At 38.2% G+C, this 121,014-nt stretch overlaps 1 pseudogene; it reads right to left on the bottom strand.

The window, feature by feature from the left end:
- Positions 1 to 38,154: 38,154 nt before the first annotated feature.
- Positions 38,155 to 91,059, bottom strand: LOC103745667 (annotated as a pseudogene).
- Positions 91,060 to 121,014: the final 29,955 nt, after the last annotated feature.

Genomic DNA, 121,014 nt, shown 5'->3' with positions numbered 1-121,014 from the left:
TCTAGCTCCTTAGTATCTGAGCATGGATATAAAGTCATCGGGTAGATTTCAATGGTAATGTTTTTCACATCTATTAATTATTAAGGAGCAAATTTTTGTGCTTAAGAATTATTTTTTTTAATTTTTAAAAAATTTAATAACCACATGATTAGAAAAAACATGTCATTACAGCTTTAACATATTCAGTAACACACTCCAGAGCAAGGATACATCTCTTTCAAAAGCGGTTGTAAAGTTTTAGGTTCACAGTTGAATTAATACAGTTATACAATATTGAACTCAGTATAAACCCTGTAAGATATAAAATTGAATGAGTTTTTACCCTTTAAAGAAGAGCTCCATTTCATTTTAAAATATGCTGTTTCCTACATTTTTAATGTTACTAACGCTTAGATGTTTGCACATGTGTCTTTAATCTCTATGTATCTGATGATTACTAGTCACAATTTGTTACATTCAGATCCTTAGTACTCGAGTATGGGTATAAAGTCATCAGGTAGATTTCAATGGTAATGTTTTTCACCTCTACTATTTAACATGAAGTAAATTTTTATGTTTCCTTCTCAAATATGTCTTTTAAAAAATTTGTTGATTTTTCTGTGTGTATATCATACAGAATATCCCACACAGTCTTATTCATCTATATACCCACTTCCCAAATGGCATCCTCCCATAGCCTCCCCCCTACCACATAGTGGAGCCCATATACTCTGTCATCCCTGTTACTGTCCTCTGTGTTGTCGACACCCCCAGCCATTCTCCAGTGCTTGTCTGTCTGCTGAATCTAGTCGGCCTATCTAGAGATCCTTGTTTTATAGGAAGATCGGCTATTCCTCATGTAGCAACAATCAGTTGTCAATATTCCTTTAGATAAGATTGGGGTCTGGTCAAGCTAGTTTAAAAAAAAAAAAACAGAGGGAACCATATTAGTCCAACAACCTACTGACAAATTACACCCACAACTAGCTCAAGGAGCATAATATACTTCAGTCAATGTTTATCTGAGAACCTTTGGTCTTTGCTCAAACTTTATCTACATAGCACATGGTAATTAAAAGTACCAGGCTGGTGGAAGTAACCTTCTTGGATGTTTAAAAGCCGTACTTTGAGGCCTATTCTAATTTTGTCAGAGTGGCTTAAAGGACAGTTTCTGCTCTTTGCCCTCCAAGGTTGACTAAGTTCCAGGGGACTATCGAACATCTCTCAAAATGTCCTGTAACAGTGGTGAGTCACCTGTCCTCTTGATCAAGGAGGCCATGGAAAGTGCACCAGATGGACTTGAACCAGTGTTCAGTCTACAAAGAGGAGGGTCAACACAGAGGAAAGATTTCCTCCATGCTTCCAAGTGAAGCCATCCATGTTTGAGCAGGATCTTTGACTTACCTTCACAAAGTTGGAACTGGTAGAAGAAAGGAGCCAGGGGCTCCTCCCAAGCCCATGTGACCCCTGAGGAACAGATCTTCAAATGACCTTAAGAGTAAAAATAAATTAGTTTATCTAGGCCCACTGCATGGTCTTAAACGCACAAAAGGAAAGTATAACCAAAGATTAAAGGGATCAATTTAATTCTTTAAGAGTCCATGTATGTAGCTAAAGGCTACATAACAAAAAGCAACGTCAGACAGGAGATACCTTCCTTTGGGTTTTTGGACAGGGTGGCCCAAGAGACTCCCAGACAGTAACCCAGCATAGAACTTGGAAAATTAACGGCAGACCCCAATCTTGTCTAGAGGAATATTGCCAACAGCTTGCTACTAGATGAGGAAGAGCTGATCTTCCTAAAACAAGGAACTGTACATAGGCTGACTGGACTCAGTGGCTGGACAAGCACTGGGGAGTGGCTGGGGGCACTGACTACACAGTGGACAGTAACAGGGATGACAGAGCATATGGAATCCAGTGGGGATATGGGGGTACATGAGAGGGTGTCACTTGGGATGTGGTTATATAGATGAATAAGATTGTTTAGGTTGTTCTGTATGAAATACACACACACACAGAGAAAATTACTAAATAAAAAACTGAGTTATATTTGAGGAAGAAGCGTAAAAATTTGCTTCATGTTAATTAGTAGAGGTGAAAAACATTACCATTGAAATCTGCCTGATGATTTTATATCCATGCTCAGGTGCCAAGAATCTCAGAATGTAACTGACTGTGACTAGTAATAATCAGATATATAGAGATTAGAGACGCATGTGTAAACATCTAAGTGTTAGTTGTATTAAAAATGAGTTTTTCTGTATGAAACAGTATATTTTAAAATGAGATGGAGATCTTTTTTAAAGGTTAAAAACCTCATTCAGTTTTATGTCTTATAAGGTTTATACTGAGTACAATATTGTATAACTGTATTAACTCAACTATAAACCTAAAAATTTACAGCCAATTTAGAAAGAGATGCATCTTAGCTCTGGAAATTGATATTGAATATTTCAATGCTGTTGTAATGAAATGCTTCTTCTAATGATGAGGTTATTAAATAAATAATTAAGAAAAGAAATTGAGAAAACACAAACAGACTGCTTACTGCTGTTGCAGAAGACCCAGGTTCTATTCCAAGTACCCATATGGCAGCTAACAACCATCCATGAGTCCAGTTCCAAAGGAATCCAATTCCCTCTTCTGACTTCCATAGTAATTCACTGACACTGGTGCACCTACATACATCCAGGCAATACATGCATACACATAAAACAAAAATAAAAAATCAGTCATAAGAAGAAAGTTCATAGCCTGAGTGTCAACATTAAATAATCAGAAAGAGTAGGAATAAATGAGGTAATGATAAACCAGAAGAACCTGGAAAAATGTGAACAAACCAAACATCTAAGTATGATGCAGTAATATAAACTAATGAATGAAATAAAACACAGGAACGGTGAAAAGAAAAAAGAGACTGAAATGTTTATGTTAAAGCAAAGAAAAATAAAAAGGAAAGAATGTATGGAAGAAAAGGAGAAAAATATATTAAATATGACCATAAAACAAAGGAAAAATACAAATGATATTAGATAAATGGAAAGAAATAAAATTGTAAAAGATTTTAGAAGAAAATATGGAAAAGGAAACATTGAAAGGAGAATAAAAACCTTTTTGAAAAAGTAAAAATTTTTAAGAAAATGATAAAGAATTGAAGAAACATCTTTTAAGGTTCTAAATATGAGATTCTTCTAAGTGGGTGGATAGTAAGCCATACCTTGAGTCTCTTCTCAACTCTACTTAAAAAAATTTTTTTGTTCTTTTTCAGACAGGGTCTCCCCGTAGCCCCAGCTGTCCTGGAACTCACTATGTAGACCAGGCTTGCCTTTAACTCACAGAGATCCGCCTGCCTCTGCCTCCCGAGTGCTAGGATTAAAGGCATGTGCCACCACACCCGGCTAAAAATTTTTAATTTTTTTAGAAGAAGCATTTCATTACAGCTTTAAAATACTCAATAGCAATTTCCAGAGCAAAGATACATCTCTTTCAAAAGTGGCTATAAAATTTTTAGGTTCACAGTTGAATTAATACATCTGTGGTATTCCCATACAGGGAACTTTGAGGGAGTGTCTCCCTCAAGTTCAGTATAACTGACAGCAAATCAGAAGGTAGAAATCAGAAATGATTTTTATTGCACTCAGACACCCCCAGCCGACTGAGGACCCCCACACTATGATGCTTAGCCTGGTTATATTTCCAGCCAGCCCCCTTCTCTATTAGAAGTTAGGAAGTGTAAGGGACCAGGTCTTAGAGACAAGGCATTCTTTCTGTCCCTGGACAGAATGGGAGTATTACTTCACCCATTCTTGGGACTGCTCTATGAGACTGTCTTCTCCACTTCTCCTGTGTTGTCTTACTCCAGGAGTTGACCTGTCAGTCTGTCCCTTCTCAACACCAGTTTTCTATTGTACTATTCCCCACTGACAATCTCCACTTTTCCCAGCCATTTGAGATAACATTCACAAACACAGTCCCAATTTTCTCAGGCTAAACCAAGGAAACTGAGATGTAAGGAGGAATTAACTATCACAATGGCTAATAACTTGTCACAGATATTCACTATGTTTATTTTGTTACCCCCTACAAATGAGCCCTGGGGCAGTAGTCATTTCTTTTATTGTTTGAATGCATCTCAACTGGTAGGTTCTTTTTCTCTCCAAATGCCCCCACTCCCTTTTGTTTATTGGCCTTTTGCTGCTTCTTCAAACACTGGTTACAGGAAATCAAATGGTAGATTTCAAGAGTGGCTATTTCCCAGATATCTTGGATATAAAAAGGAATATAGGGGGTTGGGACTCACATCCCCACTGGTGGGCATGAGGGAGAGAAAACTCAAACTGGTCCAGAAACAGGAGGAAATGAAAAATAAGAGGGACCCTGGTGCTCAGACATGGGCAAGTGCAGAATTCCCAATACCAGGGCCAGATACCCTCAGAGACATGTTAGGTCACACTGACTGCTCCCCTAATAGGCAGACTGGAGATGCCCCCACCCCAGTTATATCAGAGAATATGGACAGGGATAAGAGTCTTCTCTACCCAAGTCTGCTCTACCCCTTTCTTCCTCCATCTCATTACAGATAGAACAAGTTCACTCCACGATCTTTCTGAAATTGTCACTCAGATTATTACTTAAATCCTAGATAAAAATAGACTCCAAAAATCTTAAGAAAAAGGGTAACCTTTTTCTTCTAGGAGGTTTTCCCTCAACATTCCCTGGGGGAAGTGGATAATGGCCATCCCTGGGGAGCCTTAATAGCAATACCATTCTCCAACTACACTTATTTTTCCAAGAAAATGGAAAATGGCCTGAGGTCCCTTATGTACTGCTTTTTCCTATCTCCAGGACCACCAAGAACTGGCCAAATGTCAATTCAAATCCACTACTCTGGCTATAGTTACTGCTGTTTGTAGACCAGTCCCTTCACAAAGAGAAATTGGAGATGGATCTCCCAAGCTCATGACTCTGGTACCCATGCTAGATGCTCAATCTTCAGAGCTGGCACTTCTGAAACTACCTCCCCGCCACCCCCACACACTGGACACTAAGTCATTAGAACTGGCAATCCTTAAGTCTTTGTATCTAGCTTGGCAACATTCCCCCCTCAGAAACTTTTCTGCCTTATCCTTAAGAGCTGAAAAGTCTCCCATCCAGGGATCCCAGGAGGACCCCTTGTTCCCTATTGGGATATTTCCTCTCCAATAGGTGATTGGAGAATTCAGAGCTGCCTATGTCCATAGGCCCTTTTCCCTTACTGAATTCAAGAACATTAGAAAGAACTAGGCAGTTTTACAGAAAACACCAACCAATATATATAGGCCTTCCACCAACTGAGAACTCTCTATGACATGCATTGGAGGGATATTATGCTCATTCTGGATCAAACTCTGACTTCTATAGAAATATAACAAGTATTTGAAGAGGTAGTCAGCACTGCCAATGGGTAGGTTTTTTGAATTACATCTACTCAGTCCCAAACTATAATCCCTATGGGAAAGCAGGCAGTTCCCCTTATGGCTCCCAGTTGGAACACAGGGGAAGATAAAGGGGCATGGACAATTGACAGTTTATATACTGTATTGAGGAAGGCTGTCATAGGCCAAAATAAAGCCTCTGAATTATGCTCAATTAGCTACTCTGCTCCAGGGGGACTGTGAGCCTCCAGTTACTTTTGTCCAGACATTGAGGGAGACAATCCAGGAGCATACTACCGTGACTCTGGAGAAGAGTCACTCTAGAGAAGTTCCTCCTAAAGGAAAAAATGATTCACCCAGTCACCACTAAATTTCTGCAGGAAACTGCAGAAACTGCTGATTGAACCAGGCAAGAGTTTGGACCAATGGTCCAGACTGCTCTGTTGTTCTACTATAATTGGGCAAGAGAAAAAAAAGATAATTGAGACCTGGAGAAAGAGGGGAAAATGGATAAGAGACATCATGAAATCTTAGCCATGCTAAAGGAAAACCATGAAGGGGCTATCCTGAAAGATCCCAGTGGCATGATTCCTCTGTAAACAGAAGGGATATTTCAAGAAGGAATGTCCCAAACAAGAGGAGATACTGAGGAAAAGATCTTGGACCATGACCAGACACTGTCCTAAATTGTCAAGGCAATCATTGGAAGTTAAGATAGCCCATGAATGTAAGAGGCCCCAGGCTATCTCCACCTGTGGAGAATTGACTGGTCCTGGATCCATCCAGTAGGCTCACATGAAACAAGTCCAATTTGAGGAGGCCCAGATAACCTACAGGTTGCACAGAATACTATAAGCTTCTTTTAAAAACATACTTTTAATTTTATTTTTGAGAATTTCATACATGAGTACTGTATTTGCATTATTTCCATCCCTTCCAGCCCCCTCCAACTCCTCCCATGCCCCCTCACTGTCTCTCAATTTCTTGTCCTATTTTTGATTATTATTTTTACATATACAGACATTTTTAAATATGCATATATACATATATTATATATGTATATACAATATATTGAATGCACTGAATCCCTTTAGTGTGTACCTGTAATTAGGGCTGTACACAGGGGATTAGATTACCTCACAGTAGTAGATTACCACAGTTAGTCTCTGGAGAAAACTAATTCTCCTTCCCTCAGCAACCATTGATTTCCTATAGCTCTTCATATTTAGATTGACTCCTGTGACATTTCCACCATCCTCCTTGGCATGTCAACTAGTTTTGTCATTATGCAGATCTTGTTAGACTACTATACTCTGGACATTTCATTGGTATAGCTCTGGTATCATGTTTATTAGGCATTTCCTAGCAGAAGGTATCTTGTCCATTTGGTTCCTAAAATTTTCCACCCTATCTTCCACAATGTTCCCTGACCTTAGGTACAGAGGTTGCACTGTAGATGTTTCACTTAGGGCTGGGCACATCCCAATCACTTATTCTCTGCACTTGATCAATTGTAGAACTTAATAATGGTCTCCATCCATTACCAAAAATAAGATTCTTTGGCTTTCCTCTCTGGGACTAGAACAGGAACTGATGCTTGTGTGCTTCAAATACCTCTGGTGAGATAGTAATAATTCACCCACTCCTTTGCTGTCTTCCCTCTCTGTGACTAGGACTGGAAACATTGCTCTTGCACCCTGGTGATCTATTCCTAAGTAAACTGCCCATTCCTTTGCCATTTTTTCTCTCTGGGACTAGGAAGGGAACCCACTGCTCCCCTGCTCTGGACCACTGTGGTGAGCTAGTTAGAATCAATCTATTATTTTGCATTTTTCTTACCTGGAACTAGGAAGAGAACCCACTGTTTATGCAACCTAGACAATCCTAATGAGATAGTTAGACCCTGCCTCTGTTTTTCAATTTCTGCACTCATAGTTCTAGTTGTGATTGCACACCTGTCACACTGGACCAGACTGGAATCACTCTGTCTTTCCAATTAAAAAAGTGAGAAGTGGAAACCTGAAGCACAGACCTATTATATAGTCATACCTGATCAGAAATCAAACAAGATACACCAGCAGTGAAAACAGAACCAAACATCTACTCATCACAGTAAGGCTAGAATTTCATAATAGACACAGAATCTTAAAAAAGAAGCACAACTGATAAACACAAGTAACGTGAAAAACCAAGATAATATTTTCCAACAAATACCACCAGTCCAATAGAAGTGTTCTACAATGAGAACTATAGAGAGGAACCCCAGGACACACACATTAAAAGAACAATCGTAAACATGATCAAAGAATTCAAAAATTTTAAAGAATATATTAGCAAATAACTCAAGGAACTCAAAGAGGATAGGAATAAGCACCTGACTGAAGCTCAAGAAAATACAAATATACTGCTGAATGAAAAGACAAATATAATACAGGAGTTGAAAAAAAACCATGAGATAGAAATATTGATGAAAACATAACCTCACATGAATATGGAATTGAAAAACTCCATAACCTGATTAGAAAAGACAGTAGAAAGTCTTACCAACAGAATGAATCAAATGGAAGACAGGCTTTCAAGACTTGAAAATAAAGTTGGCTAATTGGACTGCTCAAGCAAAGAATATGAAAAATAAAAAAGGAATGGAACATGCAGGAGCTGTGAGAAACTATGAAAAAACCAAGTCTATGAATTGTAGCCATAGAAGAATCATCTCAGGTCAATGACACTGGTCAAATCTTCAAAAGGATTATACAAGAACACTTCCCTACATTAAAGAAAGGCATACCATATAGCCACATGATGTACACAGACCATTAAATAGCCAGGACCAAAACTGAAACTTTCCAAGGCATAACATAGTAAAAACACAAAATACATAGAACAAAGAGAGGCTACTGAAAGCTACAAGAGAAAAACATCAAGTTACATACAAAGGAAAAATGAACAGAATAACAACTGACTTCTCAATGCAAACTTGAGAAGCCAGAAGAGCCAGGATCAATGTATTTCAAGTTCTAAAAGACCATAGATGCAAACCCAGGCTTCTTCACCCGACAAAAATGTCTATCATAGTTGAAAGAGAAAGAAAAATCTTCCATGATATAAACAGGTTGAAAGAATACATGTCCACTAAGCCATCCCTACAGAGAATACTTGAAGCAATATGAAGGACTGAAGAAAGGAATAACCATGCCAAACAGGCTATGGAAAGAGAGAAAATGAAGCTGTAATTATGGAAAAACAAAATAGGACTAAGAGCACAAACAGAAAATAAAATGACAAAAATCAGTATACAATTTTCAAGAATAACTTTAAACATCAATGCCCTCAATTCTCCAGTGAAAAGGCACAGGCTAGTTGAATAGATTAAGAAGCAAAATTAATCTTTTTGTTGTCCACAACAAACTTATCTTCAAGGACAAGTACCACCTTATAGAAAAAGTATGGAAAAAATATGCCACGCAAATGGCATGAAGAAAAAAACTGATGTTTCCAGCCTAAAGTTAGACAAAATAGCCTTCAAACTAAAATTAATCAGAAGAGATAAAGAAGGTCACTTCATTTTGGTCAATGAAACAATTGACCAAGAAGACATCGCAATCATGAACATAAATTCATCAAACTCTGGTTCACTGAATTTCATAAAACGAGTACTATTGGACTTCAAGGCACAGATCACGACCAACCCAGTAAAACAGACTTTGATGCCCACTTTCTCCAATAGAAAAATGTGCTGGATACCTTGACACACTTAGGTGAAGGGAACCTCTTCATTGGATTGGCCTGTGGCCATTTCTGTTGCGCATTTCTTGATTGAGTGAAATAGGAGTTACCAGCACACTGTCAGTGGTGCCACCCCTGGATGGATGGTGATGTGTTGTATAAGAAAGCAGTCTGAGCTCAGGCAAGAGAGAAAGTCACTAAGCAGCACTGCTCTGTGGTCTCTGCTTCACTTTTTGCCTCCAGATTCCTGCCCTGCTTGAGTTCCTGCCCTGATTTCCCTCAGTGATGGAAATCATTAAATGAATGATTTCCTCTCTAATGAATGCCCTTTCCTCTCTAAGTTTTTTTTTTTTTTTTCGGTCAGAGTGTTTTATCATAGCAACAGAAAGTTAATTAGAAGAGAAATTGGTACCAGAATCAAAGGGCATTGCTCTGATAAACCTTATCATGATATTTAAAAAATATTTTATTATTCTTCATTTTATGTGTATGCATGTATTGCCTGCATGTATGTAAGTGCACCCTCGTCGTACAGTGTCCACAGAGAGAACAGGTGGTAGCATCCTCTGGAACTGGAGTTACAGACAGTTGTTAAACCTTTGCTTTACTGAGATAACAGGTGATGGTCAGCTGGGAATGAAAAATCAGCTGTGAATAATAAGAGACCAGCATCATTGCAGTGAAATTGTCTGGGAAATATATCCTCAGGCTCAGCAAACAGATTGAGGTTGGGGACAGCCTGTGACGGATCTAAGAAACTAGAGTGAAAAATAGAGCAAATCTGAGTATAGGGGATCAGGACATAATGAGTGGGTCTGGACTAAGAAGGTAGTCCAAAGACCTAGGGTGCTAAGAGGAAAGTGGGCCTTTGGCCAAGGCTAGAAGGAGAACTGGATGTGGGGTTGGGGAGATTGGATTTGCTTAGATTGTGGGGGAGTCAAGGTGCAGTGGGTAGGATCAGACTTACCAGGGAAGAAAGCTGGTCTCAGAAATCCCAGGCAAGTTGGGGGTGGGGACAGCCAAGATAGAAGGCAGGTCTCAGGTGTGCAAAGGCAAGCTGGGGGTGCAGACAGCCTGTGGAGGCGGTAAGAAACTAGATTGAAGGATTGAGCTGGTCTGGGTGCAAGGAATCAGGTCTCGGTTGGAAGTACTGGGCTAAGAAAGGGTAGTCCAGAGATCTGGGATGCTAAGAGCGAAAGCCAGCCTGTGCCCAAGGCAAGAAGGAGAACAGGATGTCATCTTTCTCTTTTTATATGAACCAAAGAGATTTGTTTTATGCAGTGTAATTTTTATATTACTATATTTCATTCCTATTCAAAATTATTTAAAATAATTAAGTCAGAAAAATCAGCCAAAGGCAATATTAAATATTTTGTCAATTTAGTAAAACCAGAGTCCTTCAAGTTCACATGAATTTTTCCTTTGTAATCTTTAATTCCTTTAAACACTTTTGATGTTTATTTCTGATGAAATCACAGATACTCAAAGAAAAACTTGTCCAAAACTACAGGAGATAGCACATTCCCCAATTTACTTTTTATATCATCATTAATTTTTTGCATACAGACATTTAAAGTTCCTCAGGTTTTCTTTTCCCTTTTAAATTCTGTCTATGAAGCAAATTGTTTATTACATAGCCTATGAAAGCAATATAGTTAAAAATCAGATTATATGGATTTATTTTTATCTGTCCAAAGTTGATGGTACATATGTAGGATATTTTTAATTACTCTAATTTTTAATACTTTTATTGATTCTTTCAAAATGTCCTACAATTTATTTTGATCAAATTCAGGCCTTCTTCCACATTTCCACCTCCACCTTACTACCCACCTGTCTTATACTCTTTAGGAAACCAGGATGCCAGGCCCTAGGGTGAGATGAGCCTAGAACTTATAAGTCCAAGCTGCATTCTCTGCTAAAGGGAGGGACGCTGAAAACAGTATCTCTGATAATCCCTGTCTTGCAGAACACTGTGAGACTGGAAGGAGAAGAGTGGCCTGGTCATAAGTGCAGGCTCCTTGCTCTGTGGGAGTGTCTTGCTCAACAACCTTTAGCTCATCTCCCTGTCCTGAACAAATAACTCAGCTATCATTAAGTAAAAGATTAGACCAGGTTAAAGGTTTACTCCTGAGCTAAAAGCTAAAAGTTTACCGTATTTTAACTCTAAGAAAGAAAACATTGTGGCCAATAAATTACTGGATGGGCATTGATAACCTTGAGTAAAAGTTTAAGCATCCTTCTGGCACCAATTAACAGACTAAATGTCCTGTTTCTTCGTACCCTAAATCTTTGTATGTGACTGCCATATCCGAAGTGACTGCCAGTTCCTTGCAATATATAAAAACCATCTGAATTTTGTAATAAATGGCTTGTTGTAAAGACATAAGTCCCAGGGTCCAAGACTGTGTTGCCGATTGGTATCGCCATCCATCACAAGAGCGAGCTTCCCCACCAAACAAGGCACATTTGGGTCACCTGATAATACTTCTCTATTATTTTCCTTTTTAAAGTCCCATCAAGTCTAATCTGTGTTCCCCAAATGTTCTTGATATGGGTCCAACCACCAGAACATGGTCAAGATGTCAGGTGCCAGACTTTTAAAGAAGAGAGACAGCTCCCTTTCTCAGCAGTTTTCAATTATCAATATCTCCTCTCCTAAGGATGGGGAAGTTTGCCATCCTCCCCTCTCCATTTTGTGATTTTATCTGACTTAATCTTGAACAGGTCTTGTGCATGCTATCATAAGTGCTGTGGATTCATGTGTGCAACTACTTTATTATATCCAATTAACATGGTTTCCTTGTATTTATCCACCACCTTTGGCTCATATAACCTTTCCAACCCCTCTTCCAAAATGATCCCTGAGCCTTGGGAACAGAGGGTGTGATATAGGTTTCCCATTTAGGACTGAACACTCCTTAGTCTCTTATTTTCTGCACACTAAAAAACTGTGGGTCTTTGTATTAATTGCCATCTACTCCGAGAAGAAAATTCTCTAGTGAAAGAAGTAGTCATTAGGAATCAGTTTAATATTATGACCATTCAGTAGGAGATATATATCTGGAACTCTGTATTCTCCAGAAAGTGTCTGTCTATTCCTTCATGATGTCTATGCCCTTGGCTGGACATGAGGCATTAATTACATCATTTGTGTTGGTTTTTCTGGTTTGTTGCTCTATTGACAATACCTAGAAAAGATCTAATTGTAGAAGTGAAAGAAATCATTGAAACTGACACATTTAGATGCTTAATATTGTACCAAGATTTACTGACTACTTGTTAGCCTAAAATATTATTTACAGTCCTGTTTGTAGACATAGACTTTGCCCTCTTGACACTTTTCAGGCATACAGTACAGTGTTTTGAACTACAGGCACAATTTTGTAAAGAGAAGCTCAGCTACTCTAATTGAAACTCCATGCTGTTCGGTAAGCAATTCCTTATACTTCCTCTCCCTAAAACCCTGACATCTACCTTTCTACTCTGATTCTATAAAGTTTCTATTTCAAATCCCTCACATAAATGAGAAATGGGAAGTAGTTGTCCTTCTGTGGATGTCTTATTTTTGCTGCACTCCTCACAACAGGCAACAGGCAGAAAAGAAAGTGTTCATGGATGGACGAATGGGTATAGAAAATTACCAGCCTTAAATAAGGGAAACCCTAAAATATGCTACCAACACAAATGAACTTTGAAATTATGCTCAGAATGTATGCCAATCAGAAAAGGACACAGATTATAATGATCCCAGTAGGTGAGAGAATATTTTAAAGAGAAACACTTGTGCTCTCACCTCTAACTATCAGACTATTTGAAACAATGGGTCCCAAGGAATTAAAATTTCCCTAGGAACCCCAAACTCAGGGAAAGGAAAGAATGAAGTCCTGGTGTCCGCCAAAGAGGGTCTTGTTCCCAGGATGAGACCACATCTCCAGCTCACAGGAAGAGACCTCAGTTCAGCTGATATGATTATGCTTGTGTTTAAGAAAGAACACTTTGACTTTTGTAGAGAAAAACTGAGGCAGTACTTACTTTCTGGGTGGAATTTCTCACTAGAGATACATCAATATTGAAAAAAATCACTTTTCAGTTTTTCTCAAGGAGACAGATGGATTGAATGTTTTCTTTTGCATGAACAAGGATCTGGTTGGTGCTTGCTATTTTCACATCTTCCTCCATCATCAAGGGAACAAGTCGTGAGACATCTTACTAGAGTCATATTTTAAGTCCTCTGATTGGAACATGAATTTCATTTCACATTTAAAACTCCTCACCTTCACTGTGCCCCAGGCTGAGTACTTGGGAACACACAACTGGGTCCAAGGAGCTTGAACCATCCTTATCAAACTGATCCAAGAGCTGCCGTTATCACCTTTGTGCTGGGTCCTGCAGCCTTACTGCCTCCATCTTGGTTCTCCAGTTATTTTCTTTCTTACCTGCCAAGTGCTGAGTTCAGAATTTTTAGATCAATATAAAAGTACCTAAGGTAAGGGAAATATTCATCCTGTGTGATAAAGTTCCTCACATGGTCCAGACCACACACTCAACATCTTGGGAGTTGGCAGACCTCAGGCCCCAAAGGCAGCTGCCCAATGCACACTTCATTCTGCTATATTGAGCTGTTTCTCTGTAGAGAACGACATGGTATAGAATAAATTCATGTTCTGACTTGACCATTTACCAACTAAGTGACCTTTGGTGAGCTATGTAATCTCTCTGAGCCTTTATGTCTTTCATTTGGAGCATGAAGACAATAATACATAACAATAAAATTATAGAATTTTTGGAAGATTAAATGGGTTCATATATGTAAGAACAGTAGCTAATATCTGTGTATGAATTTCAACCTGGGGAACAGCCAAGGCTGTATGGACATGAAGCCACTATTGTAGAATGGAGCTGCCTAAGAATTTGGTGTTCCTTCCCTACTGGCTTTCTGAGTGAGTGGAAAGGACTGTTTCTTGAGGGTTCTTCCTAACCTTTTTGAAGACCTTGGGGATCCAAATTCTGGTCAGGACAGTGGGATCATTTGTGCAGTAATCCATTTCTCAGTGGAGACATCAAAGGGTTGAGAGGTAAAACAATCTTGGCATATGTATTTAGGGATACTTTAGGATGTAAGATGCTAGAGCTACTTGTCTCAGTTCTTGAAAGTTGATCCTGAGTGTCTCTTCATATCTATATATTCAATAACATCACATGGTATCTCAAGAATATTTAACTACAGAAAGGAGATGGTGACAATGCCCCCCCTTCTGTCTGCTAGATTTGGACCAGGCCTGCTCAAATTCCTCTGCCTCAGATCCCTGGACTAGATTCCTAGCCAGACTAGCTAAGCCCCCTAGGATAGATTGCTAAGTCCATCCTCAGGTGGTCCCCACCCTCATCTTCCCATGACTCCTGATTGATTTGACAGATTAGACCACCTAGGAATCTTCAGAAAGCAACCAAGCAACACAAACAATATAAAAATAACCAAAATTCAATCAAACAAAGGCAAATTAGAAGTTACTACTGGACACAAAACCAACAAAGAATATCCATATACACAAATGGCAGTGCAAAAACACAAATAGTATGAAAAATCATGAAACTATGTCTCCAACAAAACCCACTAGTCCTTTAGAAGTGCAGTACAATGAGAACCACCCCGAGGAACCCCAGGATGCAGAACTTAAAAGAACAATCATAAACATGATCAAAGAACTTAAAAAAACACAACTCAAAGAAATAAAAAAGGATAGGAACAAACTTGTGAGAGAAGTTCAAGAATATACAACATATACTTGAATATATACAAGAATATACAATATATAGAAGAATATACAGCTTAATAAAAAATCAAAAACAATTCAGGGCTTGAAAAGTGAATTCACAATAGAGATAGAACTATTAAAGAAAACTCACACCAAAAGAAATACGGAATTGAAAAACAAAACAAAACAAGCCCCCCATTGGAAACAACAGTAGAAAGACTCACAATTAGAAAGAATGAAACAGAAATTAGAATATCAAGACTGGAAGACAAAACTGAAGATCTAGACTCCTTAAGGAAAGACTATGTAAAAAATTAAAAACACAGGAATATAATACACAGGAAATGTGGGACAACATGAAAAGACAAAATGAGTGTGCATCATAGGCATACAGCAAGGAGAAGAATCTCAGGCCAATGGCATTGATCACATCTTCAACAGGATTATAGAAGAAAACTTCTCTAAATTAAGGAAAGACTTACCTATACAGGTTCACGAAGCACACAGAATATCAATTAGATGTGACTAGAAAAGAAACTTCCTATGACAAACCATAGTAAAAACATTAAATGTATAGAACAAAGAGAAGGTACTGAAAGCTGCTAAAGAAAAAGAAGTTACATATGAAGGAAATCAGAATTACAGTTTAATTTTCAATGCAAATTATGAAAGCGAGAAGAACCTGGACCAAAGTATTCCCAGTTATAAATGACCATGGATGCCAACCCTGAATACTTTATTCATAAAAACTATTATAGTCAAAAGGGAACAGAAAATTTCCCATGACCTGAATAGGCTGAAAGAATTCATGTCCACCAAACCAGCCCTTCAGAGAATACTCAAAGCAATACGAAGGACCAAAGATAGGAATGATTATACCCAAGGGGCTACAGGAAGAAAACACAGTTATAAAAAAGGAAACACAAAATAGGGCCACAAATACCAAGAAGTAGAAATGACAGTATGCAATATACATCTTTCACTAATAACACTAAATTTCAATGGTCTCAATGCCCCTTTCAAATGATACAGGCTAGCAGAATTGATCAAGAAAGAAAACCCAGCTTTCTGTTGTCTTTACAAAATTCATCTCACATTCAAGGATATACACTACCTTAGGGTGAAAGAATGAAAAAAAATCTTCCAATCAAATGGCTCTAAGAGGCACGCATGTGTTGTAATTCTAATATCTGACAAAATAGACTTGAAATTAAAACTGATCAGAAGAGATAAAGAGAGTCACTTCATTGTAGTCAAAGGAAAAAAAAGTCAATCAACAAGATATTAAAATCATGAACATAATACGCACCAAACTCTGGTGCACCCAATTTTATAAAAGCAGTACTTTACAATTATAAAACACAGATTAACCCCAACTCAGTAGTAGAAGGTGACTTCAATACCCCACTAGACAGGTCAACTTGACAAAGAATAATCAGAGAGGCATCTGAATTAAACAACATTTTATATGAAATGGACCTAAGAGACATCTACAGAATAGTCCACACAAACACCAAAGAATGCACTTTGTACTCAGCTGCCCATGCAAACTTTTCTAAAATTGATCACATTATTGGACACAAAACAAATTTCAACAAATACAAAATTATTGAAATAATTTTATGAATTCTATCAGACCACAGTACAAAAAACATAATCAACAGCAAAAGAAGCTCTAGGAACTACATGAACTCATGGAGATTAAACAACACACTCCTGTATGATGAATGGGTTAAAAAGATATGAAGAAAGAAGTATTCCTGGAACTAGATGAAAATGAGAAATACAATGCAACAAAATCTTTGGGACATTTTAAAAGCAGTCCTATGAGGAAAGTTTATAGCTCTTAGTGCCTACATTAAAAAATCAGAAAGAGCACATATAAGTGACTTCACAATACAATACAAGACTCTGGAAATGCAAGAACAAACCAATCTCAAACCTAATACATGAGAAGAAATAAAAAAAATCAGAGCAGAAATTAAAGAAATAGAAACAAAGAAAACAATACAAAAAATCAATGAATTTAAGAGCTGATTCTTTGAAAAATTACAAAAAATCAATGAATTTAAGAGCTGATTCTTTGAAAAATTAAACAAGATAGACAACCACTGTGTAGTCCCGAGCTCTGATCTGAAGTAAACTCTACAACTATTTGCACACAATTATCTATCTGTATTCTGGAAACTTGTGCACCATTACTACGAAGAATATGATGAATTAAAGAAACAAAAGGAGTAGACTTACCTTTTCCCATTACCCTGCAAATAATTTTTAAAAATAATTTTCATATAAACCAACTGGTAATAGCCAGTCAAAATATCCATCACCTCTTTTGGATGACTTTTACTTTCTTACTTGGCCAAGACTCTGTCACCTCCTCTGGGTAACTTGTACTTACTTGAACTGCAACTCCATCCTGAACACCTCCTCTGAGTGCAATGTCAGGGTCCCTATTCGGGTGCCAGCTGTCATGGTTCAGGGACCACAGTTCAAGTGTAGGTGCAGAAGAAATCAGGACGCAGGGGATGCAGAGGCGTGTGAACCAGTGCATGCTTTATTCTAAGAATTAACCTTATTTATAGTACAACAAGAGGAAGAGAAAATGTTTTTCTCAAGCCAAATTATCTCATCATGATGTTTACAGTACCTTCATGATATTTGCAGTACCTTCGTGTTCCCGGGGCTCAGCCCTTTTTGGAATCGTACCTGTCCTTCCATGCCTAGTAAACATTCTGTTCTTTACTTATAACTTTATTAGCTACACAGCTCTGTTATACAAGCTTCCTTATGTACGTTTAATAGGGCTCAAGGAACAGTCAGACTCATGATAGAAATAACTGCAGAAGAACATCCAAGTTCTCAGGGAACTGAGAAAATACAGAATTGTATATTCAAGGTAAAATGGATAATGTAACTTTTAATGAGATACAATTACAGGAAGAGATATATGAGATATTTTCAGAAGAGATACCTTCTACAAGTTCTATTGATCAAGTAGCTACTACCTTAGTTGATACCCTTTCTGGTCTTGATCCTTGAGGATGGTGGCAAAGATTGTCACATAGTTTTGGATCTTCAGCTGTTACCTTTATAATACTTTTATGTTTAGTGTTTATAGGGTATCGATGTGTTCTTGGAATCATATCTCACCTTACTAATAAACAATCTGCTGAAACATTAATTACTGCTTTGCATTATCACAACGAGAAATGAAAGCTAAAAATAATAGAGAATCACTTCCATTGTGAATTGTTTAGTGGGGTTTGTGGAAAATCAAGGATTGTATGTAATATGAGATTGTGCTTCCTCACTTACAAAGGCCGGTAGTCAATGACGGGTAAGATCTTCTGGGAGAAAGTCAACCTAAGACAGTGTGTAGCTGATGGAAGCTGTGTGCCAATGATGGGTAAGACTTTGCTCTTGCAGAAGCCAACCTAAGACAGGCACAGTCCTTCTGTCCTGGATATAATGTGATCTGGCATTATAAAAAATAAAGAAAGGGGAATTGTGTAGGCCTGAGCTCTGATCTGAAGTAAACTCAGAGTGAGTTCTGATCTGAAGTAAACTCAGAGCTTAATCTGGAAGCCTCAGTTCCCTGAGAACTTGGATGTTCTTCTGAAGTTATTTCTATCATGAGTCTGACTGTTCCTTGAGCCCTATTAAACATACATAAGGAAGCTTGTATAACAGAGCTGTGTTATAAGTAAACAACAGAATGTTTAATAGGCATGGAAGGTCAGGTATGATTCCAAAAATGGCTGAGCCCTGGGAACACGAAGGTACGGCAAATATCACGAAGGTACTGTAAACTTCATGATGAGATAATTTGGCTTGAGAAGAACACTTTCTCTTCCTCTTGTTGTACTATAAATAAGGTTGATTCTTAGAATAAAGCATGCACTGGTTCACACGCCTCTGCATCCCCTGCGTCCTGATTTCTTCTGCACCTATACCTTGGGATCCCCAAGCCCATCAGGCTTGAATTGTGGTCACTGAACCGTGACAAAACACTACTTATCCCAGTTAATCAAAAGAAAGAGAAAACCCAAATTAAACAAATCAGAGACAAAAGTGGAAACATCACAACAGACTACTAAAAAACACAGAACATTACAAGCTACACATCCCACAGAGAATTAATATCCAGAATATACAAAGAACTCAAAAAAGAAAGAAGCAAGAAAATAGCTGACACAATACAAAGACAGGCTATAGACCTCAACACAGAGTTCTCAAAGAAAGAAATAAAAATGGCTAAGAAACACCTTAAAAAGTTCTCAACATCCTTATAATTAGAGAAATAGAGAAAAAACTGCTTTAAGATTACATCTTACCCCAGTCAGATTGGCTAAGATAAAGAGAACAAAAGACAACAATTCCAGACAGAATGTGGAGAAAGGGGAATGCTCATTCACTGCTGGTAAGAATGCAACTTGTGCAACCACTATGGAAAGCAGTGTGGAGAACTCTCAAGAAAAACCAAAAATGAATCTACCATATGATCCAGTTATATCACTCCTTGGCATATATCCAAAGGACTCATCCTACTGTAGAGATACCATGTTTGTTGTTGCTCTCCTCACAATGGCTAAGAAATGGAAACAACTTAAATGTACCTCAACTGATGAATGGATAATGAAAATGTGGTACATTTACACAATAGAGTTCTACTCAGCAATATGAAAAGATGAAGTTTTGAAATTTATTGGTAAGTAGAGGAAACTAGAAAGTGTTATACTAAGTGAAGTAACACAGACTCAGAAAAACAAGCTATGCATGTTCTCCCTCATTTGCAGATCATATTAGCAGTCCCTTATATGTGAGTATATACCCTGATGTTACATCAGGAGCCAGGAAAATGGAAAGGAAACATGGAGGTAAAGGAAAAGAAAGAATGAAAAATAGGGAGCTAGTAAGGAATGGATGTTACCAGAGAGGAAGTGGCAAAAGTGGGATTATTCATCTGGCAGAGGAGGAGGGAAGGACATTCAGGGGGCCATGGTGGAGGGGGAGAAAACTCAGGAGAGTGGGGATTCCATGAAGCAGGTGTTACTGGGGGCAGGATGGGGATAAGAGGATGCTTGGACTGGGCAGGGAGGAGGGAGGTTGGATGAGGGCAGAGAGAATAGAGATGAATGTATCTTTGGGGGCTATGGAAGCCAGAGAGAAATGTGTTGCCTCAGATACCTCCTGAGGAAAGCACAGACGGTATCTGAACATTAATGCATATGTATACCTGGGGCTGTATGCCAAGGAACCCAGTGCCAGACAGGAGAGCTTTCCCTTCAGGGGTTGGACAGAGTAGTTCAAGAGACCCCCCAAATAACATAGGCTATTGCCAGAGCTCTTGGTTATCTTCCAGAACTAGAAGATAAGACCCTATTGGTGAAGACAGGACATACTTCAGACACTGGACTTGGAGCAATAGAGCAGGAACTAACATAAAAGCCTGCTACCTGAAGTTTACCTCTCATAGTTCTCGAGGATATTATGAAAGCTGCTAGGGGAGGAAATCAATCAATAGTCCAACCCCACCCAAAAACCTAGTAACCATAAATACTGTCATAGCAATCTATGTCTTTTAAAAAATATTTTATCATTTTTATTTTTCTATGTGTATGCGTGTAAGTGTACCCAAGTCATGCAATGCCCGTGGAGGTCAGAAAAGGGTGTCAGATCCCCTGGATCTGGAGTTAGGACCATTGTTAGATGACATGTGGGTGTTGGGAATCGAACCTGGGTCCTCTACAAGAGCAGTCAGTGCTCTTAACTGCTGAGCCAACTCTCCAGCACCCAAATCTACCTCTTTTGGTGTAGTAGTGGCACTGTTACCTGTGGAGTAATCAGTGATTATCTATGGATTTAAAGCCTTCTCAATGCGAGTGAACTCATGGGTAGCAATGTAAACACAGGCTAGACATGGCTGGAGCAGTCATAGGTCCTAGGGAATACCCTATTTCTGTCATAACTCTAGACAAATGAAATTTCTTATCATATGCTATATATGGATCCTTATGTTTACAGACAAGTACATTGTATACTACTCTTCAAAGAAGCTTCTTTTTTGCAACAGATGGATGCTACTTCAGAATCCCACAACTGGTCAGACATAGAATATACGTCTTGAGAAATGCCCAGTCCTTGGTGATATATCTACCGTTGAACTGCTACTAAGGCTCTTGGAACATAACAGAACAGGGGGTAGAGAGAAAACTAGTGCATCTCCCCACTCTCATCAGTAGACCCTCCTTATACAACAGAGTGTGATGCACATAGAAGGCCACAACTAGACAAGTTTTAAAAAATAAAAGACTGCAGAGTTTGTGTCCCTTGTAAGACTTTTTATTAAACCTCACCTACCCATGGCTTGGGGACCATTGTGGAAGAGGGGGTGGAAATATTGTAAGAGTCGGAGCTGTTTCATGACCATAGTGACACAGAGGCTTTCAGAGCACTGGAAGCTTGCACATGTGAACTTGTGGCAATGGTGGCATTGACCACAAGACCCATGCCAACTCAATGAGACAAAAACCCAGAGTAGAGCAAGAGAAATGCATGGTGAGCCGGCCCTAGATTGGGAACAATTGGGGAATGATTAATACTGGATGAGGAAGAGTAGGCCTTACTTATGATCTGAACTCTAGATAGGCTGACTAGACTCCAGTGGATGAATTTGCACCAAAGAAATCTGGGCACAAATGGTTGGTTGGATAGGTCTTGACATGTATTGCGGAATATATAAGGTCTGCTTGTGGGATGTGGGGCATGAATGGGGAAGAGGGTCTAAATTTGATTAAGAGCTGTTGTATGAAACGTACAAAGGTTCAATAACTTTTTAAAAATTAAAGTAGATGATTCTACCAAACTATGCTTTCTTCCTCAGAGAGCCAGTTGTTCAATATTTAGCAGCACAACACAGGTTTCAATGTTCTCTGACAAATGTAGACTCTTAGGATGCTCCAGCCTATCATAGAATAGACTCTGCACCATATATTCCTCAAGATTTCTGAGGATGTGCAAGGCAGAAAGGCCCACTGAGTTTTGCCTGCTGTGATGAAAGACCTAGTTCTCTCTTTGAGGACCATCTTCAAGATGTATTCCATGCAGGGTATTTTTTAAATTTTAAGACAAAGTCTAATGTAGCCCTGGTCTCAAACTCACTGTGTAGCTGAGAATGACCTTGAACACCTGATTCTCCTGCCTCCATCTCCCAAGTACTAGTATTACAGGAGTTACTTACAGAGTACTCTAGAGACTCCTGCACTGGATCCCAAACCTATTCTCTGGGTGTCCAGGAGAAAATTTCACCATGGGAAGATCACCAAGAGGCTTTACCTAGGATGAGCCTGCACGGAGGTTGCAGCTGGATGCAAAGCAGCCAAGAAGTGTAAGTCAGGGAAAGGTTCTGGGACTTTTTGGAATTGATACCAAGTCTTGTAGGGTGGTACAGTTGACTCTGGGGGGACTGAGTCCTTCTAATTCTCAATTCTCATTAATTTCTTTCTTTCTTCCTCCTTTTTAATATGGGAATGATTTTGCAATATGAACATACTCTGAACAAATGACTTTAAATTTGCTTTCCAACCAAAATAGTTAATCTTATCTTAGGCTGTTTATAATGTAGATAAGCTTGTTGACCTGCCTGTGTAAGTCTCTTCTGAGTTAGATATATAACCTTAATCCCTTATGACCCTTCCTTGGCTTCTTCACAGGTTTGTCGATTGTGTCATGTTGACAAAAACTACTAGTACAACTCTGTACCTTATGTTTGGAAATAGGGTCTCTTACTGAACCTACAGCTCATCCAATCTGCTAGGTTAGCTGGCCAGCAAGCTCCGGGGATCCTCCTATGTCTGTTTCATTAACATTGCAGGCAGACACACTTGCCAGTGCACCCAGCTTTTTACATGCTATGATGAATCTGAACTTAAGTCTTCATGTTTGTTCAGCAAGCACTTTTCCAACTGAGACATTGTTCCAGTTCCCAAATAGCAATTTTTAAAACCATTCTAACACAGAGGTGTTAGAATCTTTTTGGCCTCTCTGGTAGATATTTTTTACAAAGAATTTTCTTAAACCACACATTAAATGCAAAGTTTTGAGTGGTATAGACAAGCATACATGATTAATCAAAGATGCTTCCTTTTGCAACAGATGGAGCCTATACAGAGTTCCACAACGGGTCACATACAAAGAATGTCTGAGAGATGTCCAACCCTAAGTTACACAACTACAGTGGAACCACTACACCTAAGGCCCACAGAACACAGTAGAATGGGGGAAGAGAGACTATTAGTGCATCTCTCAACTCTCACCAGTGAAGCTTCCTCATACAATAGACTGTGATGCACACAGAAGGTCACAACTGGCTAGGTTTTAGTGAATAAGAGTCTGCAGAGTATGTGTCCTGGATAGGTCTCCTATATAAAATCTAATTCATTCTGTGGCTGGCTAGGGACCATTGTGGAAGAGGGGGCAGAAATATTGTTAAGAACTAGGGTTGGTGCATGTACATAAGGAAACAGAGGTCTTTAGTTCTCTGGAATCTTTCTCATATGAACTTGCAACAATGGTGACAGCATGCACAAGACCCATGCTGACTCATTCAGACAAAAATCCAGCATAGAATTGGGGAATTGGGCAGCAGGTCCCAACCTTAGCCATAGAACTATTGGCAACTGATTACTCCTGGGTGAGGGAGAGTAGATCTTCCGTAAGGGAGTAGCTGTAGATAGATTGACTAGATGGCAGTGGATGAACTTGCACCAAGGGACATCTGGGTACAAATGCTTGAATTCATGAAATCTGGTCGAGGGAGCTATGGGGCCATGAATGTGGAAGGGGGTCTAAATTTGAATAAGATCTATTATATGAAATATGCAAAAACTCAATAAAAATATACATTAAAAATAAAGTTATTAAATATACCTAAAGCTATAAATATAAAGATAAAATATATCTCCTGCTGAGGGCTTTCAAAGAATAAGGAGAATTCTTTAAAAAGTACTAAAAAGGAATCCACCATGTGATCTGGTTATACCACTCCTTGACATATGTCCGAAGTACTCATACTACTGCACATTCACGTTTGTTGTTCTTTTCACAATAGATAAGAAATGGAAACAACATAAATGTCTCCCAACTGGTGAATGGATAATGAAAATGTGGTACATTTACACAATGAAGTTCAACTCAGTGGTAAAGAAAGATTAAATCATGAAATGTGCAGGTAAATGAATGGAAATAGAAACTGTTATATGAAGTGAGGTAATACAGACCCAGAAGAACAAGCTGCATATATTCTCTTTCATTTGTGGATCTTAATACCAAATCCTTATACGTGAGTATATAACCTGATGTAACCACAGAGGCTAGAAAAATGGAAAGAAACCATGGAAGTAAAGGGAAAGAGCCCGAGAGAGGGCAATAGTTACAGACAGACATTATCAAGGAAGAAATGGGGAAAATGAGGGTATTTAATGGGGAAAGGAGAAGGGATGGATATACAAGGAATCATGGGGGTAAAGGGCAAGAAGGAATTCAAGGGGGGGAATAACAGAAGACATACTATCAAGGGAAAAATGGGAAGAGTGGGGGTATTTCAACTGGGGAGAGAGAGATGAGAGAAAAATAATACTTAGGTGGTGTGAAAAAACAGACTGAAATATATTAGTTCAAAAGCCTATTGAGAAATACACATACAGTATCTATAAATAAGTGCATGTGTATAGCTGAAAGCTATATAACAAGAAACACAGTGCCAGACAGGAGAACCTGTGAGTTCTTGGTTGGGATAGTCCAAGAGACTCTCAAAACTACACAGGCTATTGCTACAGCCCTCAATTGCTTCTTAGAACTTAAAGGTAAGACTTTATTGCTGAAGACAGGACATACTTCAGACATAGGACTTGGAGCAATCAAGGTGGAGCTGACCAGGAAGCCTCTTCCCTGAAGACTAGCTATTATACTTTTAGAGGATACTATGCAAGTTGCCAAGGGAGAAAATGAATTAATGGTCCAAACCCAGCTTTAAAGCCTAGTAACTACGACAAATGGCCACTATAGAAAACTATATTGGTGCAGTAGTGGCACTTTTTTCTTTGGAGTAATCAACAGCTATCTAATTGTACTTAAAGCCTGCTTAATGGGAGGGAACCCATGTGTGGCACTGCAAACATAGCCAAATATGCATGAATGGAGAGGTCATGGATTTTAAAGAAAACTCTGTGTCACATCTATAGATAATGTAATTTCTTGCTATGTACAAAATCTGGATTTTTATATTTACAGAGAAGTATGCCAGTCACCACTCATCGGTGAATTTTCTTTTGCCACAGATAGAGACTATTATAGAGTTCCACAACTGGTCACAAACAGAGAATAAGTGTCTGTGAGATGCCCAACCCTAAGGAAGGCTGCATCTACAATCTCTATACCTAAAGTTTATGGAACATAGTGGAAAAAGGGGTAAAGAGAATACTAATGCAGCTATCAGTAGTGAAGCTTTCTCATGCATGTTCCCACAGCTTGCCATAGTGTAGAGAATAAGAGACTGCAGAGTGTATGTCCCTGAATAGGTCACCTATATTAAATCTCACTCATCCAGGGCTCATGGACCTTAATGGAAGTGGTGGTATAAAAATTGTGGCAGCCAGGAGTGGTGTCTGACCATAATGAAACAGAGTCCTACAGGCTCCTTGGAACTTGATCATATGAATTTACAACAATGGTAACAGCATCCATTAAGACCCACGCAATCTCAATCAGAAAAAAAAACAACAACATAGAACTGGGGCAAAGGACAGAAGGCCCCAACCTTAGCTGAAGGCCTATTGGCAACTGATCACTGCTGCGTGAGAGAGAGTTAATATTGTTTAAGGGAGTGATGCTAGATAGGCTGAAGAAGCTCCAATGGATGAACTCACACAAAAGGACATCTAGGTACACAAACTTGACTCCATAGGCCTTAACATATATGACAGAATACATGAAATCCTGTGGATGGGCTATGGGGGGGTGCAGATAGGGCAGGGTGCCTAAATATGATTTAGATGCATTATGTGAAATACACAAAAAGTTAATTGAAATATACATTGAAGAAAAGAATATATAAACATCAATAAAGAAGAAATTTTATAGAAACTCTGAATTGCCTTAAGGAAGACTAAATAACTTCTAATGGACTTTTGTTACACACCTGAACCTGGAAATTTCTGAGGTTTGGGGCCGTAACAGAAGGAAGGAACATACTATTGAAATCATAGGAAGGAAATTCATCACATATGGGCAAGATACTTAGTAGGTTTTTATTTTTCAGATATGTAGAAAACTCAATTTGAAAATGATATATTTGGCTAGCAAGCTGAAGAATTTGTAAGCAGCGAGTTGAAGGAGTCACCTGGTCTCCTTTTGCTGTTATAGTAGAGAGTGTGATAAAGGCAAGATAAATAGTAGGGTAAAACAGTGAGACAAAAGCAACCAGGAGTTGACTTGGGAAATTCTCAATGTTTCTACCTTGGGTCAGAAAGCTAAACCAAGATGTTGCTTATGAAAGTTGGTTATAATGAGGTTATGACAATTGAAACTTTTGTTAGGAGCTCAGAAAGTTGAGAAGTTCTGAGTATTAGATATCATAAAACCACTTTCCAGAAACTGAAGGTGGTTCTTATTGATTAACAACATCACCGGCCCTGGAAACCTTGTGGTTGGTGTCCCTCAGTCCTCTCAGCATACCACAAAGAAAGACGGGATTATCTTTACCAAATAAGGCTTTGCTATACAGTAAAGGCCAGTGAAATCCACTCAAGGTTCTCCAGAATGTCAAGCATTGACAATAGCCTTAGCTTAAACTTAAAGGTAAAATGAGAGGACACCATGTGAAGAGTCACAAAACCATGATACAAACTGCTCTGCAAAAATAAACGGGTTAATAGGACAGCTTATGCCTGTGCAGTTATCCCAATCCTGTGCACACAAAGTTAATAAAATCAACACAATAAAAATAATTATAACTTGTTCAATAATTAAATGAGTGTCCATGTTTCTGTGAATTCATGTTTGTATACTTTTGAGGAAACCATACAGAAACACATCAGGATAATTCAAACAAAGATCTAGTATAAGATTTGACTATATGGCAGAAGGATGGCTCTGAGCCTTGTATGGTGACATGGCATATGTTCACCTTTTTCTTGCCTTTATAACAAAGTACCTAAAACTTAGCCCATAAAAACAACAAGCATATATTTCATGAATGGAACATCAAAGTCAGGGAATCAGCAAGGGCACAGAAGACTTCATGTTACCATGTTTCTGTCACCTTCACTGAAAAAGCATAACTGTCTGAGGGCTGTGTACACTGAGGGCAATCACTGACAATCCTGGGGGCTGTACTGAGAGAACTGATATGTGGAGTGTCTTCATGATACCTCTCTGTGGAACTTAGTTTCCTCACAGCAAGGCAGGCTACACACTCAATGACTCAGATTTTGAGCAACAGCTTTTCTGTAAACAGAGTTGATGTCAAATCACTTTCTATGACCAACACACAGAACTCATGTTGAGTCACTTCTAGTCTACGGATTAGAAGTTGAGTCATATGCCCTTTCAGATTTAAGTGAGTGATTCAAACTGCATCTCTTGGCAAGGGATGTGACAGCATGGTACGTGGAGGGTAGTGTTATGGCCAATATTAGAAAATATACTTTTGTATTGTGGCTTCTAAGTAGTATGTGTCACTCATTTCCCCTATGTGATAGCTGCACAGATGGGGGCCTTCACATTTTTTGGCAAATAACATATAGCTTATGTACAGTTTGTGCATGATTGAAGCAACAATATACAATACGTGTGGTCCAAACTCTGATTTTAGAGCCATAGAAAGGTCAAATTAAATATATTCTGGAGGCACAGAGAGGGTACCATAGCCAGAAGGAGGTAATTTATCATGCTTGGAGCAACCCTTGGCAATCCCCCTGTGCACAAACACAGGAGAGTATACAAAGACTTTTCTAGAGGACTGTAAGTATTACTGGTCACACTGGAAAAGTTGAACCTGTTGCGACTTGAACGTGTTAGACTGTCTTAGCACAGTACCAACTGACTGCCTCCTCCTCTGTCCTTTTCTGAGCATTCACCCTGTGCCAAATACAATGAGAGAAAGACTTTAGGCTATGGGAAAAATATTTATGTTGGGCAAAATGCTGAAGTACCAAAGTTTAGAAGATATTTTTGTATGTGTTACTGAAAATTGAAATTAGAGAATCATAATTGCTAGGCTAGTTGTCTAACACTGAACTATATTACCAGCCCAATGGGTTAGCAAACATCACAGTTTGTTAGTATGTGAAAAATCTCAGCCTGGGATCCTCAGAAAATACACATCATATCAGATTTAAGAATGGAAAATCAACAAGAGCCCTAAGACATTTTTCTTATAATTTTGTTTCACTTTCTCATGAAATATAACAGAAAAGAGAATTGCAATGTGCCCCTCTCAGTAAACTAGAAGGGTGTGTCTTTCAGCTGACACCTGCAAGAACAGCCAGTGTTCTTAACTACTAAGTAATCTCTCCAGCCCCACCATGATTTTTTTAAAAAAAATTTATTTATTTATTTATTTTTGTTTTATATGTATGAATGTTTTGCCTGCATGTGTGTAAAGTACCCATGTCATGCAATGGCTGTGGAGGTCAGATGAAGGTGTTGTATTCCCTGGAACTGGAGTTACAGATGGTTGTTAGCTACCATGTGGGTGATGGGAAACAAACCTGGGTCCTCTGCAAGAGCAGTCGATACCCCTTACCTCTGAACCATCTCTCCATCCCTGTACCGTGATTTCTTCAAATTTCCATTTAAATCAACACTAGATTCTTACTTAAATTTGCTTAAAAGGGAAAATTTATGTAATGAACTCAAATAGAAAATAATGCTGATATTCAAAAAATGTAAGCATAAAGAAAAATTTGACCACTATGCATAATTTGTAAAAAAAATATTAGTTATTTGAGAATTTCATACCTTATAGCTTGCTCATATTCACACCCTCCCCAACTCCTCCCATATATATCCCTTATCCGTAGCCACCCAACCTTGTGCCCTTTTAAAAAACGTTGATTTAAATTTCTTTTGTCCATATATTCTTTCTTGTATGTGTGGCCATCCACTAAAGACCGGTCAACTTACCAGGCACCAGACTATTAAAGAAGAGTGACACTACCTCTCCAGTCAGCTATTAATTGCCAATAGCTCTTTAGATAGGGGGTGGGACAACTTTCCCACTTCCCCTCCCTATGCTGGTATTTTGTCAGGCTTGAGTTTGTTCAGGTCTTGTATATGCTGCCACAACTGCCGTGACTACATATGTGCACCTATGCACAGAACTACTATTTCCTTTTAGACATCCATAACCTCAGACTCTTACAATTTTTTCTCTTCCTTCTCTGCAAAAATCCCTGAACCTTTGGAAGAAATAGTGTGATATACATGTCCCATTTAATGGTGAACGTTCCATACAATCTCTAGTTTTCTGCAACTTGAACAGTTATAGTTCTCTGTGTTAATAACCATCTACTGCCAAAAGAACCTTCTCTGATGAGGGTTGAGAGGTGCACTAAACTATGGGTATAATTATAATCACCAGAAGTTTGCTTAATGCAATGTCTATTTAGCAGAATAATAGCAGTAGGTTCTCCCCTAGGGCCTACAACATGTCTAGTCACAGGTTCTGATAATGGTGCTAGGGATGGGTTTCATCTTGTGGGGCAGGCATTAAATTCAGTCAGAAAGCTGACTGAGAAAATATGAATATGTGAAGGAGAATCCTATGAGATCCCAGAGAAAAGTAAACCTGAAGGTGGAGTTGACAGTGCCTGAAACAGTATTGTATTCCCCAACCCACATGCAGATTAGCTGAGACTGGAATGGTTACAGGCTCATGGTATTTGAGAAAAATCTCTTCTCAAATCACTGGCTGATCATTTAGCTACATAGACAGAAGGGTTACTAATAGGATTCCAGAATAAAAAATGAAATGGGTAGAACTGTGTTTACCAGAGTCTGGGGTTGGAGCTTAGGGGATATTTGTCAGAAGATTCAAAATTGTACTTATGCAGGAAGAGTAAGCCCGAGATGTCTATTGTACTTCTGGACAGCACCACTAATAGCTAATTGATTACGAATTCCCAAGATAGTGACTATGTTATGTTTTCTAATCATAAAAAAATTATATGTGAGGTAATGCATATATATTTATTGGGTTCACTTAGCCATTCTACCATACACATAACACATTTTACTCTATAGTTTGCATAATTTTATTGTCAATTGATTAAAAACTTCAAAACATGATACAATCAAACATGTATATGCAAAATAATTAATTAGATCCCTTCTTCCTACCATGTCAAGAAATTAACTCAAAATGGATCTTATGACTCACTATATGATCAAACACTATAAATATCTTTGTGGGCAGGGTGGCAACACAAGGTAAGGGTTTTGTGACATTGGTTTAAACAAAACCTATAACATTTGACAACAAATGTTGATGCAAGAGAAGAAAGAAGTAGGTGTGTTTGCCTTTACCAAAAATGAAAGTCCTTTGTGCTTCAAAGGCCCCAAACAACAAATTAAAATGCCAACACAAATAAAATATTTCAAAATCATGCATTTAATAATAAATGAATCCAGAGTCTATAAAGAACTCTCACAACTCAACAGTAAGAGGCAAATAACTTTAGAAAATAGACAAAGAATCTGAAGAAAAATGTTTTCCAAATAAAATATAAAAATGGCCAATAAGAACATGAAAATATCACTAATTAGCCATTAGGACACTGCAATCAAAACCACAATGGGTTGCTGTCTCATACTCACTAGGACTACTATACCAGAAAAGACAAACAGTAACAATTGGTGACTAGAATGTGGAATATTTTGACTCCACATACATTGTTGTGGGAGTATGAACTAATACCATCCTCTTTAGACAGCTTGGCTGATTCTCAATACAAGAAAGAGAGTCCCCGAGTGAGTCAGCAAGTCCACTCTCTGTTGTCTAACAAAGACTAATGAAAATACATGACCAAAAAAAATGTGCATATACATATTCAGAGCATCATTATTCACACGTCCATCAGATGATGAATGAATAGATGGAATATGGTATATTCATGCCCTGATATATTATTTGGCAATAAAACAAAATAACTCTTGTAATATGTCACAACTGGGACAATGTTATGCTGCATAGAAGAATTCAGTCACAAAAGAAACATGCTACATGATTTCACTTGCATGTAACGTCCAGAAGACAGGGAGCCAGAGATGTTATATATGTTATTATGGGATTTCTTTGAGGATGATTATAATGCTCTAAAATTAGATTGTGTTTGGGAATATAGCTCAGCATCAGAGTACTTGCCAACATGCTCAATATTCTAGGTTAAATATTCAGTACCAAAAAGCAAAAAGAAAATGGACTACACTTATATTTTGGTGACAATAGCATATTTCTGTGAGTATGCCAAAATTTCCCTATCCCATACTGTATTGAACATGTCAAATCAACATTTATGAAGTTTATGGTTTGTGGATTTTATGCCCAATAAGCTCTGTTTTAAAATGCAGCATTTATTCTACATTTTATGTACAGGTTTCCATATTATGCCCACTCATGCCCATTTATTTCCACCAATTGCTTAAGGCTCTGTGAAACACTAATATTCCGGTCTGCTGATCTGGGGGAGATAGCATGGATATCAGTGATTATAGGATGGCAACTTATAATCAGTGTTAATGATGCATTCTTCATTCTAAAGTGGAGTAAAAAGACTCGACTCTGCCATGATAAAATTAAACTTAATAAGGAATATAAACGTTCATCAGTTTAGCTGGCATTAATAGATATTCCAGAAAGGATGAAGTTCATAATATTCACTGGAATAGTAGGGGACAATCTTGCCTTTTTTTTGTTTTCCTTATTTTATTTTCTCTTTTCATCTCATCTCACTTCCATTCCGCTCTCCCACTACTTTTCCTCCCTCGAATAATTGTTGTCTCAAAAGCAATTGTTATATTATTTGAGTTACAAATTTAGTTAGGTGTTTTTTCCACAAGGCACTATATTTTCTTTCTTTTCCTCCTTCCTTCCTTCCTTCCTTCCTTCCTTTGTTCTTTCCTTTGTTCTTTCCTTCTTTGGTCCAGAGACTTGTGTGAAAACCTTCACACCTGGTAAGTTAGACCTTTATCAGTAAATGTGTAATGTTATTATTCTTGTTTTATTATATTTTTTTTCAAGTTTTTCAAGTTTTTCAAGTTAGCTTACAGGGTTTGGAGGGACTGCTCAGTGTTTAAGGGCTGCTCTTGCAGAGGACACGGGTTCAGTTCCCAACAGTCTCTAACTCCAGCTGCAAGGTATCCAACACCCTCTTCTGTTCTCTGTGGGCACTTCATGCATTGGTGCACTTGCATATATGCAGGCGAAACACTTATACATATTAAAGAAAAAGGCAAAACAATAAAAATAAATTAGTTAACATACAAAATAATGAGTTTCACCATCACATTTTTAAACACACATACATTGTACTTTGTTCTTCACCACTGCCCTCCACATACCTCTCTTGCCAGTTCTCTTCTCCCCAAAGAGCTCCCCTGTCTGCTTTCATGGCACATGTACACCATTACCCAGAAAGAGTAAGGTTCTAGATGAATGTTCTGAGACTTAGGTCTGGGGTATAGCTCAAGAACAAAACACTTGTCTAGCATGAGCAGCATCCTGGGGGTCCATCCTCATCACCTCACCCAAAATGTACTGAGGCTATTTATGTTTACTTTTTCCTGAGAGAAAAATGTGCAAGCTGTTTGTGACATATTATGCTGGTAAATGCAAAATCTCCAAAATAGATGTATATCTGAGACCTGACTCCAACTTATTAACTGTTATTGCCACAGGCAAGCAATTGAACTTCTATTTCAGTGACTTTATCCCTGTCAGCTCTAAATCTCAGTCACAGAAATATCAATAACCTTACCTGGAGAGTTTTCTTGAGAGTAAGAGAATTATAAAAAAGAAGGGCTAGGGAGACTGTTCAGTCAGTAAAGCTCCTACTGCCCAAGAACAAGAACCCGAGTCCAGGTTCCCAGATCTAATAAAAGATGGGTGTGGCAGTGTGGGTCCATAACTGCAGTGTGGAGGTGGGGTATCAAAGGCAAATGTATCCATGTGATCATTGGCCAGTCATCCTAGCTGAATTGATGAGATTCAGGCTCAATGAGAGACTCTATCTCAAAAAGGTAGAGAGCCACTGAGGAAGTTATCTGACATTGACCTCCAGTTTATACTGGCATGCACACATATGTATATGTGTGCATGAAAATATAAGTATACCACACACATACACAGCAAAAATAGAGACCAGAGGACAAGAATTGTATGATTTTTCTCTTTTACAAATTCACTTGTTTCCTACTTTTCATTCTAAAAGTGTATTCAGAATGACCTACCATAAATAAACTCCCTTGCATTCTCCATGTAACTGCTGAAATCACGTTCTTATCTCCATCCAAGGAAGTACTTTAGATTTCACTGTTGAACTCTTCAGTTTTGTTCAGCTTCAGTCTATAAGATGCCTGACTTTCCTCAACTGATGTGTGTGCTAACAATAGTAACAAGGCTATCCTAATAATGGGCTCCAGAGGACTCACCTCTCAGTCCTCAACTGACTGCACCTCTATCATCACCCTCTGCCCTTGCTTTGCGTTTCTGCTTTTGCGTTTCCTTGTAGTTTCTTTCCTATTACTCTTGAATTTCTTTCTGTTTACTTTGAAGACTTCGTTGTGTGTTTAATGCTAGCATTTCTCGAGTTCTAGCCTTGGTCGGGTTGATCGATGATGCTATGTATCTTATTGCTTGGATTAACTCATTTGAATTCAATGCTTCATCTGATGTTCACAGTTGAGATCACACACACACACACACACACACACACACACACACACACACACTACTCTCTAGAGCAAATTTTTGAGGACAAGACTAAAATGCCCTATTGCTTCCTATACATCTGTGTGTTTTCATAAGAATCTAAAAGTCATATCTCATCTCAGTGTCCTGCTGTCACCCACAAATGTGTGCAGGCATCAGTAAAGTGCAACATTAATCAGTGATGCAAGTAAGAATTTTCCTTTTTCAAACCTGGATGGACACAGGGTATTGGTTCAAGAAGCAGTAAGCTACAGGGGGAAAAAGTCAAATGAGGAATGAGGAAAATGACCAGTGCCATCTTCAGGGATAGACATTAGCTTCAAACAAGCCCTAGACAGCGACCAGCATATTGACTGTATTTTACTAGTCAGTGCCTTCTCAATATCCCTGCAATGAGGATGTAGTTTGAAAACTTTGAAAATCATCTCAAATACCTAATCTTCCTTTTCCCTTGTGCTTAGAAGCTGGCCATACTTCCTACTTTACTGAGAAAATAACAGTCCTCATGAGTGACTCCTTTATTTTGCTCTCCAAATACAAATCTACCTGAAGCTACTACATCTAAGATAGAAATATTGTTCTTCATGTTTAAAGATCACTTTTAAATGTGTATTTTGAATCTTACCCTTCTAACTTCTTAGAAATCTAGATTTTCTTTCTTTTTATACATTATATATAACCTCATACTTTGATTCTGTCTGTCCAATGGATGGGTCCTAGTATCTTAAAAGCACCACTCAGATTCTCATTACAAGTTATAATTATGCAAAAATGATAACAGACAATAGTTATAAGTCAACAAAATCCAGTATTTGAAGAAAACAAGCTTGTTTTTTAAATTTTATTTATTATTTTTATTTTATGTGTGTGTATCGTGTGCATGTGTGTAAATGCACCCGTGTTGTGCAATGCCCATGGAAGACAGAGGAAGGTGTTGGATCCCCTGGACCTGGAGTTACAGACAGATGTTAGCTGCCATGTAGGTGCTGGAAACTGAACCCAGGTCTTCTGCAAGAACAGCCTGTGCTCTTAACTGCTGAGCCATCTCTCCAGACCCTGAAGAAAACAAGTTTTAAAATTACAGGCTTGGGTCTGGAGAGACGGCTCAGCAGTTAAGAGCACTGACTGCTCTTGCAGAGGACCCGGGTTCAATTCCCAGGGCCCGCATGGCAGCTACGAACCATCCTTAACCCCAGTTCCAGGGGAATGTGAAGCCCTCTTCTGACCTCCACGGAATTGCATGGCAAGGGTGCACTCACATATATGCAGGCAATACACTCATACACATAAAATAAAAATAATAAATTTTAAAAAAGTTTTAAAATTACAGGCTTACAGATGCACTCCTCAGGTGACAAATGCCTAATACCTGTTAATTTCTAGGAGGCACTGCTTGGTATATTAGAGCAGGTCTAATTTTCTTTGCTTAAAGAAAGTACCTATGATATTGTTGATGCAAAAACACACATCTCACCTCAACGTGAGTAAGAGATAGTTTATTTTGGGACCAGAGATTAGTGACCATAGGCCAGAGACACTGACTTAGGTTGCCTCAACTACCATGTTCCAATGTGGTAACAATTACATGAAGATTTATAGTAGTAGAACAAAGAAACTTATAAATTAAGATACTGATGGAAACATTGGGTGGGCAAGTTACAAAAAAGATGGGCAATACAGGCCTTAGATATTATTTAATGATCTACTTAGCCAAAGGTTTGTGGAAGTTAGGGGTCTTTTTGTACATTCCTAAAAGGGTCTTTACCTGATGATCAAAAGGATATTAGGTCAGGTAGAGAGGTGGGCAATAGACATATAGATAGCCCAAGATAATTTGTCCCCAAATTTGTAACATTATAGATCACTATAAACACAGAAGTTTTTTTAATTATTTAAGTGTGTGTATATGTGTGTGCATGCATGTGTGCATACCCATGTACATGCCAGAGCATGCATGTTGAAGTCAGAGGACAGACTGTGGGCATCAGTTTACTTCTTCCACCATATGGGTTCTTCAGATTGAACTCAGGTCGTCAGGCTTGGTAGAAAGCACCTTTACCTCCTTATTCATCTCAACAGTGTAGTCACAGAAAGGTTAATCAATTAGCACAGGTGGGACTCCAGTTCTCAACACAATTAGGATCACAAGAACACAGACAGGAAAAGGTTAACATCATTAACAATTCTACTCCAGAAGATGACACCTTGGTGAGGTATTTTACTAAGCTTTGTCTTTAGAAGGCTTATGTGATACAACAGGGACGTAAGTATACATAATATAAAAGATGCAGAAACAATTATCATTATTATGCAGAAGTACTTCAAGGAGTCTTTCTATACTATCTCAAGCATAATTTATAATCTCTTTGACTCAGTAGGACAGTAGGAAAATGACAAATATTAAAACTTTAGACATCTTCCAAACTTACTGCTAGTAAGCACAGGCAGACTCATTTTCTGGCGTATAAGCGCACCTTATATGTACAATAACAAAACACTTACTTAGTAAAGGCAAAGAGATGTAAGCCAGGGTCTTAATAGGACTTCTTAAATAGCAGGTTTTTCTTCAAAATGGTACTGATTAAAAATAACAGAAATCTCAAAAGATTTTATTGACCTTTACATATGTTGACAATTTAGATGCAGTGCATATTGCATAAAACAGAGCACTTATTTCTCAAACTTATATGCTCTTAACTCATAAACTTTTGCAGAATATATAAAGTTCAGACACACATAGAGTATTAAATGTACTAAAAATCAATTTAAAATGTTTGCTTTTAAAGTGGTCATTTAAAATGTTTTACATAGACAGATATACCTTGATTTTGTTAAGACAGGTTCTAAGTAGTCAAAAGTTTGACCCTCATCAGTGAAGCTTTTTATTGCAGTGAACAGTGGTTAACACAGAAATTCACAGTTCACCCAAGAGCAGGGAATAAATAACTGTGGAGTGTTTAGTCCCAAATGAGACATCTCTACCATCCCCTCTTCCCAAGGCTTGGGAACATCTCAAAATGAGTGTGGAAAGACTGTAAACACTACAGGTCAGAGAGGACTGCTAAGAAATAGTGTCTTCTGAACATGACAGAGTTGTTGCACTCACAAGTTCAGAGCAGCTGTGGTTGCTGGCACAAGACTTTTACAAGATCAAGCCGTTCAATACTCAAGTGTGACTGTGAGGGGGCTCACCAGCCCTTACCCCTAGCTGAGAGTGATTAACAGTTGATAGCTGCTGGGAGAGGGAGAGTTAGTTGTATTCAGTAGTGTGGCCTCTTGTAGGTTGCCCCTACTCCACTGGATAGCCCTATACCCAGGTATATATGAGCAGTGCTAATTGCACTTAGAGGATTATAAGGAAAAAAAGAAGAGAATATGAAATTGGAATGGGGATGTAGGGAGTTCTGGTAGAATTTGGAGGGAAGAGGGTAAAGTTTAGAAAAAAATAGAATGTATACATGTATGAAGTTATCAAAGAATAATCAAAAATAAATAATTTCACATTTTAGGAAAAAAGTGTGATAAAAATTAGCAAAAATATAAACATTCCTTTTCTCTTAATAAAACAGAAACAAAATGTCTTTTAGAACAATTCATTTTATAAATGTTACTAAAAGCCAAACAATCTCTTTAAGAAAGACTTGCTGCTTTAGATACAAGTATTAGGCTCTAATTTTAAATTAAATTTTGACCTTAAGAAATCCCATACTTACATATAGAAATATTTTACATGTTTTTTTCAAAAAATAGCATCTATGTGCATAAACAGTGTGCTGGTTCCCTTTAGTCAACTTGACACAAACTATAGACACTTGAGAAGAGGGAACCTCATTTGAGGAATTTTCTCCATTGGTTTTGCCCATGGCCATGTCTGTGAGGCATTTTCTTGATTGGTCATTTTTCAGAAGGGCCTAGCCCACTGTGGGAAGTGCCATCATTGGGCAGGTAGTCCTGGGTTATAAGGAAGGTAATGGAGCAAGCTAGAGGAAGCAAGTCAGGATTCTTCTATGATCTCTGCTTCAATTACTGCCTCCAAATTCATGCCTTGAACTCATATCCTGACTTACACTGATGATGGACTAAAACCTGTGAGCTAAAATAAACCCTTTCCTCCCCCAGGTGCTTTTGGCCATGGTGTTTACACAGCAAGAGACAACAAACTAGAACAAGCATACTCATCACTTAGTGCTTAAGTTTATCTCACTTATGTGACAGCTCTCTACAGGAAAGCACACTCCTAACTCTGGATTAGAAAATTTACTCTGAAACTGAATATGAGTCATTAGTCCTGGGAACACAAATTCAGGTTACTTTAAATTCTATGTTCAGTGTGGTAACAGTTGCATGTAGTTTGATAGTAACAGAACAAAGAATATCTTGTCAATACATTTTCAAATACATTGGAGGAAACATCAGGTAGGCAAGTAACAACGAAGTGACTAAACCTCCACTATAGGTCTCAGACACTATTTGATGACATTCATAGACTTTCAGTTGGTAGAAGCTAGTGAATGGCTAACTTAGAATTCCAAAAGATTTCACCTGATAGTCCCAGTGGTGTTAAGTCAGACTCCTAGGTGGGCAAGGAATGACTATTTAAGGAGTTTAAAGAAAGTTCAAGGTAAATCACAAATAGGATCTGGACCTATAATATGTCAGCCTTTCAACAACCATTGAAGTATGGAGCAGCTAAACAGCCTTATACAAAGTTTAGCTTACGGTGCAGTTTCTTTCCAGGAATGTTGCTTCACTGTTTAACCTGTTGGCCAATCATCATATTTTGTGCTTGTGGGGGCCAAATAATATTTTTAATATTTCCCAATTGCTAGAAAGGTTCATTCCTAGGATATGACATAGATGAGGTTAAGTAGCACACAGGAAAGCAGTTTTCAGGAGAAAGGAATAGCTCATAAGGTCATTAAGAAAGAAAATTATGAATCACAGTCTCAAAATGTATTTGCCATCATGATCCAGGTCTGACTTCTCTAACTCTCTCTATTTGACATAATATGTGCCATATGACAGGAGCATTATATCTAAAATTAAAGTAATCAAAACATTTTTGCTCTAATGAAGTTAGCAGATGAGGGTAATGGGTACTTTAAATAACTAAAATGTTAAAACCAGAATGACTGTATGTTTACTCCTGTATTTACAGTTATTTGTGCTCTATGAAATATTTTAGGTATCTATTATCTGAGAATTTTCAATTTTTTCTATTGTCCAGTTTGGGATTATAACTATAACCTCACTGGATGGCTAGCTCTAGTTTTTAGGGAGGACTGGCCTTAAATATTTATTATACCTTTTATTTGTGGATACAAAATTTATCTGTTCTATTATCTTGGCATTATACCAGATTTAATTTGGGGAAGTAATTGGACAGCATATTAGTCACTTTTCTGTTGCTGTGATAGAAGCACCATGATGAAGGGAACTTATAAATGGAAGAGTTTGCTGGGCATGGTGGCACACAGCTTTAATCCCAGCACTTGGGAGGCAGAGGCAGGTGGATCTCTGTGAGTTCAAGGCCAGCCTGATCTACATAGTGAGATCCAGGACAGCTGGAGCTACAGGGATACCCTATCTCAAAAAGACCGAAAAAAAAGAAGAGTTTATTTAGCTTATAGTTCCAAAGGGAGCAAGAGTCCATCATGGTGAGGAGGCAATGTGACAGAGGTGACTGGAGTAGGAGCAGAAACTAAGCTCTCACATCTTCAAGCAGACCCAGAAAACAGCTAGAGAGTGACATGAGAACTCTCTAAGCCTGCCCCCAGAGAAGTAGCTCTTTCAGCATGCTCACACCTTCTAATACCTTGCAAAACAGCACCACAAATGGGATAAAATGTGCAAATACTTGGAGCCTATGAGGGACATTCTCATTAAAATCACCACATTCCACTCCCTGGGCCCCATAGGGTCATGACCATATAAAATGCAAAATGTGTTTATTCTATCCTTAAAAGTCCCCATAGTCTCTACCAATCTCAATGCTATTCTAAAGTCCTGAGTTGAAAGTCTTTTCTCAGACTCAGGGCCATATTTTAACTGTAAGCCCTTATAAAATCAAAAGATAAATTACATACTCCTAAGATACAGTGGAACTGAATACACATTCCCATTCCAAAAGAGGAAAAGAGGCATAGTGATAAACTACTGGACCAAAGAAAGACTGAAAACCAGCAGGGCAAATACCAAATCCAGTAGTTCCACATCCAACTTCTGGGACTTACTCAAAAGGGCTTGGATGACTCAATCTCTCCAGCTTTGCTGTGTGAAACATACATCTCTCTCTTGGATTGGCACCACTCCCTGTATGCAGCTCTTCTTGGCATATGTCTCACAGCTTTGGCATCGCAAACGGTTTGTTGGTTCCAACCAGGCTTCACCTTCACAGTTTCACATAATGGCCTATTAGGGCCTTCCTTATGCAGAGAAACTGCTGCTGCATGCTGCCTGGCTCTCTGAAAACACAGAAGAAGCACCAATGACCCCTTAACTCTTGCATCTTTCATGCCTCTAAAACCAGCACCAAATGAAGAACATAGTCACTTTGGCTGCAAGTTTTGGATGGTTCTCAATACGCTTTATCCACTTTTGAAGAATTTTCTCTTCAGTGGTTTTTCTAGTAGAAAACCCTGAAGTATTTCCCTACACAAATTGGAGGCTTAGCTGGGTGTGGTCTTGCCATGGAGGCATTCTCTCCTTTGTTTAAGTACAAATCTCTAGGCCTCTCCTTAATCACTTTAATCTCTTTATCAAATGGATCCTCTCCTTCAGCACACACCTTGGCTCCAACATTAATTTTCCTAGTGTTCTTTTGCAATCCAAATGCTACATTCTGCATAATATTCACCATTAACTGCCACACCACCATTTCTGTTAGGCTGTCTTGAAATTTCTTCCATCAGAGAAATTAAGCCATTGCTTTTCAACTTAGACTCAAGTAAGCTTCTTGGCTATGAGCAGACTCCAGCCAATCTCTTTGCCAAAATATACCAGTGGTTGCTTAAGTCCTTATTTCCCTCTGGAACTACATAGTTCTCAGCACTGCTTTCTTCCTGGCCCTATTAGAATGGCCTGTTAAGATATGCTTACAGCAATCAACCCTTTTCTAGCCCAAAGTTCCAAAGTCTTCTATATTCCTCTAAAACCTATATGGTCAGGTTCTTCACAGCCAAAACCCCACTCTTTGTACCAATTTCTCTTCTAGTTTGTTTCTCCATTGATGTGACAAAACACTCTGACCATTAGCAACTTGGGGAGGAAAGGATGTATTCAGCTTACATCTGCAGGTTCATAACTGAGGGAGTCTGAGGTTGGAATTCAGGGCAGGAACCTGTAGGCAGGAGCTGAAGCACAGACCACAGAGGATCACTGCTTACTGGCTTTCTCCCCTGGTCCCTGCTCAGCCTGCTTTCTTATATAGCATAGGCCCACCTGCCCATGGCTGGCACAACCCACAGTGGGCTGGGCCCTCCCATATCACTCAATAATCAAGAAGATACCCCACAAACATGACCACAGGCCAGTCCAATGTAGGCAACTCACCAATTGAGGCTCCCTCTACCCAGGTGTGTCAAGTTGACAACTAAAGCTATCCAGGACAGATAGTAACAGAATAAATTATGTAATTATATAGTATTCTTTAAAGTTTCATTTTAACAAAATTATCATTTTGCATGTACTAAATTTTATTGATCACACTGATAGAAACAAAGTTCATACTGGTCAGAAATCAGAATTTTACAGGCCTTGTAGTGTTAAAAAATAAACTTTCATTTTAAGCAAAATACAAGTATTATTGTTTTTAATTTCAGGTAGGTATACTAAAGGGCACTATAAATACACATTTAATCAAGAAACATCAGCTCTTAAGTTACAAATTACAAAGCACATAGTAACACATAAGGTTTGAAGGGAACTGGATGGAGCCTGTACCAAATTGACAGTGGTGTCTCAGATGGTGGAACTCTTTCACACTAACCAGTTTACAACTGCACAAGTACCATTTACCATCAGGATAGAGTTGTGCGGTGTTCTAACTTTAGGAAATTGATATTTTCCTAGGTCATCTTAATATAACTGCATTTATCACAGCTGGGATGAAAAGGAAACATGTATGATCTCTAGAAGAAACTATTGCAGCCTGGGTAGGAGACTTTAAAATGGCAGCTTTCTGGATTCCCCAGAGCATGTCTCTGCTCTTCTGGCAGGTCTCCTCTTCAGGGAACAGTCACCTTCACAATATCTGAGAACCCATTTTACTTACCTCAGGGCAACTGATGTAAACATCAACTTTATTCCATAGAGACCCTTAATCATGGTGGAAATTGGATGTACCTGCCTAAGATTCTTTATTATACTCTCTGCCAGATTTGCCACAGAGTCCCATGGTCCAGTTTAATGACATCATAAGCACTGTCTACCACCTGTTTGTGAACTTCCTTCCACCATTCCTTGTGTCAGTGCCCAATTATGTGTTCAGATTCTTCAGCAATGTTCCCACCACTCCACATAGGCATCCTCCCCAAAGACCCATCCATGTCAGTTTATCAGGTGAATGCCCAGCCTTTCTTCTATCAGGTAGAGGAACTTGGCTGAATCTAGATAGCAATAACTTGAAACAACTCAGTTTAGGGGGAAGTCACTTGTCTTCCAAGCCAAAATATCCACCGAATTTGAACCAACAAACAACTTGCAGTTTGAACTGTACTTCACAACATTAGGGATGATGAACTTGATATTCACATTATGATAGACCAAGTTAAGATGACTTTCTTCACCTTGTTACTGTGCCCCAGGTGTGAAGCTGAATAGCTTGGACTTGGCAGTCATGCTGTAGTCTTTATCAGAGACAATTTTCGGTGTTTTAAGGAAAAAGCTGCTGTGCTAAAGATCCATCATCTCTCCCTTTACTTTGTCTTCCATGACATCAACAGGAGCACGTTCATCAGCTAAGTCCTTCATTATGATACTGATGGTACAGACCATGCCAAGAGCACCAATTCCCCAAACTGTAATCTTATTCTGGGGTACAGTTATTCCTTAAGAAAATTAAAAAATCAGCTGATCCTTGAGCTTTACCATCCTAGACTTGGAATCAAATGGACCAGGAGTGAACGATGGGTGTCAGCGGGGGTGAGTCTCAGTGGGAACTAGAGGCAGCAGCTCCAGCACACTCTCTTTTCTTGTTACCTTCCTTCTCTTGCATTCTTAGAGGGGGTGGTATAAATGTGATGTTTAGGGCTGAGCACTAAACCGTCATTTATTTGCAGCATCCTGAATAGCCAGGAAAACTCTGAATTCACTGACATTTATTACAAGAGAAGCTTCTCTGATTGATGGTGAGAATAGCACTTGTCTATGGGTATTCATATTTAGACTGAAGTTTGGTGCCACAGCAATTCAGTTTAACCATGATAGTAAGATTTCCCCCTTGAGTCTATAACCTCTTCAACTTTGGGGAGATTTGTGTGTGTGTGTGTGTGTGTGTGTGTGTGTGTATGTGTGTGTTAATATATATTTTTATTGAATTTTTGTGCATCTCATACAATACATTGTAATCATAGTTAGGACCCTCCCCTACCGGTACCCCCTTTACAATATCAGGCATTTATTCCCTCCTGTGGAGTGGGCCTCAAATCCAATCTAAGACCTGTTGTCATACCACAATAGTCATACCACTATTGCACCAGTGGGCACATCTTGCCTGGAAGGTTGGCATTGTAATTCATAGAGTTCACAGATGGTAAGATTAGGTAAGGTCACAGATGCTTTACCTTCCCTAGCAGGTAAGATTACCAGATAAGGTAGCATGTATAATTACTATGAAAGCTAACAGAAAGGAATCTTCCAGTTTAGTTTTAGCTTGCTTTCCCTATATATTGCAACCAAGGTGTGTGGTCTCTCCAGGAATAGGATCTCATCATATAATTCTGGAAGACAAGAGGAATTATAACAACACCCTGTGTTGTTTTGTGGAGTTTCTTAGGCCTCTCTTAATATAGCTCATAGGAGGTACTGTATACCTGGCAGTGGGATTTTTGTTTTATAAATAATGCCTTCAAAGAACAGCTATGCAGGATTTCCATTCTATTATTGTTAACTTACATTCTTTAACTTTGCTAACAAAGTAGTGCTTTTCCAAGTGGATTTTTCATGTACCCTTCACTTTGTTTAACCCTCTCTCTTTATCCCTTCATCTCCACTGTCACCCCCCCAGACATCCCTGTTAGAACCATTCCACCCCAAGGGTACGGTTCCCCTTGCCTATTTTCTGCTAGGCCTGTCTCTTAAAGCATCCTCCCCCTCAAATGTGCACTTTCTAGTTCCCTAACTTCGGACAAGTTGTCCTAAGTAAACAAAGAAACTAAAGATTCAAAGCTAGGATCCACACATGAGAGACAACCTTTGATATTTGTCTCTCTGGAACTGGGTTGCTTCACTCTGCATAATTTTTCCAAGTTCATTCATTTACCTGCAAATTTCATAATTTCAATTTTCTTTAAAGCTGAAAAAATTCCATTGTGGATATTAATGAAAATGGATAAGCAAGTAGGTCTGCAGGAGAATTTAGAGTCCATTGGTTATACACTAAGGAGCTGTATATAACTGAGTCATATGGAAGGTCTATTTCTAAGTATTTGAGAACACACCACAATGATTTTCAAAGTACCTGCATGAGTCTACACTCCCACAAGCAGTAAATGTTCCCCATTTCCCACAACCTCACTAGCATTTGTCATCATTTGATTTTTTTATATTAGCCATTCGGAAGTGGAATTTCAAAATAGTTTTAATTTGCAATTTCCTGATGACTTAAGAATGTATGAAACATTTTTAAATGATCATTATAAATTTAATTGAAATTTTGTGAATTCCATACTATATATTTTGATAATTTTGATCATATTTAGATTACCTCCCTTATCTGGACCCCTCTTATAGCCCCTCACCTGTTGGATTTCATGTACGCTGTAATGTATATTAAGGCTTATGGGGTCAAGTTTGTCTCCAACTGTCCTTTGGTATGTGTCCATTCACTAGAACCTGATTAAACTATGTAGAATCACACCATTAAAGAAAACTGACTCTCCCTCTCCCAGCAGTTATTGTTTGGCAATAGCTCCTCAACTAAGGTTGGTACATCTTCCTCACTTCCCCATGTCTATGTTGGAATTTTGTCTGGCTTCAGCTTGCATGGGTCTTGTGCATGCTGTTATCGTTGTTGTGAGTTCATATAAGTAACTTCCCAGATGTTTAAAAAACTCTGTTTCCTTGTAGTCATCCATCACCTCTGGCTCTTACAATGTTTCCACCACCATGTTCACAATGGTTCCTGAGCCTTGGGAGGCAGAGGTTTGATAAAGGTGTTGTCTCCCAATTGGCTAGTTCCTCCAGTGGGTGGGGCCTGCCATGGAGCATGGATTACCAAGGGGCTGCTGGGAGCCATCTTGGGACAGAAGTTGCCGTGGGTAGCGCGCATGGCAGCACGCATGGTGTGGGGAATGTACAGCTGTGCAACAGCTCAAGGACAGAATGGTCTGACTCTTATGGACCTGGGGCAAGATCACTGGCCCTGGAGGCTTGAATGAATGCTAGCGGTGACTATGGGCATGGCGCGGTTTGATATGGCAGGCTCGGAGCCACCTCGGGGCTAGGCACTGGGTACTCATTCCTTTGTTAGCTAATAAACGCATATAAAGATATGTTATATAGTTTGCTTGATAATGCAGAAGACCCAGCAGGAACTCCGGGGACAGGTGTCCTATTCTGGAATAAGCACCCATCAGTCTCTTATTCCCTGCATTTTAAGCCAGTTGTGACTTTTTGGGTTAATTATCACCTGTTTCATGAAGAAGCTTCACTGGTGAATTCAGAGATGCATTAATATTCTTTCTGTCTGCTGTTCCAGTATATTCCATGAGCCTTGGGTGTAGAGTTTGCATTGTAGATGTGTAACTTAGGGCTGAGCAACTTGGACACTTGTTCTCTGTGTTTGACAGGTTGTGTAACTTTGTAATAATCTCTGTCATTTGCAAAATGAAGCTTCTTTGATGAGTGGTAAGAGGTATACTTGTCTCTAAATATAAGGATATATATTTAAAATACAGTAGGAAATTATGTTGGTCTAGGGATGTGACCAAAGTAGTGTTTTCTCTAGGATCTATTACCTCTCCAACCACGATTATTTCACAGTGTTTACAGTATCAGACATGAGTTCCATCCCACTGAGAGGGTTTTAAGTCCAATTAGACAGCTGCTGATTTCCCCCAAGATAAAAGTGCCATCACTGTACCTGTAGAGATTATTTGCTGGGAAAGTCATTGTTGTGGTCCATAGACTTTACAGCTGAGTGGGATCACTGACTGGCTTTGTCCTTTCATATTTTTCATAGTATATTCTCATACTGTGGGAACTGGACATCAGAGAGGAGGTTTCCAGATTAGTTTCAGCTCAATTGCTCCAAATTGTGTATATGAAATATGTCCTGTCTTCAGCAACATGGTCTTATCTTCAAGATCTGGGAGGCATTCAGGGGCTGTGGTAATAGCCTGTGTTATTTTGGGAGTCTCTTGGACTACTCTGACCAACAATTAAAAGGGAGGTTTCCTCAGCCTGACACTGTTTTTTGTTATATAGACTTCAGCTATACACACGCATATATATATATATATGCACACATACATATATATATATACATATGTGTGTGTGTTATTCAATAGGCTTTTGAACTAGTACAGTCCTCTCGTTTCACATAATACCTACACATTATTTATCTTTCCCTTCTCTCCTCCTATAGAGGTCTCCCTATTCCTTCCCCAGTTAAAGCCTTCCCTAATTTCTCCATTCCCCCTTGGTAACACCTGCCTCCTACTGTCCTTCTCTATCCAGCACCTTCTTATCCTTTATCCCCATGGTACCCTTCCATTCTTCTTGCTTCTACATTTACATCAAGTATATCCTGACATGAAAGCTAGGCTTCATGAATGCTTGGGAACATAAGTCGCTTGCTTTTCTGAGTCTGAGTTACTTCACTTAGTATATCAGCTTCTAGTTCCATCCATTTACCTGTAAATTTCTTAATTTCATCTTTGTTTACCTTGAGAAGAACTAAATTGTACCACATTTTTATATCCATTCATCAGTTGAGGGAAATTTAGGTTGTTTCTATACCCTAGTTATTGTGAAAAGAGCAATAACAAACATGGCTGGGTGAGTATCTTTGAGGAAAATATTTGGTATCATTTGTACTCTTGATCTTAGCCAATCTGACTGGAGTAAGATGAAATATTAAAGTGGTTTTAATTTGCATTTCCCTAATTATTAATGATGAACACTTTTTAAGATGTTACTTATTCACCTTTGTTTCTTCTTTTGAGAACTCTCTGTTCAGATTCCTGGGCCATTTTTTAATTGGGTCATGTGTTTTCTTGATTTTTTGTTATTTGAATTCTTTGTATATTATGGATATTAGCTGGACATTAGCCCTCTGTCAAATGTATGCCTAGTTATTTTCTCCCACTCTTTGGGCTTACTCCTCATTTGTCTGGAAGCTTTTTAGTTTGATTAGGTCCCATTTCTTGATTATTGACTATAAAATTTGAGCAAATGATATCCAATATAGAAAGTCCTTTGTTGTACCTGTATCTTACAAGGTACTATGCATGTTTTCTTTTAATAATTTCAGAGTTTCAGGTTTCCCATTGGGATCTTTGATCCATTTGGAGTTAACTTTTGTGCGGGATGATAGATAAGGGTCTACTTTCATTCCTCTTCAGGTAGAGACAAGTTTCCCAGCACCATTTGCTGAAGATGCTGTCTCTCCTCCAGTGTGTGTTCTTAGAACCTTTGTCAAATATCAAATTTCTCAAATTTTGTACACTCATGTTTGGGTCTTCCATTTTCTTCCATCGATCTACCTGTCTGCTTTTATGTCAATATCATGTGGATTTTTAATCACTATATCTCTGTAGTAGTTCAAAATTTGGTATGATAATCCCACTAGCAGATCTCTTTGTGCTTAGGATTGTTTTGGCTATTCCAGGTCTTTTGTGGTTTCTTATGAATTTTAAGATTTTTTTTCTATTTTTGTGAAAACTACCATGGGGATTTTGATTGGTATTGCATTGAATTTGCAAATTGGTTTTGTTAGGAGGGTCATTTTCGTAATATTAATTCTGCTTATTCATGAGTGTGGGAGGTCTTTCCATTTCTAGTGTCTTTCTCAGTCTCTTTCTTTTTACATTCAAAGTTTTTATTGCAGAGTTCTTTAATGTCTTTGGTTAGGTTTATTACTAGACTTTTTATTTTTAAAATGGAAGTGTTTATGTGATCTCTTTCTCAGACTATGTTTTTTTTTTTTTTTTTTTTTTTTTGGTATATAAGGAGACCAGTGATTTTTGCAAATTTTGTATACTGCACTTTTCTGAAAGTGTTGAACATGTTTTTGGCAGAATTTTTGGGGTCTGTTATGTGTAATATATTATCTGAAAATAGGGATAATTTCACTGCTTCTTTTTCAATTGGTACCCATTTAATTTCATCCTGTTATTTTATTGTTCTAGTACGGTTTCAAGCCCTATACTGAAACGGAGTAGGTATGGTGAACAGCCTTGTCTGTTTCTGATTTTGATAGGAATTCTTTGAGTTTTTCTTCATTAGAATGATGTTGGGAGTGGGTTTGTTGTATATAGCCTTAACTCTGTTGAGGCATGATCCCTCCAGTCCAATTTCCTGTAGGACTTTTATCTACATCCATGTTGGATTTCGTAAAAGGCCATTTTTTCATCTACTGAGATGATCGTATTATTTTTTACTTTAAGTCCATTTATATGATTTATTACATTTATTGATTTACATATATCTGGACCATCTCTGCATCTGAGGACTAAAGTCAGTGTGGCCATGGTAGATGGAATACATGCCTGGATGTGAATTGCAAACATTTTGTTGAGAATTTTTGCACCTATGTTTGTTAGGGATATGGACGTATACTTTTTTGTTTTCTCTTTATCTGGTTTTGGTATTAGAGTAATACTGGTTTCACAGGAGTTTGGGAATTCTCCCTCTCTTGATATTGTTCAATAGTTTAAACATATTTGTTGTAAATTTTCTTTGAAGGTCTGACAAAATTCTGCTGTGATTACAACTGGAGGTGGGCTTTTTATAGTTGGGGGCTTTGTATTACTATTTCTATTGTTATGGGTTTGTTTAACTTGTTGATTTTTGTTGCTGTTGTTCTTACACAGATCTACCTGCCCATGCCCCCGAGTGCTGGGATTAAAATTGTGCTCCACCATATCCAGCATCTGATCCTTTCTTGATTTAACTTTGGTGGTTCCATTGAATTTATAAATTCATTAATTTCTTTTAGACTTTCTTATTTACTAGCATATAGGTTTTTAAAGTATTCCCTTATAGTGTTCTTGGGTTTTTTGTGTGTGTGTGTGTGTGTGTGTGTGTGTGACTGTTGTGATGTTTGCATCTTCCTCTCTGATTTTCTTGACTTGGATTTTCTTTCTTTCTTTTGGTTAGCTGGGCTAAGTGTGCCTACCTAACTAGTTAATTTTTTTCAAAGAATAAGCTCTTAGATTCATTCATTGATTGTTGTTGTTTTCTTTGATTCTATTTCATTGATTTGTGTTCTGGTTTTTGTAATGTCTTCTCATCTGCTGGGTTTGGGTTTGGTTTGTTCTTGTTTTTACAGATTCCTGAGTTGTGTCATTAAGTTGTGTATTTGTGCTCTTTCTGATTTTTTTAATGTAGGTGCTTAGAGCTATAAAGTTCCCTCTTAGTAGGACTGCTTTTAATGTGTCCCAGAGGTATTATTGTGTGATGTTTTCATTTTCATTTAGTTCCAGGAATACTTTATTTCTTTTTTTACCCATTCATCATTCAATAGTGTGGAATTTTTGTAATTTTTTTGTATTCATTGACACTTGGTTTGTGCCCCAGTATGTGGTCTATTTCAGAGAAATTTCCATGAGCTGCTGAATAGAATGTGTACTATTTAGCATTTGGTGCAATATTCTGTAGGTATCTGTCAGATCCATTTGGTATATGCTATCATTGAATTCAGAGGTTTCTCTGTTTATTCTCTGTCCAGATAACCTGTCTATTGGAGAAAGTGAGGTACTAAAGTTTTTAAACTGATGTTTATTAGATGTTCATATTTCTTCTTTTGAGAACTCTCTATTCAGTCCAAAAGTCTATGGTTTATTGGGTTTTTCTTTTGATTTTTAGTTCTTTATATATTCTAGATATTAGTGCTCCATCAAAGGAAAAGGTAGTGTGACGAATAATCTCAGTTGTCAACCTGAGACATTTGGGAAGAGAGAATCTCAATTCGTGCATTGCCTGAAAAACATTGACCTATGGGCATACTGCGAGGCATTTTCTTTACTTTTCTCCATTTTTAAATAATTGAATTCTTCCAAATTTCATGCAATATATTTTGATCAGCTAGATCCTGCCATACCTGCTGCTCCCTTACCTTAGCCCCCCCGAGAGACAGAGAGAGAGAGAGAGAGAGAGAGAGAGAGAGAGAGAGAGAGAGAGATAGAGAGAATTTGTTCCCCCAAATGCTTTTTGGTGTGAGTCCATTCACCAAAACCGGATTAACTTATCAAGAGCCACCCTCTACTTCAGGCTAAAGAGATGGCTCAGTGGTTAAGAGCACTGGCTGCTCATGCAGAGGACCCTGGTTCAATTCTCAGTACCCACATGGTGCCTAACAACTGTCGTAATTCCACTACCAGGGTATCCAACTACCTCTTCTGACCTTTGTGGGCATTGCATGACATGGATGCACTTACATACATGTAGGCAATATACTCATGAACATAATATAATAAATAAAATATTTAAAAATATATAAAATGCCTCTTGGAGTTATTTAACCAAGAGAAAACCTGATCAGTTTTACAGAGTTGTGATGTATGTTTTTCCTCATTGGGAATCTTAGCACGAAATGCTTATGTGTAAGTATATATTCTGATATAACTGCAGGACCGAGGTAAATGGATAGAAATCATGAATATAAGTGAAAGATGAAGCCTAAGAAAGAGAGGAACAGTAGGATCCAGGTGTTACAATAGCAGAAATGGGTAAAATGGAGTTATTTAAATGGGAGAGAAATAGCGAGGGTTATACAAGGAATCATGGAAGTAAAATGGAAGAAGGAGCTCAAGAGAGGGGTAAACGTAGGAGACAGGTATTATCTGTGGTGAAATGGGGAAAATGGTATTTTAACTGGGGAGGGAGTTAGGTAGGGTTAGACGGGAGAGAGAGAGAGAGAGAGAGAGAGAGAGAGAGAGAGAGAGAATATAAATAATCCTTAGCTGGTGTGAAAAAACAGAGGGAAATATATCAGTTCAAATGTCTACTGAAAAATTACACATACAGTATTTCTACATGTGGCCATAGGTACAACTAAAGGCTATGTAACAAGTATGTCAGTCACTCATCAAAGAAGTTTCTTTTGCAACAGACAGAGACTATTACAGACTTCCACCACTGGTCACACACAGAGAATATATGTCTGTGAAATATCTAACCCTAAGCGACCCATCTACAATGGAACCTCTACAGCTAAGGCTCACAGAACTTAGTGGAACAAAAGGTAAAGAGACTACTAATGCAAAGCTCCCTCATGCAACAGAGAGCAATGAACAGAAAATGCCACAAATGGCCAAAGCATAGAGAATAATTCTGCAGAGTGTGAGTCTTTGGACAGGATTCCTATATTTAAGCTCCACCCACTCAGGGACCATTGCAGTAGAGGGGGTAGAAAATTTGTAAGAGCCAGGGGAGCTGGTGCATGACTATATGGAAACAGAATCATACAGGCTCCTGAGACCTTGCTTATATGTATCTACAGGACTGGTATCAGCATGCCCAAGCCCCATGCAAACTCAAGGAGTCAATAACCCAGCATAGAGCAGGAGAAATTTTCAGCAGTCCCCAATCTTATTCGAAGAACTATTGGCAGCTTATTACTTCTGGGTGAAGAAGAGCTGATCTTCTTTCAGTGAGTGACTCTAGATAGGCTGACTAGACTCCAGTGAATGAACTTGCACTGAAGGAAGCTGGTATGCTACCTTGATAATAAGATCTGATTCTGGGGCACAAAAAACCCTCAACAAATATAAAACAGCTGCAGTAATTCCATGTGTTCTAATGGAAGACATTGCAGTAAAACTTTAAATCAACAGTGAAAGAAGTTCTAGTGTCTACCAGAACTCATGAAAAATAAATAACACATTCCTGAATGATGAATGTGTCAAGGGGAAAAAAAACAAGAATGGAACAGAAATATTCATGTAATTAAATGAAAATGATAATACAACAGAAAAGAAACTTTTGAGACACATTAAAATCTGTCCTAAGAGGGAAGTTTGTAGCTCTGTGTACCTATATTATAAATCAGATAGTGCACAAATAAATGATATAATGGTACATTTAAAGAATCTGGAAAATCAAGAGCAAACCAAACCCAAACCCAGAAGAAGAGAAGAAATGATACAAATCAGAACAGAAATCAATGAAATAGAAATGAAGCAAACGATAAAAAGATCAATAAATCTAACAGGTGGTTTTTTGACTAGATAAACAAGATAGTTATACCTTATCCCAGTTAACAAAAAGAAAGACAGAGTAAATCCAAATCAACAAAATCAGAGATGAACAGGAAACATTAGATGTGATTAAAAAGAGATATAGAACTTTATAAGGGTATACTTTAAAAACCTATACTCTATTGAATTAGAAAATATAAAATAAATAGAATAATTATATATATATTCAGTCCATGGAACCATCAAAGTTAAACCAAGAAGAGATCAAGAACTTAAACAGACACAGAACAAATAAGAAAATTGACACAGCAATACAAAGTCTCCTGACTACAAAAGACACGGCCCGAATGGACTCATAGCAGATTTTTTTCTAGACTTTCAAAGAAGATCTACAACCAACACTTCTTAAATTTTTCAAAAAGATAGTAATAGAGGGAGAACCTTCAAAATCCTTCTACGAAGCCAGTAATGCTCTAATACAAGGTAAAAACACAACGACATAAAGAAAACTATAAGCCCATATTACTAATGAATACAGATGCAAAAATTCTCAACAGATTACTCTCAAATTGCATACGTAGACACATACCAAAAGATCATCTATAGTCCTCTGCTGCATGAAGGTGTCTAATCGATGAGAGTTGAGAGATTCATTAGTATTCTCTCTATTCCTTGTTCCACTATGTTCTGTGAACCTTAGGTGTAGAAGTTCCAATGTAGATGTGTCACTTAGGGTTTGGAAATTCACAATCTCTGTGACCAGTTCTTCCATTAAGTAAAACAGACTCCATCTGTTGCAAAAACCTCTTTGAGAGCGGTGACAGACATACTTGTCTGTAAATATAAGGATACATATTTAGTATATAATAAGAAATTGCATTTGTCTAGGGATGGGACTGCCTTAGGGTTTTCTCTAAGATCTATGACCTCTCCAGCTATGTGTATTTGGGTATGTTTACATTAACACACATGAGTTTCCTTCCCCTTTGAGTGGACTTAAAGTCCAGTTAGGTAGCTGTTGATTACCTGCAAGATAAAAGTACTACTAATGCCCCAATATAGTTTGCTCTGTTGGTCATTGTTGGGGTTATCAGTTCTTAAAGCTGGGGTTGGACCACTGATTGATGTTTTCCCTTAGCAACTTTCAATGTCCTCCAAAATAATCAGATTACACTTCAGAGAGCCTTCCAGGTCAGTTCCAGATCCATAGCTACAAGTTCTGTGTCTGAAGTATGTCCTCTCTTCAGCATTAGGGTCTTACCTTCAAGTTCTGAGAGGCAATCAAGGGCTGTGGCAATAGCCTGTGTAATTTTGGGATTCTCTTGGACTACCCTGGCCAGCAACTTGAAGGGAGGTTTCTCCTGCCTGAAGACAAAAGAACACAAATGTCCGAAGCATAGAGAATAAGAGTCTGCAGCGTGTGAGTCCTCAGACAGGAATCCTATATTAAACTTCACCCACCTAGGGCTTAGAGACCATTGTGGAATAAGGGAAGAAACATTGTAATAGCCAGGGGAGGACGTGCACTACCACATGGAAATAGAGTCTTACAGGCTCCTGGGACCTTTCTATATGAACCTATAGCAATGGTGTCAGCATGCACAAGACCCATGCAAACTCAAACAGGGAAGGACTCTAGATAGACTGACTAGACCTCAGTAGATGATGTTGCACTGAAGGACATCTGGGGACACTAAATTGACTTGATAGTCCTTAATACAAATGACAGAATGAATGATATCCGTGGGGGGGGGTGATGTGAGAGGGTGCCCATGGGGATGGGACATAAAGTTGATTAAGATGTTCTGTGTGGGGCTGGAGGGATATCTCGGCCATTAAAGGCTCAGGCTAACAACCAAAATAAAAATAAGATGTTCTGTATGAAATACACAAAAATTCAATGAAAAAATTAACAAAAAAGAAAGATCATCCCATATTATCAAGTTAGCTGTATTCTGGCGATGTAGGAATGGTTCAGTATATGTAAGTCAAAAATGTAATAAAGCATACAAGTGGACTTAAAGACAAAAATCATATAATCATCTCAATAGACACAGTAAATGACTTTGAAAAAATACAACATGCATTCATGAAAAAATGACCTAGAAGGAATTTGACTGGAGGGAACATACCTCATCAGAATTAAGGCTAAGTAAAACAAACGCACAGCAACATCATTCTAAATGGAGAAAATCTAGAAACATTCCCATTAAACTCAGGAACCAGACTAGGATGCCTGCTATCCCCACTCCTTTTCAATATAGTGCCTCAAACTCTTGCTAGAGCAAAAACAAAAGAGAAGGAAATGAAAGGGTCAAATTATCTGTATTTGCAGAGCATATGATTTTATACATAAAAATTCCTCCAGAAAACTTCTTGAAATAATCTAAAATTTCAATAAAGTGGCAGGTTTCACAATAAATCTCCAAAAGTCAGTAACTTTGTGTATACAAATAACAAACATTCACAGAAACACTTCCATTCACAATGGCCTCCAAAGTAATAGCTATAGATAAACCTAAATAATGACATTAAATACCTCTTCAATGAAAACTTTAAATCTTTGAAGAAAAATTGGTAACAACACAAGGAGACAGAAACACATTTTGTGCCCATGATTGGTAGAATAAATATTGTGAAAATGAACATTATAACAAAAACAATTTATAGATTTGATGTAATCTCAATCAAATCCCCATGACAGTCTTCATAGAAATAGAAAAATTCATCCTAAAACTGATATGGAGACACAAAAGTGTCCAGATAGCCAAAGTAATACTAAGCACAAAGAGCAGTTCTGGGGGGTGGGAATTAATACACAACACCATAATCTATATTGCAGAGTTATAGTCATAAAACAGCATGGTACTGGCACAAAAACAGACACCAAAAACAGAGATCAATGGAACAGAAGAGAAGACCCAAACAAGAGTACATATAATTTCAGCCACCTGATATTTGACAAAGGTGCAAAGAACACATACTGGAGGAATACAGCACCTTTTACAAATGGTGTTGGCAAGTTGAATTTCCACCTGTAGAAGAATGAAATTACACCCTTATCTATGACCCATCACAAAATGTCAACTCCAAATGGATCAAAACCCTCATTGAAACCCGAAACTCTGAAATGTTAGAAGAAAATATAGGCAGTATACTACAACATATAGGTTCAGGGAAGGACTTTATAAATTGGACACAGTTCCTTGGGAATTAAAGTCAACAATCAAGAAATGGAATCTCATTGAAGTAAAAAGCTTCTGTACAGCAAAGGCAACAACCAATTTAGTGAAGAGAAAGCCCACAGTGTGAGAGAAAATCTTCACCAGCTACACATTTTATGGAGGAAAAATATTCAGAATATAGAAAGATCTCAAAAAACCCTAAAGAATCAATAAAACAAATGAATCAGTTAAAATTGTCTATGAATTTGAACAGAGAGCTCACAAAAGAAAAAATAAAATGGCCATCTTAAAAACTGATCAACACCCTCAGTAGTTAGGGAAATGCAAATCAGAACCATTTTAAGATTTTGTCTAACCCCAGCCCGAATGACTAAGATCAACACAACCAATAACACCAAATGCTGGCATGGATGTGGGGAAAGGGGAATCCTCATTCATTGTTTGTGAGATTGCAAAATGGTGCAATCACTGTAGAAATCAGTATGGAGAATTTTTTTAAAAACTAAAAATAAATCTACCGTATTTTCTGTTTATACCACACCTTAGAATATGCTTCAAAGACTCATTCTACTAACAGAGATACTTGCACAGCCATGTTTGTTGCTGCTCTTTTCACAATAGCTATAGTGATGAATGGCTAATGATAACGTGGTACATTTACACAGTGGAGCACTACTCAGTGGTTAAAATAATCATGAAATTATAGGAAAAAGGATGGAACTAGAAACTGTTTTACTAAGTGAGGAACACTGACTCAGAAAAATCAAGTCATGTATGTTCTTTTTCATTTGTGGATATTAGCCCCAGATCCTTAGATGTGAGTCTATATCATGATGTAATCCCGGGAGCCAGGAAATTGGAAAAGAATCATGGGAGTGGAGGGGAAGAAGGAGCTTAAGAGAGGGCGATAATAGGATATGGGTTTTATCAAGGGAGGAATGGGGAAAAGTGGGATCCTTTAACTGGGGAAGGAGTAGGGAGAGATATATGGGGGAGTGAGAGGTGAGATAAATAATGCTTAGATTGTGTAAAAAACCAGAGGAACTATATTAGCTCAAAATCCTACTGAAAAATGTAATACACACACACACACACACACACACACACACACACGTGTGTATAGCTGAAGGCTATATAACAAAACACACAGTGCCAGGCAGGAGAATCCTCTCTTCCAATTTTTGGTCAGGTTAGTCCAAGAAACTGCAAAAATAACACAGGCTATTGCCATAGCCCTTAATTGCATCTCAGAATTTGAAAGTCAGACCCTATTGCTGAAGAAAGACAAGCCATAATTCATACACAAGACTTGGAGCAATCAAGCTATAACTGACATGAATGCCTCCTCCCTGAAGACTATTTCACATTATCCGAGGATACTATGCAACCTGCCAAGGGGGAAAACGAAAACAAAAACAAAAACAGTCAATGGGCCTACACAGCTATAAAGCCTAATAAAGAACAATGACTAGACCAGAAAACTATTGCTATGGGGGCAGTAGTGATAATTTCATCATGGAGGTAATCAGCATCTGTTTTAATGGATTCAAGGCCTGTTGAATGGGAACTTATCTTTTGTACTGTAAGCATGTTCAAATAAACACGGCTGGCAAAGTCCATAGATTCTAGAGAAAAATCTAGTTTTTGCAACATCCTTTGATCTTTGTAATTTCTTACTGTATTCTAAATATATATCCTCATATTTACACACAAGTGTACCTCTCACCACTCAACAAATGTCAAAAAAGCTTCTTTTTGCAACAGTTCCACAACTGGTCAAATGCAGAGAATTGTCTGAGAGGCACTTCGCCCTAAGGAATATATTTTCAGTGCAATCTCTGAACAGAAAGATGAATGCATCTTTCAACCTTTATCAGAGATGTCTACTTATGCAGCAGATGGTGATTAACACAGAAATCAAAACCTGGCCAAAGTGCAGAGAACAAGAGGCTGGAGAGTGCTCACCCCTGAATATGACACCTATTGCAAACCTGTGCTTCCCAAGACTCAGGAATCATTGTGGAAGAGAAGGTAGAAAGACTGTAAGAGTCAGGGGCAAAACTGTCCTTTAAGTCCCTCTGACCACATTAGTTTAGGTCTCAAACTATGGCTGTTAAACATCCAATAAGGTTAGTTCCACCAGTCTGGTACTTCTAATTATCATGTGCCGTATAGATAAGGCTTGGGCTAAAAAAAAAAAAACCCAAATATTCTGAGATAAACCTTGACTAGATATATATTTTGTTCCTTAAACTAGTTGACTAAACTATGACCATAGAAAATTTAAGATTATGCATATATTATTTTTATCTCATCCTTTATACATTACAAACCTAAACAGACCTTTATCACTTGCTTAGGCTGTCTCATTTTTTTCTGTCTATTTTGGCAAATATCTCCATTCCCATATCATTTTAACATCTTTTACATTATCATTTTCTGTTTTAAAAATAATTATGAGACATAATAGCATTAACAAATACATTTTTCCATCGGTTGTGAAACTTATTTTCCTGGGGATGCTAAGCAATGCTTATTCCCTTTGAAGGTTCTAGTGTCAAGCCAATGTTTCATTAGTTTTACTGGGGAACCAATGAATTGAGCTTACTTACTGAGATAACTGAGGGGTTGCTGAGATGTATATATGAGCTGAAGTATGCACACTGGATAGCCTTTACCCAGCATAGGTCAAGCCTTCTCTTCCTAGCCGTCCCAAGATTGTATACTTTAGCCCTCCCCAAATCCAGGAGGCCATGTGTGATTAGGGTCAAATTACATACACCCGCTTGGCCCTCCTTTAATGAATGAGCACAACTATCAACAAGCCCAATTGCAACTATGTTTAGTGATCAGGCTCAGCTGAAGCAGAAGGGACTGCTGTATAGCATCATCTTATTAACAGGACCTGGAATTTAAAAGAATTTGGTGCTAGGATCCACATATGAGGGAGAACAGATGTCGTTTGTTTTTTTGAGTCTGTGTTACTTAGTGTAACAGTTTCTAGATCTATCCATTTACCTGCAAATTTCATTATTTCATCTTTCTTTACCGCTGACTATAACTCCATTGTGCAAATATACCACATTTTTGTTAAGCACTTGTTAGTTGAGGGGCACTTAGGTTGCTTCCATTTCTTAGCTATTGTGAAAAGTGCATCAAGTGGTGGATGATCACAAAAAAACAAAATTTTCCAGACAGCTACTCAGTTACACATATGAACTCACAGTAATGATGACAGCATGAGCAAGTCCCATGCAAGCAAGAATGAGACAAAATCCCAGCACAGACATGGGAAAGTGGTTAAGAAATCCAAATACAACTTGAGGAACTTTAGACAATTGATGGCTGCTGGGATGTGGAGAAAAAGTTTCTTCTAGAGATGAAACTGTTGATAGGTTAACCAAGCTTCAGTGAATGGACCCATGCTGGGGGACATGTGGGGACACAAATCAGATTCTATAAGCCATAGTGTATATATAGTGGAGTACATTTAATTGGGTGGTGAGTTGTTGGAGAAGGTGTGGATGGGGGAGAGATCTAAATACCAAAATATTATATTGTATGAAAATTTCAAAAAATTCAACATTTTTAAATGGACTATGGATCTGAACAGAGGGAGTTCTCAAATGCAGAAATAAAAATGTCCTAAAACACCTTAGAAAGTGTTAAACATCCTTAGTAATTAAGGAAATGCAAGTCAAAACTACTTTAACATCTCACCTTACCCCATTAGAATGGCTTAGATCAAGACAATAAATGATACCAGATGCCAGCATTGATGCAGGGAAAGGGGAAACCTCATTCACTGATGGTGTGATTTTGAACTGGCACAGCCACTGTAGAAATTAATACGGAAATCTCTTAAAAATCTGAAAATTGATCGACTACATAGTCCAATTATACCACTACTTGGTATATACTCAAAGCACTCATTCTACTACAGAGATACAGTTGCAGCCATGTTTGTTGCTGATCTTTTCACACTAGCTAAGGAATGGAAACATGTCTCTCAACTGATGAATGGATAATGAAAATGTGGTACCTTTATATAATGGAGTCCTACTCTGTGGTAAAGAAAAACAAAATCATGAAATTTGCAGGTAAATGAATGTAAGTAGATTCTGTTATACTAAGTGATACAACACAGACTGAGAAAAATAATGAACATATGTTCTCTCTTATTTGTGGATCCTAGCTCAATGTTCTTTGATGTGAGTATATATACTAACGTAACTGCAGGAGCCAGAAAAATAGAAAGCAACCATGGAGGTGAAGGGGAAGAAGAAGCTTGAGAGAGGAGGGACTCACAGGAGACAGGTGTGGGAAATGAAGATAATGTGGCTACTTTAACTGGGGATGGAGGAGGGAAGATTATACAGTGAGAGAAGGAGGAGAAATAAATAATTCTTAGTTCATGTGAAAAAGCAGGAGATGTATTAGTTCAAAAGCCTACTAAAAATATAGTAGTGCATATGTATAACTGAAGGCAATATAGCAAAACCACAGTTACAGGCAGGAGAAACCCCCCTTTAAGTTGTTTGTCATAGTAATGCAAGAGACTCTCCAAATAACAGAAGCTTTTGCCTAAATTAGTCCCTAATTTCCTTCCAGAACTTGGAGGTAAAACCTTATTGCTGGAGACAGGACATACTTCAGATGCAGGATTTGGAGCAATGAAGCTGAAACTTACTGGAAGCCTACTCCATGAGTACTAGCTCTTTTACTATCAGAGGATACTGTGAAAGCAGCCAAGGGAGTAAACAAGTAAATACCCATCTGTAAATTGTAATGAACACAACAGTAACTGGTCCAGCAAACTATCTCTATTAGTGCTGTAGTGGCACTTTTATTTTGAGGGTAATATAGAGCTGTCTATAGGGTCTGCTCAACGGGAGGGAGTTCATATGTTGTACTGTAAACATAGCCAAATACACATGGCTGGAGTGGTCATAGATCCTAGAGAAAAAATTTTTTTGTCACAACTGTAGACCAATGTAATTTCTTACTGTATCCTAAATATATATCCTTATATTATAGACAAGTGTATTTCTCACCACTCATCAAAAAAAGCTTCTTTTGCAACAGATGGAGACTTTTACAAATTTCCATGAGTGTTCAAAAACAAAGAAAAATAAATATGTTTCATACCCAGCCCTAAGTGACACATATACAACGCAGTCTCTATATCTAAGCCTTAGGGAACCCAGTGGAACAGGGGGCAGAAAATTTATTAATGCATCTCTTAACTCTCACCAGCAAAGCTTCCTCATGTAACAGATGGTGATTAACCCAGAAAGGCACAATTGGCCAAACTGCAGAGAATAAGAGACCGCAGAGTGCTATTCCTGTATTAAAACATCTATGACTTCTGCCACCCTGGGCTCAAGGACCACTGCAGAAGATTTGGTGGTAGGAAGTCTGTTCAAGCCAGGAGTGGTGGATGACCATGAGGAAACCGTTTTACAGGTGACTGAGAAGTTGCTCGTATGAACTTACAGCAAAGGTGTCAGCATCCACAAGACCCAAGCAAACTCAAGCCCGACAAAAACCCAGCATAGAGGTGGGGAAGTAATTAGGAAGCCCCAAACTTAGCTAAGAAATTACTGGCAACCGGTAACTACTGGGAGAGGAATAGTTGTATGGGAGTTTTTTGTTGCTGTTTTGTTTTGTTTTTAAGAAAGTGATGCTAAATAGGTAGATAAGGCTCCAGTGGGTGGACTCACACAGAGGGATATTTGTGGACACAAACTTGGCTCAATAGGCCTTAACATATGTGACATAGTGCATGAAATCCAGTGGGGGGCTAGGAGGGGTACAGATATGCAAAGGGTTCTAAATATGATCAATATGTATTATATGAAATTCACAAAAACTAAATTTAAAAATATTTTTAAAAGATGAAATAATAAAATCTCTTAATAAATTGATAAGGAAAAGTTGTATTCTTATAACTTTCTATATTCATATATAATCTTTTAAGCTTTGAGTATTTTGCAGTTTCTTTTTGTATCACTTACTGAGTAGAAATGTAACCCTGGGATGCTCAGTGATGTTTCATTGCTCTGTTATATTTTAATTACCCTGAGATGTTTTATTTCTCTGTAATATCTTACTGCTCTGTGATGCTTTTTACTCATTATGTCTAGCTGTTGATAAAGATGAGACACTAAGAAACTGAAAAGTTTACCAAATTGTTTAATGAACACCTTGTTTAATTAGTCCAAGAAAATGTAGATCAAACGTGACAGATATCTAAACTTTTGTCATGAATATTTGCTTTTGTAAACTACAATGACTGTCTGATCAATCCCTAGCCCCATTAACCTGGCCTAGCTACAGATCAAAAGGTGACAGATGTTGTTACCCACACCTGGAATATCTATCTACTTGGCAAGCTATGATGACTGAGTGAGCTCAGGAAGTGTTTTCCTGAGATAACATGGCCCATCTTGAAAATAACTATACGGACCAGGTGCCAGCCATAAAATGATGACATAAAAATGCCTATTTAACCCCCATCTGTACTTCTGTTTGAGGCCCAGAAAATCTAAAATCCTTGATTACTAATTTTGGGTCTTCATGCATGAAAAAGTATGAAGGAAGATATTGACTCTCTCCTTGGTGAATGCTTGTTCTCTTAGCTGTTTGAATAATTGTTCCATAACAAAAGATGTAAAGTGAAAAATTATTCAGCTCTACAGAAAAAAAATCACAAAATTTGTAGGGAAACTGATGGACTTACAGTGTATATTCTAGGTCAAACAATCTCAGAAAGAAAAAAAATTGCATGCCCTCCCACAAATGCAGCTCCTAATATATAATGTATACATGTATATATACATAAACAAAGGCATGTGCACATATATTATGACATTTAGAAGGGAGAACAAGAAAGGCTAATTTTTAAAAGGCATAGTACTCATTTCAAGTACATAGTATATTTCATGTTAAGTCCCTTGGATACTCTTTCAAGACAACACATTTTCAAAACAAGTGTTTAAATAGTCATTGTCTTACATGTGATCCCACAAGACACTATTAATTTACTGTGAATATGAAATTTAAATTAGGTTTTGCATTGTTTGAACATTTCTATGCATAATAGTTTTTTATTAATTCAAATAAACAGGGTATTTTATCTAAAATGAGAAATGTTGCGTTCATTTTTGAAAGGTTACTGGGTAGAACAGAAAGGTGGGGGCCTTGGTTGCAGTCAGCCAATTAGGGTTGCAGACAATAGGGGAAAATTGTTCATTGTCTATCAGACCTGTCCAGAATGATCCTGAGAATGATTGCTTTGTAGGCCAGATTACACAGATAATCCCAGGATCTGAGACCCAGGGACAATAGCCAAAGACAAGGGATATGGACTTTTTGTACAAAGTTTGTACAAGTCTAAACCTGGTCTTGTCTGGCATTTGCCTATTTTTTGAAGCATGTCAGATAGGTAAGCATGGAGAGGCAAATCAGAATCCAGCTCTAGAGAAACCTGTTTTCCATGAGCATAGGGAGAGAACGACTAACAGTTTTCCATCTGGGATGTTGCATTTAGATAATCTGGCTTCTGGAAACTAAGGAACTATGTAAACCAAGAGGAATCAAGTTTGAGTTTAGGGGAAACCCTCTCCCCAATACACATCTTATCTTTCAGAAACTTGACTTTATTTTTAGCTGTGTTATGAAAAAATGCCCTTCATACTACTGACAAGTGAGTAGACACTTCTCAAGGAGAATCTTAGAAACAGCTCCTATAGATGTGTATAACAAAGACAAACACTTGGCTAATCTTAGAAATGGGTATAGGAGGCTTATGCTTAATATGTCTTCATTGATTTTGCCCCAAATAAGAAACAAAGATAAGTGGAAAAAGTAAGGATCTTCCCGAGTCACTGAGCATCTCAAAAACTCCACAGAGGATGCAATGTACATTGAGGAGAGTCTTCTTTGAAATACTATGTTGCCTTTCAGTCACAAAGGGTTGTGTAATTATTTACCCCAGATAGAAATATTGCCTCAACAGGGAGGGGGAAGACTTAATAAGATTCATGAAATTTACTAGAATCTCACAAAGCTCATGAAACTCATGGGATTCACAAGACCCGAACCTGAAGTTCTATAGTGGTAAATGATTGCTGGGAAAAAGAGACCCTTTGGTGTTGCAGCTGACTGCAAGTTATATAAGGGACCTAGTGGTGCAATTTCCATGGTTCATCATCCATGCAGAAGTGAGCTTCTCAGTGATGCTCCTCCCCATGTCACTCAAGGTCCTGTAAGAAACCCCTCAACTTTGGTCTTGTAAGTAACCCCTATCAGTTCACTGGTTCACCAAAATGGACTTGGTTGGGATTGTTTCTTTGGTTTTTCATTTCCTTGTCTATCTGCAGTGACTAGAAATAGACTCCAGGAAAAGTCACATAACACAAGGTTACAAGTTCTCTTGGAAACTCAATCAATTGCCCTAGGCAGAGAACTTCTAGATAGGAGAGCATCTGCTACTCTTTCTGTGAAACTAATTTATGTGCCATTGGTCCTCTGTATGAGCACATTCTGCACCTGCATTTGAATTGACCTGTAGATCAAATACATAATTTATCTGTGTACTGGGGATGGGGGACACATATAATGGCACATGTGTGGAGGAAAGAAGACAACTTGCACAAGTATATTTCTCCTTCTACTTTGTGGATACTGGGGATCAAACTCAGGTTATGAGGCTTGACAGTAAGCACCTTTATCCACTGAGATATCTCAAAATCCCTGAAAATATATTGTTTAACATGTGTCTCTATGGACAATGAAATATTTTTATCATTATGATCAATATTCTATAAACAATACACTATAAACACGGTGTATTTAGGATCTAAACACTGTCATTTTCATTACATAATCATCTACAGATGACTTAAAGTATCCAAAAAGGGAATTGGAGAGATGTGTCAGTGAATAAGAGCACATGCTACTCTTATAGAGGACCCAAGATTTAGTTCCTAGCACTCACATGCTATAGCTCACAATCACCTATAACCCCAGTTCCAGGGGATCTGTGCCTCCATGTGGTCTCTGTAGGCCCTTGCATGCATGTGGTGACCATACAGACATGCAGATGCATGCATACACATAAATAAAAATAAATAAAATTTAAACTATTGAGGAGGATATACGTAGGAACTATGCAAATACCACATCATTTTATGTAAAGGATATGAGTTTCTTCAGATTTTAGTGTACCAGATATCCTAGAAACAATAGTGAGGGCCATGTGTTCAAATGTCAAAACATCACACTGGTTCTCTGAGTACATACATATTTTTGTTTGTCAAACAAAAATAAATTAAGTAAAAATTAATGACAACAGCAAATGTGGAAGATGTATGAAATTAGATAACTTGGGCTAAGGGGCATGAAAAATAATAAATATTCTGAAAATAGGTTAACATTTTCTTTAAAAAATAAACATTGAACTAAAATGTCACCCAGGAAACATACTCCTGATCATTTATCCTATAAAAAAAGACTTATGTTCACATCTAACCATGTTCACATATTACTCACTCACTACTTGATAATAAAAAGGAATATGAACCATTGATACTAAAAAATACCCACATCAATTTCCTGAGAATTATCCTAATTGAAAAAAGTTATACATCAAAGGTGTTGTGTTTGACAGTATATAAATAAAACTATTGAAAGGAGAGGAAATTATAAAAGTAGGGAACAGATATGTTGTTGCCTGGAGTTATTAGGAAAATTATCACAGCCTTACAAGTCTGTGATTTCATCTATGAGAGAAATATATACCATCCAAAAATTTGAGAAATATTTGAGGAAACTGACAATTCTACAGAAATCTGAAGAAATCTTCCAATATATTCTTAGCAAGGAATATGCATGGAAATGTGAGCACACAAAATCGCCAAGATGTAGGAAGGGAAAATGCCTTGTCTTCTACATTCAGTTGTCCTCAAGGTAATATATTTTCAAAAATCCATAGTGTTAAGCAACAATAAAAACTGTAAAACATTAAAAAGCAGGAGACATTTCATCAATAAGGAAAAGGATGCAGTTACCAAAAACTACCCCTTAATGTTTAGGGATAGACAAATAGACACTTTAAATAATCTGTTAAAATAGGTTGAAAAGGGTTTAGGAAACTATATCTGAAAAGGTAAAGTAAACTATGGCAATTATACTTCACCATAGAGATAAAGTCAAATACAGTGTCCAAAATTATTTAAAAATTGAGAATCCAAATAGAATTCTGGTGTAGAAAAGTACAGTGACTGAAACGAAAATTCACTGGAGGGACTCATCAATAAGAAAGAATGAATGAACCTGAAAGAAGATCAGCAGACATTATCCAGACTAAGGAGCAGAAAGCTCAAAGGATGAAGGAGAACCAAGAGATCCTTGACCTACCGACAAAGTGGTACACCATCAAGTACATCATCAAGTATGCAAACATAGGCATAATTAAAATTCTACAAGAAAAGGTGAAAAGAAAGGGAGCACAAAAATATCTGAGAAAATTAAAACAAAGAGCTGAAATTTCTTCCAAATTTTTGTGAATAAATCCAAAACATATCCAAGAAAGTCAGAAACCTTCATGTAGAATATCCACAGCATAATCATAGTAACAAGAAGCACAGATAAAGAAAAATTACTTGAAAGAAATGAGAAGTAAATGCTACATAAAAAATGCCCCAAAATAAACAGTTGATGTCCTCATTTGGAGTCATAGAGGCAAGAAGATATCTGCAAAGTGTTAAAAGCACATGCTACATCTAACAAATTTCTCCTTCATTCTCAAGTAAACGAAAACTGGGTTCTTGAAAAAACTGGTAAATAGTAAAGACAATTTTTCAAGCTAAATTGCCAACAGTATACTATACAGAAACTCAAAGCCACTTACTTTTTATATTAAATGAGGAGAGGCACCGTTTAACATAAATTTATACCTAAATATGAAACATAGTATATAAAAGTATTTTATAACTTTCCATTTTGTCAAAAGCATAAAAATCATCACATATCAGACTGCAATAACAGGGTTAGGTGTTCAAAGATGTAACTTGCACATCAATAATAAAGCAAAGGAGAAAAAATGAAGCAAAGAAGAAGGAAAAGGGTAATTGGATATTGGAGCACAGATTTTTGTGTATTATTGAATCAAGGTAAAATGAATCCTAACTACAGTGTTTATATTAAGATGCTTATGTAATATGGAAAATGGCTAATAAAAATATAATAAGAAATTAGAAGATAGTTAATTTGCAACAAGAAAAATTCTTTACCACAAATTATATTAGTATGAAGGAACAGAAAACAAAATAAGCATGATATATATATAATGCATAACAATAGGGCAGGTGTAAATTTTATCAGAAAGATCTCTAAGGGTAAGTAACTTAACTCTTTAAAGCAGAATGGATATAAGAACACATGATCTATGGTAATTTTTATGAGTATTTACTGCAAAAAAGACATTAAAACCAGGAGCCCATTGTATGTTGTCTATAAAATGTACCTTTTTCAGTTAAATGCATAAATAAATTGAAGTAAAGCAATACAAAATTTATATCATATAAACAGTAACCATAAGAAAGTTGAACATGGGCCTAAGGCCCGCACCTGCATGCTAGCAGTGGCTGCTGGAGGCCAGTTGGGGCCTGGCATGAGCCTAGTCAACTCTCTTAGAGCAGAGGGTCACAATGTGGTATGTCCAGGTGGTGGCTGTTGTCCCACTGTGCCATGCCCCCCCACCTCTCTCACTAGGGTATGGGCCTGTGGGCAGCTACCTGGGTAGCCTTCCACCTATGGTTGCCTGGCCATCATCACCTAGGTGACCAGCTCAGAGGAGGATGAGGGCAGATCACCAGGCACAAGTGAGAAAGAACTTGACAGGTACGAAAGAAAATGACTAAAGAGTCCAGAATGTACTATCTTAAACACAAGTATAGCCATGTAGACAGAGTAATGCAGAGAAGAAAATGGTAGGAATCAGTATAATTCAAGCTCTGGCCTCTCCTGTGAGGCTGGAACTATGGTCACCTTCCATGAACCTGACACTGTGGTCACCCCCTGTGACCCTGAAGCTGTGGTCCCCTCCCGTCCATCTGGAACTATGGTTGGTCTGCCATGAGCCTGGAGCTGTGGTTATCTCCTGTGAGCCTGGGACCGTTGCTTCCCTGCTAAAACCCGGACCTGTGATCTCCTCCATTAACCTAGAGCTGTGGTCACCTCCTGTGAGCCTGACACTGTGGTCCCTTCCCATGACCTGGAACTGTGGTGCTATCCTGTGACCCTGGAGTTAAGGTCCCCACCTTTGAACCTGGAAATGAGGTTCCTGCTGTCAACTGGACCTGTGATCCCTCCCATGAGCCAGAGATATGTTTCCTTCCTGTTAGCCCATGTATGTGATCCCCTCCTATGATCCAGAGTTGTGGTCACATCCTGTAAATCTGGAGCTGTGGACCCCTCCTACAAGTGTGAATTGTGGTCCCTCCCATGAGCCAGAGTTGTGGACCCACTTCAAACTGGAGCTGTCATCCTCTCCCACAAACCTGGAGCTGTGGTCCCCTTCCATGAACCAAGAGCAATGGCAAATGATCTGATAATACATACTTCACAACAGAATAAATGCAAATGGTCAAGAAATTTATGAAAAACTGCTCAATATCAGTAGCTATCAGGGAAATACCAAACAAAACTACAAAAACCATCAAAAAGTTATTCAAATTCTAAACATACATTACCAAACTCTCGTGTACTCAATGCCATTAAGCAAATGCCATGGATTAGGTGACACATTTTACTTTAATATCCCAATTTGATCATTGGATAGATGATCCAGATAAAAAATGAACAGAGAAATATTGGAACAGAATTATATCATAGATGAAATGGACCTAGATAATATCTACAGAATATTTCACCTAAACACAAGAGAGCATACTTCCTTCTCAGCAGGACATGGAATGTTCTCTATAATAGGCCGCACATTGGAACACAAAGCAAGTCTCAACAAATATAGAAACATTGAAATAATTCGTTATGTTTCATTTGAAAATAATAGAAAAAAACTAGATATCAACAGCAACAGAAATCATAAAATACACTCAGTCATGGAGATTAAACAACACAGTATTTAATGATAAACTGATGATTGAAAAAGTTTTTTGAAGACATAAAAGAATTTCCTAGAGTCTGGACAGGCCCTTGAACTGCCATTATAGCATAACTATATTTCAACTCTTTATATTGTATATGTATATATTTCAAGAAGCTTCTATAGTAGTATGTTTCTATATGACTTTTTCAAAAGGCTTTTAGTGTTATCAAAAAGTACAGTGCCAGGAATGGAATACCTTTTTTGGAATTCGTGACCAGGAATATTCCATACACCCTCAAACAACACTGGCTATTGCTCTTTCTCTTAGGTACTTTCCAGAACTTTATGGTAAAGCCCTATTGCTAAAGACACTACATACATGAAGCAGAGAACAAAGAAGGAGAAATCAAGCTTGCATGGTCTCAAAGCTGCATCTTATCTTGCTTTCTTTCACAGTGCTGGAAGACGTTATGCATAGCATCAAAAGAGAAAAGTAACCATCAACTTTACCCAGCTGTGAACCCTGAAGTAATGACTGGTAATGACTGGTGCAAAAGTGGCACAAGTATTATGGGATTAACAAACCACCTTCCGATTGAGTTTAGCAGTTATTTCCCAAGAGAGAACTCATGCTTGGAACTGTTATTGTAGCTACACAGGTCACAGGCATTAGGGGAGATTCTACTTCTATTATTCTACTAAGTAGACACACTCTCAAACTAACTCCTAATGATTTATTGTTATGCCTGTAGATCAGTACATCTCTCAACTCTCACCAAAGAAGTTTCTTTTTGCAGCAGATAAGAAATAACAGTGAGACCTTCAACTGATCACTAAGTACAGCAAATAAGAGGCTTCAGACTACTCAGCACTAATTGGGATGCCTAAATTACACCTTCTCTTCCCAGGGTTCAGGAATCATTGTGGAAGAGGGGGTGGAATGATTGTTAGGAGTCAGAGGTGGTAGATGAATACAAGGAAAGCATTTTGTATGTATACCACAGGGAAGTTGCATATATGAATTCATAGCTTGTGATAACATGTAGAAGACCTGTGCAAATACACGCCATACAAAAACTCAGCATGGATGAGAAAAGGAGGCAAGAATTCCCAGCCGTAGTTGAGAATCTATTGGCAATTGTGAACTGCAGGGAGATGCAGTCTGTTTTCTTTAAGGGTGTGACCATACTCCAAGGGATAAACTCACTCCCAAGAACATTTGGGTAACAAATTAGACTCCACAGCCCTTTAAAAATTAAAAATAATAATAAGGGCATGAAGCCATGGGTGAAGGTGTAGATGGGGATGAGTCTGAATGTGAAAAAAATTATTTTATGAAATTCTCAAAGAATTAATAAAAATATTTTCCTAGAATTGAATGAAAAGAAATACACAACATTCCAAAATCTATGGGATAATTGGTGGTTAATCCTAAAATGTAACTATATGGCTCTAAGTACCTACATCAAAAAATATCGGAGAAAATCAAAACAAATATTTAATAATGAACCTAAATGCCTTGGAAAATCAAGACCAAAGAACACCCCAAAACAGTAGATGGGGAGGAATAATAAAGATTAGAACAGAAATTAATGAAATAGAAATTAGTATAAAACAATACAAAGAATCAATGAAACCAAAAGTTGGTCATATGTAAAGATAAATAATATTAACACAGCCTTAGTCACATTGAGAGAAGAGAGCCCATCAAATTAACAAAATTAGAGATGATTGGAGAGATATTATAATAAATACCAATATAATACATAAGATTTTTGAGGACACACTTGTTAAACCTTCATTTCACCAGACTGGAAAATCTAAAATCAATTGATGAATTTCTTAATGCATATGACATACTAATTTAAACCTAGGAGAGATTAAAAGGTTTAAACAGACCTATCATATGTGATGAGATGAAGTGAAATAAACTTCTCAACCAAAAAAAAGCCCAAGTTCAGTTGGATTCACCACAGTGTCTTACCAGAACTATAAAGAAGGAAAACCAATGCTTCTCAAATTATTAGAAAAGGAAGGAATGCTTCCACTTTCTCTTTAGGAAACTAGCACTATATCAAGAGCTAAACCAGATGAAGATACAGCAACAGCAAAAGGAAAATTACACATCCCCCTGATGAATACAAGCACAATCATTTTCAATAAAATACTTGCAAACTGAATACAAGACTAAATCAAACGATTATTCAAAGGAATAACTGTAATCCACCCCATAAATAGACTCAAGGATAGAAAGTACATGGCCATCTCAGTAGATGCAGGAAAGACTTCGCACAAACCAACAGCCCTTCATTTAAGAGTCCTAGAGAGACTAGGAATGCAGGGTGCATATATCAACATAACAAAGAAAGTATACAGCAAGTCTACAGCCAACATCATGCCAAATGAAGAAAAACTTGAAGTATTTCCACTAAAATCAGGGAGGGGGCAAGGATGTCCCCTCTTTAGAAATCTTTTATAATACAGTGCTTGATGTCTTACATACAGCAATAAGAAAAGAGGTGATAAAAGAGATACAAAAATGAAAGGAAGAATTTAGAGTATCCTTATTTGCAGATGATATGACATTGTACAATAGAGTACTGAAGACTCTATCATAAAATTCCTATACTTGACAAACACTTTCACAAAGTTGTTGAATGCAAAAATAACAAATAAAAACCAATAACCTTGGAAACCTTAGCAGGCAGCCTGAGAGTACGTATTCTGGCCTCCATCTGGTGTAGGGGCTGGGATCCCAGCAGACTACCTGAGAGTGCCAGTTCTGGCCTCCATCTGGTTGTAGGGGCTGATATCTGAGCAGTTTGTCTGAGAGTGCCTGATGTGGCCTCTGTCTCGTGTAGGGGTTGAGAACTCAGCGGACTGCCTGGAAGTGCCAAAATTGGGCCCCCTCTTAGTGAACTTCCCAAATTATGCTCTGAGTACAAGCTAGTAGGGGTCCAAATGTTAGAAGGAAGACTGAGTGTACCTGACTGGAGCCTGACTTGGGTTTCTATGGGAGCTCCTGAGTAGCTGATCTGAAGCCATCAGTTCCCTCCAAAACAAAATCTGAGAGAACCTGAGACCTAGACCAACCAGCTTTACATAACCAATAAAAAAATGACAAAGGCACACAAATAATACAAACATGAAAAGTTCAACTCAACAAACACAGATTTGATTTTCATACCAAAATCACAAAGAACAAAAGAAATTCAAATGCCAAAATCAAAATGAAAAAATAATAAAATGGGAAGTCAAAACACTATGTCTCCACCAAACTCCATCAGTCCTGTAGATGAGTTCTACAAGGAGAACCCCCTGTATATAACCCAGGGCACAGAATTTAAAAGAACAATTATAAACATGATGGATGAATTCAAAGAATTTAAAGAACACACAAACAAATCACAGAAGTAAAAGGAGATAGGGATGAACTTCTGAATGAATTCATAAAAGAGATAGAAACATTGAAGAAAACTGGCTGATATGAAGAACAAAGTGAAAAACTCAATAAGCCAATTTGAAATAACAGGGGAAAGCCTCATAGCTAGAATGAACGAAATGGAAAACAGAATATTAACACTGGAGGATAAAGGTCAAGAATTGGACTGCTCAGAAATTTTTTTTAAAAAACCTAGGAATGGAGTATGCAGGAGATATGGGACACCATATGAAAAGACCAAATCTACATATCATAGGCATAGAGGATGGAGGATTTCAGTTAATGATATTGACCAGATATTAAACAGGATTGGAGAAGAAAATTTCCTAAAATTAAGGAAACACATGTCCATACAAATACAAGATGGACATAGAACACCAAACAAACAGGACCAGAAAAGAAACTCCCCAACAGCATATCATGTAAAAATACTAAATGCACAGAACAAAGAGAGAATACTGAAAGCATCAAAAGAAAAACAAGCCACATATAAAGAAAAGTCCATCAGAATTACAACTGACTTATCCATGCAAAATATGAAAGCCAAAAGAGCCTGGACCAAGTTATTTCCAGTTCTATATAACAGTAAATGCCAGCCCAGAATATTTTACCCAGCAGAAAATGTCTATTATAGTTGAGGAGGAAAGAAAAACCTTCCATGACACAAATACCCTGAAAGAATATATGTCCTCAAAACCAGCCCTTCCAAGAATACTTGAAGCAATAAAAAGAATGGAGAAAGGAACAACTATACCCCAGGGGCAACGGAAGAAACCAAATTAAGGTATAACTGTGTAAATACAAAATTTGACAAAGAATTCAAACATTAATCAAAATAATGGCAACCAATACACATCTTTCAATAATAACTTTAAATATCAATGGACTGAACTCTCAAGTCAAGAGACAAAAGCTAGTTGAATGGATTAAGAAACAAAATCCATCCTTTTGTTGTCTGCAAGAAACCCATCTCACCTTCAAGGACAGGCACTACCTTAAGGTGAAAGAATGGAAAAGAATATTCCAAGCAAATGGCACCAAGACACAAGCAGGGGTTGCAATTGTAATATCTGACAAAATAGATTTCAAAGTAAAACTTATCAAAAGAGATAAAGAGGGTCACTTCATTTTGATCAAAGGAACAATTAACCAAGAAGATATTACAATCCTAAATGTATATGCACCAAATTCTGGTGCAGCCAAATTCATAAAACAGTGCTACAGGACATTAAGACACAGATTAACCCCAGCTCAGTAATAGAAGGGGACTTCAATAACCCACTCTCTCCATTAGGCAGGTCAACTGAACAAAGAATAAACAGAGAGACTTCTGAATTAAATGATAACATACATCAAATGGACCAAACAGACATCTTCCAAATATTCCACCCAAGAACCAAATATTACACTTTCTATTCAGGACCCACGGAACTTTCTCAAAAATTGGCTGCATACTGGGGCACAAAACAAACCTGAACAAATACAAAAAATTGAAGTAATTCCATGCATTCTATCAGACTGCAATCACGTAAAGGTCAAAATCAACAGTGGAAGAAGCCCTAGTCACTACACAAATTCATGTTAATTAAACAACACACTCCGAAATGATAAGTGGATCAAAGGAGAAATTAAGAAAAAAAATAAAAGAATTCCTGGAATTCAATTAAAAGGACAATTCAACACAATAAAACCTCTGGGACACTTTAAAAGCAGTCTTATGAGGGAAGTTTAGAGCTCTAAGTGCCTACATTAAAAATTTTGAAATCTCACAAATAAATGACTTAACATTGCAGCTTAAGATGCTGGAAAGGCAAGAACAAATGAAACTCAAACACAGCAGAAGAGAAGAAATAAAAATCAAAGTAGAAATTAATGTAATAGAAATAAAGAAAACAATACAAAGAATCAATGACTCTTAGAGCTGGTTCTTTGAAAAGCTAAACAAGATAGACCCTTAGCCCAGTTTACCAAAAGATAGAAAGAGCAAATCCAAATCATCAAAATCAGAGTTGAATGGCAAAACATCACAACAGACACCCAAAAGATCCAGAACGTTATAAGGGAATACTTTAAAAACCTAGACTCTACTAAATTTGAAAACCTAAAAGAAATGGATGTGTATCTTAAATCATGGGAACCACCAAAATTAAACCAAGAAGAGATCAACAGTTTAAACAGAACAATAACATAAGAGGATATCAAACAGCGATATAAAGCCTCCCGACTAAAAAATGCCCAGGCCCAGATAGATTTGCAGCAGAATTATACCAGACATTTAAAAAAGACATCCAACCAATACTACTTAAATTATTCAAAATGATAGAAATCAGAGGGAGAACTCCCAAATTCCTTCTATGGAGCCAGCATCACTCTCATGCCCAAACTGGGTACACATATAAACAAAAAAGAAAATACAGACCCATATCTGTAATGAACATAGATGCAAAAATTCTTAACAAAATACTTGCAAATAACATACAGACACACATCAAAAAGATCATCCACCATGATCAAGTAGGCTTTATCATAGAGATGCAGGGCTGATTCAGTATACACAAGTCAATAAACATCATTAATCATATAAATGGACCCAAAGGCAAAAACTACATTGTCATCTCAATAGATGCATAAAAGGCCTGTGACAAAATTCAGCATGCATTTATGTTCAAAGACCTAAAAGAAATTGGACCAGAGGGAACATACTTCAACATTATTAAAGCTATATACAACAAACCCACAGCCAACATCATTCTAAATGGAGAAAAACTGGAACCACACAAGGATGTCCTGATTAAAATCAGGAACCACACAAGGATGTCCACTATCTCCACTCCTTTTCAACATAGTGCTTGAAACTCTTGCTAGAGCAATAAGACAGGAGAAGTAAATTAATGGAGTACTAATTGGAAAAGAAGAGGTCAAACTTTCCCTTTTTGCAAATGATATGATACTCTACCTAGAGATCCCAAAAGTTCCACAAGAAATCTAGAACTGGTCAACGCTTTCAGTAAAGTGGCAGGTTACAAAATCAACTTACAAAAATCAGTAGCCTTTCTATATACCAATAAAAAGCAATTGGAAAAAGAGTACATGGAAATGCTCCCATTAATAGCTGCAAAAAATTTGAGGGGGGGATAAACCTGACCAAAGACACCAAAGATCTCTACAACAGAAAATTTAAAGCTTTGTAGACATAGATTGAGGAAGACAACAGAAGATGAAAGGCCCTCCCATGCTCATGGATTGGAAGAATTAATAATGTGAAAATGATCATCCTACCAAAAGCAATATATACATTCAATGCAATCCAACTCAAACTCCCCATTACATACTTCATAGAATTAGAAAAAAAATCTGTAAATTTGTATGGAAGCACAAAAGACCCTGGATAGCCAAAGCCACCCTGAACACAAAGAGCAATGCTGCAGGGATTACTATACCAGATCTCAAAGTGTACTACAGAGTTAGAGTAATAAAAACAGCATGACATTGGCACAAAAATAGACAGATCAGATTAATGGAAAATCATTGATGACCCAAGTCTGAATACAACCAATTTCAGCCACCTGATACTTCACAATGGTTCAAGAACACACAATGGAGGAAAGACAGCATCTTCAACAAATGGTGCTGGCAAAACTGGATCTCCACATGTAGAAGAATGAAACTAGATCCTTATCTTTCACCTTGCACAAAAGTCAACTCCAAATGGATCAAAGACCTCAGTATGAAACTGGAAACCCCGAAACTTTTAGAAGAAAATATTGGCAGTAACCTACAAGATAAAGGTGTAAGAAAGGATTTTCTAAATCAGACAGAAGTTGCTCAGGAATTAAAATCAGCAATAAACAGGTGGGAACTCATTAAACTAAAAAGCTTCTGTACAGCAAAAGAAACAATAAAAAAGTGAAGAGAAAACCCACAGAATGGGAAAAAAATCTTCACCAGTGACACATCTGAGAGAGGTTTAACATCCAGAATATATAAAAAAAACTCTAAAAACAAAGAAACAAGAAACCAAATGACCCAATTAAAAGATTAGGTAAAGATCTAAACAGAGAGTTCTCAAAGGAAGAAATAAAGATGGTTAAGAAACATCTCAAAAAGTGTTCAACATTGTTAGTAATTAGGGAAATGAAAATTAAAACCACCCTAAGGTATCACCTTTCCCCATTCAGACTGGCTAGGATCAAGAGAACAAATGATACCAACTGCTGGCTAGGATATGGAGAAAGAAGAATGCTCATTCACTGCTGGTGGGATTGCAAACTCATGCAACCTCCAAGGAAAACAGTGTGGAGAACTCTTAAAGAAACTAAAAATGAACCTACCATATGACCTGGTTATACCACTGCTTGGCGTAAACCCAAAGGACTCATCCTATTGTAGAGACACTTGTACAACCATGTTTGTTGCTGCTCTTTTCACAATAGCTAAGAGATGGGGAAGCAACCTAAGTGCCCCTCAACTGGTGAGTAGTTAACAAAAATGTGGTATATTTACACAATGGAGTTCTATTCAGCAGTAAAGAAAGATGAAATAATGAAATTTGCAGGTAAATAGATGGGTCTAGAAACTGCTATACTAAGTGAAGTAACACAGACTCAGAAAAACAAATGACGTACGTTCTCCCTCACATGTGGATCCTAACACCAAATTCTTTTAAATTCCAGGTCCTTTTAATAAGATGATGCTATATAGCAGTCCCTTCTGCATGAGATAACTACCATCATCACAACTACAGCTAAGCCTGATCGCTAAACATCGTCACAATTGGGCTTGTTGACAGTTGTGCTCATTTATTAAATGAGGGTCAAGCAGGGTCATTGGGCTCTCACTGTATTATCCAGCCACTCTTCCTAGCCAACTGTATGTAATTTGACCCTAATCACACATGGCCTCCTGGATTTGAGGAGGGCTAAAGTATACAATCTAATGAAGGCTAGGAAGAGAACGCATGACCCTTACTGGGTAAAGGCTTTCCAGTGTGCATACTCTCAGGTCATACATAAACCTCAGCAATCCCTCAGTTATCTTGGTAAGTAAGCTCAATAAATTCATTGGTTCACAAGTAAAACTTTGATCAAACATTGGCTTGACACTAGTACCTTATAAGGGAATAAACATTGCTTAAGATCCCTAGGAAAAGAAAGCTCACAATTAGTGGAAAATTTGTTTGTTAATGCTGTTATGTCTCATAATTATTTTTTAAAAAGAAAAGAATATAAAAAATGTTCAAAGGATATGGGAATGGAGATATTTTTCAAAATAGAAAAAAACGATACAGCCTAAGCAAGTGATGAAAGTCTGTTTAGGTTTGTTATGATATATAAAGGATGAGACAAAAATAATATGCACATAATCTTAAAATTCATGATCTTAAAATTTCTATGGTAATAATTTAATCAACTACTTTAAGGAACAAAATATATATCTAGTTGTATTAGTCACTTTTCTGTTGCTGTGATAGAAACACTGACCCAAGCAATTTACAGAAGGAAGAATTTATTTGAGCTTATGGTTCCAGGGGAATTATTGTCAATCTTGGTGGGAAGGCATGGTGGCAGAGGTGGCTGGAGTGGAGGAGCAGAAGCTAAGCTCTACATTTTCAAGTGGGCACAGGAAGCAAGAGAACAACTGGAGATCTGGCAAGGCTTAAGAACACTCTAAGCCCACCCCCAGTAACATGCTTCCTCCAGGATAGCCACACCTTCTAAAACCTCCCAAAACAGCGCCATCATCTGGGGACAAAATGTCCAAATACTTGGAGCCTGTGGGGGACATTTTCATTCAAACCACCACACAAGCCAAGGTTCATTTGAGAGCGTATTTTTTTAACCCAACCTTATTTATCTATATAGCACATGATAAAAGTTCAGACTGGTGGAACTAACCTTATTGGATGTTTAACAGCCATAGTTTGAGGCCTATACTAATGTGGTCAGGGGGACTTAAAGGACAGTTTTTGCCCTTTGCCCTCCAAGGTCAACTTAAGTTCCAGGGGACTATGGAACACCTCTCAAAATGTCCTGCAACTGTGGTGAGTCACCCGTCATCTTGTTTAGGGAAGACATGGAGACCCCACGAGATGGACTTGAACCAATGTCCGGTCTAAAAAGAGGAGGGTCAACTCAGAGGAAACATCTCATTTATGCTTCCAAGTAAAGCCAGACATGGTCAAGCAAGACCTTTGACTTATCTTCACATAGATGGAACTGGTAAAAAGAAAGGAGCCAGGAGCTCCTCCCAAGCCCATTGACCCCTGAGGAACAGAGCCACAAATGATCTTAAGTGTAAAAATAAATTGATTTATTTGGGACAACTGTGTGGTCTTAAACACCCAAAAGGAAAGTATAACCAAAGATTAAAGTCATCAGTATATTTCTTTAAGAGTTCAAGGGATTACACTTCCCAGACATTAGGCTTAAGTCTATATAAAAAGTTATTTAGAGAATTATTTCTCATTGATGATTTTGTTCCTAACCTGAAAGTGCTGCTCAAAAGTAAGACTTCAAATCTTGGTCTCCAATACTGTAGTGCCCACCTGTAGCTAAGAGAGACAACCAGCTGTTGTTCTAAAATGATGGATAAATTTGTTTTCTCCTCCTATCTAGAAGCCTTTGAGAGGGAACTGACACTGATTCTAACCACTCCAAAAGATATCAAAACATCTGAAAGCAAATCCTGAATCCATCACTTGAGTCCAGCCTTGGAAGATGAAGGAAAAATGAGGAGACACACAATATATGGATACTTTTGGTAGCCCTTGTCAAGAAATTCCAATGTACTCTCATATTAACATTTGTAAATTGCCCTGTTCTGACTTTTTTCTAGTTCCCTGTGTAGAATTTGTAATGTTAATTACTCTTGCCTTTACTTTTCCTTCACATCTCCTGTTCAGGATTCAAGGACCTTCTTTTCCCCTTAGAGAGAAGAGTTATGCAATTTGGGAGTCTTTTGGATAGAGCCACTGAAGGGGTACTCCAATTGCCTCACTCTGCATCCTGTTCAGCACGGAAGAAGCCAGAGTGGTCTACATCCCTATTCCCTAGTGGCAATTTGGGTAACCTCTTCAGAGGATGGTGTGATAAGAATAGGAGGTAGGAATTGGCTAGGCAGTTAGGGTAAAAAGACCCCAAAGAAAAGTAGCCAGTTTCTTGGCTAAAAGTCATAATGTCCTTGGGCCTTTCAGCAACATACTATGTTCCAAAGGCCAAAAATGTCAAAAGTATTTTGGAGCTTGTATCTAATCCTTAAAAGATTTTTGGGTTACCTATTCAGAGGGGGAAATGTTAGAGTAGGAAAAAGCCCCATAAAAATAAATAAATAAATCAAAGAAGAAGAAAGAGTACATGAAGTTATCAGAAAAAAAGTGATGGGGAGATATGGGAGGAGTTGGAGGGGAGGAAGTGGGCATGGATTTGATGGATATGCATGTATGAAATTCTCAATAAATTATTCATTTAAAAATAAATAAAAATGGCAAAAAAGAATTCTAACAACAAAAAAGAGAAGATAATCCCTATGCCAGAGGTGGGTTGCCCCCCATGAGTTGTTGGCCTGAGGGGCTCTAGAGGTCCCTAAACAATAAACACCATTGCCAATAATGTTGGTTGTACACCAAAAATGGACAGAAAAATCCTATTGCTGAAGACACTGGTTTATGTGAGTGCAGGAGACAGGGAAATCAAGCTTGGACTAAGCTGGAAACTCCCTGCCATTGGATGGGTGGTTTTCACGGTGCCAAAAGGTGATATGCAGATGACTAGGGGAGAATCGTCCTCTATAATTCTGCTCAACAATAGAGTCTGTGTGTTGCACTATGAACATACCAAACAAGATATTCCTGCTGGTGCTATAGTGGTACATCTAGTACAACCAGCAAAATTTTTATTGGATATAGTGCCCATTCCTAGGGGTGGAATACATATCTGGTATTGTAGACCAGGCCAACCCCCTGTGGCAGGGGAGAACATAGGCCCCAGTGGGAAGCCATTGCAATTGTTTTGCAAGATGGGTGTGGCACACTTGCTAAAGTACTGTCCAAGAGTTTGTGCTTACAGCCATAGTTTAAGTTATTATAGCAGCCCCTGTTAAGATGTTCTTCCTTCTGGCTGTTTGTGTTTTTATAGTAGATGGAATCCCACTGAAATGGGCCAACAGCCCATGGAAAACTGATGACGCAGAGACTCGAAAGTTCATTCATTGCCTTGCTGCAATGGGAGGAAGATCATCACACACCTACCCCTTTCTCCAAGGCTCAGGGAATTTTGAGGAAGAGGTTGGCGGAAAGAATGTAGGAGCTGGAGGAAGAGGTGGTTTGTTAACTGGAAATTGTCCTCTGATCACTATGCTGGCAAACTACAGTCACACCTCCTTCCCACTCTCATCAAGGAAGTCAGTTACCACTTCCACCCAATCAGTAGACCTTAGGTGCATGTTGGGGACAGGCTAAGGATATATAGGCTGAGAACACAGGAAGCACCTCTCTTGCCATTTTGTGCTGCTGTCCAGAAGTGTCTAGATCTATATTTGAGTGTGGACTTTCCAGTGCAGCTATCAATGGGGGGGGCACCCACACTTCTGTAAATAAATCCCCACCCAATAAACTAATTATGATTTTCAAACAAAGGGAAAAGAGCTAATAGAAACCTTTATTATTCCACCAATGTTGATCCCATGTTGGCAAATCCTGTGGTCTTTGACTTTTGTTTTTTTGTCTTTTTGGGACAGGTTCTACCTGTGACCCCAGCTTGTCTGGAGCTTGCTGGGTGGACTGGCTGGCCTCGAGCTCACAGAGATATGCTGGGCTCTGCCTTCCAAGTGTTGGGATTGAGGACATGTGTCACCACACCTGGCTTTAGTCTTTGATTTCTTATCCCTACTTTTCCACACTTAAACTTCATTGTATATATATTTTTATGTAACCTGCTTCAAGTTAATTCTAGAAAAATGTGTTAAGAGTTGCCTCTCTTTGGAATAATAAAAATATTCTTTAGAAAAAGATGGTAATAGAGGGGTGAATATGATCAAAATATATACATGCATGGAAATGTCTTAACGGAACCCACTACTTTGTACAGTATAGCTAGCAAAATGATTTTTAACTCCTTTAGAAGAAAGAAAGAAAGAAATTTTGAAGAGCTACCTCTGCGGAGGGATGAAAGAGAAAGATCATGACTTTAGGTTCTTTCAGCTTTCTGTAATTGCTTATTTTTGAAAACCATGTGCATAAATTATTACACAAAATAAAAACAGAAATAACTAGAAATATAAAAAAGTCAATAGGCTTCCTATACACTAATGACAAACACTGAGAAAGAATCAATCTTATTCATAATAGCTTAAAGAATACACTTTTGAATAAAGCTAACAAAGGAAGTGAAAAACCTATACAATGAACTTTAAAACACTGAAAAAAGGAACTGAAGACAAAAGAAGATATACAGACCTCCTATTTTCATGGACTGATATAATTAATATTGTGAAAATGGCCATCTTACCAAAATCAATCTATAGATTCAGTGCAATGTATTCCAAATTCTAAGGAGACCCAGACTAGATATATTCTCCTGCTTCAGGATCAACAACTTGTCTGCCTAGCTAGATACATCCACCCCATGCTGTTCCCACCATGACTTTGGCCCTGGACTCCACTTCACATCACCTGCCTGAGATCTACAGAGTACTGTGGTAAGTCAGACCCCACCCACTGTGTCTTGGTTTTCCTGAATTTCCACCAGCTGTCCTCATGTGGTCCCCATTCCAGAGATGAGCCTAGGTCTGTTATTGCTTCTCCTGCATGAGACCTCTGAACTAATGTTCTAACCTAGACCTTGCCCTCTACATCTTGATCTCCCTGCACCCAGATTCCTACATTTTCCTGCTTCAGAGTCCACACTTACTCTACCTAGCTAGTTAGACATTCCAACACTATCCCCAACTTGGCCCTAGGGTGCCCTCTGCAAAATTCTGTCTGAGACCTACAGTGTACCCTGGTAAATTCCAACCACTGCAGCTTCATTCTCCTGTGAACTGAACACCTACATTGTCTCTCCCAACACTGTCCCCATTCCAGACTTGTACCTAGGCCTGCTCCTGCTCTTCCTGCCTGAGAACTCTGGACTAGGCAGCCTCCTAACCCATACCATTCACAGTATATCTTGAACCCCTGCACCCAGACTATACGGTCTTCTGCTTTAGGGCCCACACCTACTCTGCATAGAAAGTTAGAACCTCCTCATGCTATTCCTACCCTCACTTTGGCCTTAGGCCAGCCTCCTGATCCTCCAGCCTGAGAATACCTGAGTAGCATGCCAGGACCAAACCAGTGGATCCCCATATTATTGAATTGGGCCACCCTGCTGGAGAGCTCTTTAACAGCTTGGAGCCATCCAGTCCTGTCAATAAAAAAATCAAAAGTGAGAACCTGAAGCATGGACAAACTAACTATTCATACCTTACCAAAAAGCAACCAAGACACATCAACAAAATAAACCGAACAAAACTTCAACTAAACAAAGGCAAACCAGAAGTTCATGTCATACACACAACCAACAAAAGAAATTCACATGCCCAAACCACAATGCAAAAACACAAATGATATGAATAACAAAGATAATGTGTCATCAAAACCCAACAGTACTACAGAAATACTCAACAATGAAAATTACCCGCAAGAATCCCAGGATGCAGAATTTAACAAAACAATCATAAACATGATCAAATAATTCAACAACTCTAAAGAACACAAAAACTAAGAACTAACTGAACTCAGAAGACAGAAATAAACTCTTGACTGAAATTCAAGAAAACATGAAAATACAGCTGAGTGAAACCACAAAAACAAATCAGGACTTGAAAATGAATTTACAAAAGAGATAGGAATATTGAAGAAAACCCAAGCCAAAATGAAGATGGAACTGAAAAATTCAGTAAGCCAATTTGGAAAGACAAAAGAAATCCTCACAAACAGAATGAATGAAATAGGAAATGCAATATCAAGACTGGATGTCAAATTTGAAGAACTGGACTGCTTAAGGAGAGAAGATGAAAATTTTTAAAAAAGATGAATGGAAAAGGTAGAAAATGTGGTTATGAAAAGACAAAAATTTTTGCATCAATAGGCATAGAGGAAGTGGTAAAATCTCACATCAATGGCATTGACCAGATCTTCAACAAGATTATAGCAGAAAACTCCCTCAAATTAAAGAAAATCATACCTGTACAGATAGAAGAAGCACACAGAACACCAAATAAACAGGGCCAAAACAGAAACGCCCCATGACATATCATAGTAAAAACACTAAATGTACAGGGCAAAAAGAGGGTATTTAAAGTTGCTAGAGGAAAACAGGTTAAAATAAAGGAAAGCCCATTAGAATTACAGCAGACTTTTCAATGCAAATTATGAGAGTCAGAGGAGCCTGGACCAAATTATTTCTGCTTCTAAATGACCATAGATGACAACTCAGAATACCAGACAAACTGTCTATCATAGTCAAAGGGGAAAGAAAAAAATCTCCCATGACACAAATAGTCTGAAAGGATTCATGTCCACAAAATCAGCCCTACAGAGAATGCTCGAAGCAATACAAAGGCATGGAGAAAGTAATGGCCATACTCAAGAAGTTATAGAAAGAAAAAAAATGATGGTATCGAATACAGAAACACAAAATAAGACTAAGATCACAAAGAGAAAATTTCAGTAACAAATCCATGCCTTTCAATAATAACCCTAAATATCAATGGCCTCAACCACCTAATGAAAAGACACGATTAGTTGACTGCATTAAGAAAGAAAATTCATTTCCCTTTAGTCCGCGAGAAACTCATCTTACCTCCAAGGATAGGCAGGCACCATCTTTCAGTGAAAGGAAAAAAAAAAAAAAAAAAAAAAAAAAGTTCCAGTCAAGTGGAACCAAGAAACAAGCCGGAATTGCTAATTCTAATTTCTGACAAGATAGACTTCAAGCAAAATATAATCAGAAGAGATAAAGAAGGTCACTATATTCTAATCAAGGAACATCAACCAAGAGGACATACCAATCATGAATATATATGCATCAAATTCTGATGTGCATAGTTTCATAAACCTGTACTATTGGACTTCAAGATATAGATTAGCCCAAACTGAATAACAGTAGGTGACATCAGTATCCCACTTGCTCCATAGACATGTCATCTGGCTGAAGAATAAACAGAGAAACATCCAAATTTAATGATATCATACATCAAATGGACCTAACATACGTCTACAGAATATTTAACCCGAGCACCAAAGAATCTACATTATACTCAGCAGCCCTTGGAAGTTTCTCTAAAATAGACCACATAATGGGGTACACACACACACACGCACACACACACACACACACACACACACACACATGAATTCTCAACAAATACCAAAAATTTGAAATAATTCCATGTATTCTTTCAGACTACAATACTAAACCTTAAAATCAACAAAAATGAAGGCTCTATTAACTACAGGAACTCACGAGGATTAAACAACACACTCCTGTGCTGGAGAGATAGTTCAGCATTTAAGTGCACCAGCTGCTCATGCAGAATACCTGGGTTTGATAGAAAGTACCTACATGGTGGCTAGCAACCACCATAACTTTAGTTCCAGGGGAATACAACATCTTCTTCGGACCTCTACAGGCATTGCACAACATGGGTTCACTTACACCCATGCAGTCAATACACTCATACACATAAAATAAAAATAATGAATGAAAAAACACACTCCCAAATGATGAATGGGTCAAAGAAAAAAATCAAGAAAGAAATAAAAGTATTCCTGGAACTAAATGAAAGTGATAATACAACACGACAAAACCTATGGGACCATTCAAAACAATCCTAAGAGGGAAAGCATAGCTCTAAGCAGCTACATTAAAACATAAGAAGGAGCACATATAAATGATTTAATGGTACAGCTCAAGAATTTGGAAAAGTGAGTACAAACCAAGCCGAATCTGAACAGGTGAGAATAAATTAAAAAATCACTATACAAACCAATGAAATAGAAACAACAACAAAAAAAACAATATAAAGACTCAATGAATCTGAGTTTTTCTTTGAAATGATAAACAAGATAGACCCTTAGCCCAACTACCAAAATGAAAGAGCAAATCCAATTCAACAAAATCAGAGCTAAAACATGAAATATCACAACAGAGACCAAAAATATCCAAACATTATAAGGGAATTCTTTAAAGCCTATAATCTATTAACTTTGAAAATCTACAAGTAATAGAGGAATTTATAAACTCACGAGGTCCTAAAAAGTTAAACAAGGAGAGATCAACAGCATAAACAGACCCATAACAAATAAGGAAATCAAAACAGTAATACGAAGCCTCCCAATTAAAAAAATCTCAGGCCCAGGCGAATTTAGAGCAGAATTTTACCAGATTCTTAAAAAGATATACAACCAATACTATTTAAACATAGAAACAGAGAGGGAACTCCCAAACTCTTCCTATGAACTAGTTTTATTCTAGTACCAAAACCAGGTAAAAATACAACAAAAAGAAAAATATATGTACAAATTCTTAATAAATAAAGATGCAAAAAGTCAACAAATTACTTGCAAACTGCATACACACCCATCAAAAAGATCACCCACCATGATCAAGTTGTCTTTATTATAGACGCAGGGATGACTCTATATACATAAGTCAGTAAATATTCAAAATTATGTAAATGGAGTAAACACAAAAATCACTTGATCATCTCAATAGACTCAGGCCTTTGACAAAATCTAACATGAATTTATATTAAATGTCCTAGAAGAAGGAATTGGATTGGATGGAACAGGCCTCAGCATAATTAAAGCTAAAAACAACAAACCGACAGCCAACATTATTCTAAATAGAGAAAAACTGGAAGCAGTCCCAGTAAAATCAGGAACCAGGCAGGACTGCCCACTCTCTTAATTCCTTTTCACTATAGTGCTTGAAACTCTTGCTGGAGAAATAAGACAAGAGAAGGAAATTAAAGGGACACTAACATGAAAAGAACTGATCAAATTATACTTATTTGCAGATGACATGGTATTTTACATGAGACCCCAAAAATTCCACCAGAGAACTTCAAGAAATGATCAGCACTTTCAGTGAAGTGGCAGGTTATAAAATTAGTTTACAAAAATCAGAATCCTTGGGGACTGGAGAGATGGCTTAGTGGATAAGTACACTGGCTGCTTTTGCAGAGGACCTAGGTTCAATTCCTAGCACCCACATGACAACTGAAAATTGTAACTCCAGGATCGGGGGATCGGACACCCTCCTCTGACCTCCACAGGCATTGGATGACACTGGTGCACTTATATACATGTGGGCACTACACTCATTCACATAAAGTAAAAGCAATAAATATATTTTTTTAAATCAGTAGCCTTTCTATATACCAACAACAAGCAGTCAGAGACAGTGGTCATGGAAACATTCTCATTCACAAAGCCCTCAAAAAATGTAGGAATAAACCTAACAAAAGACATTAAAGATCTCTACAATAAAAATTTTAAATCCTTAAAGAAAGTGATTTAGGAAGACACATGGTGATGGAAATTCCTCCCCCACTCATGAGCGGTACAATTAATAGTGTGAAAATGACATCCTACCAAAAGCAATTTATAGATTTAATGCAATGCCAATCAAAATACCAATGACATTATTCACACAATTAGAAAAAATTCTAAAATTCACGTGGAACCACAAAATTCTTGGACAGCCAAAGCAATTTTAAGCACAAAGAGAAATGCTAGGGGAATTGCCATACTGAATCTCAAAGTATATTACAGAACTCTAGTCATAAAACAGCATGGCACTGGCACAAAAGCAGACTTATAGATCTGTGGAACAAAATGGAAGACCCAAACATGAGTGCATGCAGTTTCAGTCACCTGACATTTGACAAAAGTGCCAAGAGCATACCCTGGAGGAAAGACAGAATCTTTATCAAATGGTGCTGGTGAAATTGGATCTCTGCCTGTAGATGAATGAAATTCAACTTTTATCTATCACCCTGAACACAAGTCAAATCTAAATGGACCAAAGACCTTAGTGTGAAACCTCAAACTATGAAATTCTTATAAGAAAACTTAGGTAGTACCTTACAAGATATTGATGCAAGAAAAGACTTTTGAAATTGGACACAGTTGCTCAGGATTAAGGTCAACAATGGAAAAGTGGGACCTCATTAAGCTAAAAAGCTTCTGTACAGTAAAGGAAACAACCAAGGAAGCAAAGAGAAAATCCACAAAGAGAAGATAATCTTCACCAGCTACATATCTGACAGAGGATTAATATCTAGAATATAGAAAGAACTAAATAAAAAAACTAAGAATAAAGGAAACACATGACCCAATTAAAAGATGAACAATGGATTTGAACAGAGATATCAAAAGAAGAAATAAAAATAGATGAGAAGAACTTAAATGTTCCAAATCCTTAGAAATTAAGGATATACAAATAAAAATCACTTTAAGATTTCATCTTATCCCAATCAGAAGGGCTAAGATCAAAAGAACAAATGACACAAAATGTTGGTGAAGTTTTGGGCAAAAGGGAATGCTTATTCACTGCTGGTTGGATTGAAAACTCATGAAATCACTATGGAAAGCAATGTGGAGAACTCTTTGTAAACTAAAAATAAATTTGCCATATGATCTAAGTATACCACTTGTTGGCATGTACCCAAAGGGCTCATCCTACTGCCAAGATACCTGTGAATCTATGTTTGTTGCTGCTTTTATCATAATAGCTAAGACATAGAATAACCCTAAATGTCTCTCAACATACAAATTGATAATGAAAACGTGGTACTTTTACACAATTGAACTCTGCTGAGTGGTAAAGAACAATGAAATTATGAAGTTTCCAGGTAAATGGATGGAACTAAAAACTAATATACTAAGTGAAGTAACACAGACTCACTAAAATAAGTGACTTTGGTTCTCATTTGTGGCTTTTAGTACTATACACTTTATGTGAGTATATATATTCTGATATAACTGAAGGAGCCGAGAAAATGGAAAGAAACTATAAAGGTAATGAGAAAGAAGGAACACAAGAGAGGATAGTAGGAGACAGGTGTTAGCAAGGGTGAAATAGGTAAAATGAGGGTATTTAACCTTGAAGAAAGGAAGACGGTTATACAATGAACTATGGGGATAAAGAGAATGAAGTTCTCAAGAGACACAGGATAATAGAGACAGGTATTATAAAGGGGGAAAATGAGGGTACTTTACTTGGGGAAAGAGGAGAAGGGGTTAGACAAGGAGAGAGAGGACAGGTAAATAATTCTTAGGTGGTGTGACAAAATAGCTGAAAATGCATGAATTCAAAAGTCAACTAAGAAATATACATATGAAATCTGTACATGAGTGCATATGGATAGATGAAGTTTACAAAACAAGAAACACACTGACAGACAGGGAGAACCTCCCTTTATGTTTTTGTCAAGGTAGTCCAAAAAGTCTCTAAAAATAACATAGGCTATTGCTTCAGTCCTTGATTTCCTCCCAGAACTTGAAGGTAAACCCTATTGCTGAAGACAGAACATAATTTGGACACAGGACTTGGAGTAATGGAGCTGGAACTAACTCAGAAGACTCATTCCTCAAGAGTGGCTCTCATAATTAGGTCTGCTAAGAAGAAAATCAATGGTCCAACCCCAGCTTTAAAGCTTAATAACCACAACAAACTACATCTGTGTAGTAGTGGCACTTTTATTTTGGGGGTAGCCAGCAACTATGTAAATGGAGTTAAAGCCTGCTTAATGGTAGGCAACAAAGAAAACCACACAAAGAATCAATCTAAGAGCTAGTTCTTTGAAAAAATAAACAAACCCTTAGCCCAATTAACCCAAAGAAAGAAAGAACAAATCAAAATCAACAAAATCAGAGATGAAAGGGAACATATCACAACAGACACCACAAAGATCCAGAACGTTATTAGGGAATGCTATAAAAATCCATATTAAATTTAAAAAATCTAAAAGAAATAGATGGCTATGTAAAAATCAAGGGAACCATCAAAGCTAAACCAAGAAGATATCAACAGCTTAAACAGACCCATAACAAATAAGGAAATTGAAAGATTAATACAAAATCTCCTGATTAAAAAAAAAAGCTCAAGCCAGATGGATTCACAACAGAATTGCACAAGACATTTAAAGCATATCTACAACAAATACTACTTAAATTATTCAAAAAGAAATAGAGATAGAACTCCCAATCTCCATCTATGAAGCCAGCATCACTCTAATACCAAAATTAGGTAAACACATAACCAAAAAAGAAAACTACAGATCCATATCCTTAATGATCATAGACACAAAAATCCTCAACACTTGCAAACCACATATAGACACATTAAAAAGATCATCCATCATGGACAAGTCAGCTTTATTCCAGAGATGCAGGATGGTTCAGTATACATAAGTCAATAAATGTTATAAATCATATAAATGGACTCAAAGACAAAAATCACATAGTCATCTCAAAGGATACAAAGAAAGCCTTTGACACAATTCAACATGCATTCACACTAAAAATCCTAGAGGGAATTGGACTGGAGGGAACATACCTCAACATAATTAAAGCCATATACAACAAACCCATAGCCAACAAACATCATTCTAAATGAAGAACTGGAAGCATTCTCATTAAAATCAAGAACCAGATAAGGTTGTCCACTAATTCCACTCCCTTTTTATATACTGCTTGAAACTCCTGCATGAGCAAAAAGAAAAGAAGGAAATTAAAGGAGTGTTAATTGGAAAAAAGTAAAATTAATCTTATTTTCAGATGATATTCAGGTTATACATAAGGGATCCCCAAAATTCCACCAGAAAGTTCTTAGAAATGATCAACACTATCATCAAAGTGGTAGTTTATAAAATCATTCTACAAAAATCAGTAGCCTTTCTATATACCAATAGCAAGCAATTGGAGAAAGAATACATGGAAACTCTCCCATTCACAACAGCCTCAAAAATATCTAGGAATAAACCTGACCAAAGACATTAAAGATCTCTACAATGAAAAATTCAAATCTTTGAGAAAGAGATTGAAGAGAAGGAAGGAAGAAACTCCTGTGCTCATGGATTGGTAGAATTTAATTTGTGGAAATGATCATCCTACCAAAAGCAATATACAGATTCAGTGAAATCCCAATCAAAGTCCCCATGACATTCTTCACAGAATTATTAAAAAAATGTTCCTAAAATTCATATGGCATCACAAAATACTGCAAAGAGCCAAGGTAATCCTGAGCACAAAGAGCAATGCTGGTAATATTACCATATGAGACTTCAAATTCTATTATAGAGCTATAGTCTTTAAAAATACCATGGTGCTGATATAAAAACAGACTCATAGATCAATGGAGCATAATCAAAGACCCAAACATAAGTACATGCAATTTCAGCCACCTGCAATTTAACAAAGGGGACAAGAACACATACTGGAGGAATGGCAGCATTCTTCCAGTGGGGGGAGGGGGGAGAAATGGAGGTCTTCCTCTGTAGCTCAAAGGTAATAGAAATATTTAGACATTGACTCCAATGGCAGTTGGAGAATGTTCTTCCCTATGAGGTAAGCCAGTTTGTGTGCATAGTGGCATGGTGCAAGGACTTGGATGATACCTGGTAAGTTATAGTACATGTGGCAGAGTTTTTGGGTTAAACACTGACCTTGATCTGGATACAAGCCTGTTGTAGTGTAGATAACATTATAATGAATGGGAGTAAAGGTTCTGTCCTGTGAAGTCTGACTCACAATGTAGAAGTCATACCATTCCTCCCTGATCACCACCTGGTCAACCACTGTCCCTGGAGGTGGATTCATAGGAGCCTCACTCAAAAAAACCTGGTGTTGATTCATTTCTTCACCACAATGAAAATTATCTGAATACAGTGCTTACACCCATGCTTAAAGAACTCTACCATCTGTACCATTTACCTGTCCAGCAGGGTCTGAAGCTGGCTATCTCCCACTCCTTCCCTGTAAACCACCAAGCTCTATGGTGCCTTCTATACATTTTTAAACCAGGAATCCAAGGCAGCTTTCAGACAGCTCTTTACTCCACTTGCAAGCTCCTGCTCAGGCTCCTGAAAGAGACATTGAGAGTGCCACTTGGTCAGTTCTTCATTGGTGCTGGCCACAGACACTGCAATCGACTGCTGCCAATTCACGATGTCATGGAAGCAACTGATCCAGATAAACATTGTATTCTTTATATCTGTGTCCACCTTCCAGAGTGCTCCTCCCATCTTGCAGTTCATCTGCTGGGCAATCTTGACGGCTGTGGTTCTCAGGGTCTTCTCATAGTGCAAGGTCTCTGCCACCACACACTGGCTGGGGACCAGGCACTGAACACACAAGAATCTTTTTATCTCATCATATCTCTGTTTCCCATGGTCAGCAGAATACAGACCACCGTATATGTATTTGTTGTGACATGCTTCTTTAAAGTTTCTTTGTAGGACTCAGGGTCTTTGTCAACTTTATATCCATTTGCCTCTCTCATGTCTATGCCCATGACTGCAGAGACTTCCTTCAGATTCCACAGTAAGGAGTTGTCCTCAATGGAACAATACTCAGGATAAAGGATGGCCCAGTTATTTAGTGGCATTGGTCCAAGTAATGGTCTGCTTTTTGACTCTCTCAACCAAGTTGATAGCTGTGTATCGGTCATAAATGAGGATTTTCCTCTTTGATAGAGCTCTATTGTATCCAAAATTCTTTCTGAGATGTGCAAGCACGTGGCATCAAACTTCACCTTCCAAGGTCAAAATTCATCTTGAATGTTCAGATTTGTCTCTTTTTCATGAACTCTTTCAACACCTTCTTCCAGCTCTTTGGGCACATTCACATTTGTCTAGTCAGCTGACTCATCAGTTTATGGTTTGTTTGTATGTCACTGGTTAGTCCTGTGAGGTAGCACAGCTGAGGGACCAGCAGCACAGTGTCCTGGGGGATGCTCCTCTGGCCCTTTCTCCATCTGCTCTGGCTCACCAAGAATGGCTTATTCATGTCTGTGATGATGAGGCTGTATTGCACCCTGTAGTAGTCTACGAAGGAGATCACGCTGCTATCAGATTTTTTTAAACACATTTCTGGGACCCTAATTCTAATCAATATCATTGATTCTGTATATTTTCTTGTTGTATCTCATAAAAACAATGGATCCAAGCAGCTGTTCACACTACAAGATTCAGGACTCCCCTATCAGCTTTCTCAGTTATGAGGTCATAGACAGCTTTCATCTGGAGCAGGCTGTGAGTTACATCAGCACACAGGGTGAGCATATTCTCATACAGCAGGATTGAAGTGTTGTAATTGTGCTGGATCTGCATTTTTGGTGCCATTAGACGAGTTCTCAAGTTGCGGTCCTTGAAATCCAACTGTTTCAAATCTGTGCGCATCAAAGTTCTCCTGAAGAGAATATTACAATAGCGTAGCCAGTCTAGGTGCTTGGGGTGGAGTTCTTTGGAGAGTTGGACCCTGATCTTCACAATGTCACCACCTTTGGTTTGGCTGACAAGCTCCATATCCGAATGTGGTAGCCTCTGAGATAAGAGCAAAGAGCGTTCTTTGAATATATGGCATCTGCCAAGGGTTGGCTCATGTCTGAGCAGAAAACTCACACAGGTATTTATGTCCTTTATGTCTGGTCTGTAGTCAACATTTTACTTATATGCAATGTCGCAGTTATAGGTTACTCAGTAATGGTTTGTAGACTTATCGTTCTACCTTTTTTCCCTCTTTTTGAAGCTTGAACATGACTCAACTTCTTCCTGGTAGTGGCAGCATCAACAAATTATTCTGGCAAAACTGGATCTCCACCTGTAGAAGAATGAAACTAGACCCTGATCTTTCACTTTGCACAATAGTCAACTCCAGATGGATCAAAGACCTCAATACAAAACCTGAAACTCTGAAATTGTTAGAAGAAAACTTAGGCAGTACCTTCCAAGATATAGGTGTAGGAAAGAACCTCATTAAATTAAAAGGCTTTTGTACAGCAATAAATAAATAAATAAATAAATAAATAAATAAATAAATAAATTTAAAAATAAAAACAACCAAGGAAGTGAAGAGAGAACCCACAGAGTGGGAAAGAATTTTCATCATCGACACATTGGACAGATGTTTAACATCCAGAATATATAAAGAACTCATAAAACAAAGAATCAAGGTAACAAGTGACCCAAATAAAAGATGGGATATGGATCTTAACAGAGAGTTCTCAAAAGAAGAAATAAAAATGACAAAAAAGCCTTTAGAAGTGTTCAACACCCTTAGTAATTAGGGAAATGCAAATCAAAACTACAGTAAAAATTCATCTTACCCCAGTTAAACTGGTTAAGATTAAAAGAACAAATGATACCAAATTCTGGAGAGGATGTGGGGAAAGGGGAACACTCATTTACTGCTGGTGGGATTGAAAACTCATGCAACCACTAAGGAAGGAAGTGTGGGGAATTCTTAAAATCTAAAAACGAACCTACCATATGATCCAGTTATATCACTCTTTGGCATATTACTCAAAGGACTCCTCCTACTGCAAGGACACTTGTATATACATGTTTGTTGCTACTCTTTTCACAATAGCTAAAAAATGGAAGTACTCTAAGTGTCCCTCAACTGAGGACTGGATTATGAAAATGTGGTAAATTTGCACAATGGAGTTGTACTCAGTGGTAAAGAAAGATGAAAACATGAAATTTTCAAGTAAATGGATGGAACTGGAAATATTTATACTAAGTGAAGTAACATGGTCTCAGAAAAAGAAAGGATGTGTGTTCTCCATCCTTTGTAAATCCTAGCACCAAATCCATATAAGTGAGTATATATCCTGATGTAACTGCAGGAACCAGGAAAATGAAAGGAATCCGGGAGGTAAGGAGATAGGAGACTGGGAGGGAAGAACAGTAGGAGACAGGTGTTACCAAGGGGAAAATGGGCAAATTAGGGGTATTTAAGTGGGAGGGAGAGTGGGAGGGTTGTACAAGGAACTATGTGGGTAAAGGGAAAGAAGTAGGTCAAGAGAGGGGGGTATTATCAACGGTGAAATGGGGAAAATGGGGGAACTTTACCTGAGGAAGCAGGAGGGAGTGTTACATGGAGAAAGAGAAGAGAGATAAATAAGGCTTACTCAGCATGAGAAACCAGAGGGAAATATATTAGTTCAAAAACCTACTGAAGAATTATGCATACAATATCTCTGCATGAGTCCGTGTGTACATCTGAAGGCTATGTAACAAGAAACAGAGCCAGACAGGAGAAACTTCCCTTTGAGTTGTTGGCTAAGGTTGTCCAAGAGACTCCCAAAATTGCCCAGGCTATTGCCACAGTCCTTTTTGGTCTCCCAGAATGTGAAAAGCAAGTCCTTAGTGCTGAAGACAGGACATATTTGAATATAGGGTTTGGAGAAGTTGAGTTGGAACTGAACTGTAAGCCAACTCCCTGAAGGCTAGCTATCATAATTTTGGAAAACACTATGCAAGCTGCTAAGGAAGAACATCAATCAATGGTCCATTCCCAGCTTTACGGCCTAATGATCACAACAATTACGAGCACAGCAAACTATATTGTGGTAGTAGCGGCACTCTTTTTCTTGGGAGTAATCAACAGCTACCTAATTGGTTTTAAAGCCCACTCAATTAGTGAGGACTCATGTGTGGGGCTGAAAACAGAGCCAAATACACATGGTTGGAGAAGTCATAGAACACATCCCTAGACAAATGTGATTTTGTACTATGTGCTAAATATGGATCATTGTATTTACAGACAAGAATGCCAGTCACCTCTCATCAAAAAAGCTTCTCTTGCAACAAATGGCAACTATTAGAGTTCCATTAACAGGTCACACACAGAGATTCCCTGTGAGATGCCCAATCTTAGGTGACATATCTGCAATGGAACCTCTACACCTAAGGCTCACAGAACATAGTAGAACAAGAGAACAAAAGAATACTCATGCATGTCTCAACTCTAATCAATGAAGCTCCCTCCATGAACACAAAAGGATACAGATGGCCAAAGTGTAAAGAAAATTGTAGGTCCTTAGACAGGACTCCTATATTAAACATCACCCACCCGGAGCTCAGGGACCATTGTGGAACGGGGACAGAAAGATCATAAAAGCCAGGGGAAGAAGTGCATGGCCATACTGAAATAGTCTTACAGGCTCCTGGGACCTTGCACATAGGAGCCTACAGCAATGTTGTCAACATGCTCAAGACCCATGCAAATCCAAGCAGACAAAAGCTCAGCATAGAACCGTGGAAATGGAGAGAAGGACTCCGTCTTAGTTAAAGAGCTATTGGCAGCAGCAGCTGATTACTGCTGTGTGAGGAACAGCTGATCTTAAAGGAGGGACTCTAGATAAGTTGACCAGATCTCAGTGCATTAACTGGCACTGAGGAACTTTTGGGGACACTGACTTGACTCTATAGTCGTTAACATCAATGACAGAATTCATGAAATTCAGTGGGGGGTGGGGTCTATGAGAGGTTGCCAATGGGGAAGGGAGTACAAAGATGTTCTGTATGAAACACACATAAATTCAATAAAAGAAAAAATATTCCAAGAAAATTCTTCACAGATATTTAAAAAAGCAAACATAATCCTTATGTATTGAGGGATGCACTAATCTATGGATATAACAATAAGTCATTGTGAGTCAGTTTATTACTACATTCATTTAGGAGAATAATAGTAGGTTCTCCCCTGGGGCCTACAACCTGTCTAGACACAGGCTCTTGGCCCCAATAATGGTGGCAGGTATGTATCTTGTGGAAGTGACCTTAAATCAAATTTAAAAGTAATTGGTTACTCCAATTATTACATAATACATGTGCCTCTTTTGCAGCAGTGAGCATATCTCACAGGGTTCATAGCTGGATAAGACTTGTACCTTGCATAGCATGGTCCAGCGCTATGATAGCTAGCTGGTAAGGAGGGAGGTTCAAGAACAGTAGCATCTAGAATTCTATGTCTCAAATATGTGACTTCTTCATTAATAGGTTTTTACTGCCAGTTTCTGGTGGGTAACCAAGAGCATTGGCACTAGCCTGTAATGTTTGAACGTCTATGTACCCTAGCTGGCCAACAACAATAAAAGAGGTATCCCAATCATGACATGGAACTTTGATTTGTTAGCCTGTCATTTCTAGAAGGGGTATTATCATTCAGTATTAGGATAACTTCATTTATTCTATTTTTATATGTGAACATGTATACATTTTAGGAAATTTCTGCAGTAGTAGTTTTTCATAAGATCTTTTAAAAAGTTGTTTAGCTTTAGTTACCCACATGCTCCCTCTTCTAGCCTCACCCTTCTTCAGTGCCATTTAACACTATTTCACTAGCCCCCTTTACTGTCTTTGTCACTTCATTGTATCTTCACTCCCTTGAAAGTCCTGGCCATCACCTTACTAATTTCCTGACCTCCATGCATATACCAAATGAAACCAACATGTCAGAATTTTCATGCCAGCATCCCCAAATGAGAAAAAAAGTGGAATGTTTGTCTTTCTGTGTCTGTTACCTTACTCAGAATGATTTTTCCTACTCTATCCATTACCTGAGAACTTCATGATTTCATTTTTCTCAACATCTGAATGATATTCCACTGTGTAAATGTAGCATATTTCATTACCGACTAATTGGTTATTGGACACCTGGTGGTTCCATTTCCTGTTGTTTGCTGGTACAATATTCTATTGTAATAGAACAGCAATGGCCTTGGAATCCAGTCTACCTCCACCTCTCAGATAGGGGATTCTATTTAACTGGTCTCACTCCACCACGACCCCATATGACCAAAATGGGAAGGGCCTTTTGCAGTCATTAAAACCACTCCCCCTGCAGCCAAACTGTAGGGGCAGCCCTCCTGGGTCCATATTTCATGCCTCAAAAAGCACCCCCACCTTTTCCAAACAATCTCAGATGGCCCCATTTCTCTAAAAATACGGAAACTTCCACCTATAACCAAATAGAATAATTCCACCATAAGCCCTTGTAATGGCTTTCATTCTGTAGCAGCTCTGATTGTTCCTGATGCAACATGAACTATGGCTGGTCGCACACATATCACAGTATTTGATCAACTACTGGAAGTCTTAGAAGACCTCTGACTACAAGGAAAATTTATCCCCTTCACCACAGATCAGATACAATTCTTCACTTTTTCTCCTTACATCATCCTCTTCCTTCCATCTTCTTGCCAATTCTCGAACTAATACCTGGCCATGACACCAGTCTGGGGCATTCTTTTCACTCACCCCTTGATTTCGGCTCTAAACAGCTGTATGCCACTTCCTAGTTGAACACACCAGCTCCTAAAAGCCACCACTCCACCTTTTCTTCAACTGCTGGCTTTGTCTTTCCACTAGGGTCCAATAATTACTTGGCTGTCCCAACACCTCTCTCCTCATACATCGATTCCCTCATGAAATTACAATTTTTCTAATGATTCATCCATTCCCAAACCCCATACCCATAACTGACCTTTCAAAAGGACTCTGCCTCTTCTGCCCCTCCCCAATCCTCTACTCTTTCTGCGACCCTGAAGGATGGGCTCTTGCCCTCCTCTATTTAATCAACTGAACTAGTATATTTTCCATCCTTACTCAGCTTACTTTCATAAAATATTCCCAGTCAACAGACACCCATGTGGAATTCTAACCACATCCGACATTCTCCTCCTCTCACAAATTCCTTTTTGTTATCCTGCTTCCCCAGTTCCCCCTCTCCCTCAACCTTTATAGGTAATCTTTCCACCTCACTCTGCAATCACACCCTCTGAATCCACTCCCTTCCCACCAAGTAAGTACCTCTCCAAAGACAATCTATTCACCATCCTACAATAAAACAATGGTAAATGGAAAACCTCCTTCTGGTTCTCTGGACATCTGCTGCCTAATCTGTTCCTAGACGCCTACCCCACCACTTTCTGTTGAACTAATGTTTCTCTCTGTCACACCACCCCTGCCACTCTCTGATGTGTTGCAGTTCATCCAATTCCGCTCCCAAATGCAGGGTCTTATCCCTCTTTGACACTGACAATAAAACTTTCCCACCCACCCAACTGACTTTCAATTAAAATGCATCCTAAACACTCATGTCCCTTGTCCCCTCTTCCACTACCAACCTATCTAAGTGGCAACCCTATCAGGTGAGTACTTAATTTGGAAAAACAAGATTACAGTCCAACCTGATTGGTTCACAATTTCAAAAATCATATCTTGTCTCCTTACACTATCATGCTTGTTCTGCCTCAACTCCTCAGGAGTTTTCTTCCCCTGGGGTTCCTCCACATATGCCTGTCTCCCTGTCAACTGGTCTGGTACTTGTACCCTAGCCTTACAATACCTTGACATCCAACATCTCCCAAACAACCAAACAGTCTCTGTCCCACTCATGACATCCCTTCCATCCTTACCTTCCCCCTCCCACCAAGAAGTTCCCCTCAACTCCTTCCTATTATGGGCAGACTGGGCAATTCTTCTACCCTTGGCACAAGCATGGCTGGAGTAACAACCTTCATATGTTACTTCTAACAGCTATCTAAATACCTTTCAGAATCCCTAGGTGAAATTATAGACTCCATCACCACCCTCCAAACTTAGATAGGCCTTCGAATGCAGTAGTGAATATGACTGCAGAAGTCACCCCTGGGATCAAGTCAGAACTATGTTCCTGCTCCATGCCACCAAAGATCACTCTTATGCCCTTCTTCCAATGGACCCTATGAAGACCCCTCTCAGGAAGAAGAAGTTGGAATGACATACAGTCTCCATACCCCAATCTATTCTTCAGGTTCTGGAAGAAGGGAGATGGGATAAGAGCAGAGCACGAAAAAGGTGGCATCTAGAAAGGTGTCTTTCCTATCTTCATTTAGATCAGTCTTGATATATCTGCTCAAGTGACATTTTTCCCTGCGTAGATTTCTCTAAGGGTGGGAAAAACCTCAGTTGAGGGGGCTTCTGCCATTATATGTTAGCCTTGGATTCAGGAAAGGTCCAAACTTTCACAAGAGTCTTGTCCTCTCCCCCTCCCTTTTTCTATTCAGGTGCAGGTGTATGTAAAAGACTGATGGCCACCTAATTGGAGACCCAGATGGGCATCTTATCCCTTTCACTGGTGACCTTGGTGTGGATGTCCTCAAAAGTTGTTTTTAATGTCTAGACTCACGCACAGGTGTTATGTCTCATCCAAGTCAATGAGACCTGGAGAAAGAGCAAGACCTGGCAATGAGCAAGACCTGGCCAGACTTCCTCAGAGCCTTTCAAAACATTGTGTGCTGGCATTTATTGTCCCTCAAGATCATCTTGCTAATTGACTGTCCTAATGATTAGACTAATTTTTTTGTTCACCATCAAAATTCCACTTACAGTTTTGGGTTCTAAGATTTCTGGACTGAGCAACTAAAATGGCATGACCACAAGAGGGCGGGATGACATAATCCACTTCATTTGAGCAGGCTGTGATAACCTGCTAGAGAGGAAAAGTCTCTCTCATAAGAGAACACCCAGAGGGAGTGGCGGGGGCCATTTCCCAGAAGAGGAAGATTGTGAGTTGTGAGGCAATTTGGGGGAAAGAGAAGGATGGGAGAGGACCTGTGCTCACTCCAATCATAAGGAATACCATTATTTATTTTTCTGCTTTCAGACACCATGTAGTAAACAGATCTGTGTTGCCAGTCGAGTTTCATGGGCATCTTTCGCCTTTGCCCAGGACATAAAGGAAATCTAAGTCCACAGGGTAATTAGTGAAACAAGTAGTTAAGAAGGGTTTTTTTCTTTTCTAGAAAGCATTGACTCCTCCCTTGGGCCCACAAGGTAACTAAAAAGAGAATGGAGGTCTGACAGATCTGCCTTCATTTTGTGCGTGTCTCATCTACTTTACCTGAAGGGTTAGATCCATTCTCCTTAACCTTTCCTCTTGAGTTATCTTGGGTTCTGGGAGCAGCAGAACCTTCCAGGACAGACCAACCCACAGAAGAGGATAATCATTCATGAATGTGAGGCTATACCCTCCATGGCAAGTGATCTCCTGGTGGGCTAGACCATACCTTGGCTAAGACTGTTTTTAGTTAGCATACCTCTTGTACCTTGCCCCAATTCTTCCTCTATTTGTACCTAAAACTCATGTCAGAAACTTCAGGACAGACTTTAAGTCATTGGTACCCTTTCATTGTTTATCTTCACAATGTGGTCACACTGAACAAAGCTCTATGCTTTTCACAATTACTCATCTCGGTGTATTGGGGATAGGTGGCCAAGTGTAGCTTGTTAAGGCTGTCAGAGTACAGGCTTTTGTACCACAAATTCCAGTAACATTAAGAGTAAGGGTGGTTGATATAACTTGCCAACAAAAGGGGAAGTCTCTGGATCAGAGAACTCTGCTGGCAAATAGTGACATGGGGTATGCCCGCTGGGTTGGCCTTCACTATTACTACCAGGCACTGTGTGGAATTTTCTGGGTGAGACAAAGCAGGCAAGCTTTAAACTGTTATAAATACGTTTGCTAGGAAAATACTTAAATCAATTACAGCTATAAAACTTGATTTTCCTGTTGTTGGGCTTTGAGCTAATGGTGTTAGCCTTCTGTGAACAAGCAATCACCATAAGGGTCCACACACAGTGGCCATCTTTAACCCAGAGATACAATAACATGTCATTTAGTCAGACACTCTGATGAATGACAAGTTTTGAGATCAAGTCTATTCAATTTGAAGAACTATCACAGTTCCAAGCAGCAAGGTGAGGTTAACCAGCATTATTAACCCAAATTTAAAGTGTTAAGTGTCCTATATAACCAAGCTACTGCTTCTGAGATTTTACATAAGAGAGATAAAACCATAACTCCATATGAATTCATATGCGTGAGTGCTTCAATCAAAACATGGAATTGACCCAAAAAACCATAAATGAGGTGCAATAGCATAGCAAAATGTGATGAACTACTGGTCGAAATAAGAGCATGGCTGAATTTCAAAATAGATTTTTCTGAGATTTTTTTAAAAAGATGATAAATGTAACAGAAGTTCTTGTATTTGTAATTTTTAACTCATTATAGCGGAATCACACATAGCATGGAGATGCAATATATCATTTTCCCAAAATCATTTATTTCTCAAGGGGGAAATTCAGTCAAAATCATCTCACATAAATTTCATGCCCTCTCTACAATTTATGAATATGCCCTGGCCTGAAAACAAGGGACTTTGCTTATTTATATCACCCACCTTAAAAGAAAACAGCATTATGAACACACAACTATTCATAGTTCTTGCTTTATGCAATTTTAATACATAAATTTCTGTTTTATAAAAATACTAATTCATTTGATACTTAATGAATTATTTATTGACTGAGTCAATGAGGTGAGAGGATGTCAGAGTTCCAGCATATAATAATGGTCTCTTGAAAAATAAGATAATTTCAGTGTTCAATTCTAGCTTGAACTCTGTATGTATAAGAGGTAGTGTTTAAGAAAGGTAACACTATCACCATCATTATCTTCATATTCATTGGCAATATTTGACTCCTATTGATACTGAGTTATATTACTTTTTTATTTACAGAATTGTAGATGCCTTACTTGATCAGTGCTGAAAAACTGAGATTAGACCACGAGTCTGCCCCCACTCCCCCCCAACTTCGCTTTGCCACTTAGGAGCATTTTCACTAACCTCCTCAGGACCTTTACTGGAAGTTCACTCTTTGAAGTTTATACAGTGTTTCCATATGATAAGTGCTGAAGCAGTGCAAAACGCATAGGAAATTTCCCATCATAATAGTAAGAAAACAGCACAGTGCCCCCAAGGCTATGGTGACTGGACCAGTAATAGACCTCCTTTGATGCATGCACAAACAGGGAGAGCGGCATGACAACTTATTCCCATCATTCCAGAAAAACAGATGTCATATCCATCTTCCCCAGTACTCTGGGAATAGACTCCCCCCTCAAGCCTCTGCATCAACAAAACCCTGAAGAAGTCTGTTAACTCTTAATGAGTTAAGTGTCAGGGACTTGTTAACCATTAGTGAACAGAGTGTTACTATCTTTAAGGTTCAAGGGGGTGGCTACATGCTCCCCTCTCTTTTTTATCTTATTTATAGCAACATATGCTTCAAATCTATTAGTAATGTGGGATACATAGCTTTAAAAAACATTGCAGTAAGCAAGGGATAATGAATAATTGTCAGAGAACAGTTATGGCTGGTCCCAGAAACAAGTGAATCGAGGAAAATTAGTCAGGTCAGTCCCTGGCTTTGCCTTTATGAATTAAAAAAACCATATATTTTATTTATTATTTTTATTTTATGTGTATGAATGTATTGCATGCATGTGTATAAGTGCACCCATGCCTTGCAATGCCTGAGGAGGTCAGAAGAGGGTGTCAGATGCCCTGGAACTGGAGTTACAAATGGTTGTTAGCCACCATGCAGTTGCTGGGAATCAATCCTGGGTTCTCTGCAAGAGCAGGCAGAGCTCTTTACTGCTGAGCCATTTTTAAAGTCTCCCTTCATGAATTGTTGGCAGTATTAAAGCAACACATTCTAGGAAAATGTTTACTAAATGATGTTTTAGTAATAGAAAATTAATAGTGGTTTGTTTCTGTAGTCAATGTGTGAATATTTTCATTTTTTGATAAATCTGTTAACACCTGTGCAGAGAGGCTGGCTGCTTTGTTAAGCTGCAGGCCAATTGTGAAACTTCTCTTTGTAACCTTACTACTAGACCTGGAAAAGGTAATATAAAAGCCACCATAGTCACAATTTGACTGGGACATAGAGAGACAATTGGCCATCACAGTTGTTGGGGAGGCCCGATCAACCCAATGAATTGGTTTAAGGGATGGTTGCAGGACAATATTCCAGAGAAACTGATAGCTTGAAAACTTTGTCATTACATAAAAAGACCCATCCCACAGGGAGTCTCTTGCTAGTGGGCAAAGCGGTGTGTTCAATATAACAATTTTAAAAATAGTGAAATAGAAATACAATCAATACAGAAACATCTTGGTAAAAATGACAAAGGAAAGTGGTAATGAAACTCGGCATGAAATACAATCTAGTCTTGGTAACACTAACACATTTGTTATATCTTATAGAGAAGTCCATGAGGTTATTAGCTAATAGTTGGTGTACTGAGTTTCCTTTTTGTACATAGAATGTATTTTTTATTCATGATATCTACTTCTAGTTGAACCTAGAAATTTTGTTTGTCCATGGATCCCAAGGAACCCACAATGAGACATATTTGAAGCAGTGCTGGAATGGATGGTATCCTTAGAAGCTCTGCTTTTAAGTTTAGGACATCTATATTGTCCTGTATCTTGAACACAGGCTGACTTTTTGTAAATTTTAAAATTGTTATCATTTTAGAATGGTTAGTGATATTTCTCCAAAGGCCCTTTATATTAACCTAATTTTTAAAAATTTTTATACTATTTAATAGGCTCCATCACAACCTCAGAGGATGAAAAAGTACAATTCAATACCAGAGGAGACCCTACCACAGCAGGTCCTACTTGGACAATAGAAAGCATACACACACTCTGTGTAGTACAGACATGAGTCAAAGCAAGCATCATTTAGAACATAGTCATAGGGAAATCTTCACACCTGGCCCTTCTAATTTGACATTCAGTCTCCTGAATGAGTTTCTTTATCTGGCCCCAGGAAGGGACAGCAGCTTGTTGGGTATGATGCCTGCTCTCATCTGTGAAGATGGAAATGCACATTTTCTTGAAAAGGGCCTCCAGGTATTTTATACAGGCAGAGCTTTGGCATTTCATGGCATGGCTTTGGTCATCATGCAAGCACCCAGAAGTCCTCACCATGATCTGTGAATGTACGAGCATAACCCTGACCACATATTTTAACTTGGTCAGGTTTCCATTCAATAGAGATTAAATCTTTCCCACCAAACAGGTTGTAAATTGAGAGTGAGGGTAGCTTTAGCCCATTGCCATTGGGCATCAGAGCATCCCTGTTCACCCAAAATTTAATAATTAATGGCATAAAGAGCCATGACCAATTGCCTTTATGGGTGGAATTACAGTAGCCTGGCCTTTAGTATTGTATGGGATTTTGGTGCCATGTAAAATATGCCAATCACCGCCCCAAAAAAAGGGTAAAGTGAATGCTGGTATAAGTGGGAGCATTATTCGTTTTAATACTACAAGGAAGGTCTAGGAATACCAAAAGTGGTTATCATATGAGTGATAACATGAGTAGTCTTTTTCCCTGTTTGGGCAATGGCTCAAGTAAACCCAGAGAAAGTATCAACAGTAACATGAACATTTAAAAGACGTCTAAAAATGGGGACATGAGTTACAGCCATCTAAAGTTAAATTTTATGAGGTTGAAGACCTTGTAGGCTTGCTCCTTTTGGAAAGGAAAGGGTGTGAAATGTGACAAAGGAGGGGTATGAGGTGACAATGTTTTGTGCCTGTGATTATGTCAAAGAAAATTTATGGCACAGGATAGATGTCAGAGCATACATTAAAGCATGCCAGTGTTGAGTCTTTTCCTGTAGTCACAAGGGACAATAACTGATTAGTCTATTCATTTACTTATGATAGTGGCCCCAACAAACTTGAATGAGAATAAATGTGAATAGCATACATTGGGTATTTCTGCTGTCTCACCAAAGTTTGGGTCCATAGGAAAAGTTTAGAGATAGGGTTACTTTTATTTTTAAAATTGCTTGTAGTTTTTAATAATGGCAGAGATGTAGTAACATACTGTGAATTTGTCATAAGGAAGTTTAATTAAATCAGTAGGAGACAAACAGGGAACAAGTTATTTTGTTGTGTAGACTTACAGGATGTGTGTAAAGTTTTGAGGTATTGTGGAATATTTTTGGAATTATTTAATTTGTAAGTGTAAGACTATAAATAATTTGTTTTGGGAATAATAGTAAGTTAAAACATTTAGAAAATTAGAATAATTTGTTAGAAAAATTTAAATAATATATAGCTTTTAATTTTTTATTTTGTTGTTTTAGAAACATTTATTATATGTTACTAGGAAAATGTAGGCAATTACTAGTTAGCTTTTGTGATTAAATAAATAGGAGCTTTTTAAAATTTTGGATTTTTGAATTATTTGTATTTAATTTTTGAAAACAATCATATATAATTATATTTGTATTTTAGGAAAAAGAATGAATACAAATATCAAGGAAATAATAAATATTTATGAAATTAAAACTAAAATCATAAACATTTAACTTAGAAATGTATATACTTATAGTAAAGGTTAAGTATAACTTTATTGGGTGGCTGATATATAATAACTGTAATGATTTTAAAAAGTAAAAAATTGTGCCAGGCGTGGTGGCACACACCTTTAATCCCAGCACTCGAGGCAGAGGCAGGCAGATCTCTGTGAGTTAGAGGCCAGTCTGGTCTCCATAGTGAATCCAGTCCAGCTAGGGCTACAGGGAGACTCTGTCTCAAAAAGACCAAAAAAATGTATAAAATTGTGAGATTAAAATTTTTTGGCTTAAATACTTACCTTGGTCCCTTAACAATATTTGAACTTTTATGAAGTATTAGTAGTACAAAGCTTTAAGTATTAATTTTGTGTTTTTAAAGGACTTATTTAATAGGTTATTTTGCAGTGTTTTAGCTTTTTGAAGATGTGGTTGGGGTATGAATACTTGAAATACAATAAGATAGCATGTATGTACTTACAAATAAAGTCATCATTTTAAAAAGAGATTATATATTGGAAAAACCTAAGGAAACCATCCTGAAAGGATAAACAGTGGGCCAGAAGTAAGAAAAACTGAATAGTAGCTTATTTGATAATAATGTTTTTTTTTAACTCTTTAAAGGCAAGCAAGAAAGCATAAGAATATTCATATATGACTTTAGGGGAAACCTGTTTAGAATTTTATTTGTAGAATATTGACTAGAGCACCACACTTGATTTTTTTCCACGTAAGAAAAATGATTGGAAGAGAATTTCAAAGCCTTGTAGCATTTTTCCTTTGAGTAGTGTTAATATATATTTTTGTCATGTTTCCTATTTCAATTTTTGAACTAGAAAGGCAATAAAAACTGCAAGCTATACATTTTTCCCATTCTATTCTAATTTAATTTAACATTAAATATATTTCTTTTAAAATAACTTTTATTGAGCTTTTTTTTGGGTTGACCATAAGTGAAAGATTTATTTAATCTTATAATTGATTTTTCTTTTGCAATACATCATAGAGTACAATTACAGAATTACGTGGATAAAGAGTGCAAGGAAGTAGCAGAGGTGGGGTGGAAAAGATGGTTCAATGAGTAAAAGTATGCACCAAAAAAGCCTGAGTCTGATCCCCAGAATCCACTTAAAGGCAGAAGGGGAGAACCAACCATACAGTGTTTTCCCCTGACCTTCACTCATGCGCCATGATCTGCACACCTATACACACATCATACACACATGATAATAATTGATAATAAAGCTTTAAAAAAATAGTAACAGAAGCTAGCATTTGTTAAGCACTATCTTCGTGCCAGTCTCAGGACCAAGTACTTCATCCACATCATGTCATTTCATCTTCCCAATAACCCCATGAGGGTGATTTTAGCATTTTGTAAATGAGGCACTAAAGCTCCAAATTATGAGTTTACTTACCCAGGATGGCACAGCAAGAAAAATGGCAGCACTTGATGGGAAAAGGAAGAGCAAGTTAAACCTAAAGCAAGAGGAGTGATGCAAATAATAAAGATAAGAGTAGAAATAAATGAAAAAACCTATAAAAAGCAGTGACATTTTTAGAAGATTCTTTGAAAAGATTTATTGAGCTTTTAAAATTTCATACATTTCCCACTCAAATCCAGACCCCCTCCTCCATTCATATTTCCCCTGTGCCACAGAATCCTGTGCACTCTGTCATACATGCTGAGTCCTATTCATTCAGGCAGTTTGTATCCAAATGTCCTTAGTGTAAATATATCCACTGCAGTCTAGTCAGCCCATCCAGTAGTTATATGTAAGCCATACTCTCACTCACCCAGCAGAAATCATTCTCAAATAGTTCTCAATCTAGTCTTGGCCCACCACCTATTTCTCATCTCCCCTTTGGGCCCTTGTTTAATTGAGCTGACATGGGTCCCGTGCTCAATGCAACTGCTGCCACAGGCTCACCTGAGCAAGCCTCCAGTAGCCTGGAAGCCTCCACCTCCCTGTGTTCATGAACCAGCTCAGGCTCTTACACTCTTTCCACCTCCTCTTCCTCAATGGTCCCTGAGCCATGGGTGGGTGATGTTCCATATAGGAATCCCATCCTACACTCCACAGTCTCTTATTCTCCAAAACTTGACTAGTTGTGACCTTCTGTGTGCATCACACTCTGATGTATATGGAAACCTCACTGGTGAGAGTTGAGGGGAGCATTTGCACTCTCTCTACCCCTTATTCCACTATGTTCCATGAGCCTTAGTTGTATATAGTCAACTGCGGATGTGTCACCTAGTACTGGACATTTCCCAGGTGCATGTTCTCTGTGCCCGACCAGATGTGCAACTCTGAAGTAGCCTCCATCTGTTGCAAAAAGAAGCTTCTGTGATGAGTGCTGCATAATATGCTTGTCACTCCAAGGGAGGTCTCTTCTATCTGAAACTGTGTTCCCTGCCAACCAGCTCCCAGGTATACATATGCATTAATGTTCAGACATTCTACGTGCATTTCTCATAGAGTTGCTAGGGCATCATTTTTACCCCTAGTTTTCCTAGATCCCTGAGATTCACTCATCTCCCCTCTTTTTTCTCCCATCCAGCTTCCCTTTCTACTCACAGGGCCCACATTATCCCCACCCTCCCCCCAATACCTCTAGACTCCCACCATCTTTCCTCTCCTTACTTCCCTCACCAAATCTGTGTATCATGGGCAAACCAGAAAGAGAAGAATCTCGGGCCTATGGCATTGACAAGATCTTCAACCAGATTATAGAAGAAAACTTCCCTATATTAAAGAAAAACTTACACATACATATCCAGGAAACACATAGAATACCAATTAGACATGACCAGAATAGAAACTCCTCATGGAATATCATAGTAAAAACATTCAATATAAAGAACAAATAGAGGGTACCGAAACCTGCTAGAGAAAAACAACAAGTTACATATAAAGGAAAACATTAGAATTACAGCTGACTTTTCATTGCAAACTATGAAAGCCAGAAGACCAAGGACCAACGTATCCCCAGTTCTAAAGAACCCCTGAATGCCATCGCTGAATATATTATCCAGAAAAACTATCTACTACAGTAGAAGGTGAGCAGAAAAATTTCCATGACATGAATAGGCTGAAAAAATTAATTTCCACTAAACCAGCCCTACAGAGAATACTCAAAGCAATACAAAGGACCAAAGATAGGAATGAGTATATCCAAGAGGCTACAGAGTGAAAACAGAGAAAGGTATAATAATGGAAACACAAACTAGGCCCACAAACACAAAGAAGTTAAAATGACAGTGTCAAATACACATCTTTCAATAATAACACTAAATATCAATGGCCTCAACTCCCTCTTCAAAAAACACAAGCTAATGAAATGGATCAAGAAAGAAAATCCATCTGTTTCTTGTCTTCAAGAAACTCATCTCACCTTCATGGTAGACACTAGGGTGAAAGGAAGGAAAAATTTATTTCAACAAAATGGCTCTAAGAAACAAGCAGGTGTTGCAATTCTAATATATGACAAATAGAGCAAATTAAAACTATTCAAATGAAATAAAGAGGGTCACGTCATTCTAATCAAAGGAACAATGGGTCAAGAAGATATTACAGTCATGAACATATATGCACCAAATTGTGGACCATTGCAGAAGAGGAGGTGGAAAGATTGTAAGAACCAGGACCAGTTCATGAACATATGGAAGCAAAAGCTTTCAGGCTACTGGAAGCTCACACATGTGAACTTGTGGCAATAGTAGGCTTGAGCACAGGACCCATAATGACTCAATCAGACAAGGATCCAGAGTGGAGCAACAGAAGTGGGTGGTGGGCCAGACTTAGACTGGGAACTATTGGAGACTGATTACTACGGGGCAAGGGAGAGTATGCTTTACTTATTATCTCTAGATAGGCTGACTAGACTCCACTGGATGAATTTGCACCAAAGTACATCTGGATACAAATGCATGACTGGATAGGACTTAACATGCACGACAGAGTACGTGAAGTCTGGTGGGGAGTTGGGAGAGTCATGGATGGGGACAGTGTCTAAATGTGATTAAGAACTGTTGTTGTATGAAATGTAAAATGTTCAATAAAAGTTTTTAAAAAGATCATCCACCATGATCAAGTCAGCTTTGTTACAGTGATGCAGGGATGATGGTTCAATATACATAAGTCAGTAAATGTAGTAAATCATATAAATGGACTTAAAGACAAAAATCACATGATCATTTCAATGATGAAGAAAAGGCCTTTAACAAAATCTAACATGTATTTATCTTAAATTTCCTAGAAGGAATCAAATTGGAGGGAACATACCTCAACATAACTAAAGCTAAATACAACAAACACATAGTCAACATTATTCTAAATGGAGAAGAACTGGAAGCATCATCATTAAAATCAAGAATAAGACAAGGCTGTCCACTATCCACACTCCTTTTCAGTATAGTTATTGAAACCCTTGCTAGAGCAATAAAAGAAGAGATGAAAATTAAAGGGGTACTAATTGGAAAAGACTACATCAAAGTATCCATATTTGCAGATGATATGATATTATACATAAGAATCCCAAAAATTCCACTTGAAACTACTAAGAGTTATCAACAGTTTCAGTAAAGTGGCAGGTTACAAAATTAATCTACCAAATCAATAACCTTTCTATATGCCAATAATAAACAACCATAGAAAGTTAATGGAAACCCTCCAATTCACAATAGGCTCAAATGAAATAAAATATCTAAGAATAAACCTAATAAAAGGCATTAAAGATTGCTACAATAAAATGTTAACTCTTTGAAGAAAGAGACTGAGGAAGATACAAGGTGATGGAATCAACTCCTGTGCTCACTTATTGGTAGAATTAATAATGCGAAAATGTCCGACTTTTCAAAATAGATTTTAGGTTCATTGCAATGCTAATCAAAATTCCCATAACACTCTCCACAAAATTTAAAACCATCATTCTAAAATTTATATGGAATCACAAAGACCCTGGGTTGACAAAGCAATTTTGAGCACAAATAGCAAAACTGGGGGGCACAGGGAATTATACTACCAAATCTCAATGTATATTACATGCTATTGGCACAAAAACAGAGATGTAGTTCAATGGAGCAAATTAGAAGATCAAAACATGAGTGTATGTAATTAAAGCCACCTGATCTCTGAAAAAGTTGCCAAGAACACACCCAGGAGGAATGACAGCATCTTCAACAAACTATACTAGCAAAACTGGATCTCCACCTGTAGATGCATGATATTAGACCAATACGTATCACCCTGCACAAAAGTCAAAATCAAATGGATCATATACCTCAATGTGAAAACTGAAACTCTGAAACTGTTAGAAGAAAACATAGGCATGAACCTACAAGATATAGGTACCTGAAATGACTTTCTAAATTAGTTTCTCAAGAATTAAGGTCAACAATCAAGAAGTGGGTAGTCCATGAAATGCCTAAAATAATATGGGTTATTGCCAAAGCCCCTTTATCTTAGTGATAATCAATAGCTATCTAATGGGACTTAAAGCTCTCTCAATTGGAAGAAACTCACGGTGGCACTGTAAACATAGCCAAATACACATGGTTCACAAGGTGAAAGATCGTAGAGAAAATGATACTTCTGTCACATACCTAGACAATTGTAATTCTTACTGTATACTAAATATGTGTACTTATATTTACAGACAAGTGTCACCACTCATCAAAGAAATGTCTTTGTGCAAAAGACAAAGACTATTACAGATTTCCAACACTGGTCATACACAGATAATAAGTATCTGTGAAATACCCAGCCCTAAGGAACACACCTACAATGGAATATCTACACTTAAGTTTCTTGGAACATAGAGGAACAGAGGGGAGAGAGAATACAAATGAATCTCTGAACTCTTACTATTGATGCTTCCTCAAAGAATGCCACTAATGACCAAAATGTAGAGAATAAGGCACTGCAGAGTGTGTGTCTCTAGATAGGACTCATGAGCCAAGGGTTCAGGGACCATTGCCAAATATGGTACAGAAAGATTGTAAGAGCCAGGATTGTTGGATGACCACAAGAAAACAGAGTCTTACAGGCTTCTGGAGGAGTTGCTTATATGAGCTTACTGCAATGCTGATAGCACACACAAGACCCATGCAAGCTCAACCCAGATAAAATCCAGCATAAAACTGGGGAAATGGGCATGAATCCCAAGCCCTAGCCAAGGAACTACTGGCAGCTGATCAATCCTGGGTGAGGAAGAGTTGGTCTACTGTAAAGGAGTGAAACTAAATAGACTGACCAGGCACCAGTGGATGAACTCATACAGCGGAACATCCTGGAACACAAGCTTGATTCCATAGGCCTTTACATATATGACAGAATGCATGAAATCCAGTTGGGAGGGCTATGTTGAGGTACAGATGAGGGGAAGTCTAAATATGATTAAAATATATGAAATGAACAAAGATTCAATAAAAATACATAGTGAAAAATGAAATAAAAGCAAAGATTCTCATCAGCCCTCTCCATGGGGTGTCCTCTTAACTCAGTTTTCTCCCTGGTATCTTTTACAATAGTGTCCGGCTGGTCATCCTCTTCACTCCCATATTTGTGTCCAAGTCTCTAAGAGAACTATGTACTTATAATTAGCTTTGTGTCTGCTGTCTGCATTTTGTCTTCCAACAAGAGTCAGGCTGCTTTAAAAAATGTATATGTGTTTGTGTGTCTGTGTGTATGTGTATGGGTAAATTTACATGTGTGTGTTCATGTCATGACACAGGTATGAAGTTAAGAGGAGAACATGCAGGATTTGTTTCTCTCCTTCCACACCTGGGTGCCTAGGAATAAGCACAAGTCTTCAGACTTTGGGGGCAAACCCATTGTGGCAAATACTGTTACCCACTGAGCCATTGCACCGGCCCTCAGAATGCTGTTCTACAAGCATTCCTCAGTGTTCGCCTGAGTATATCTACATCCAAGTCAGCACCAGTACGTTCATGTGTTTCTCAGTCACTGGAGAGGGCAGACTTTGCAGTCTGGAGAAATAACAGCACTGAATTTCTTGCACTGAATTTCTCAGCAGAAAGACATGATTGTAGAGTTATTCTTGGGATCATATCCCCCCTATGAACAAAAGTACCTGGAAAGAATAACACTTTACACTGAACCATCTGCACAGTTGACTGATTGATTCAACTTTAGCAATTGCAGAGAATTTGGAATGTTGTAGGTCTGGAGCCTAATTACAATATATTGGGATATCTTCAGTCCCTTTAACAACCATTCCTTGCCCACTGTTTCTCTGACCAAACATATTCTGGAGAATTAGTGAAAAAATTTGGAATGTATTAACTTGACAGACAACTAGCTTCCACCAACCAAACATCAGATAACATCTGAGGCCTACAGAAGAGATTTTCCTGCTTTGCTGAAACCGGACTGCCTGCTGTCTCCAACATGTATTTTACTATTCCTTGTTATGGTAGTATAAAAAACTTTATGGGACAGTTACCACATTGGAACATGGAATTTAAGGTGACCAGAATTTGTTTTCCTGGGCCATGGTCACTCATATTTACCTCCAGAATAAACTATCTCTCAGCCCCTTTGAGTAGAGAATTGAATTTTCATATTAATACTCCTTTACACCAGACTATGTATTGCACAGTTGGAGGATGACCACTTGTGACTGCTTAGTTGGCTTTCATTTTAAAATGAACAATGCACCAGAATCCTCATGACTTAATTAATGTCTAATTGTTTATTTTAATGAACCTTTTTCACACTCAAAATATTTCTAAAACATGTATTTGCTTCCCATAAATATACCTTTTCTTCACTGTTAACAGTGAATATCTCATGAATTTAAGGTCTTATTTTCATTTTGATCATCTAGAGCCTGCTTGATTCAGATATGAACTATCAGTGTATCTAAAATCTAGTATTTAGTGACAAATATGGAATAGGCTCCTGCTGCTTGAAAAATGAACAAGAAATGAGTAGTGAATCCAAATGACACTTGAGTCCAACCTGCTACCTAGCTAGATTATTCCATCACCAGAAACCTCCTTCCCCTCTTCCTATTCACAGCTATACTTTCTGAAATGCATCCTGCTTATTCAAGGTCACATATCTTGGTATGTCTTTGGAGAGGGGAATTTGTTTTGTTGAAAACAAGGCAGACAAAGGGAAAATACAGGAAGCAGTGGAGACCTAAATATCTCTTTTTGGTCAGCTGGCCCTGGAGTATTTTGAGAGCCTGAGGAAGAACAGCTGACTATTGTGGTGCACTTCTTTTGAAGTGAATCCCTTACATCTGGTGTGTGGGATAGATGGTGTGAAAACCAAGGGCTCCATTGCCAAGGAAGCCACGGGAAGAAGCTTCTCTTCTGACCTAAGTGACCATCTGGTGACCACCCCCTTGTGGACCAGGGCCTGCTTTCTGATCTGACCTTGAGTCCACAGATCATCTCAGAGAGTAAAGACCCAAATTATAAGCCTGAATCAGGATGCCTTACCATTTCATGAGACTCTAAGCACCACATTTTTGGAGGGGTGAAGATGCCATTGAAGACAACAGTGAAATGACTAGAAGCTCAAGATAAATATAGATGTGCTGTGGCTTCTGTCTTTACCAGGTGTCGGAGATGAAAACCTATATGATGTAGGCTGAACCTTTCTACGAAGTTAAAACACATAACCACAACAGGAATATTGTTGAAATTGTCCACAGGCATGAACGACTTGGGGTTTGGCTGTTTTCAGTAAGGAGTAGAGGGAGATCCAAAAGGCTCATGCCCATGAAAATCATTTAAGGAAAAGTGGAACTTCATGGAACCCAGTCTGGTCTCCACAGAAATTTTACTTTTTCCCCAGGAGGGGCTACACGGTTAAGAGACCAAGGTTTGGGCTGATTGCAGTTGTGTCGCAGTTGTCAGGTTCACAAAATTTCACCTGGTTTCTAGAAAGAATTATAGATGTACCCCTTTTGCCTATCCCCATCCTGCACAGGACCCTAGTGAAACAGACACCTGAAGTTCGAGGAACTACCAAATCCTGGCTCTGATGCTGCACCCTCTGCCAGACTCAAAATGAAGACTAGGGTGAGGCACACAGAGAAGAGCAAGGGCACTGGCATGGTGCTTTTGTGTGTGGACTAAGGAATGTCAGGATATGTGGGTCACTTAGGTAGTGATTGCAAGGACACAAAGAATAGCAAGTCCTTCCCATCCATGCCACATGGGAAACTCCTGAATTTTCCTTTCTCCTGTAAGAAGAGAGACTGCAGGTGGGCAATCCTCTTTCAGGAAATGTATGTTGGAGTTATGAAGCTCCACAGAGCCGGATTCTGCTTTTAGTTGATTTCTAGCGAGGGCAAGTGGATGAATTAATGTCTAGCAGAGACAGACACCCAGGGTATGGACCTAAAGGGATATTCGTCGTGGTAGCAGAGGATTTAAGATTGCAGATTTGTGATTCACCACTGCTAGAGTGACATCAGGGCTGCAGCAGTCAGCAGTAGTGAAAAGCAACGTTTAAAGGATAATCCTCCACTTCATATGCAAGTTTTTGTGTGCAAGGTCCCTGGGTACCTAGAAAAGAAGTCTGAATCATTCCTGTGTTTGAATATAGTACTGTGGGTTAATTTGTCATCTGTGGATTCTGAGTTCAAGCTGTTATTACACTCTACATATTAATTATTACACTCTACATATTAATTATTCCAGGAAAAGGATATTAAAGATTAGCATTGATTAAAATATAACATCTGATTCTATTTATTGAATGTGCACAAACCAGTAGAAAAAAGTATGTTTTTTGCTAAGTTAAAATTGTGTTCCTTCTCAATACCTTGCCAGGTGAATCACTAAAACATGGATAATTTTCCATGAAATAAGAAAATCTGTATTTTATGTTTCTAGGCTCAATTCTCTACCATTTTAAATTGAGAATTAAATGAAGAGAGGTACAAATAAAGCACTCAGTTTGCAGGTATTGCCAGATAGGTGCACTTTTGAAGATTGTTCCAAGAATGGACTGCCCCCTTGCTCCTAGGTCAGGAACCTGGACAGCCTGAATTTAAATGAAATTCCTGAGTTTTTCTTCCCAGAGTAGCTCATCAGTAATTGTCAGGGGAGCACAGTCTATTCCTGAAAACAGTTGGTATTTATGCTTGTAATGAAAGAGGCAGTCTTAATACACAGATAAGTTCTCCTTATAGGAGGAGCAGGCAAATTTTAAGCAGGGCTCACAGGCTCACTGCTGTATTTTTGGTGCCATAGTTTTGTGCCAAAGCCCAAGTTTGGGGGCAAACAGTTTAGGCAAGGGGATCTTTGGCGCAACTGCGGATCCTAGTCAGTCATCAAAAACTCTCAGAGGTGCCAGGATTCTTACTTTATTTACTCATTTACCAGATAAAGAGCAGTGTGGGAGATCATCTTCCTTGTATGATCTGACAAACGTAATAATCACAGCTGGTAAGGTGCTTGCTATCCATACAACCTAAGGAGAGCAGGGACTGTCCTAACCTGGTGAGATATGAAGCCAGTTACCAATTTATTGCCTCAGCTTCAATTTCACACTTCAGTGTATTCTCCTTCATAGACAAGGGATTCTTTAATAATTTCTCTTTCAAAGTCACATCAAAGATTAGGGTGTTTCAGTTCCTTAATAGTGAATAGTGAAGGGACACTGAAGGAAGAAGTTGTTCTCCTGTGATTGCCAACTCTCATAGGTATGAACATTTGAGTCATTATGGGTGCTCTGTAATAGGCACGGACCTATAACAATGATCTGTCAGCCAGTGTATAGCCCTGGATTAGACTGGCAGTCAGGTGTTTGCAAACCTCCTGCTAGAAATATCCTGTATTCTAAATCACTTCTGAACTGTTTCCTTCTGCTCACTTGCTCCTCTGCTGTACCACAAACAACCCCCACCACCGACACATAGGTCCTAGCCAGGGTTCTCTAAAGAAACAGAACTGGTAGAACATATGAATATACATACATATATAATATATATTATATATATGGGCATAAAAAAGCAAGAGCTCCCTTCTTCCATGGTCATTTATACAGTCTGCCATCAGAAGGTAATACCCACATTTAGGGTGGGTCTTCCAGCTTCAAATGATCCAATCAAGAAGGTCTTTCGCATTTCAGTTAATCCTAGATCCAGTCAAGTTGACATGATTAGCCATCACACCATACTAGGTTTTATGTAGTCTTCCTAACTCAGCAGCCATCCCCAAACCAAGAATCCTCTGATCTAATGTACAGGGCATTGTTTACTCCAGACCCCGTAGTAAAACCAAGACACACACCTCTCATTGCTCCCACATGCCCATAGACTGGTGACCATGAGGCTCTGGAACATTGTTTCCTTTGTTCTGTGTTCTAGTATCCTTCTGTTGCTGTGAAAAAAACACTGTGATCAAAATTAAGGAAGGAAAGAGTTTATTTAATCTTATACTCAGGTCATAATCCATTATTGAGAGAATTCAGGTCAGAAACTCAAGGCAGGAACCTGAGTTAGTAACCGTGTTGTAACAGTGCTGATTCTGTAGTTTACTCAAGCTCATGCTCAGCTCCCTTCCATAGCTCCGGATCATGTGCCCAGGGAATGATATCAGTAAGAGTGAGCTGGGCCCTCCTATATCAGTTATCAATCAAGACTGCCTGTCACAGATGTGCCTTCAGACCAACCTGATATAGACAATTAGTTGACACTCCTTTTTGAGGTGACTCTAGGCTATGTCAAGTTGACAATGCTAACTAGGACAATCTGTGACTACAGAGCACCTCTGGTTCTTGTAGACCACCTTGGGTTAGGACAAACCAGGGCAACTTCTTAGTCACACAGCATATTCTTCTCCAGTGAAGAGTGAACTTTAGAGTGGGGGAGAAGTCACAATGCCAAGTTTCTCTTTCCTTTGGCACTCCCCTTCCTACTGTAGTCTACCATAGAGATGTCCTTTTATATCTTTGAAGAAAATAGTTGGTATATTTTTTATGTTAGACTCCCTTTACACAGTTCACTGTGTACTTTCTGTTGATTAGAGTGCTATGGAGAACAACTTCAATGAATATCATTATTCCTAACAGAGAAGTGCTGAAAATTTTCACTTTGAGAACTACAAGTAAGGATTTTGACTATCAGCATTTCTAGCCAACAGTCCTGGGGTGGAAGAGGGTGTGTTCCCACAGACAGCAATTACACTAAAAAAGCCTCAATTATTAGCAAAGGAAAAAGATTGGAACAATTAATTTGCAGATGACAGTGAATATCTCATGAATTTAAGGTGTTCTTTCCATTTTGAATCTGGATGACCACCCTTTTCTGGACCAGGGCCTGCTTGCTGATCTGACCTTGAGTCCACAGGTCTTCTTGTTAGAAGCTGAAGGTAAACGTAGACATACTGGGTCTTCTGCCTTCTTCAGGTATTGTGGATGAAAACCTACAAGATGTAGCTAGCGTGTACCTTTCTACAAAGTTAAAACATATAACCAAAATAGAAATATTGGTGAAATGGTCCACAGACATGAAAGGCTTGGGGTAAGTTTCTGCCATCTTTGCTAATGAGTAAATCACTGTGGTAGTTTTGCCATCATGAGTTCCACTGCCAGACAGAAACTAGAGAATATCTCCAGGGAAGGCTGAGAACTTCAGTCCTTACCCTCTTTTCTGGCATCTCTGGAAATTACTCTAAGCTTGTCAAAAGGTGCAAAATGTATAATTAAGAGGGAATTTTACCCAACTGCCTCACCCCGTGTCCCTGTTCAGCATGGAAGAAGCCAGAGCGGCCTGTGTCCAGATTCCCTAGCGGCAATTTGTATAACCTCTTCAGAGGATGGTGTGATAAGAATAGGAGGTAGGAGTTGGCTAGGCAGTTAGGGTAAGAAGACCCCAAAGAAAAGTAGTCAGTTTCTTGGTTAAAAGTCAAAATATCTTGGACATCTTAGCAGCATACTCTGTTCCAAAGGCCAAAAATGTCAAAAGTATTTGGGAGCTCTTATCTAAGCCCTAAAAGATTTCAGGGTTACCTCTTCAGAGGAGGGAATGTTAGAGTAGCAAAAAGCCCCATTAAAAGAAAGAAAGAAAGAAAGAAAAAGAAAGAAAGAAAGAAAGAAGAAAGAAAGAAAGAAAGAAAGAAAGAAAGAAAGAAAGAAAGAAAAAGGGTAAGTACACAGTTATCACAAAAACGTGATGGGGAGATATGGGAGGTGTTGGAGTGGAGGGAATGGGCATGGATTTGATCAAAACACCTTATATGCATGTATGAAATTCTCGACAGGAGTTCAAGGCCAGCCTCGTCTACATAGCAAGTTCAGTGTCAGCTGGGGCTACAGCGAGACCCTGTCTCAAAAAGACCAAAAATAAAAAATCTTAAGAGGGGAGTCAGGACCTAGACCACCAGAGAATGGCGAGTTCTGGCCTCCCTCTGGCATAGGAGCTGAGAATGCAGTGGACTACCAGAGAGCACTTGGATCCTGCCTCCATGTGGTGCCAGGACAAATCTGCATGGTTTATCTCCTCCAAGATCTGGATGGTCATCCTCTCTACCCAACCACTGGGACAGTTGTCAGTGAGAATTTCTGCTAGCTGCCTTGCATCAGCCAGTTTAATCATCAACTGGGGAATCTGCTGCAGTTCATCTGGCAAGGTGTATGCCATTAGTACAAACTTGAAATGGTCTAACTCTTCCTCATTGAGCATTTCCAGGAAATCCTTCAGGTTGAAATCCAGCGGATCAGAATGAGCCATCCTGATCCACCTGTGAGACCTGAGCATCCAGCTCTGTAGAATTAAGGGAAGAAATGGAAAAACAGTGAGTCAGCACACCTATCTCAAATACTAGTTATCTTTGTGCCATGAAAAGCTATCAGCACAATGAATTCTGAGAATCCTTTGAGAACAAACTCCCAAAAGTAAAGTTCATAGATCTATTTTTTTTTTGGCTTGACAGTAGTACAGTCAGTAAAGACATCTGTTCTTTGGCTAATCTGAGAGTCCTGGGCTCTTTGAAAACATACAAGATTCTGAAGGCGTGTGGGAAGTCCACACTGCCACACCTTCTGTATCTAGGAAATCATTGATTACTGTAAGTTTAATGTACAAATAAGCTGTTGAAACCTGTATTAGTCTCTATAACAATCTGATGTGTAGTTACCTTAATGGGCTTTGGAGTAAGGTTGAGGTTTGCATCTGTAAAAGGTGAATGTGTGAGTGTGCTAATGTTTATAGATAAACCACTGGGGGAAGGAAACATAAAAATTGAAACAAAGGGCATTATATGATTAACATGCTCACATGTTCTCAAAGAGCCCATGACTCTCAAGATGAACCCTCTATATCAGGCCACGGAACAGTGACAATTAGGATCTTGGGTTGAAAATATCTTGAGATTCAGTTGAGTTCCAAGCTGTTTCCAGTTATCTTTGACCCAGGAGAGGGGTAATGCTTACAGACAACATACCTGGATGGTCAACTCTCCTCATTTAGAGTAACGAGTTTAGGGTATGTACACTTATGTCCAAGCTTGTTAAGTTATATCTGTTATATAACCATGTATGTTTTCATTTGATTTATTTCATTTACTCTCACTCAGTTCTACTGAGGTGCAACCAAGAAAGTAGTATGTTGTGCCGTGTGATTTAATATAAACCATGAAATGACTATTACATGACGTTAATGTTTTTTATGTGGCAAGAGCATTTAAAATAGATTGTTTAAACAAATTTCAAGTACATCTCATGAGATATTAGGGTCCCCCTCTGCCTCCCAGGTGCTGGGATTAAAGGCGTGGCCCACCATGCCTGACGCTAATTTTACTTTCAAATAAATGTTACTAACTACACACTGGGGCTAGTATCATTGGGTGGTGGGGAGGGGGGAAGAATGCACATCATTGGGATAAGGCTTGGGGTGCTGCTCTGTGATAGAGTCAAGAGACTGAGGTAAGAGAAAGTGACATCTTTGGATCAGGTAGTACATGAAGGGTTATTAGAAAAGATACAGAAATGAAGCTAAAAAACATATATACAAAAAGTTGCTGGGTCTGGCGGTGCAAGCTTGTGATCCCAGCTATTTGGTTGGCTGAGGCAGGAAGACTGTAAGTTCAAGGTCAGCCTGTGCAAATAAAGGACACCGAGTCTCAAACTACAAAGTGGAGACCAGCAACCAAATAAAAACAGCTGGGATATGGCTACATAGAGTGCCTGCCTAGCATGTGGGAATCACCCGTTTTTTTTCCTACATTAAAAAAATTGTTTATTTAATAAGCATATAATTAGAAGAAGCATTTCATTACAACAGCATTGACATATTCAATAAAAATTTCCAGAGCTAAGATGCATCTCTTTCAAAATTGGCTGTAAATTTTTAGGTTTATAGTTGAATTTATACAGTTATACAATATCGTACTCCATATAAACCCTATAAGACATAAAATTAAATGAGGTTTTAAACTTTAAAAAGATCTCCATTTCATTATTAAAATAGAGTTCCATACAGAAAAAATCATTTTCAATACAACTGACACTAAGATGTACATGCATTTCTAATCTCTATATATCTGATTATTACTAGTCACAGTTGGTTACT

This window comes from Nannospalax galili, unplaced genomic scaffold (assembly GCF_000622305.1).
Source record: "Nannospalax galili isolate Female #2095 unplaced genomic scaffold, S.galili_v1.0 scaffold1383, whole genome shotgun sequence".
Lineage (NCBI taxonomy): Eukaryota > Metazoa > Chordata > Mammalia > Rodentia > Spalacidae > Nannospalax > Nannospalax galili.
The sequence above is the reverse complement of the archived record's forward strand: the minus strand, read 5'-3'. Positions and strand labels throughout refer to the sequence as shown.